This window comes from Pagrus major, chromosome 4 (assembly GCF_040436345.1).
Source record: "Pagrus major chromosome 4, Pma_NU_1.0".
Taxonomy (NCBI): domain Eukaryota; kingdom Metazoa; phylum Chordata; class Actinopteri; order Spariformes; family Sparidae; genus Pagrus; species Pagrus major.
In genome coordinates this window covers 35,464,034-35,603,507 of record NC_133218.1, presented here as the reverse complement: position 1 = coordinate 35,603,507, position 139,474 = coordinate 35,464,034, and the positions used below count along the sequence as shown (strand labels likewise).

General features: G+C 42.9%; 7 protein-coding genes across 9 annotated transcripts; 5 read left to right on the top strand and 2 right to left on the bottom strand.

Moving 5' to 3' along the window:
* The first annotated feature begins 26,225 nt into the window (after positions 1-26,225).
* cplx3b (complexin 3b) lies at positions 26,226-29,539 on the top strand. Its single transcript, XM_073465169.1, has 3 exons — positions 26,226-26,383; positions 29,065-29,152; positions 29,315-29,539. The coding sequence occupies exons 1-3, from the start codon at positions 26,226-26,228 to the stop codon at positions 29,537-29,539; spliced, it is 471 nt and encodes a 156-aa protein (XP_073321270.1).
* Positions 29,540-35,248: 5,709 nt separating this feature from the next.
* Positions 35,249-35,998, top strand: LOC140994301 (growth arrest-specific protein 1). Its single transcript, XM_073463871.1, has one exon. It carries the CDS (start codon positions 35,249-35,251, stop codon positions 35,996-35,998), a length of 750 nt encoding a protein of 249 aa, XP_073319972.1.
* Positions 35,999-43,224: 7,226 nt separating this feature from the next.
* Positions 43,225-57,520, bottom strand: ulk3 (unc-51 like kinase 3). The gene is made up of 17 exons (XM_073465236.1): positions 57,448-57,520; positions 56,741-56,879; positions 56,323-56,463; positions 56,103-56,223; positions 55,722-55,817; positions 55,213-55,356; positions 54,809-54,891; positions 52,756-52,911; positions 52,415-52,520; positions 52,231-52,271; positions 51,955-52,057; positions 51,333-51,397; positions 50,603-50,681; positions 49,048-49,088; positions 45,420-45,467; positions 45,186-45,249; positions 43,225-43,531 (listed from the first exon to the last, which is right to left on the bottom strand). Exons 2-17 carry the CDS (start codon positions 56,837-56,839, stop codon positions 43,515-43,517), a joined length of 1,404 nt encoding a protein of 467 aa, XP_073321337.1. The 5' UTR covers positions 56,840-56,879; positions 57,448-57,520; the 3' UTR covers positions 43,225-43,514.
* A 315-nt stretch (positions 57,521-57,835) lies between these two features.
* tars3 (threonyl-tRNA synthetase 3) lies at positions 57,836-70,047 on the top strand. Its single transcript, XM_073464362.1, has 19 exons — positions 57,836-58,154; positions 58,426-58,515; positions 58,695-58,882; positions 59,010-59,133; positions 59,223-59,347; positions 59,575-59,692; positions 59,929-59,993; positions 60,401-60,479; positions 60,636-60,782; positions 62,201-62,299; positions 63,997-64,163; positions 64,274-64,436; positions 64,566-64,703; positions 65,533-65,610; positions 65,707-65,807; positions 67,320-67,424; positions 67,734-67,806; positions 67,890-68,004; positions 69,236-70,047. The coding sequence occupies exons 1-19, from the start codon at positions 57,846-57,848 to the stop codon at positions 69,382-69,384; spliced, it is 2,433 nt and encodes an 810-aa protein (XP_073320463.1). The 5' UTR covers positions 57,836-57,845; the 3' UTR covers positions 69,385-70,047.
* A 579-nt stretch (positions 70,048-70,626) lies between these two features.
* On the top strand, positions 70,627-77,081 carry tm2d3 (TM2 domain containing 3). The gene is made up of 6 exons (XM_073465245.1): positions 70,627-70,933; positions 71,501-71,602; positions 74,098-74,258; positions 74,419-74,593; positions 75,490-75,565; positions 75,711-77,081. The coding sequence occupies exons 1-6, from the start codon at positions 70,828-70,830 to the stop codon at positions 75,874-75,876; spliced, it is 786 nt and encodes a 261-aa protein (XP_073321346.1). The 5' UTR covers positions 70,627-70,827; the 3' UTR covers positions 75,877-77,081.
* Positions 77,082-82,535: 5,454 nt separating this feature from the next.
* Positions 82,536-88,487, bottom strand: larp6a (La ribonucleoprotein 6, translational regulator a). The gene is made up of 3 exons (XM_073465264.1): positions 87,605-88,487; positions 85,752-85,950; positions 82,536-84,468 (listed from the first exon to the last, which is right to left on the bottom strand). The coding sequence occupies exons 1-3, from the start codon at positions 88,387-88,389 to the stop codon at positions 83,377-83,379; spliced, it is 2,076 nt and encodes a 691-aa protein (XP_073321365.1). The 5' UTR covers positions 88,390-88,487; the 3' UTR covers positions 82,536-83,376.
* Positions 88,488-98,925: 10,438 nt separating this feature from the next.
* On the top strand, positions 98,926-137,902 carry LOC140994900 (leucine-rich repeat-containing protein 49). 3 transcript variants are annotated; one of them, XM_073464735.1, is made up of 19 exons: positions 98,926-98,970; positions 100,473-100,600; positions 100,886-100,951; positions 101,038-101,107; positions 101,255-101,491; positions 101,633-101,735; positions 102,236-102,439; positions 103,282-103,348; positions 108,572-108,715; positions 115,998-116,059; positions 118,924-119,071; positions 121,287-121,370; positions 123,156-123,331; positions 125,211-125,306; positions 131,626-131,860; positions 132,145-132,330; positions 132,822-132,931; positions 135,773-135,926; positions 137,146-137,902. In XM_073464735.1, exons 2-19 carry the CDS (start codon positions 100,520-100,522, stop codon positions 137,359-137,361), a joined length of 2,439 nt encoding a protein of 812 aa, XP_073320836.1. In that variant the 5' UTR covers positions 98,926-98,970; positions 100,473-100,519; the 3' UTR covers positions 137,362-137,902. The 3 variants fall into 3 exon arrangements, with proteins under 3 accessions (XP_073320836.1, XP_073320837.1, XP_073320835.1); XM_073464736.1 differs by lacking the exon at positions 98,926-98,970 and having other exon boundaries at positions 100,388-100,600; positions 101,351-101,491; XM_073464734.1 differs by lacking the exon at positions 98,926-98,970 and having other exon boundaries at positions 100,388-100,600.
* Positions 137,903-139,474: the final 1,572 nt, after the last annotated feature.

Genomic DNA, 139,474 nt, shown 5'->3' with positions numbered 1-139,474 from the left:
CTGTGATCCTCTTTTGATAGCAGAAGTGCTATGAACAGGTGGTAAAGTGTCAACAGAGCCTTATAGGTGTGAAGGAGTGTTGGTGTTCTGTCAGCTGAGCGGTTCCCAGTGGTTAGCGAGAAGCTGGGTTAATTGGAGAGCGCCCACTCTCCCTCCAGAGCAGCGACGTGAAGGCCGGGATGAGACCAGCAATCTTGTAGTCTGCGTCTTGTGTTTCCACTCTAACTCATCTTTGTGACTTTGTGACCAAACCCTGCATCTTCCTCTGCAACACAAACACTTGTCTGGGGCGTATTTTCATGTGATTCCCATGAATTTTAATGACAGTGACCGAGGCGGTAACAACAATGGGCCGGTTACATAAGAAAGGCAGTTAGTGCTCATGGCCAAGAATGTGCCGCTGTCAGGACCGATCACGCCAGCTCCCATTTACCATCCTGCAATGGCCGCACGAGATGGGCCTGCTGCAGACGTCCCGTCCCTCCCCGCCCCCGCTCGGTTTGTCTCACTGGCTCACACTACAGCTCGTTAGCAGATTGGAGGGGAACGTCTTTTTTGGATGTCGCCTGACTGCCAGAAGTCACCACCGGGAGGCATCGCATAATCTGAGATCCCGAGGGAGCTGAAAAGGAGCAACACAGAGCTTCAATCTCAGATTTAAACAGCATGTTGGGAAGAAGTTACTCAAGATATCAGACAGGGGTCAAAGGTCAAGGGCAGCCACATCCTTTATTGACGTTTGTTCAAGGGAGTTTTATCAGCGCTGGACACGGCAGCCACCTTCGAGACACAGTCTTGTGATTCTCACTCACCTCCAGGCCATCTGCCTCCACGTCACCATCCTACCCTCAACTTTTACCTTCTTTTTTTTTACAGTAAACCGTTTTAATTTAATGAAATAAGATGAATTATAAAAAAAAAATATATTTTAAAATGTAAAGCCCGACTGGAGGTATCACCATGATGAGAGCTTGTGATGACAGGAGGGAGAGTTAAAGCACAGCTCTGGTGTCTGGATGCCTCGGTCTTCCCTTCACACTTAAGTAATCCTGACAACCGCACAGCTCGGCGTTCTTAGCAGGCACCAGCAGGAGGATTGATGTGTTAATCTGCTTTCGATAAGTTATGGATCTGTGCTACTGACTGCAGCCAGGCAGGCGCACTCTACTACGGCTACAAATTAGCTCCTGAATTAATCTGATTACGCCAGCACAGTTTTTTTTTTTTTTTTCTTTTTTGTTGGAGTCAGAGGAGGATGCTGAGGGCTGCACATGTTTTTGTGGACTTGGCATGTGCATTGTCCTCCTGTGTGTCAAGCTGGACCTGACAGATTTACATGTGTGACAGAATGAGGGTGAGGTGGGCTTCATGTGCTGTTGCTGGGAAACATGAATCACCAGGAAGACACACGATCTGTGTCACCCCGATCACCGCTCATCGTAGTTTTTGCTTTGTATTTGCACAGATGGACCACCTCCATCTGTAAACTAGCCAGTAGAACCAGTCAGTTACTGGGCGCAGCTGGAGGTTTGCAAGAATTGATCAGAAACACCTCGACTGAAGGATTCATCATGACACTTTCACGGGTTTAACAAGCTTTTAACACCAATATGTGAATCCATTAAACCGCTGCATGTTTTCACACCCTCTGGAGGGACATCACTGAATAAAAACATTTCAATTTTGGTTTCTAAAGGCACCACAACAGTAATTATAAGTTTGCTTTTCCTGGAACCTGAATCAATCACATCTCACCTCTGGACTCTGATGGAGGTTTCATGCCTGGTACGCCGTACTTTTCCCTCGAAGAAAAGAAGGAACGAAAGGAAAAGTTTGACATTATAGGAGATACACTGAAGAGAATAGGATGAGAAGATCAACGCCACTGCCATCTTTGTAGGCTAAATATGACGCTAGGGTCTGCGAGAGGTTAGCGTAGCTTAGCATAAAGACTGGAAGCAGCCCTGAAGTTCAGTGATCCACACGTTATGTCTCGTTTATTCAGTCCACAGATAACGAGATGTTAATTTAGGTGCTGGTGTCCTAAGTCCAGACATAACAAGAGAGACCACCAAGATAATTATGGATTTAAGTAAAAACAAATGTGTTTAATCAATAGAAAATTATATCCAAAAGTCGAGTGAAACATGTACAACAGTGTTAGCAGTGGTGGAGCATGCCACTGCCCTCTGTTTGTGAGCCTCCTGATGGTGATTGACAGAAACATTTTAAAGTTTTTACATGCATTGAAAGCCTTTAAAACTTTACATAAGAAACAGGAATTATTCTGTCCAGGACGTCTAAAGAAAAGTACTTCTTTCTCCTCTCCCATTTCTCTGTCCAACGAGGACTACAGGCTGTACGGTGCCAGAAACAGGTTGTGATAACTAAAAGGGGGGAAAGGTGTGAACATTTGGTCATATATTGGGAGAAATATGGGAGAATTTGTTACCTTGGGCTCACGCTTCAGCCTTTACGCTAAGCTAAGCAAGCCTGCTGCTGGCTTTAGCTACGTATGTACCCTACACACATGTGGGACCAGTGCCCAAAATGGTGAAACTATTCCTTTAAAAACAGGTCAAAGATTGAAGGGATTGCAGGGGAGGAAGTCTAAATACCCCTGTATCACTGACGCTGAGGGATTTGTTTATACAGCTCCAGCTGCGACTGGCTGACTGACTAAGTGTGGGAGTTCTCCTCCATTTCCAGCCCGTCTGGGTGACACGGAGCGGGCGTCAAGCTGACAGCAGATGAGGGAAATGATATTGACATTATCAGGCCAACTCGCGGCTGGCCGTGTCAAACGTGCACACGGGGCTCAGCGACAGAGATCTTCCTCACATGGACACATCGCTTGATCGCATCACAAGCCTTCTTTCTGTCCGGGCTCGCTCACTTTGCTGAACATCCCCAAAATACACTGTTTCCTGATACAATTAGCTTCTATTTTAGGGGACAGTCACACAGACAGGGATGTTAGCCTTTCAGACATGGGTGCCACTTTTTCTGTCCTTGTGTCAGGCGCTGCATTCAGGGCCCTTGTGCTGTGTCACAGCAGTTTTTCAGCAGCCTGAATCACTCCCCCATCAGCCAAGTGCAAAAATGTAGAGTTTATTCGACTGCATGCTCGTATCACATCTGGGAGTTCAGATTCTCAGCGTGTTTTTCATGCAGGAGGCACGACCTCGTGAACAAAAGCGGCTCATCAGCGCCAAGTCGATCCAAAGACTTCAAGACAAAAAGGGAGCGCGACCTCAGACGTCACAGAGCGGCGTGCGTCACCGAGACATCTGGTACTGAGGAACTGAGGTACTGAAGAAACTGAGGAAACTGAGGAAACACATCTTTGAATTAAATGCAGGCTTATTCAGACATTTGTATTTTACATTTAGTAAACACTGATGCATACATTTTGAAATAAGCCTGAGAGGAATGGTTCACAAGTCATTCCTCCTCTCCATATGAGCCGTACAAGAGATCACTTCCACAACACAATTTTAGTGATGCATATTAGCCAAAATCAACAAAACCAACATGTGTAATATGTGGAGTTCATCCAAATCAATATGAGGCTTCAGAAGTCTTTGCTGTCTGACCGTATTTTCAGAATAAAATTCCCCCTTCATGGACTCTTCAGTGGAGCCGTCGTAGCAAAAAATGACTATCTTTCAAAGACACCTGCTTGATTTGTCTACTCAGACAAGTGAAGCCTTGTATTAAAGGAGCACTCTGTAGTTTTGGGGGAATATCTTCATTGACTGATTCTTTATGTCTTAACAAACTGACCTTACAGGACAACACAATTCACACTGTTTTACTTTGTAGCAGTCCCGTTGTTTAAGACTTGCTATCTTTCTTTGCTCTGAGTTGATTTTCCAAAATCCCTCTGGACTGATTGCAGTGGGTTCAGATCACCTGTGAGGAGGTGGGGAGACTGACTCCTGATTTGGGAGTGGAAGCAGCTTGGGGCGTTCCCCTCCCAGCCAATCAGGGTGTGACGATGCCCCTTATTGTGAAGGCTTAAGAGAGGTGGGGAAAGACACCCAGGTGGCTCTCACCCTCAGTCTGAATCTGTCCCTGACTCACTGCAGACCTCATCCCGATAGATTAACAGCCAGAAACTATGGTCTGTTTAGGCCCTGTTGTGTTTTCTTGGCTGCTCCACGTCATTATAGTGAGGGAAGTGTGTTCATTCTTGAACCCCTTGAAACCCCAAACCCCTATACCCCTTCAGTTTGACATTTTATTTCACTGGGGCTTGTAGGAGCACATTTCAGTTTGATTATCCATGAAGAGGCATTTGTTTATTGGTTTATTGTCCAAGTAGCTGACACTGAGCATCCCCTCTGGATTCACGTGTGTTTTGTTTATATTTTTATGTAGGTTGGGGCTGACTTGTAAGCATTTTACTGCCGGATCGCTGATGGAGGAAATAATCTGTTCATTACAGGTTTATTATTATCATTATATAATTTTGACATCAACCCAGTCATGAGAAGTTTGAGAGGATGGTTCAGTCTACTTTTAGATGTGGAGGCTAGTGGGCAAACTCTGGGTGTTGTTGTCCCACAGACGACCTCTGGTTCGGTCGAAGGGCTCTGCCAAGTCTCTTCTCTACGGTGGTTCAGCGTTGGGACGGGCTTGTCTGTTCAGACCACTCTTTCTCCTTGGGTTGATCTCAAAATATCAATCCGGTGTTATTGGCTTTGCCAGATAACTTAAAAGATTTGGTGTCGGCCGAACGACACAAAACTTTCTAAGTCTTCGGAAGCAAAGGTTGTATAAAACTGGTACTGGTACTACTTTTGACACCTAAAACTACAACAAGGAATGTTTTTTTGTTAATTCTGGCGACCTCTTTGGACAAAAGACAACACGTGAAACGAGGTTAACTGTTTTAGTGCCGTAACGTAGCACCAGACTCAGGCTTTCCTCAGGCTGTGGATGGAAGAGACGTACGAGGTGCAGCGTACTGTGCTCAGAGTGACATCACCACATTATCAGGTGTTATAATATTTAAGTAACATCCAGTCGTTATTCAGCAAGGGGAGGTGAGTTGTACATTATGAGCATCCTCACACTCTTGACAACCATTTTAACAGCAGCAGCAGCCTGAATTAATAACGTCTGAGGTTGAATCTGCTTCTCAAGTCTTGAAAGTGTCCTGCTGCTAATCAAAGCTTGAGCTGTGAGCCACATAGTGTTTCTGGGAGCTCAGCGCTGGAGATAGACAACACATGGGGGGGGGGACTGGGTCCGACAGTGGATCTGGCGGATGAGAGCGCAGCAGTGACGTGATGACGGAGCTAATGTGAACCAGTGTGAGTCCCGTCTATCAGCCCACCCTCATTGTGTCTCGCTCTGAGGGTCTGTGATGGCTAACAGACAGAGGGTGACTGGAGAAGGAGGATAACAAACCACAACAAAGCCCAGCCTCGTCTGCTGAGCTGCACGTAAACAGTTCCCGCTGCCTGTGATGTAACACCGGCCCTCTTTCTGAACCTCCTCTTTAAATAACCCAATAGTTGCCCTGCAGTGTTGGCTGACATGTTCATTTGACTTTGTGAAATATCAAGGTTCCCCGAGTCGCAGAGAACATGTTTTCTGCACCGCTTGTCAGCATGAATTTGCATTTTGTGCCTGACATTTCACCTCCCCCTGCCCCGGGCCCCAAGCCTGCTGGTTGCCAGCGGGGAGGAACCGTGCCAACACGGATCCCAGTAAGGAGATGGTGACGGGCCCTGCGGCCCCATGGGAGCCACCATCATGATACCACGCCGCTCCACGTAGCAACTTTCCTACCTAAATTATCCTCCTGACTGTCTTAAAAATGCAGACAGTGGAAACATCCACGATGAATATTTCAGCAGCATAAAACCACAAAATAAAGACAAACAAATAAAGCTGTATCAGAGAATATTTTGAATAATAAAGACACAAAATGTAACCTTCCTGCATTCAAATGTCTAAAAAAACTACACTTTTGTTGAGTTAAGTACTTAAATTATCCCAAATGTTTCCAACAATGTTTAAATCAAGAGAAATCTGTAATAGGGAGGGAAGTCAGTGCAAAAAACAAAACATAAAGGGAATAAAGCTTTAATACGTTACAGCACGGGACAGTTCAGCCCCAAATGTACATACACTGTTTTTTATCCATCTAGATACTTTTGGTGTGAATTGCCCAGTTTTGGTGACATCAGCCGTTCAGATCTTTGGATTGTGGGAGGAGCCCGGCGTAACCGGAGAAAACCCACGCAGACACCTGCCCCAGCCAGGTCTTCAACCCACAACCTTCTTGCTGTGGGGCAACGGCGCTAACCTCTGTACCTGTTGGGCAATATGTTAAACCGTCGACCCATCAATTGCTGATATATTCGCGCAGTTGTCCACCAGCACTGCATGCATTTTCAGCGAATGCAACTATGGAGGAGCTAATTGCGAGGTGGACGCAACCGGCAAGCCAAAGGACCTAACTGAAGCAATTTGCTGTCTCTGCAGACGTATGGTACCGACAAAGGACTCGAACACTACCAATTAGCAGGAGCATTTGTAAATACACCATCCTGCTACGTTTACACCGAGAGACGCTCGGCGCTGTGTCTATCGTATCGTGTCAAACAGTAATGTTAGCTAGGAAGTGGTTGAATGCTAATGTTAGCTGTTGTCTTGTGGAAGCTAACGGTTATCAAATATGTTGTTTTATTTTGGAAAATGTTGCGATGTCCCTCAGAATTTTCACTGTCCATTGTCTTTTAGGTTACTTATTAATCAGGAAGCAATGAAACGATTACTGTTTATAAGATTCTTAACATTTATTAAACTTGAAACGGCAGTAAAACATTTGAGCTTCCCACGCATATGATTTGCAGCGTTGAACACAGCAGCATGCAACATCATGTCCTTCTGAAAACAGCATTTCAGCTTCTCCTGAGCATGACGTCATGAAGAAAATGGCCTCCTTGTGGTCTACTGGTAAACATGAACAGGCTTTAGGCTATAAATACTGATGTCACCTCACAGGATTTCTGGGTTTTGAAGTTCTGATAGTTTTTCAGGGACGTCTCGCTGCCATGTGGAGACGCTGGTGTGCAAAGTTTGTTGGTTTCAGCCTGAAAGACTCTTCCCCTCCTGACAGGTCTGGCAGATGATGCGAGGTTTGATGAATCCTCGCTTGCATGAGTCAGAGCAACAGTCTGACACTGAAGGCTCGTCATGCTCGCTGTTATTCAGAAGTAGGAGTTTGTTATTGCTTTTTATAGACCAGCGGCGGGCTCAGTGGCAGGCTGCCTGAGCAGACGACATCCTTGTGTACCATTTATATGTAACAGAGTGCTAAACTTTACACTCTAGAGAGAACACACACAGGAACTACTAGAAACTTACCTGCAGGTTTGTTCGCATGCACGACATAATCGCATGCGAGAATCCGCTGCAGCCACAAAACGCTCTCCATACTGACACGCAGGGTGTGACAGTTGCAGATACTTAACGATAAACAGAAGAGGAGAACACGTCTGAACATTTCCTGTCTCAGAAACGAAAACTAATGTTCTGTCTTTCCACCCTCACAAATGACCCGGGCTTTGTTTTTCGGCGATTTGGCGAGCGTCCACAGACGACAGACTATAAACTGTTGTGACACATGAGGAGCCGCAGCCGACCGTGAGTAATGTCAAGGTTCAAGAAATGCCTCGGAGACCGCAAATAAAAACCGTGCAGTCGAAGGCTTGTCACAACTGTATGTTCACAGCTACGTTCTTGGATTATTTTGGGAGGGGGATGCTTGTAATTTTTAACGACGGCATCTGGGGTCAGAGAGCACATCCCTCCTGCAGCGACATTTATTAAAATAATTATGGGATTATAATCTGGAGGATTTCCGAGGCTGAAACAAACCAAAACCTTGCATGATAACGATATGAGAAGAAACTATTCTGAATTTACAACTTGTTAACTTTGGCACCGAGCTTGATTTTCCCTTGTTCGAGAGGGGCAAAACAACATTTTAAAGATGCAACCACTGGCTGCTGTGAGTAGCCAGAGCCCCCACTCCCTTCTGCCCACCCAGTGCCCTGCACACCCATGGGGGGGAGGGGAGACCACACACACCGTCTGAGCTTTACTCCTGCAGCCTGGCACGGGGAGCATGGGGCGGGGAGGAGAGACACAGATGAGGGCTGAAAGCCTGCACAGGGTTGTTCGCCAGACCCCTCGTAGAAAGAAACACAGGAGCTAATGAATGCAGCCAGAAGTCAGTGGCAGCTGCTCAGACTACCTCACTGAAGCTGCTCTGAAGAAAAAGGGGAATAAAGTACAACAAACGAACAGGGATTTGTCTCTGACATTACAGGGAGAGCGTTATTTCACATACACATGCAGGAAAATGTCTCCGAATAGCTAGCTGTGTGTGTGTGTGTGTGTGTGTGTGTGTGTGTGTGTGTGTGTGTGTGTGTGTGTGTGTGTGTGTGTTCCTGTGTTATCGGCCCTGTGTGTGAGTGATGTAACAGCCTCTCTCTACCGTGGGCAGGAATGACTCCGAGCTGCTCCGAGCACATTCACATTAATTAAGTTGATGCATCGTGGCAACTCACATGTGAACAGACATGTATAATCACATAGCCGCAGCAAAGCAAGCTGTTTAGCGAGCGCACGTCTCCCTCCGCGATCGCCAAACAGAAGGCATACATACAGTAGGCTTGTAGTTGAGGGGATGTTCTGTAGGTCTAACATGACGAGCTACACTCACGGCAGTGCTTGACCCTTTCACTTTGTCCCTTTGTGTTCTCAATTTAATGGATCGCTGCCTCGGTGGCGTGTGATGGTTGATGTAGTCCTGTGTTGCAGGATTTCATGGGCCTTCTGCGTCTTTGCTGCGTTAACAGAGGCCGCTTTGTGTGGAAACGATAATAATGTGATCGTTCAGAAGCAGCTATTTAAAATAATGTTGTTGATATTCACAGAACGCTACCACTGCCTTTGTATGTGTGTGTGTGTGTGGTAGGTGTTGCATCACTGCATGATTAAGGCTAACCTCATTACTTTGTGAAATATAATGATTATGAAAACCAACTTTAATTATTGTACAGCTTTATGAGAATCTTCTCTTCAAATCCATCTCCAAAACAGAGATGAAAGACCTTCCTGCTACCAGTATGTGGGCGCTCTTCTTGCTTGGTCGCGGCTTAGCTGTCATTTTTGGCACTTTTTCTTACTTGCCACAAACTACAGCACATTAAATGATATTATTGATATCTGTAAATAACAAAAAAAAGAGGCTAACCAAATCACTTTCCTCTACATGTGCAGAAGATAGCGAGCAACAGCATGCGCCGATGACGTGTGTCCGTGTGTTTCAATTAAGGTCAACTTCAGACTCTGGTTTTCCCCCCTCTCCTCTTTCATGGAGTTAAGTACATTTCCCCTCCAGCTCCAGTCTGCAGTCAACACAGTAGACAAACACCCGACAATGGAGGTCACCTCTGCGGATCACTGCTGCAGTCAGGTTGATAAACGGGAGTGAAGATGTATCCACCTTTTTTATCCCAAAAGGAAAAAAGTAGTTTGAGTTTTCCTCAGTCACAGAGAATCAGAATCTGATGTGACTCCAGGTGTTTATTCCTTCAGAAGGTCTGGCTTTGCACGCAAAGAGACCCCCTGCAGCAGAAATGACATACTGTGGGTTTAAGTTTTTTTTTTCTACAACTAAAATTAATTTATGACAACTGTGGGTTGCAGTTATCTACTCTGAACTGCCTTTTGTTACCTGACTGACCCCAAACTGAGGACAGAACTGTGCCCTGGACTGATCTCTGCTCATCAGACTCAAGTGCCCAGACTGTCAGATAGTTACAGGTGATTGCTGCACTCGAGACAAAGATAAACACACTGGTGAAGTCCTCCGGACCCCACGACACTCTGCCATGTCTTCAGCCGGTCAGTACGCTCATCAGAATTCGACTTGACGAGATGTAAATGGACATTGAAAGGTTACGGTGTCCTTTTTATAAATCAAAGACTCACTGAAACAAGAGACTACCAACAAGAGAGCAACATTTATGGATCCAGCTCAACCAAACATCTGGTGGACAGCTAACAGTGGGAACAAACACAGCGAGCAGTCAGTCTGATATTACAGCGTGAAAACAAGTTTGAATCATTAATAAATCTCAATGAGACAGAAGTATGGAGCATAATGAAGAGTGACAGCTGACAGAACAAGGCCAAAGAGTCTCATGTGGAGGACAGGTGGGAAAGAAAAACTGTTGAAACACAGTTCAAAAACTCTGGTTGCAGGAGACACCACTATCAGAAACATGAGCAGTAAGACAATTAAATCAAACTGCTTCGGTGCCATGACATAAAAGAGAAAATATTGCGTTACTCTAAATGTTGGGGCAATTATGTTTGCAGAGAGCAATTAAAAGTGCTAAAATTTCATTGCATTGTTAAATCGTCTGGACAAACCCAGATCAACAGGTTCGACAGGACTCAGTCTGACACATCTGTGATCTGAAAGGGATCAACTGCATCTATAACTTCAATCTGTTCCAGGGATCTTTTCAGGGCTTGAAGGCCTCCACACAAGCAGATCTAAAGTTTGAGTACTGATGGACCATTTTTGGTTCAGCCTGAAAAAAACAAAACGATTGCCGGGCCTAAGATGACGTAGCCTGACACACAGCAGCCTCAGAGACACAACATCACAGACTCACCAACCAGATAATGAAGACGACAGAAGGACACGATCAGACGTTCAGTGGTGTATCACTGAAGACACCAGTGAATTTTTTTATTCAGGCTTTCTCTTCCACATCCACCCCCGCTCGGGTCTCAGTCAATGATCTCGTAAATAATTTCAGTTCTAAAATTACAAACGTTATTGATGCCATCTCCCGCCACTAAGGTGAGGTAGTCTAAAGCGCCAAGTAGAAAAAAGCCACGCTGGTAAATATTAATAAAAAGAGAGTGTGGAAAAGCTGAATGAAGGAGGCCAAAAACAAATCTCCAGGTGTCTTATAACATCTGTGAAGAGAGATTAGATTTAACATTTTGAACTGAGAAACGCGAGGCAGTCCTTCTCTGACGTCACCGCCGAAAACAAAGATAATGAAGTCGCCTTATTTGACGCTGATGACCGGCTGACAAACCCTCCTGTGTCGGTCGCTCCTGAAGTTTTAATCCGTGAAGTTTGCCTCCTTCCTTACTGGAGGCAAACTTAAAATCCAGAAATTTGGAACTGAAAACTTGTTTCAGACCTCAGGTCTGAGGAAAAATCATCGACAAGGCTGCTTTTCAACAGCTTTCTCTCTTGAGACTAAGAATTGTGGTGATGTGTCACAGTCAGGATTTCAATCACACCAAGTCTGCGCCAGTGCTGCATTCAACACAGTCAACCACAACAAAGACCGGAAAACTGTGTTGGACTTTCTGGCACAGTGCAAAACTGTTTTTTGTCTCCTAAGGACACTTTTTGATTGGTAATTACACATCTGAGCATCCAAAAAACCCAATGTGGAGTTCCCCAAAGCTCGATCCTCGGGCCTCTTCTGTTCAACATCTACATGCTGCCACTAGCTCAGATTATGAAAACAAAAAACATGGAAATGTCTTACAGTAACAAAATGCAGACGACACACAGATTCAAACTATATCAGCAGGTGATTATGGTCCCACACAGGCACTGATTGGCCCAAATGTCCTCCAGTTTAAACAAAGATAAAACAGAAATGATGGTATTTGGACACAGAGAAGAATCACTGGTGTTAAAGATCATAAACCAGGACAGGACGAGTTTTAGTGAAATCATGGACGAGACCTAAAATATAACATCAGTATTAAGAGGATCAGCCAAAAAGCCAAGAATTAAATGATTTATGTCTCAGCAGGATTAAACTTTGTAACTGCATTGTGATTTTAATTCTACTGTTCAATTTGTCTCATTGCATTTTAGTTTATTTTTACCTCGTACTTTATTTTGTTTTGTGTTTTTTTTATAATCACATTTATATTGTCATTATTTTAGGCCTGCAACTAATGATTATTTTTAACTAATCTGCTGATTATTTGATAATATTTTAGTCTATAAATTATCAGATTATGGTGAAAATGCAGGAGAGCAACAAGCTGATGTTCAACCAACAGTCATAAAACCCCAAATATTCAGTTATTCATCAGGGAAAACAAAAAAAATCAGCAAATCTTCTCGTTGGAAATGGAAATGTTTCTCTTTTTTGCTTGAAAAATAATTGCAGGTTAATTTTATATCAGTCCAGTAATCAATTAATCATCTGATTATTTCAGCTCAAATCTAAAGAATTGTGATTGGCTGATCGGTGACCCGCTCCTCATGCGGGATGTCGGCTCTTGCGATTGGCTGATCGGTGGTTTGAACCGGCTGCCGTCTGACCTCCTGTTCAGCTGATAGTAGTGACCTCAGTCCGCTGATCCACTTTATGTAAGAATTACATTTAACCTTTGTTGTTCGTGCAGCCTGAGGCCAGTTTTTACATCACTGCTTTCTTGTTCTTGCAGCCGCTCTGCTGCAGATTATTCCTGCCACAGCGGTGACGTACTGCTCACGTGAGTCGAGAGCTCGTTCCTGCTCAGATGGCTGTATTAATGAATCACTTATCATGTTGTCATATAATTTCATTGGATACTGAAACCCTGAATGTGATCAAATCATATAATTGAAATCTGACCAAGGTGACTTAATGAAGGATTTGTGCCTTCGCTGTCATCAGCGGTGCGTTCAGCCTGGTGTGTGCTTCAATATTTCCCCACTCCACTGAGACTTGGCTTCAAAGGCTCGCCTGCTGCCTCAGTCCAAGCTGGATTACTCATCAGCTCCCGGCACACAGACGTAGGCGGCGACGTCGTGCATGACTCACGTGGCTCCAAAAGACGTCGGTTTTTAACTCTGCACTCGCTAGAAGAGATGATTAGTCGTGGCCGCGCTGAGAAAAACATGGGTGAAGATGGAAGATGCTTGTGAGAGGCCCCGTGGATTCATTTCCGGGTGACGCTCTTTACCTGCGTTCAGAGTGAACCAGTCTGTGTGAACATCTAAATCCCTGCAAATCTACAGCACTACTGCTTACACTTGGTCAATTTATTGATGAGCGTTCTTGCTGGGAACCACATATTGATCCACGTCCACCAGGAGCTGCCTGGCTCGACCACTTAGTGTCTCAATGTCCAGTTAGCAGCACGACTGGAGAATTCAGGGGTTGAATGATTTGAAATGTTTGTCATTTATGTTCCAGCTCCAGGAAGTTGAGGGATTTAAACCAGCAGCCTACCAGTTAAAAGTTTTCAGAGACTCCCCAAATGTAACAACTGATTGCTTTAATTTACTACCGTCTTCTTCAGGACATCTCTCTAACATGTCTGCCAAAGATCTAAATGCTTACATTCTCCGGCTAGATTCAAGAGGTTGAGTCACTATCGTGGTACGTTACTAGAAAATAGAAATGTAATCATAAGAAACTGTTGCAGGTTATTACTTCAGCCATCAAGCTGTGTCGTCCTTTTGTGTCTTTTGAAATAAGAACAGTTTGTATCCTGATGGAAGATAAAAGGAGAGAAGAGATGTTCAGCTTTTAGACCTGAGAGAAAAAAATGGCATGAGAGGAGAGAGAGAGAGAGAGAACGTCCATCATCTCAGAAAATATGTGACGAGATCGACTGTGAAAGGGCCGCTGTCAGTCACATTACAAACAGCAGCTCAGCGGCAGACATGCTTCTATGTCTGTTTTTTTTCCCCTTTAGCACACAAAGATTTACAGCTTTTGTATATTAAAAATAAAAAAAAAGACATTACACTGGCACAGATACAACAGGACGTTCAATTCATTTTTATTAAGCTTAAAAAATAAATAGATACACCACATCTGGAACCTTGAAACATGAAATTCTCAACAGAATGTGGATAAATAGCAGTTTTGACATCTACATATTGTGTTGCAGAGATATTTACTGAAGTTAGCGTGCTAACCAGCTAACCCACGGTCCATCCTGGTCCAAAACTCCTGTGCTAGCAATGTAGACACCTGGTCCCAGAGCTCCCAGTCCGAACCACTAGATGCACGGCTAACTGAGCTCACGAGCTAAGGCAGCTACAGTTGGCAGCAGTTAGCAGTTACTCTGTTGACATGCTGCCCCCAGATCAGAGCACTGGGGAAGTGCTGATGTCCAGCACAGGAGCTTTGGACCGGGACAGGACGGGGCTAGCTGGTTAGCAATCTAACTTCAGTAGACAAAATACACAGATGTCATAATGTCAAAACTGTTCTTCACATTTCTTTTACTGATTTCAACTACAATCTTACATAATGCGCCTTTTAAGAGGGGAAATGTTTCTGTGGTGGAACTGTGAACAACTCAACCAGACACTGTTTCTGTGAGTCGCACACCAAATAGTTCAATTATGTGATTCATTTTCTTGTTTTTCTGAGTATATCATGTTCACCTTGACTGTCTCTGCAGCTGAACTTAACCAAAGTCAACTGTCTTGTTCTGATGTTTATATAACTGCCTTGTTTCCTCTGATGTGTCAGCCAGGTGTGTAGTGTTGGACTGTGACAGATCGCATTGGTTATCGGGGACAGGCCGTGTCGGACACTCTTTCCTGGCTTCGAGGGAAACGTCTACGCAGCCAATGTGCAGCTGTCTGAGTCACGTGGCGAGGAGGCCATCGCCTCGGCGGAGGTCCATGACGCCGAATGCTAACGTCTTTGGGCAGCCTGTCACATAAATCCCACATCCTGTCCAGCCTCCGGAAGTTTGATGGCTCCAGCATTCAGCCCTGACTCCTCAGACGTCAGCGGCCTACTTCTGGAGCTCACCTTACCTTCACCTTCAGCCGTGACGCGTGCGGAGACGCTCTGATTGAGCCGCAGTTAATTGAATTCGGTGAGCAAAGGTCTGACATTGGGGAGGAGGGAGGAGAGTGAGCGCTCCAGCAGGGATGAAGATGATGAGTTTGCCTTGGGGTGAGGGCTTGATTCAGTAGAGCATATGAGCCATTTTCAGTGGGTTTCATCAGCGCCGGCTTCGTGTTGTTTGGGTTGGGTAGAGGCTGCGTGAGGTTGGGCAGAGACATTTACCAATACACAGGATCTTATGTAACGACTCCTTGTGCTGTAGTGGGCGAGTGGCTGTGGAGAAACCTGGCTCGAACTTTACAGGAGAGGTTGTCACATTTTGTTTTTCTGTGGCCAACGTTTTAAAGGGTCATTTCAACCAAATCACAGAAAAAACTGACTTTCTTAACTACCTCTACAAGTACCTATATCTGTGCATGTACTTTTGATTTTATTGGTCCAGGTTTAAAGATATAGTTGACGAGTTTTGTGCCAGGTTTGGTTCTTGGCAACCCAGGGCCTAACATTAGTCAGCTAACAGGATGGCTAACATTAGCTGCATGATTAAACAAGCAAGCTGGTTACAGATATGTTAAAACTTTACATGCTTCAGGTCCAAATTTCTATTTCATGCAGTGACTTTCATGTGCTTATACTATGGTTAGTGTTAGGCACACAAACCACTTGGTTAGGGTTCGGAAAACATCATGTTTCGACTTAAAAATACCTGTTTTGGTCGCCACAAACGAGGCTGGAGACGTCCTGACTTCCCACAAAAATATCAGGTTTTTCTCGTCACAAACACGGCTGGAAATTGTCCCAAGGTCTCATTACAAATATCCAGTGGAGTCACGCTAAAAGGTGTTTAAACACCATCTCAAACTTCTCGCTTGTAACTCCACCTGCAGGTATGAAAGTCAGGTCATGAGCATGTAACGTAAACGTGAAATGACGTCAACCGTCTATACACGTGCGACGTAAATGTATTTGTGGTTTGCAGAATTGCTAACTGCCAACATTTTATCCTGGTGACACATCATGTCTGAAGATGATGCAAAACTGCAGAAACAGCCTTAAATCCCTTTTCAATTAAGTTTTTTTGTGAAACAGTAAATCCAATTTACAACAAAGTCGTTGTTACACTGACAACCTGGAGCCTTCAGGGCTTCCCGGGACAGTCGCTGGCTCTGCCCAGCTGGTAACTGAGCCCTGCGCAAAACTACTTTCTACTGAATAATTGCCTTTTTGTTTGACACCTTAAGCACAACAAATTCATGTTCATTGGCTGCAGAAATCTCAAACAAAACTACAGCACCTGCATGGCTGAGTATCACTGGAGACAAATGGGAGAAATTCACTCAAATTCCCGTTATGCTCATCGGGGTCGTACAGGTGTATCCACTGCACTCTGGTTGTTTTATCATGGTGCTAATCAGAGATATGTCCTGCTGTTGTTGTTACGTTATAAAGACTTCTTGTGACCATCAGCGCGAGGCGACGAAGAAGCCGATACATGTGTGTAGTGTGTTGTTTACGTACCGAGCCGTCCCAGAACCTGAGCAGACAGAGGAACAGAGGAAGTGACAGGATGAGGGCGATTGGCCCCACCTCAGCCCGCCCTGCTGCACGTGCACATGGACACACACTGACTCATACTCCCCTCCTCACATGGGGAACAGCACAGCCTCTCACTAAATCACTGTGTGTGTGTGTGTGTGTGTGTATTTGGTGTTTACAGATACGAGGCCTCTAAGGATAACTGGGATTCAGAGGCAGTGATGTGTGAGGGCTGAGATCAGACGAGGTCATCAGGCATGGCGAGCTTAGAGGAGTTTGTCCTGAGCCACAGCTCGGTGAGGAAGTCAGCTGCGTGTGTTTTCGGCGAGAGGGAGGGAGAGGATGCTCTTGGTTACAGCATATGTCAGGATGTTGACATTTCACTGTCTGTTGACAGAAGAGGCAAAAAGATATGTCAAACATTTAGCAGGCGGAAAACACAGAATAGATGAATCTGATAAGTCTGCTAGTCTGTGGAGTGGAAATGAGCATTAATCTGCTTTCCGTTGACAGACTTTTACAGTTTACATGCGTCAGACCATAACGAATTAGCGTTAAAACACACAATTTGCATGCTGCTGTTAATAAGCTCATGAAGCATCGTTCGCATGAGTGCAAACAAATGTCGGACGCCTATTTTTAGCACATATGAACGCCCCCCGTTCTGATACGTCCCGACTCCACGAGGCCTCGCGTTTTGCGGCGGTTCAGCTGTTCTCAGATTGGCTGTGTCCGCTGGGACCGTGTAAACATCAGCGCTCGTGAAACTTCCAGTGAATGGACAGACAGAGAGGCTTGCACGCGAAGGCAAACAAAGACACACACACACACACATGGTCGGCGAGGATATTTTGGCGGGAGTTGGGTCAGTGTGGCAGACAGTGCGGGTCTGCAGGCGGCGCGTCTTCGCCGTAAGGGTCTTAAAAACCCAGAAAAAAATTGCTCTCATTCTTCTTTTCCTGCACTTCTGCTCTCTTGTTTTGCTTTGAATCCTAGATTTCGCCCTTTTCGGGGCAGCAGACGAGGGTAAGGAGTGCAGGTTTTCTGAGGTCAGACTGTGGGAGTTGGTGCTCGTAGTGTAAACACACGAACACTGTGTTTATTTGAATGTAAAACAAGCTGAGCTCTGCCGTGACTCAACCGCATGTGACTCTGTGCTGGGAAACGTCATCGTTTCAGTGACAGCATAGGCTGCGTGTGTGTGCGTGTGTGTGCGTGTGTGTGCGTGTGTGTGCGTGTGTGTTTGCAGGAGAGAGTGAGGAGCGTGTTACAGACTTGGGGTTATAACTTCTGTCATAACTTCTCATTGTGCTGATGGGGGAGGGGAGTTATGTAACAAGGAGAAAAGGATGCATGATGCTGGCATGGCTGCGCATGTGGGGAGATGGAGAAATGTGTGTGTGTGTGTGTGTGTGTGTGTGTGTGTGTGTGTGTGTGTGTGTGTGTGTGTGTTCTGACAGCAGATGAAGATGAGTAGTTTTCCTCTGAACACCAACACACCCATCGTAGCTGCCGTTTCAAACGTAGCTCGATGCCAGGAGATGTTTTGAGACTTGTGTGTGTGTTTCTCAGTGTGTCGTTGTGTGTTTATATGTGTGTGTGTGTGTGTGTGTGTGAGAGAGAGAGGCTGTAAATCTCTTAACACACAAGAAACAGATGGAGTATGAGGCTTCAGGCAGACCTCAGGGTCACGACAAGATGACAGGCTGTATAGAGAAGATATGGCATGCTGCATCATGGGAGATAGGGAGATATGAATAAAGTGTGTACTGTGTTAAGAGTGCACTGAGAGTTGCATTATATTAAAGGTGCAGATGAAATAACTGACAACCTTAAAACTAATCACCACTTTTATCAAACTTGGCCAAAGCAGAACATCTCTCATATGTTGAACACCTTTTCTTAACACTGCTAATAAGCGACCAACCTGATATTCGCTGGCTTTACCTTAAAGTGGATGCATTATTTTGAGAAATGTCACCATTCATGCCGGCCTACATACTAATAAACTGAAGATGGGGAAGGAAATTAAGAAGAGTTTGTTTCCTCTGACCTTATAAAACCCTTGTAAAGCTCAATATTAGCTTCAAAGCGGCGGGGTAATGAAAGTATTTGCAAATTGAGGACCTTTCTTCTGAAAACTCCACATACACAAGCGCTGGATTATCTAGAGTATACTATTAAGCCACAAATGTCAGGAAAACAATTCGTCTAACTGGCTTTTCGGAATTAAAAAAACCCCTTCATCATTCCTGCCACGCCCTCTCCACTGACCTTCACCCCATCTCCTGCCATCTCGGCATCCATTTCTCTCCTCCCTTGTCTCACTTCCCAGCCGGCTTTATCTCACCCTCCTCTCCTCTCCTTCACCCGGTTCACCCTCACACTGCCGATTGTTTGCATCTATTCATGAAAGAGAATTTTCCGGTTTTCTCATTCCATTTAAGCTCAGCCTGCACTAACCCATTGTGCTCTTGATGTTCCTCTCAGGCAAGAGGTCTAAATCAGGCAGGGAAGGACGGGGGAGGGATGGAAGGAAGGAAGGATGGAGGGAGAGAGAGAGAGAGAGAGAGAGAGCTAGGGAGGATGGTAGGGATTTGAGAGGGGAGAGGGATGGAGGATAAGAAGGAAAAAGGTTAGAAGAGGGGAAATGAAGTAAATGTGTGAGAGCAGTGAGGGAGAGGTGTAAAGGAGGTATGAGGGGGAAGGAAAGCTAAATAAGCAGAGACATTACAGCGCCTGAGCAGGCTCAGCAGTCAGCCATATGCTCACGATGTGGACTCAAATATGACCCGTGACCTTCCCTGCTCCTGAAAACCAAAATGTCCTCATATCGCACAAACATCTCTCTCATTTATGTCATTACACTTTTTTTATCCACTCCCTGCTACTAGTTGCTTGTAATTCTTCTGCTGGATAAGAGCTGCAGCTAAGGGGTCATTTTAACCACTTAATTAAATGTGGATAAAAAAAATCCCCTCCTTTTTTTTTTTTTTATCACTTGACGTCCAGCACACAGATGATATCGCAGGCTGTCTCGCTGTGCAGCGACTTAGCCCACTTTGTAGCCCAGCGGGTACAGCGTGGCAATAAAGCTGCAATGCTTAGAAAGGTTTAAACCCACCAGAGCTACTTACACTAATACAAGTTCATGCATTTGAATGCACAGAAGTGGAGCGTGCTAATATTAATACTAGTCCATGCATACATGGAGATAGGAGCTGCATTTGATGTTGGCTGGTTTCTTTTAAAGTGGTTTTTAGTAGGTTGGCAGCAGTTTTACAGGAAATAAGGAACATTTAATGCACAGGATGTGATTTAAACAACACTTGTTAGACCATGGGCTGGAAACAGAAATATTACAGAGATATTATATTTAGAGACTCTGTAAATGAGATGTGAGAGTGTTATAACTGCAGGTTGCAGCAGGACGTGTAACTAGAGGATTGTGGGTAAATAAAAAATCTATAAATAAATGAATGGCTGACCAGGAGGCACAAAAGGTGCAAATAATCAAGATTTTGTGGTAAAATACAGAAAACATCAATGTTTTAGTGTAAAATACCTGTTTTGATCGTCACAAACGAGGCTGGAGACGTCCCGACTTCCCATCAAAAATATTTGTTTTTTGTCACCCCAAACCCGGCTTATTATTGTCCCGAAGTCTCCTTAAAAATACCCAGTGGTGTCGTGCCTTCAGATGTTGAATTACATACTAAAGGTGCACTCACACTTGGCCCAGTTGCTCGGTTCTGTGCCGAAGTACGATTTGTCCCTCTTCCCCAGTCGTTTTGGTAGACGGCCTCTCACCTTCCTGGATTTCTTAATTGTGCAAGGCGGCGTCATACGCATCATTATACTTCCTCCTACCTCATATCTCACTTTGTTGTAACAGGAAGGGGCCCTCATCAAAATGTAGCTACAGGTTTGGAAGCACACTATTATCTAAATTATTAACATAAAGGATTACAGGACATTGACTAAGCCCAAATCATGATGCAGCCCCACACCTAAAGTACAGACAGTATGTGGAAATGATAGTCCACAATCAGATTGATCCCCGTCTGCTGCCTCCCTGACATCCGTGTGGGTTCATGGTCTCACTCATCAACAGTTTAGATGTTTCCATTTATTTCGGTGATGACTTGTCTTTGTGATTTCTGCTGTGACGTCCCAGACCGGCGAACGTGTTATTGCAATTCTGGAGGCAGCTGCTCTCCAATGTTTCGGACCATTTTGGGCCTTTTCTCTGTTAACACTCAATTTCACAACCTATTTCAGCCAATTCCTCTGAACATTTGTGTTTCATGTTTCTCACTTTTGATTTGCACATTTGTCTGCTGTGAATTCTGTCACCGACTGTGTCTCTTAGCAGCTTCCTCTCACACGTTCAAACACGCCAATGTGAAGTTTGAATCCCATTATGGCTTCCTGTTTTCAGTTATCAGCTTTTTTTTTCAGAAATGTATTTTTTTTTCTGTGTTGAAAGAGGCCACTGCCCCTCCGTGAAAGTGTGCACGTTGAATCGGAAGGAAATCACAAAGTATTAGGCAAAGTCATTAACACGAGAGGACAAGGAAAAACTTTCTGTAATGATTTCTGTCAGGATGTCGAAGCACTGAGAGGGATGTGTCGACCGTTTCTCATCAGAGTTGACTGAAACGAGCCGGGAAAGAGAGTTGACTTGTATCTGCCGAGCACATGTTTCAAGAAAATACCGTATTAATGTCAGCAGCTGCGTGTAAGAAAAAACAAAAGGTGTACAGGTACAAAGAGATAAAACAAAGATGTATGTAGATTGTTGCCAGCTTTTGGTCATATCTGTAAGAAATAGCCAAACTATAGGGCAGCATGACCGCTTACTGCCTAGACCTGCTACTCTTTGCTGTAGCTGTCATTTGGCGACCAGCTGCCGTTAGCATGTGGCTCAGTTAGCCGTCTGCCTACACTTCGACCTCAGACGTCTGGGGAGTCATCGTGGGTGACCAGTGAACTCGGCTGGACACCAAACTGGGACTGAACACAGCTTCCGAGACTGACAGATGCCAATGTTTAGACAGGGGATACGGTACAGAGGTGATTTACACCTGCTGTGACCCCGGGGAAGAGAAGACACGGCAGACAATTAAGCTTTTCTTAGTTTGGTAAGAGAGAGAAACTTGAAGTCAGAAGTTGTATGGTTGTATTTTTCATTTTGATAAGGAAAATAGATGTAAAAATATTTCAATTTCTACAATTTCTTGACATTTTTTTTGTTTTTCTTGACTTATTATTAAGTAGCGAACTCACCGCTTTTGCATCTCTAGGTTTAAACTATGGGGGCTATCAGACCAGTGCCTGTAGCGGTACGGGACAGTACCTGTAGCTGGTTAGCATGCTGACCTCAACAGCTCTTCAACAAAATACATTGACATCTTTGACACAACATCAACTCTGTTGTTTCTTCATGTTAACTCATTTTTTGAAAGCTTCAAACCAAAACTCTGGCCATATTTTAGAAATCGTCCCTTTTAAAAAGGGCAACGTTTTACACAGACCAGGTTTAATGCAGCTTTAAATGTCAAGTTCAAAAGTTTAAATGCTCTTCTTTTGCTCTGTTGCAGGGCCATAATATTCAGTTCTTGTGGAAGTAGTTGATGTTAGCCGGGGGGACAGTTGCCATGCTGACACGCGGTGTAGTTCAACACCTCCTGGACAGCCTGCGGGGCATCAAACCACCACCGCTGGGGTGACTCGCTTCCCACCATATGGTGCCACGCTGCTGCGACCCCACCTGTCTGTTCGATCAGTGGTCAGGAGCTGACGCAGGTACAGATACATCTCAGTAAATCACTTTCCTGCTCAAACAGCCTCAGATTCTTTCTTGATACGAGTACTATTTTTGTCATCGAGTACACAGAGCACTTCCCACTTCTAATGGGATTAGCGTGATATTTTGTCAGCTCATGAGGGGGGTGCCACTCAAAGACAGGCCTCCTAGTGACTTGCTAATGGCATCATCTCCGCCTGTGTGAATGTAAAAAAACTCCCTGAACGTGCACATTGTTTGCTGCAGGGCACATTTGTTTGATGAGTCTAATCCCTTGTCATCTCATGTCAAAAGAAACAAAGGTGTAACACTCGGCTGCCGAGGATCAGCCGGTGTCTGCGATGGTGTACATAAACCCATCTCTCCCCAATCCCACACAGGCTCCTAATCCTAGAAGATCAAGTGTAACCAGGCTGGAAGTGTGACTGGGCGGGAGCCAGCGTGATGCTTTGGGTTGTGTTGACTCACACCCTGATCGCTCCTGCCGAACAACAACCGCAGAATGTCAAGCTTCTGTAACCTTTTGTTGCTTTTGGCTCAAACGCTCTTCTTATTTTTATTCAAAGGCCAAAAGATGACTATCGTGCACGCAATATCTTTCCGCCAATGAGATTTTGACTAATGGCAGGAAAAAACAAGTCTTTGAACACCAAACACAGATGTTCATGCTGTAAGGGGAAACAAACGTGTCAGGTTCGTGCGCAGCCACGCGCGGCTTTGACAGTAAACATCTGTGTGAAGGCTTTGCATGCACTTATGCATCATATGTGCTGAACATAGAGCGTAACTGCTACTGTTCACAGTACAGTGAGACATTAACCAAAGCTGTGTAGGCAGTAAAATTAACGGAGCACAAGCAGGAGCCAGGCAGCATTAACACGAGCCTATTTTTAAATCAGGTGCTGTAAGTGATGTTTTTTTTTTCCTCTGTATTTGACTGTGAAGGCTTCATTTCAACACCGTATGCTCTTATTTAACTAACAGCTGATGGCATCCTCTTCTACAAGTGAAGGACTCAAATCCATCCAATTTCACTGATCGTGGCATATTCTTTAGAGACAGCTGGTTGGCAAACAGTTGGCTTTTAATTAAATGGTTGACAACAAATCAATGACTCAAGTAATGTTGCAGCTCTACTGTCCACATTATATCTGCTTTAGTTAAGCGACATGTACGGCCACGATCTCGACTGACAAGTGGCCGCTAATTAGCAACTCCTCTGGTGTCGGACACGTTTCCACACAAACAGGTAAAGAAGTTTCAAAATAAAGTTGATTGTGACTGTACGACTGTGGGTAATCAGAAGTGTGCAACCAGGACTCAAGACGCTTCTGTGGTTATTCACACTGGAATTAATGTTGGCAGTGTACGTTGAAACTTAAAGAGGTTATATTATGCTAATTTTCAGGTTCATACTTTTATTTGGGGGTCCTAGTAGAACAGGTTTACATACTTTAATTTTCAAAAAACACATTATTTTTCTCATATGGTGTATTTCTACAGCATCCCCTTTTCACTCTGTGTCTTGAACGCTCCGTTTTAGCTACAGAGTGAGACATCTCGCCTCTGTTCAATCTTTGATGAGAGTTGCACATGCGCATTACTTAACATGTGTAGCCAATCGGAGGCAGAGTAGGCTGGGTCCAAGGTAGTGTGATCTAAAATAACGCTGCTACAGCTGGTACAGGCACAAAAATGCAACATAGCACAATAAAAGAAAGGTAAAAACCCAAAAAGCATAATATGACCTCTTTAATGTTTATTTATCTTGCAACTTTGTGTTTGTTTAGGTCCAATTTTCAATATTAAAAACATGTTTTGGCTTAAATAGTCTGTTTTGTTGCCACAAACACGGCTGGAAATTGTCCCGAAGTCTCCTTAAAAAGTATAAACGCAGTCTCGAACTGCGGTCGCTGGCTTGGCAGCCTTCTGACCTCTAACCCCACCTCCATGTCCGGATAAGTCGGGTCATAAACATGCAGTGTGAACATGATGTGACACCTTTTGTAGAAATGTCAACATGGTACTGACCAACACGACATGTAGAGACGTGAAGATATCAGAGGTTTGCAGGAGCGTTACTCTAACATGTTGTCCTGGTGGCTGGGCCGGACAAGAAGAGGGTGAGAAACAGCTCATATATTAGTCATACGTTTAAAAAACACCTCTGTTAAAAGCTCTTAAGGTGTCTGCTGTCGCCTCTCTCGCCCGTCATGATTGTTTCCGTGAGGCTCAGCTGTCAGAACATGTCACCATGTGAAGGCTGCGCTCCTCTTCGCTGAAATTTCACCATTTAAGCCTGAGTGTGAGTGTGTGTGTGTGTGATTTACATCATCTTGGATTATAACCTCCCTCGGTGCACCTGCTGGAGCACCTGTAGTCAGAGAGCTCAGCCATAATCCAGAAGAAAAGCACAGTGAGTGAGACCCGGGCTGGGAACAAGAGCGCATGGGCGTGAGTACCAGGAGCCAAAAAGATATAATGTCATGTCGAAACACGCTGGTTAGGCAAATTCTTTCTTTTTTATTAAATTTCACAGAGATTACAGGTTTGATCTCATTCACAGAGATACGTTTCGATCCATTCACCGGCGGAAGCTTTGAAGTTGGGCAGAGATTTAAAAAGCGAGCCAGGTGTGGGGCGAACGGGGCCTCGCGCGCTAAGCCTGTGACAAAAAAGAGACAGTGAGACGTGCTCCGTCTCTGCTGATCCACAGGGACCGGGAAACTAGGCCAGGCTCGGTGTCAGACTGCTGGAGTTGTTGACTCGTAATCAAAGTTTCCGTTTCACATTTTTTGGATGTCAAGAATCTCACACAGAGACAGAGAGATTTAAATTATTCCCCCTCCACACACACACACACACACACACACACACACACACACACACACACACACAGGTTATATTTTTAGAAGTGAGGCTTTCCAGCTGAACACTGCGTCACACGGTGTCAACAAGAAGCAGCCAGCATTTTAATAAATCATCTTTTCTGGTGATGAGCGTCGAACTATTCACCCCATCAAAGACACACCAGAGCACTGAAATCCTATAGGAGGCATAATAAGCATTACACACTGATATTATGAACTCACTACAGACACATGAGTCACTACCAGCGATGCGACTGGAGACAAAATTTCTAATTTTAGGATGTGAGGAGCAAGGGATATTTACAAGGGCATTAAATGCACGTGGAGGATGAGTGTCTGACTGGAGGATGCTTCGTCTCGGTCTCCTCTCCTCCTCTGGAGCTCAGCATCAGACTACAGCATCATCATTTCTTAGTGATTAGGCCAACAAAGCGAACCCACGCCGCGGGTTAACAGACAACCATTTGACTAATTTGCAATTAGGAAAACTCTTTGTGTGTTGACAAACTGCGTGTGAGGAATCCAGCGGCGCGGATGACCCCGGAGAGACTCAGAGAGGCACCGAAAACAGCCAGGGGACAACTGGAGGCTCGTCACGTGTTGTTGTTGTTTGTCCCTCCCCGGAGTCCTGCACGCCCAGCGCGGCTCCATCGTGAGTTTGAATCAGACGGGAGCGGCCCCACGACTGCCTGACGCGCGCCACGGCGAGCGCATGCACACCCCAAGTCCGGCGGTGCCTGGGATTGGGTGGAGGGATTGGGTGGAGGGAGTGGTGGCTGCGGACGGAGTCACAGGATTGGTAGAGTTCAGCGCCAAACTTGTTGACTCATAACTGAGCAACTCCTCTCCATCCTTCACGGCGCGGAGCTGTCCAGGGCCAGTGGTGCTGAAACTGCCAGCTTCCGACGCGCCGTTGGAATAATTCTCTCTCTTTCTTTTCTCCCCCCCCCCCCTGGTTTGATTGCTCCCACCGAGACTTTGTAAGCTCCCAAGACGTCTGTTTTAAGCGGCGTTTGACGGATTTTTATCCAGCGTCACCGCTCCATCCAAGAGCGCATCAAGCCCTTCAACTTTCTTTCTTCCTCTCAGCCGATCGCACAGAGGACTCTCCGAGGCGCAGCCATGGCTTTCATGGTGAAACACATGGTGGGAGGACAGCTGAAGAACCTGACAGGCGGACTGACGGAGGAGAAACCCGAAGCGGAGAAATCAGACGCCGCCGCGCAGGGGATGACTCAAGAGGAATTTGAACAGTATCAGCAACAGTTAGAGGAGGAAAAGTAAGGAGAATGATTGAAGCTTGTGAGTGTTGAAGTTGTGATGAAAAACCTACAGTGTGTTTCAGAGAAGCAGTGGAGACGTGGCGTGTTTAAACAGCGCGTTTCTCTGGTGTGTAAATAGCGGAGCGCTCCCAGTGCGCCGTGCGCTTTTTTACGCATCAGTGCCATAACATGAGCGCTCTGCACACAGCTGCTCCTCTCGCCCAGGGAGCTCTCTGTCTCTTAGCTTCGGCAAATTGTGTAGACTGTTTTTTTTTTTTAATTTGGGATTCCTGGAACCATTCTTCCACGGAAATGTCTACAGGGATTCGTGCCTGGGGCGACACATGTTCCTATTACCGGGCGTGCGGCTGAATAATGAATCAGACTGTGTGGCAAACAACCATCAGTATGAACTAATATGAATTAATTTAGGGCTTTACTTTCTTAGCCGAATTTCATCATGCATACAGAAGTTACTACTCACGATGGTTGCGACTAATTTGCACTATAAGAAATGTGCTGCAGCCTTAAAATGTGGAAAAATTGAATGTAGTTTGGCGTGGTCGCTATTACAATCTCTGCCTTTTTACTTTTTTGTGGGCGTTTTTACAGCTGATGTGCGTCTTTATTCTTTTGTTATGTTTGCTTCAATCATTTAAATGTTCGCTCTGTGTCTCACATGCAAAACTGAATTCTTGAATTGTTTATTTTTCCATAATTTACATGTTTATTTGTGGTGTTCATCTCCTAAGCCACTGGAGGACAGTTTAAGGTAAACAACAAGGTCATTTGGCACCCAGAGTTCACCCAGCAGACAGTGATTAGTGTGATGCTTCCCTCAGAGCCGGACTCCACCTCTCCTATCAGATGTTCACCTCCCAGGTCATAGAATAAGTTACCATGATTTATAATGTGGAGGAGAGATGGAGGATTCTGATCATATATTTCTGTTTGCATACGTTATAATCAGCACAGCACATTTGATCAACACTTTGATCCAAAGTCCCTCACAGAACCATGTGCAGACATTTTAAGCATGGGTGGGAGGTGAAGTCCTAACTCAGCCCACTGAGCTCCACAGGAGGCACGGCGAGATGCTTAACGCTCTGCCGTCATAATGTGACCTTCAGTGGAAGTGAATTATTAGTCAGGAGGTGCTAAACATGAGCATAGATCACCGAGAAGCTCGTACCGCTCAGATTAAAGCAGAATATGGTTGAAGGGGGGGGGTTGGGTTGGGTCGCTCTCAATGACATGTCACATGTAGACATTTTATCACCCTGAGCGCCCGGGTCCACAGTGACAACCCTGGTCATCTGATGCCCTTGAGAGGAGAAGACACAAAGCTCTACTCATTGGCTGCGAGTGAACGCAGCACGGGCCTATGTGCCATTTGGTGTTTGGCCTGTTCATGTTAATACAAAGTGAGCTCGGGCTCACACGGACAGCACCACGAACGCTGCATCTCCAGATAAAACGACCTTCCTCTGACACATTGGGTACAAACACTTTGCGAACCATGCCTGTAGTCCTGCAGTGTCCCCCACCCCACCCCCACCACCCCCGCCTTCAGATCACGCTGCTGATTTGATCCTTCTCGGCGTACAGTGCAACCTCTGCCAGCGTAGCTCTGAAGAATATCATCCATGACTTTGTTACAAGCACCTACTGTATTTCACTGACTCTGATAAAATCTCACTGTATTCATGTTATGCTTGGCTTCGGGCCACACGGGCAAGTTTGTTCAGCATTATGTCATGTTGTTAAGTCATCGTCCTGGAGGCGTTTGAGCAAATTTTGCAAATTTAAGAGCGACGATTGAGAAACTACACTGAAGCCATAAATATTCCAGTGATGTTGAGTGGAGAGAGCAGCGCCAGCAGCCAAGTGTCTGCCCTCTGCTGGAGGCATCACACACTGTAGGCTGGAGTGAGTGTTCAGAGACAAATGTCACCAGGCCGACAGAGCAGACAGATCGCTATTGAACGCCTTTCCCTCTCTTTGTATGCTGGTCAGACTCAAGGCAATCATCATCTTTCATCTCTTAGATGGTTTCTCTCAAGCTGCCCATGTTTCACAGACAGTTATGAAGCTCTTTTGAGGGTTTTCTGCATTAAAAAAAGATGAAAACACCCTAAAAGTCAGACCTGCAGGAAGGCAGAGTGCAATAATGTGAGGTAAATCCAGTATATGTAGGGTGGGTTGACAGCTGTAAAAGTGGGGGTGTCGTCGTGAGCCTGCAGTTAGTAGGTTACCTCCAGTATTCCACATCCCAAGAGGACTGAAATCCCTCACAGGCGTGCTTGGACTGACAGGATGCTGCATCTGGGGCTCCTAAAACAGAAGCACAACGTCCTGCTTCCTGCTTTTTATCCCCCACATGGCATCAGTGCTGCTGCTGCTCCACCTCCTGCTGGCTCTACACCGTGTAGTTAGTGTTCAGAGGAGACATGGCCTCCTATAGATCCAAATCCTTATGAGCCTTATGATTCTCTTAAAGCAGAGATTTAACATAATGACGAATGGATCCTCATTTTTAGATTGCATGTGTGTGAGGAGCAGGTGAAAGTGTGTGCGCACAGTGGATTAAAAAAGGCCTTTTCCTCGCCAGCTTTGGTTAGAAATTTAGTTGAATTTGTATGTTCATTGGCACTGAGAAAGATCTGTATCTAAAAACAATTTTTCCTTCTTTCTTGCAGACAAGAACGAGAAGCCAATTTCGCCCAAAAGAAAGCTGAGAGAGCCACAGTTAGAAGTCACTTCCGGGATAAATACCGACTACCAAAGGTAAAGTAAGCTTCTGTAAAGACGCCGCATGTCTGAACTGAAGAGCTGGCCGTGTCTCCAACAGCATCACTGCTTCTGTTTTCTCAAATGTTCTGTCCTTCTTTCTCCGGTCCCGTCGGCTGCGTCAACACGGACACGCACCAATGCGTCTATCTACCGCAGAACGAGCTGGACGAGACCCAGATCCAGCAGGCGGGGGATGACGTGGTGTTGCCCACGGAGCTGGCCAAGATGATCGCCGAGGACAACCAGGAGGAGACGCACAAGCAGTCGGTGCTGGGTCAGCTGTCCAACATCCAGAACGTGGACATCGACCAGCTGAAAGACAAAGCCCAGGCCACACTGGAAGACCTCAAAAAGCAGACGGAGAACTGCAGCCTCATGTGATTCGGCCGGCTCTAAGTCCCAGAAGATTAGAGTTTTACTTGTACAAATATTTTTCAAAGGCAGAGCTGCTCTGGAGGTAGAAATATTCTTATTGCTTGCTGGGAATGTCAGCTGGCAGAGCCACATAATAACAGTTTTTCTAGCTGTGCTGAGTTAGACAGAGGCCCCACAGAAAAGCAAGTAGGAGGAAGACGAGGAAGCTGATTTTACGAGAACTTGGAGGGGGGGAGAAGAACTGTAGCCATAGTGTCATCTAGGTGAGCTTTCCTGTTAACCTTCACATATCCTAAAAATCATGAATGTCATTCATATTTTACTAAGACTGCGGTTCTCTGGCTCCTCATGAGATTATTTCTGCCTGTAGAGCAACTCCTCCTCTGAGAATCACGCCTATTAAATCCTTTACTCCCCTTCATCCCCTGACCTCCCTCTCTCTCTCTCTCTCTCTCTCTCTCTGTACGTCACATGACCAGTGATGACACAATACGATCTGCAGCGTAGGTCTCAGGTGTGTGTGTGTGTTGCGTGTGCATGTTTTCATTGCCTCCAGTACACACTGCAGATGATTTCACTGATGAGGATCGCTGACATCAGCTGCTTGGTTGGAATGAAAACACGCGTACGCAGGAGGCTTGTGTGAGGAGGAGGCCATGTTGGATTTGGGATATGTGGTTATTTATTTTAGGAGAAAATTAAATGAAAGGAGCCGTTTGTGGGGTTTGTTTATATTCCGCGTACAAAAGCACAAATTATATCTTCGTTTAGCGCAACACACGAGGCAGATTTTTGTCGTAAGTAGCTCGCTGATGTTGGCCCCCTGGTGCCCTGATTAAAGCTCCCCGAGAGCTCAATTTTAATCTTTTCCTGAGACATATCATTATTTATTTTTTTGCTCTTTCTGTACTTCAGTGTGCCTTGGACGTCCGTACAAGGTTGTCTTCTCCAACATCTGCAAGCCACTTCTCACAAAGACAGGCCTTCCTGTGTTGTTTGTTCCTGCAGGAGATCTCTGACTTTAACTTTTTATTAAAAAAAAAGCAACAAATCATTTTGCGAGCAGGCGGCAGGAGTTGTGTCTTACTAAAGGTGTCAGGAGAGATTTTTTTGCTGCATTGTGTACATTACAGCTAAGTGTGTACAATAACTGTGCTCCCAAACTGAAACCTAGCGTCAACATCAACTGCCGAGGGAGCGGATCTGTGTTTGTGCTGCATCTAGACGTCAAAAACAAAAAAGCTGCTTAGATGAGACAAATGTAAATGCGTTAGACGTCGTACGCCAAAGCCCTTGTTGAAAAAAAACGACCAATATAGAGGAAAATGGCACAAATATGTCAAACTGTGTAGCTGCGGTGTGAGTATAAACCCACATACAAATATTTATGTTGTATAAGATGTAAATGTATCTGCTGTTTGCCTATACCGTCAGCAGCAGGTCGTTCTTCGCTCCACTTCTCATCAAATCGCAGCGTCTCGTAGTGTCGTCGACCGTCACGTTGACCTTTGACCTGTCCTCCATCTCGTTGACCCTCCCCACCCACGTCTCAGTGGTGCCGTTTTGTGCTGGTGGATTCGTGTTGTTTAGCCGACGTGATATGTCAAGTGGTGTCCTTGTAAATTTAAAAAAAGCAAAACTCATCCTGTGGCTGAAGAGTGCCGGTCGTAACACGGCACACAGTCACGGTTATAACTCCGTATCCTGTCCATGTTGTTTTCTAGCCGCGCGTTAAGCGAAGGCGATGACGATGAAGATGAAGAGGGGATGTCGTCGATGTTGTGTTGAATCCATATACGCTACATTTTTGACAGTGTTTGATTTTATGTAGCAGTGAGGGTGATGTCAGCTTTGATTCTCATACATGTCCCCCAACTTTGTTTCCTGTTATAGCTCTACTGCCAAAACATTACGTTACATTAGGAAGTCTTGATTTTAACACGTGAGACTGTTTCCTCTCTGAGACGAGTCGTTTGCTGCTGAATGAGACACATTTTCAGTCGAGTTGGTTATTGTCATGATGTGATAGCTGATATTGGTAACATGTCAAATACATGAAGCGGAGGAGAAGTTGCAATAAGTCATTTTATAATAGAGCTACTAGAAACTGTGATGTTTCATCATCGGACAGTATTAAAGGGTGGAACAGAAGCCATAAAGAAAACTGTTTGCTTTGTATGACTGTGTGTGTGTGACTTCAATAATAATTCAATAACTAAATAATAATAATAATAATAATAACAATATACAAATGTAATTACTTTATGTCGTCATCCTGTGGAACTGGTTTTTCAGGAAATGGCTGCCACGACACGCAGATTCTTCTCGTTCTTTGGCTGTTTCTTTGTTTTTCGCAGTATCTCTATCATTCTGTCTCTGAAAGTATTTCAGTGAGTTTTGAGTTTTAACTGCAATAAACTGATTTTTAGGATAAACGAACTTCCCTCTCTGTTTTGGGTGATTATTACTATTGTTTTGCACAGGAGCTGCTGCTGCTGTCCAGAGTTGACAGCGTGGTTGTTACATTTACAGCAACCAGAACACCAGGTGGAGACAAAAATACACTCACAGCATCCAAGAGGTGGCTGCAGAGGGACGCTGATAGGTTATGATTGACATGACAGTAATGGGGGGGTTGTGGTCAGTCAGTATAAAAGGATAAATGATACAATATGTATTTCATATGAGCTAAAACATGATGAGGATGTATTACACTGAGAGGTGTTTCTAATATTATTGCCCCGCTTATGTTTGTAAATAGATAGGACAGAAGTTTAAAGGCACCTCTCAGTATAATATATTCAAATAAAACATAACCTCCATCTGTGACCTCAGTAATTCAAGATTCAAAGTTAACTTAATTGTCATTACACAACACAAGATTGTATAATGAAACTATAAACAATACAAAAAGATGAGGTCTCAGAGGAGGGAAGCCACTCCATAGTCTGGTGGTACGGCAGCGGATACTTCTGTATCATTTGGCAGACAGCATTAGGGTGAACCTATAATAAATTATAACATAACATAATATAATATAATATAATATAATATAATATAATATAATATAATATAATATAATGTAATATACACATTTGATGAAAATGCCAACAAAACAGGACATTATAGACTACATTTATGGCAGGGATCGATACATGTTTATATTTGTTTTATGTTTTGTTGTCCACTTGTACACACAGTATATATATTGTGGCTACAACTAACGACTATTTTCACGGCTGATAAAACTGTTTATTATAACTTGATTAACTGATTAGTTGTTCAGTCTCAATCACTACGTTTCCATGCACAAGTCGAGCTAACAGAAGTCGTCCATGGCATGAATCTGTAGCAGGAGGCCGGGATAAAAACAAAATAAGACGACGATGAGGAAGGTATCAACATGGTGAGTGCTAGAGCAAGAAATACACTTTTTTTTCTGGTGCATCCGCAGAACACAGAGGCCAGTTCAAGTCTGACTAAGGCGTATACATGAAAGAGTCAATCGACTTCCAACTGCATCAGCTGGGACTAACACTATAGTCCGACTCTTTCTAACGTCATGTACACATAGTTGCAAAATGCAGTGAAAGTGCCCTCTTGGATGCCCCTGTGGTAGATAAAAAAAATAGTGCCCTCTGTGCTTCCAGTTGCCAAAACAAGATGAAATGCCATCATCACTATAAATGTATCACAACTTTCAACAGTGGTGCCCTTTTCTTTTTTTCGCCCCTGCTCCCTCAAATATCCTGAGTCCGCCACTGTTCGGTCAATAAAATGTCAAAAAATACTGAATAATGTCGATCAGTGTTTCCTAAAGTCCAAGAAGTCGTCCTCAAATGTCTTATTTTGTCCACAACAGAAGGATATTCACTTCATTCTCATAGAGGAGGAAAGAAACCAGAAAATATTCACATTCAAGAAGCTGGAATCAGAGAAATTTGACTTTACTCTCTGATTAATCGATTATCAAAATAGCTGGCCACTAATTTAATAGTTGACAACTGATCAGTGAATCGCTGCAGTTCTACAGTAAAGCCTGAGTTTAGGCTCACGTGTTGGTTTAACTTTTCTGCCAACTAAAACTGCAGTTTTTTCCAGCAGCTCTCTGTCATATCAAAGTCTACAACAGATCTCAGGTCTTGTATCCATCTGGTTTCATGGAGCTTGTGCAAAACTGGCACAGCCTCTCAGTGGGTGCAGACCAAAAAAAAACCCACCCCTCCAAAAAAAAAAAAAAAAAAAATCAAGTTAGTTACCATGTGAATGGCAGGAAAGCCTGGGCTATTGGTAGTTTTCAAGTGTGGTGTGAAAGGGGATAGCTGTAAAATATATTGATGCTGAAACCCCTCTCCATTGATAGGCCGCAGTGCGTGGACAATCTGCAGCCTGGAGAGACACTGGGCCACTGCATGGCCAATCTGACACAATTGGGGTGAAACGGGCCAGAAAATACTATTCTCTCCCATTCTCCTCTATCAATCGAGGCTTACAAACCCTGCAGAATGAGAGGCAGGACGGGGAGAGGAGGGGAAAGAGCGACAATTAGCGAGAACCTTTAAGCGAAAAAACCCTCAACGACGGGGCCAGTCATCACAGAGGTTTCCCTCTGCTGTGTTTACGCGTAAAAAGAAACAGATTTGTTTGTCCGCGCTCAAAATTGGAGCAGTGGAGTTGCAGATGTGAGCTTCTTGCAAAGGAATGCGTTTTTTTTTTTTGTTGCAAAGCACCCCCTGGCTGCCTCCCCTCCGTCTCCACTTCTTGTGTGTTTGCTATGAGAGAAGAGAGGAGGAGGAGGGGGAGACCACACAGATCCTTGAGGTTTTTCATGCAAAGAAAATCATAAACATTTTCCATCCAGCCTATCTCGTCATGTACCGAGAGGATTTTCGTGCCGCTCCGGGCCTGGAAATGGGTCCCACGGCTGACTCCTCAATGACGACCAATCGGTGGCCAGGATTGTAAATGAGAGAGAGGGAGAGGGACAGAGAGAGAGGGAGAGAGAGAGAGAGAGGGAGAGAGAGGGGAGGGGGGGAGGAAAACTTTTCTTTCTTTTTTTTCGACAGAAGGAGGGGTGTTGTGGGGAAATGCTCGGCGGACCGTGAAGCGTAACAGCGAGAAAGAGGGACAAAGACGCACATAGCGGGACAAAACGCGACAGATAGAAAACCTCTTCCAGCTCCGAAAAAACAACAGCGGAATGAAGCGGGTGGATGTTTTAAAAAGTGCTTTTGGAGAGAGAAGTAACTAACAGATGGCAAGAAAGATGAGTTCAAGTGTAGAAAGTGAGTTAACTGACGGTAACTGCGGTCGGAGTGCGCGTTAAGTTTTGGATAGACCCGCGGCGCGTTTTCAAAGATCTGCACCGGTGGCATGGAGCAGACGCAGGCTGCACTCTGGACCGTGATTTACTACTTTTCTGAGCGGACATGCTTCCCGGAATGACCGTTCCTGCGCTGTTTCTCTCTTTTGCAGCCACGCGTGGTGATTTCCCTGAGTCAGATCCTGTGTGCGCAGAGGTCGCCAGGAGGAGGCGAACCTAACTTACGTGCAACTCTGTGGATACGTTTTTCAAAAAGGGGACTAGTGCGTTTTTTTTTTCTTCGACTGGATTACTGATGAACTCAGGTCTGTGAGATTCAATGCGTAAATCGTCCGCATCCTAATGTGCTGGTGGAGAAAGTGCACGTCACCGAGCTAGAACTCCATCCAAGCATGAAATGTTGGTGCAGCGCCCTGGCACTTCTCCCATGGGTGCTGGTGGCCTTAGATGCCCAGCTAATCTGCTGGCAGGCGCTCCTCCGGTGCCACGACGAGCCCGAGTGCGACCTCGCCTACGGCCAGTACCTGGCAGCATGTGAAGGTAACATCAGAGGTACGAGGAGGCAGTGCCCGAGCCACTGCATCAACGCGCTCATACGGCTCAATCACACCCGCAGCGGGCCAGACCTGGAGACCTGCGACTGCGCCCAGGACGCGGAGTGCCTGAGCGCCAAGCGATCCATAGAGCCGTGCCTCCCCCGCAGACACCCGAGCGACGCCGGGGGGATAGGGTGCATGGAGGCCCGGCAGCGCTGCGAGGAGGACAGCAACTGCCACACCTCCCTCACGGCCTACTTGTCATACTGCGGGCAGCTGTTCAACGGCAGGAAGTGCTCCTCCAAGTGTAAAGCCACCATTGAGCAGATGCTCTTCATCCCAAATGGCATGCTGCTCAACCGCTGTGTTTGCGATGGGGTGGAGAGGCCTTTCTGTGAAGTGGTCAAGGAGAACATGAGCAAACTTTGCTCCATAGGAGACCACAGTGTTATTTCAGACCAGCCTGAGGTGGACATGTATGGGGATGAGGACTATGACCTGAAAGCTGACAGAGAGGAGGTGGACACCGATCACTCCTCTGCTGCCCAGAGGTTGCCCAGCTGCATGACGCTCCTGTTTGTTGCCCTGGCTCGGCTGTTGTACTGAGACGACTTGAAAACATTTGTTGGACTCACAAATGACATGTCTGTGAGATGCTCAAAGACACTTCAGCACGGGGTTCAAACCCAGGTCTGCTGGAGAAGGGAAGCCACTTTCTCACCCCCGAGGCTTCTCTGCCAGACAGCTTTAGTTGCAGGGTGACGGGGAGCACAGTAGTGATTTGTGTAGGCGATCCACAAGCGTACAATTTGCATAGTAATCCTTCTCGGTTTCACATCTCACTCAGGAAAAACTGCTCCTTTTCTGGATTTGTGATTCAAATCTTCCACAAAGATGGCCTCAATGCACTCTGAGGCGAAGGAAGCCGGTTGCAACAAATGGCAAAAAACCCTTCCAGGTGATGATGATGAGGATGAGTGATGCACGCCAGACTTTGTTGCCATTTTTGTGTGTGCCTTTAACCAGCTCCTGTTTGTTTGGTTTGCCTTCAATGGTTCCTTGGAGTGTGGCTTTATTAAGACTTTAGACAAACATTGGACCCATCCAGCCTCTGTTTGCTCTGCTCTCCATTTCAGGGGCCTCTGTATTGTTGCAGCAAACCACACTTCAAATATTTGTGGGGAACAGTCAAAGGACAAGGCGAGGGTGTGGGATCAAGTACGAAAATTAACTGAAGCGCCTCTCCAGCACTCTGTCTGGGGCCCCTCCCCCCATCTGAGATTGTTTTATTGAACTTTTCCTGAGACACCAACCCAACCCCCCTCCCACCCCTTCTTCTTCCTCCTCTCTACAGCCTGACCCCCTTTCACGCCTTTAAAAGACCCCCTGTCTTTATTACTGCTTTCACACTGAAGCAACAGGGCAGGAAGAGCTGCCTGTTGCTGGTGAAGAAAGGTCAAACCTGGAGTTTGTCCACAACAGTGCTCATGACGAGATGTTCACCTGCTTGCCTTTGTTATGTATGGGTGATTTCAGATGTTATACAAACCGTGTGATCTGACTGGAAGTTGTTGCAATAAGTTCTCATGAGCTCATCCAGCAAAAAAAAAGGCATTTTATGGATATTAAAGGTGCAATATGTAAGAATTGGCCAGTAAGTAACCGCAAACTGCTGCTAACTGTAGCTGACATTAAATATTTAGCTCACCTAGCCATGCAGCTAGCACTCCTTTAAGCTCACTCTGCCCAGACTGGGAGCTCAAAGCAATAGGGGAGTGTTAGCTCAGTTAGCATTGCAGGTAGCGGTTCGGACGAGGAGACCAGGAGAGTGTTAGTGCTCACATCGCTAGCACAGGAGCTTTGGACCAGGACCGGTCGGGGCTAGCTGGTTAGCGTGCTAACTTCATTACTCCGCAACACAAAGCTGCCCTTTATTTACAGTCTGTTCAGTATTTTAACTAAACTTCTTACGTAATGCCCCTTTAAAGATCGCAGCAACAGACACCAGGTCGTGATCTGATTAGTGAAAACAACAGTGTCACAACAATGTGAACAGGAAACAGTTTACTGCTCAGTTGTCTGGTATAAACGGTTAAACGTGGGTGAATGTGTGTTAATAACTTTGTGTCACACAGTGTTGAGATTGTAGGCTACATGTAGAGCGCTTTAACACGCAGGATCATCACTAAGTGCTTTCTTAAGAAACTCAAACTAACTCAAACAAGAGATGAAGTTCAGTTCACATATTCCTGATGTTCTTTCTCTTCAGAAATTTAACTTAAAAGTCTTTTTATGGTATTTTTTGAGAGTATTTCAGAAGAATGCATCACTGTACAGCTACTTAGTGAACAGGATTACCTGTCTGAAGGTCCACACCTGTCGCCCATGCAGTCTTTAAGTCACACGTCTTCCTCCACTGCTCCACATTAAGCTGTTTTTAGCACAAAGGGAAAGCAAAAAACAATGTTTCTGTTTCATCACCTGTAATGAATCTGCCATTTTGTGTCTTCGCCACTTGAAATTGTGTCAAAACTAATCTTTTTTGTTTTGAAGTCTCGATGAATGTTAAATTATGAAGCTAGAATATGAAGAATGTGTATATATTTTACGATTATATGCAGTAAAATAAGCCAGCGTCTGCCCACCGTCACTTGCATTCAATGCAATATATGAACACACGAACGTAGCTCAGATTTTTGCCCACAAAAAGCCTGACGGGATTTAGTTTTTTCAATTGTTCATCTCATCTCGTGGGAACGCAGCAGTAAACAGTTCAGTGCAGTGTCTTAAAATGTGGGAGGGTGAGTTTTATAATAAAAAATGTTTATGAGTTAAAGTTGTGTACTGAAGTGATTTGTTCTCAGAAAGAAAATGATGGGATCAAGAAAGTGTCTCGATTTGAAATCCCGTCACTGTGAGAGAAAATCACATCTCTCTGGTCTCAGCCCTTTTTTTCTGCATCAACTGAAAGTCTTTTGGTTCTGGGCAACTTTTCATGACCCCATGAATATGTTTAATGACATATTTAAAGAGGTATATGTTTGCTTCAGTGGTGCTTGGGAAGTACTGTCTATAATCTACTATACTCGCCACACGGTCCTCAACCCAAAATACCCCAAAATAGGCTGTATAGGTCATTTGAGGACGTTGTTAACCTGAGTTTATTTTTAAAAATTATTAAAAAGTTGACATTTTGAAGCTGGGTTTTAGTGCAGCAACACTTCCCCATATTAGATTTATATGTTGCCTTCTTTATACTTTATTTTCAGTCGTATAACTGATTGATTAGCAGCTGTAAAGACAATGAATCGTTCAGTCCCGAGGGAAATCAGACCGTATTTCAAGGAAAAACCACAGGTTTGATCTCCGATTAGCTTCCATTTCACAACGGCTAACGTTAGCATTACTGTTTGATGTAATACAATTAGGAAAGGTGTAAATTAACTGGGAAATCAACACACATCTTGCAAGACATTTGTCTAAACCTGCAAGTGAATCACAGGATATCCTTATGTCAGATACCCAGGTCCTTGGGTAAGTTTCCTAAGAAGAGCGAGAGACAAGTGAACTCATTATTGCTGCGAGATGGGACAAGACCAAAAGATGTGGTACGTTATATGTTAGATTTTTAAAAGAGGTGCTATATTCAGTATCCCAAAGCCAAAAGTAGAGTTTATAGTCTGAAAATGTCATTCACAAGTCTAGCGAGCGGCTCCAAGGTAAGCACCGTATGTGTTTCACCGTCTAATATTTGAGGGATTAGGTCAGTGTAACTGAAACCTGGAGAGGAATGTTAAGTGTCTGGTCGTTGCGCAATAAATCCTCACTGGAGCAAAGAGACAAATGAGGATTCTGCTTACAATTTAGGCTGAAGTTGTAATTAGACCACCATGAGTTTTAGAAGAAAAAGGCAGAGAGACAGTCAATGAAAACATGTCACTTGATCAGACCGAGCCGGTATAAGACAGATTTATGCACTCTGCAGTATATTCACAATCCTTTGCTAATGACCAAAACCGTAATAAACCGACTGTTTTCAGAGCAGGGAACCATTTGGGGCTTGTTCCACACTTACTTTGGTATTTACAAGTCATTAACAAACTGTAAAAGAGTCATTTAGCGTTAGGTGTGAGTGCACCTGTTCTGCAAATGTAGCTTTAGTCACGTCCAAAAGGTACGAAAGCGCAGTGGCAAGACTAGGAAATGAACAAACTGAAGAAACACAAGAAGGAAAAGACTAAACTAACTGAGTGAAAAGAATTATGAAGCAACATATTTCCATGACCCATATTTGTCCCCAGCCTTGCGTGACAAAGTAGACCTACATGTGATGAGTTATGAGAAGTTTGTTGAGTTACAGGTGGAAAATTTCACCATCTCCCAGCCCGGGGAGAGATCCTGCAACAGCTTCTCCTGATTTTTCGTTAACCACAGGAATCCCAGAGCTCGTCCAACTGTCTATTGTGTCATAAAAAACAGGGCGATAGAGACACAAAGTGGCCTGCAGTCACACTGTAGCATGCCTCCCTCTCATTTAGCGAGACTGTCTTTGGTCTGATCTGTCTTATCCATTGCCATGCATCTTTAAGTCCCTCCAACAGAACCACCCCGTCCCCTCTAAACCCCCTGCCCCGATTCTGGGAGCAAAATCAAAACAAACATGAGCAGAGCAGCCTCGGGGAGTTGAGTGTGTGTGTGCAGGGAAACGAGGGGGGGGGGGGACAGAGGCAGCACTGTGCCGGAGCCCATTTTCTAAATTATCTTTATTCAACATTTCTCTGAAACAAACCCCCGACCCCCACCTCTGTCTTCATCGCTCCAAAGTGGGAGTGACCCGGGGATTTAGGAGGCTCTTGTCTCTCGTAGGTACAATGTTCCATTCATGATAACCATCGCTCCACGGTGAATGGCCCGACCTGCTCTGTGTTTTCAGTGCAGGGGGGGGGGGGGCGCTGGAGTCAAGGGCACCCAGGTCCCATAAGGTCTACAACATAGAGACCCCTCTTTACGGGTGACGTTGATGCCAATACGACTCGACTCCTGTCCCATTAACAGTATCAACAGAGCCAAAAAAGAGAGAGTGGGAGCTCGGGAGTGTTGTTGGAGCTGCAGCGAAATGGAGGCCAATTAAAGCCACAATGCCGTAGGTTGTGGTTAGGGAAAGGAGACTGGTGTGTGTGTGGGGGGGGTTAACGTTTCCATTTCACAATCTTCCTCTCTGGGTTGCATTACTGTAAAGATGTTCTCTGCATTTTTTTAAAGGGGTAATATAAATTGGCAGAACTCCCACAAACAAGCAACAAAGCTAGCACAAGGGTCAAAATTGCATCCACAGTTTTCCTGGCAGCGACGTGCTCGTGTCATGATTAAAGCGATGAAGCCGAGCCAACACCACGGGCTACGTAAGCCAATTAGAACCCCCCCCCCCCCTCCCTCCGCAGCCACAAACGCAGCACCCGGTGGTTCTCCATCCTGTTGCTCCGGGACTCGGGGGGCCACGCTGCTCTCTGTTCTAACCATACAGTCTGGGAGTGATTTACACCTGGCGTGCCAGGTGAATGTGATTAACCAGCTGGTAGGGCAGAAAGCAAACATTACTGTGAGTCCTGGGCAGATCTGAAAACCACTTGTTAAACCTGAAGCAACTACAGCCGCGCTCTGTATTTCACGGCTTTTAAGAGAACTAGCTAGTTTCCCCGAGTTCATTGATGACTTTCCAAAGATTTTAACATCTTTTGAGTCATTATTTTAAAGAGCTGCTCCAGACGGATTTAGTCCTGCACCTCCATAAAGTTGAGGGAGTCATGAGAAACAGATTTAAAAAAGAAGTGGCAGAGGCTGAGATATCCTGACTTTTAACTCCTAGGTCAAACTCCAAAAACACCATTTCCTACATTTCCCCTAATGCATCTTTCAGTAGACAACTGCCAGGCTAACATCCACATCTGTCAAACTCCAAAACACAGGCTTTCTGTTCTGAATTTGTGCGATTCAGAGGACTTTGATATGATTGATAAGATTTTTAAATTTCTATACATGATTTACTTTTTGTCACTGTGTACTTGCTTCTTTTAAAACAATGTATTTGTAATGATCCATAATTACAAGGTGCAATATGTAAGAAACGACCGCCTGTTGAATTCATACTCAAAACAAATAGGGGGGCAGCGTATCACAAGATTAACTGCTAACTGTAGCTGCTGTTAGCTCAGTTAGCCGTGCATCTAGTGGTCCAGACTGGGTGCTCAGAGCACCAGAGGAGTGTTGGTGTTTACACCACTAGCACAGGAATGTTAGACCGGTACTGGCCGGGGCTAGCTGGTTTAGCATATCTCAATATCCCACCCCGACTATGACATCATCAAGGTTATTTACTCAGACTTGGAAAAGCTCCAGTACCACAACTGTTTTCACAGGTGGCACTAATCCAGTGTTCCTCCATCTTTCTAAAACGGTCCAGCTTTCTGAAAAGCTTAATTTACACTTCAGGTTACTTTTCTCTCGTGTGGAAAAAACCTGCAATGAGTGCAGACGCCGTAGTGCAACGATCCTATTCTTGTAAAAAGAGCTGGAATCCATCATGCATGGCAGAGGAGACGTGGGCAATCAACGGAAGAAGGATAATTTACTTGTAATCATTTCTTTGTGTATTTTTGAGCTCTGGGAATTTTCAAATTCAGCATCCACATTTTTCAGACTTCTATATGAATCATGTAATTATCCAATGTCCTTACTTTCCCATGCACGCTTCCTCTCTCCTCCCCTTGTGGACGTGAGCCAGCTGTTCCTGCAGAGCGGCCTTCCAGATGATGACGATGGCCGAGGACCAGCAGCGGTGCTCCCACAGCGACACATAAATCTTTCACAAAAGGTTCTGAAAAGAGGAGCGTTTGCCTTGTGCCGCTGACAAAACGTCCAGACTACACAGATTTCAGAGATTACCATTTTATTTTCCACTAAATTTCTCATTTAATAAATACACAAAATATAAAAATCACAGCTGTATAAACATTCAAATAAAAAATAAAACACAGCAGTGTGGAAATCTTGCCAGCATACATATGTATATGATAATTATCCTCTTTTAACTCCTGTTTCAGGTCCTTTCTCCAGCAGATCTACTGTATATTCACAAAGTAAAGCTCCCTTTTGGAGTATTCAAGCGCTTTTACCTGTTTGAAATCAAAACAGTCTGTGCAGACCTACAACAGCGAGGATTATCGGCCTGCCACTGACTATTAAGCTTTTTACCGTTTCACAGAGGCCCAGTTATGAAGGCTTTGCTTGAGCGCCACAGCTCACTGTATCCCTCAGATACCCAGCCAGTGCCAAACCTAAGAAAATGCGAGTCTAGTGTAAATAAGGCAGAGGCCGCACCTCTCCAGTTTTCCCCTCATAGTGGTGGAGAGGGCTCCATCAGCGGAGAGAGCATGGTGAGGCTGCGGTTGACCCACAGTAAAGGCAGTGGGAAGGGGGGCAGAGGGAGAATGTGCATGTTTGCAGAGGCCTCGATATAATTCATTTAATACTACAGTTCAAAACTGATGCGATGCTTCTTCGTGTCACCGTTCACATTTGATTGTATTTTCAGGTTTTCACAGTTCTTGAGCTGTTGAGACACTGTTGAATGTTTTGCTGCAATACATGCGAACAGTCTCAGTTTAACTCGTTTACCATGACAGTGTGGTATTGTCATACAAGCTGTCCGGCATTTACATATGAATGGTGTGTCAGGAGGAGGGATTTGAGGCAGTGTAAGGAGCAGGGAACTAACTTTCACATTCACCCGTGTGCAAATCCAAAATTCAAGAGCTACTTTCAGTATTTCGATGTTTCTTTTCCTTTTTTTTTTTGCTGAGAAAGAATAAACACAAAGTTCTCAGGCTGCCAAATCATCAACCTTCCAGTAACAACCAGAACATTGACCACACTTGGCTGGCAGCTGTAATATCCCACCCGGACAGCGCTCTGAGTTGGTTAGAGTGAGGTGCGATGCAGGTTTGATTTGGCCCCCGAGCAGAAACCCCGGTGAGGTGAAGGCTCTGTGTCCGAGCTGAACACTGACAGGCAGTCTGATGCCATGTCGGGGCGTGACAGCCGGTTCCCACGGTGGCCGTCGAGCTTACTGCAAACAGCACGCTGAGAAAACAGAAATGATTGATGTGTGTTAGGTTTCACTTTTTCCAAGACTGCAACACTAATCTCCGGCTGTATTTCAAATAATAAAAGGCAAGCAACGCCATCAGTCATCCACAAAGACCGCCTGTCTGCTGCTGCCTTCAGGATTACACAGAATCATAGTTTACACATTTGTTTTGGACACTTTAACGTCTAAAAGGAGAGTAAAATCTTGATCTAAACATTCTCAAAATTGTATATAATCAGAATAATAAATATACAAGTTGTTGTGTTGGCTCCTTTTAAACCTTCTAATATGTATATACTAGCATCCAGCCTGTCAATCATTGGGGTTTACTCACTACATTTAACTATAAAGAAAGGAGTCTCTGTCTGTCTGGCCGTGTTTAATGGCCATATGAAACGTGCTTGATATTATCGGGGTGGCCCTGATGAGCCTGTGAGCAGTTCAGGAGGCTTAAAACTGGATCTAAACCCCTCACACACTAAATAATCTGCGCCCAACACCGGTACCTGTACCTCTGCTGACTAAACCCATGCTCTACTTCATAACCGCTGTGGTTACGTCAACGCAATCGACTGGTAACGCCTATTTTGAAATGAAAAACTTCGCTAACTATACGCAGATTACGGAGAATGCACCAACAGCATTTATAACATAATGTAAAGTATGAGCGTTGCACTTTACCACCATGGAACAACCTGTCAGGCCCGCTCACTGATGTTAATCTAGGTCTGTAAGGGTTTAGTGTTTAGGTGGACAACAAGTCTGTGGGTTACAGCGAGATGGTTCTCAGCAGAACTCTGCTGCTTGTTTTGGTGTAGTCTAAGGTCAGCAGACAGACTTGGGCGTTGCTGCGACCCTCTCTCGTACAGTTGCTGTTGGACCGGTGCCAGCTAGTGTGGCTGACTGCAGAGTGGTTTTATTAAAATAACAGCAGCAGAGTACGAAGCCACGTTCTTCATGTAACTTGAGCAGCCCTCCAGAGTCACTGGTGCCCTTCCCCCATCCCCAGGTTTTTTTTTTTTTTATTCATAATTCCCCAGGAATTTCTTGCTGAGGACAGGATATTGTCTCGGCTTTAGGTATCCACTATCCATCCAGGAGCTCAGCCCAGAAAATACTAGGAGTTAGGCTGTAGGTATATAGGTTAGAGCTCGCGATGTTCATATATATTAAAATGTAACCTACATTAATAATATATTGCTACAGTATTCAAACAGATAAGTTCCAGTATATTAAATGTTATATGTTACATGTGAGTCTGGGAGAGGAATGAAGTTTATGTGTGTGTGTGCTCTCGTTATTTCTGGTGTTTGTGTGTTAGGAGGGCAACTCTTTGCTAGCACCAAGTCTCATTTTCACAAGGTAGGCTTTACAAGAGGGCAGAGGACAGAGCGGCCCAGGGCTCCACTGAAATGAAATCAAAGAGCCAGACAGTCCTGCGGGGTGGCCAGCGCAGCAAGAGAATGGCTCATATTTTACTGGTTGGAAAAAAAAAACCTTTAATGAAAAGACATTTCATTACATCTTTAGGCGGCTATTCTCGCTTAAGCCCATAACAAAACCTCCATAAAGTCACTTATCAGCCTGGCTGCAAGGTTCTCAAAAAAACCAAAGCTTTCAAAAAAGTACACCAGCAAGGATACTCACAGCTTCTGACAGAGTCTGCAAGAGGTTCTCGATCCAGAGACACGTCCCTCTGAGTCTCCTGCATCTGAGAAATAAAGTAACGTAGTAAAGTAACAACAAATACAGATACAGGGACAAAAAAACAGGTGTTTAGATGGTGCATCTTCACTGAGCAACATCATCAAAGTTTTAGGTTCCAGTCATTTAGAAGTGAATATATAATTGAAGATGTGAAAGGAAGGACTTCATGCTTACCTTGATGTTCTTCTTGATGTATTCAGCTCTGCTCATGAGACTTTTAATCTAGTGAGAGAGATAAAATTGCAACACATGTAATTACAATTTTCAGTTTGAACACAAACGCGCTTTCATACAGTATTTTGGTGATATACTGATTGTTCTGATGATGTTTCTTAGCCTGGTCGGCCCACCATTTTGGTCCGGGCTGACATATCTCAGCTATAACGATTGAAGGGCAGACGATGGACCATATAGACATTGTTTTCTGTGAAATGATCCTTTTGGATGGATTGCAATGACATTTTTTTGATCCCTTAACTTTTCATTTAGTGCCATTATTAGCTAAAATTTGACCAAATACATGCAAAACTAATAAGATTCCCATCAGCCTCAGCTTCACTTTGTTTTCAGTCTTTATAAGCTGCACACTAAACTAATGGATGAGCATGGTCATCATTATACCTGCATGTTGGCATCGTCACTGAGAGCATGAAAGAAAGTTAAGTGCCGATAAAGGTTTTTGAATTGATGGGAGATTATTATGACCACCATGCATTTTAAGCTAACTATAAAGAGGGATTAGTGTTTTTTTAGTGTGAATTTAAAAAGGTCAAACTGTTTTAAAGAAGTAAATAAATATTACGTACAAACCAAGACCGGCTGTGTTTGCAATTATTTTCTCAATGCCTCGTTATCTTGTTTCTCATGATATCAGGTTCATTTATCTCATTATCTCTGATTTAGGCCGATTTCTGAATAATGATCTTATGTATCACAAGATAAACGACTTCTCCTTGAATGACTGATCTGAATTTGATCTCCAACAGAAAGACGATACAATCTCCAGCTGTGTTTGACTTTGATTGAAATAAAGTCTGACGTGTTCATCAATAATATCTACGACTTGATTCGACATTTTCAGTTTAAATCAGTTGCTACAAATGTCAAGACGCCATGTATGCATGCTGGCAAACACACTCCTGCCCTCTGATACATTGTTAGTAATAAGAGGAAACAACGTTTTGCTTCTCATCGTAACGGGTTTATTATCTCAAGATATAAAAGCTTGTTTTCTCCAGATAATGAAATACTTAACTTCTGATCTAAAGATAATGGCATTAAAAACAAATAGTTGCAAGCAAGGCATTATCATTAAAAATCACTTCCAGGGCTTCTGCCGTTTAATCAGAGGATGATGCAAATTTTCCCTTTTGTTTAGAGCTTTGAATAACCAGATGTGTTTTCTGAGCTGTGCGCTTGTTTACTGTAAACTGCGGCGTGTTTTTGCAGCAGGAAACGAAATGACTTTAAGATGCGTGGAGACGTAAACTCCCTGTTAAAATCAGATTAAACCGATCGGCTCTGCTGATGTGCTTCTTGCTCTTTCTGTTACTTTATGAAAACATTTCATATGGTGCACATGTGCTCGCAGTAACTGCTGTCATCAGATGCTTGAGGCTGCTCTTTACTGTGGTAATCAGTCCTCTGGTGATCGTCAAGGTTTTTGGCTGCACCTCATACCTAGTTGTATCACCACTAGGTCACAGCACACAGCAAGGCCTCGTGGGTATCGCTGCAGTAACATCTGAGGGTCGTAATCATGGGAGACCTAAACTGATGGCTTCATAATTTCCCTTTAAAACATCAGTCTGTTGCAGTAAATACTCATTCTGACCACAGGTTTTCAGGATTCAGCCCTGACCCCAACCTCAGTTAGCCACAGCACTTTCATCACCAATCCCTTTAATCAGTAAGTCAAGTACAATAAAGGAAATGAGGAAATCTGCCCGGGTGAGGATGATTCATGGGACTTATTGATAACTTGCAGAGTTTTACAGGTACAGGTAGTGAAACACAGGTCACAGGTCAGCGTGACCTCACGTATTTCAGCCATGATGACAGAACATGAACAACACCCGATAGATCAAAGCCAACGAGAAGTCGGGGTATTGAATTACCGTTTTTGAAAGAGGGCTCGACAGTAGATATGAACGCACATGGAGGCCAGTCATGGCAGCATGTGTTGGCTCTTTGGGTTCTCACATACACACATGCTTTCGATCGTATCCCCCACCCCCGCCTCTCTAATGCTGTGTTAGATTATTACAGCCGCATCTGAATTTACTTAAGACAAGCACCCATAAAACTTCAAATGGGGAGGTCTATGAGGCCCCCTCAAACCCCCTTCCCCCCTTCTGGGGTTTGTTGGTGAAATACTGTTGTCTGTTTGTTGGCTCGGTTGCTGGCTAAACAATACACAAAAACACAAGAGCTTGGAGAATTAATAATAGACTTGCACACGTCCTTTGCATGTGTTTGTCAACGCTTAATATCAATGCAACGTATTCAGGATGTTGATTCCAGAAAGTCAGAGCCAGCGAATGTAGCAGACCATCAAAATGTCGGGTTTACGTAAGTATGTTCAGGCTGGTGTCCAAAAGCATGTATGTCGTCTACAAAGGTCTCATTAGTGCAATAAGACAAGAGAAGGTCAACAGACGGTCTTTGTTGGTTTTTATTAAAGTTGATTATTATTGTTATCATTTATTTAATTCATTGATTGGAACTCAAAAGCCACAAACTCCCTTCTTGGCAGTACATGAGTTTGCCTTTGCTTTTTGTCCTAGTGTCTTTTACATCTTTAACTTCAGTCTGTCCTTCTGTGGGGGATAATATCTATTTTAGTTCATTTTTAGTTCACGCTTATACTCATGTTACTTCTATTGTTATCTTATCAGGCACTGTTTTTTGCATTTACCTCCTCAAACACTTTTTGTTTTGATTTTTGTATGTTTCACTCATATTTAATACTCTCTATTGTCTTAAACTGGACCCAGCGTGTGACCCTGACGCAGGAACCCGCTGGTTGTTTTTGTTTTGTTTTCTATTATACTGTATATTTTTGTAGCAATCTCTGGCACAACAATTTCCTTCAGGATTAACAAACTTCCATCTCATCTTATCCTTCAAACTAAACACCAACTGAATGATGTTTGAGTGCTGCTTGAACAAAGACGGAAGGAGAAATATTTAAACGCCAGCGTCAGCCAGCGTACCGATCGATTTAGCACCTTTTTTTTTGGTTTCTACCAACTCCTGAGGTAAATATCTGGGTATTTAGCTGCTAAATGCTGCGCTATGTTCACCAACAAGTCGCTAACTTTGTCTGTCTGTCATTTGCTGCTATGCGGGGAGTGTACAGTTGGTTTGTATAGCTATTTTGCTAAAAAAAAAAGCGCTGCCTGCTTCAGCTGAAAACAATGCTAATGAGAGCAGTGAAAGTAAAAAGTTGTTGACTGTAAAACCAAACAAATGAGCTGAAAGATGCTATAAAAACAATCTTTTCCCATACAAGTGGTCATGTGAGCCCTTGTTGATAGAAAGAAAAAATATTATAGCCGCTTTAAGTATCCAATTATAAAGTGGACAGTGATTTATTTGTATGTAACAGTGCTATAGGTGATGGATTGTGTTATTTGGCCTTCACCACTAAAAACATACACATGTGAGTGCTGGAAAGAGGCTCGTGGGTCATGTGATGGAGTGCCACTGTGCTAGGTGATCAGCTGAGGGCTAGTTGGAGGTGACAGATAGTCGTTCCTACCGTGAGCACTCAACCAGAAGCCCTCCCTCGCCTACTCACCTCACCGTGGAGCAGCTCTTTCCTGCGGCCCTGGGGCTCGGCTGGCTCACGAGAAAGAGAAAAAAAAAGATAGAGAATAATGAGGACAGGGAAAAAAAAGAAAAGTCCACTACCTCATCACCTTGTTTGTTCAAGAGGAGGTCAACTACTAGATTGGATTTCGCAAGCATGTAGACTGGAGGCGCAAGGGTGGAAATGGCTCTAATGTAGGCCAGTGTTTTCACAGTGAGTCGTCCTGGAGGCGAGAGTGACAGAGAGGAGGAGGAGGAGGAGGAGGAGGTGGAGAGCTCTCTGGTGGCAAGGCATGTTGGGAGGCTGTGCAACAAAGAGCTCTTAGCCAAACAAAGAACCAATGTTTTCTCCCCACAATCCCTCTGGTGGTGTCTGCTGTGCCACACAACGTGGCTCCCTGACACTGCAGAGAGAGGCCGGTTAGGATGGCATGGGATTAGTTGGACCGGCACATTGTACACTATTGATCCGATGACGAGACGAAGTTCTGCTTAACGCATGTAAAAAAGCACTGACATATACAGTAAATGTAACTGTTAGCTGTGTTTTTGTCCTCGGCGAATTTTCAATATCTGGATGATTAGAGCACTTGTTAATAGTTTTCATTTGATTCTAGTGCGTAATAACACAAAGAAGCGAAGTGTGCTGTCTGAATGGGAAGCAGATGGCCCGGGCCCTCATACCACACACAGGGTGCTGGCACCGGGTCTGATCGCGGCTCAAAGCCACATCTGGATCACTCTATCCCACCTCTTCCATTAGGCCGATCTTCCAGATGAGCTCATGAGCCGGGCCTAATGGACGCCAGGCCGCAGAGGGAGTCGCTGGAGTCTCTTCTGTAGTTCCTCTGTCTGTTTGTCTGTCTGTCGCTTATTAAGTGTCCCCGTCTCTCTCCAAGTCTATTGCTTCACTCCGTCTCTGTCAGTTCGTCTTTGACTCTTTCTAAATCACTTTCTCCAAGTTGTTTTCCATCCCTTTCAGACTCTCAGAGAGTCTTTTTATATCGATCTCCCTCAAAGTTTCTCTTTTCTGTTTCCAGTTACGTCTCGCTTTAAGTATCTCTACATCTTTACTCTCTGTCCAAGTCATTTTTGTCACTTTTCCAGTCTTTCCCTTGAGAATCATTGTCTTTGTTCAGCCACTTCTTGACCTGTCTCAGGTTCTGGCTGTTCCCTCAACTTTGAATTCACTTCTCTCACAGCCTGCTCATTGTATCCACTCTCTCATTCACTTTATGTGCCTTTTTATGCCCATCTGCTTTTATGAATGACTTTTTGTTATTCTGCAGAAAACAGAACAAACTTTCTTTCTCTGTTTAGCAACGAATGTGTGTAAACACTCACAGCTGCTGAGGTGAATACATTAGAAGTATCTGATGTGGGACTACAATAAGGTTTGAATTTCTTCCTCAGTCACCCACTATTGCCAGATGTCCTTGAGCAAGGCACTTAAACCTTGGAGTTCAGTGGTTCAGTCGCCAACAGCGGTAACACAGGATAATTGAGCAAAGCCATCTTGGCTGGAAAGAAAGGAGTTTATCTACCTGCTAGCGCCAACAGAAGCTCTCCGAGGCACTGTTGGTACACATCCAGAGCCTCATGATCATCCAATCCACTCTCCTCCTATAATGAAACATTGAAAATGAGGCAAAACAACTAGTTCTTTATATCTGGCTGCCGAGCCACTTGGGCCACCCTGGTACTTTGCACAGTTCAGTTATTTCAGTTATTAGCTTTCACAACAGAAAAATTCTTAGCACATCTATTTCATGAGCCAGGAGCGTAGGAGAGGGACGAGTACACCAAGAGCTGCAAGCAAACCCGCACACTGTTTAACTTGCAGAAATACATTAATTTGTGATGTTTGGATATTAATCCTTCATCAGGCAAACAGATGAACCCTGCCTGATGAAGGTCTAGTACTGAAGTACTGCAAATACATGTAATTTTGTTAGACAGTGTGTGGGAGTTAGCTTGCAACTCTTGGTCTACTCTGTAAGCAAAATTTGTTTATTTATTATTCCTTATTTTACTTATTTTAGGCTGTATACAGCAGAGACACACAAAAATAAAAAAGTCTGTACAGCTGACACATTATCAGACCAGCAACACAGAAAAACAGATGTTTTTGGTTCACCAGTGAGCTTAAAAGATGCGGTTTTGATTTGTGTCTTGCTTTGTGTTTGTGTATCTCTGTTGTATTACGTCTGTTTCACCCTGCTTTTATTTCCATCTCTTTAGCCGTGTCATCATCCAGCAGTGACCCCTTCATACCTTAGTGCTGGCAGTCGAGGCCAGCTCCAGCGCAGCCAGGAGTCGCGGTTGGTCTCGAGACATTTCTTGAGTGGGAAGAAAACAAAAATCACTATTTTACTGCTGTCTCTCAGTCTAAACATACAAAAAAAAGATGCACTCGATGAGAAAATTTGCAACATTTTGTAATCATCATGTCCCATCCTGCAACTGTAGACTCCAGTATTGTAGACTTAAAATACTTAAGATTTCATAATATTTATTTCCGGGGTAATTGAGCACAAGTGTCCTTGAGCAAAATACAAAATCCTTCAGAGGCCCAGAGCTGCCATTCTGTAGCTGACCTCTGAGGCAGGGGGAAGGAAATTAAGTTTTCCCCTCACGGGGATCATTAAAGAAGAAGTAGAAAGAATAAAACATCTTTACTTTCTTATGTACAGCGGTTTCATGCAATTTTCCATTACAAGAATAATAACCAGATGGGGAAAATACTGGATCTGTATTAATGTTTAATGTATTTGATTAAAACCAAGTTCAAAAACACACACCGCTTTACTTTTAGTTGCCCTATCATACACCTCACCAGGCGAGGTTATTGCTGACATACAGCGGCCCTGCCTCTGCACTGAGCTGGGTTCATTACCTCGGAGGACATCCCTGGAGGTCCGGGCCTCCTCAAAGCTCAGTCTGTTGTCTGAGGCCACCAAGGCTTTCAGCTCCTCGGCTCTGGACACATACTGGCTGACCTGTGGGAAGTCCTCTTACATTGACTCAACTTAATCATGTCAACTACGCCATATGCTCTCCATCCCCACCATATGGTATTCATAGAGGAGAATTCATTCCAAGTGAAAGTCACTGGAGTATTAAAAAAAAAGACAGCAACTGAAAATAGAAAGTAAAGTGTTTTCAGGCCTACCTTCAGCCTGAGGGCATCTTTACGTTGTCGGTCCGTCTCGACTGCAGAGGAGGGAGAGAAGAGGTGTTTTGGTTTTACATTAAGTGCGTTTACTTTGCCTAGTTTATTGCACTGGAACAAAGGCGGTGCATTGTTAAGGCGGCTTAAGCCACAGACAGGATATGAGTGTGGTTGTTGCTCTTACAGTGAATAGCGGGGACAAAGTGCTCAAGGGCACTGCAGTAAAGGGAGAGAGCAGCGGACCTCTCCCCTTCCTGGTCCTTCTGAACGGCCTGCAGGACCAGTCCTTTCTGAAAAGAGGAGATGGGAACTGGCATCACTGAATGCAAACTGCTGCGGCTCTCCATTGCTTATGCATGCGTGCAGAGTCATGCGTGAAGGAACATGTGGGGCAGGCATGAGCACAAACCTACCAAGCACATGTGTACATGTGCTCAGTCAATCACACACGCATTATTCATGGTCATCTAGGGTAGACACACACACACACACATGCCAGCACATATTTCCCCTTTCTTCTCTTACCGCTCTCACTAGGCTCTCTGCGCTCGGCATGTGCTCCAAATCCACAAAAGGGTGGGTGAAGAACTCTGCAAAGGTGATCCGGACATCTGGATTTCTCTCCAGCAGCCGCAACAGAAGGTCTCTGCAGTCCTTGGATACCCTGGCCCCGGGAGGGAGCTGATGCACAAAACACGACCTTATTATGTTACACTCGATCCGCAGGACAATCCAAGGGAAAGGGACAGCAGATTGTTGCCAGAGACCTTCCAGTTTCACATCACTACTTTTCATCAAAAGATGACCTTAAAACTCTCGATGTGAATCCCCGGGTAATGGACCACAAACTAATGCAATCCATTGAGCTCAGGACCAGTGTCTGACACAAGAATTCAAGTGTTCTGAAAGCCCTCCATCATTAAAAGTACTGTTACCCTTTATTGTCACTGTGTGGTAATTAACATTTGGTGTGTGTTTGTGTGTGTGTGTGTGCAGTGAGCGAATCAGGACAGAGACACAGCAATGACTTTTAAGTGCCGAACATCAGTAATTGTTTAATTACAACAGATTTACCTCAAGACCAAACTCTAATCTAATTAGCATTTTAAACCATATTCATTATGGTCTCTTTACACATACAGGAGATCATTAAAAAGACTGAATTACAGATGAGACATTACCAGTTTGTTTTTATTAAAGGGTCATAACTGAATTTATCATATTGGCATGTTTAGAAACATCTGAAAACTCTATTTATCCGTTTGTGTCCAAGATTGTTCCTTTACATTTTAGAAAGTAAACTGGAGATGAGCATTATGTCATTATTTGTCCACTGTTTGAGCTCCCTGAGTGGGATGAGGGTGCAGGGCTGAAGCATGCCATCTAGTGGTTTAATGGTAAAAATCACAAATACAGCGAAGAACCCCCCCAATAATCAGCAGTACTGTGTTTTCTTTATATGCTGTTACAGGGACATAATCAATGACACACTAAGTGATTCACACTTTGCTTTCTAGAGGGGACGACTGCAGGGTAGAACATACATTTAACAAGAAGTTTAATGTTTTTAATTCTTGCATTTTGGCTTCAGCCATTAAAGACTACTCAATATTTCTCTTAAGTTCTCTTATTCCCAGGTAACGTGATGTGTGTTTGTACATTTGGATGATTTAATCTACTTTTATTTTGAAAAACGATGACACCCTGACATGTTGTAGTACTGTAGTGTTACTGTTACTCAAACAATCACTGAATGAAATATAGCACTTCATGCAATGACTTTTGTTGCGGTGGCATCTAGCCTTTTTCCTAAAAAGCAACTAATGTAAAAAAAAAAGAAAAAAATCCCTGCTGCTTCACAGGGTGTCGTTACTCTAGACCGGGGTTCAGCCACCTGCGGCTCTGGAGCTGCATGCGGCTCTTTTGTCCCTCTGCAGCGGCTCCCTGTGGCTTTGGCATTTTACATGGAAATGAATAATGTATGTTTTTTTTTATCATCATCACTATTTTTAGGCCTACAGTGATTCTTACATTCTCTGACAGTAAAAATGTGTAGCCTACACACACAAAATTGTATCTGATCTATCAAGTTGTGGTTTTGTCATTGAATTGAATGACTGTGAGCTGACATTGTTGTGTTTTATGATTTCAGTCTGAGAAGTCTGAGAAAAAGAAGACGGATTTCCTCACACTTAAAGTGGACTTTAGTCCAAATGTAATTGAAACTATCCCGTGTTTCTTTTTACTTTTACTGTTCTCAACTCTATGCTTCCGTTCTATGTTTTATTTATTATCAAAGTAGGCTCATTTTTATTTTGTACATTTTCACAAAAACAGGAAGGACTTGCAATGTATAGTTAAAGTTACTGACCCCTGCTCTAGTCATAATACAGTATTTGAAATTGGGAGCAGCCTGAAATGTGCTTTCATCAAATGACAAATATGTAGCACAATGAAACACTATTTTAGAGCGCCAGTGCGAGCAGTCAGTGAGTCATTTGTATTTTTCAGCAGGATTGCCAACTGTCTCAGTCTGGCAATTCACTAATGAGGAACTCATTTGTTGCTCAGAGATTACCTCAATAGGTTGGTTACTCCGGATCTTCTCCTCTAATTCAGCGTATGACCTCGATGCAAATGGTGCTCGTCCAAACAGTGCCTCTACAGACACACAAACAATGTTAAAAAGACTATTCCAAAAGGATCATTAACAGCGATTACAGAGTATTTACAATCAAAAGTAATGCACCTACTGTGCATCGAGGGTATGCATGCCTCAAATGCTTGAAAAATTATTTGCCAACAATCTGCAAATGACATGCCTGACAATGACAAGAGCTCTTTCCATTATGAATTACTTTACACTTTACACACTACACTTTACTTTACAATGCAATTTACAGATTGTCTGATGCAGTGTGTAATTCATGTGGAGGGCATCAGCACTCAATAAAGATGACACGGTGAACACAAATTACTCACCGTAAAGAATGACTCCTACCGACCAGAGATCTACCCTGGAGTCATACTGGCGTCGGCACACCATCTCAGGAGCCATGTAAAGAGGAGAACCTCTCAGGACACTCTGCTCATCCCATGGTGACATGTACTGGGCGAAACCAAAATCTGAGAGCAAATCAGAATGTAAACAACACTGTGAGAGATTCAAGTGGATACAATCCTCCTAACCGTCATAAACTCCAGTGCAGCACTACCAACTGTTTAAAATACAAATGTTTGTTTAAAGCCATGGGTTGCAGCAGAACTTAAGAATATAATGGTAACACAACATAAACAATAACATTTAGCCTGTGGTACAAAGAAGTAACATTTTTTTGGTCTGCAGAACAAAAACAGAAACAGAACACAGCACAAAAACATGACACTTTTAAAATGTGTGGTGTCTGGCCTGTTGCTGAAATGATCTCACCCACATTCAAAATTCATATGTGTTTGCTTGATTGTTTGACTGGTTGTGGGCACGTGATCACCTGCTAGTTTGAGGACAGAGCCGCTGAGCAGAATATTCTGGGGTTTCAAGTCCAGGTGTGAGATGTTTCTCTCGTTAAGAAATTGGAGGGCGCAGGCTGTTTGTACAGACACACATACAACAAGATAAAGATGAAAGAAACACAGTATTACTAAATTCAGCACACACCATGCAGTCCTTAAGTTTGAACTGAGCAGAAACTTTCACTAAATAATAATATGTATGTATTTCTAACATAAAACTGAGTTCTACCGATTTTTCCAGACAATGTTCATGTTTGCTTGGCTATAAAAAAAGTGTTGAAACTCCCTAGAAACAAAAAAAAAAAAAATCAATAAAACTAACTTGTCCTCAGATGCTTTGATATAAGGTAATGACTGACCTATCTGTTGCAGGAAGCGTCGAGCCACCCTCTCAGGCAAAATCCTGCGACTGCGAATGAAGCGGGAGAGATCTCCACCAGAACACCACTCCAGGATCAGATAAATATTCTCAGCATCCCACTGATGAAAGAGAAGCATTCAGACGGAGGGAAAGATTCAAAGGAAGACCGAGGAAGCTTTTTTTCAAAATTCAAATTTGAAAGCTATAAATAAGCTTACCTGAAAGTCTTTTAGCTGGACTATATGAGGGTGACGCATCGTCTTGAGCATCTCAATCTCTGTGAGCAGGTTTTCTGTTGATGCCTTGTTAAGAGTCTTTTTCGCAACCACCTTCACTGCCACCACCTCTCTACTGTCCCCCTGCAATGACAATCATAAACTAACCTCCAACTTTCACTTTCAGTTTAAACAAAAACCAGACTGAACTTATAGTAACAGTACGAGCACTAATACACTCAATGTTGAAGTATAAACATTCAATAATGGCTCATATCTTTCACATTCATTAAAGTGTAGTAGTCATTAAGTATTGTGAGCAACGTCAAGTAGTTTTCAGGTAACCTGAGTCGAACCTTGAAATCAAACATACATTTTGAGACTTCTCTGATGTTTCCCCTTGACTCCACCACAAACTCACCTTTCTGTAGGCTTTGTAGACTGTCGCATAGGTACCACTGCCCAGCCTCTCTGTGAGGATGAAGTCAGTCAGTTTTGGTGGAGCAAAGCTGGAGGCCATGCTGACGACAGCAACATCAAATTTCCCTTGTAGGTCTGGGCTGGAATGACAGATCAATATGCTGTTAATACCACAGGAGTAGCCTGATTTACACCCTGCTACATGGAGCTCAGAGGTCAAGGACAGCTGCAGAATAGTGTTGCTATCCTTTGAGTACCTTTCTTGTCTTGCCTTATAACAAACGCATCTTCTAGTTAAAGCTCAGCCTATCTACACCAAGACACGTGAATCATTTCACTACTGTACTGTCAATCATCTATCCAGTTTATTGCAGCATGTTTCTCGCCTCTTTTTCTGTTGAATTCAAAGTTTTAAGTTGTTTGTATCGCGCCGAATTGCAGTCATGCTCGTTAAAAGTTTTATTCTGACATTAACTCGTCTTCTTGACAAGAGAGGAAGCTGTAAACATCCAGTTTACTTCACTGAATCTGCTGTACATCAGTTTGGCAGCTAGCTACAAGTCGTAGCTAGCTAGCGTTAGCATGTACACTGCAGAGCTGCATCGTTTTTATCAACCGCTCGGTGAAGATAAACCGGAAGTAGTAGTTAGGCCCGTCCGCGTTCATTCAGACGTTTTTAAAATACATATAAAAGTAGCTGACACTTACCTGCGGGCTAATAAATCCACACCAGCTGAAGTCAATGTTTACATGACAGATTTGCTCGCACGCTGCACTGCGGTGCTCAGCTGCTCACAAGGTATCAGAAAATGTGTTACTGCCACCTAGCGTCGGTCCTCCGGTACTGCAGCGTCCGACAGGAAATGGGAAGCGACGCCTCCAAAATATAAACCACTACATTTCAATCCATTTTCAAACGAGTCATTTGCTTTGCTCTGACTTTGAAAATCACAATACAAGCAATAAATATATTTAGGGGTATCCACTGTACGTTTATAAAACCCCGGAATTTCGTATTCGTGTTGTTTTAATTGGGCAGCGGTTTTATTCCCAAAATCCCTCCGCCGGAAGTAAGCTGTCACTGTGGCTGTGGTGGTCTTTTAAAGATGGCGGAGTGCCTGGCTGCACGTTTGACCGCCCAGGAGCAGCAAATTCGCCTCCTCACCAAGGAAATAACCGCTCTCCGCGACGGATTGAGTCGAGGTTCGGACGCCGCCGTCGTCGGGGAGCTGTCCCCGGAGGTGGAGAGCCTGCGGACCGAGAATGAGAAGCTCAGGTACCGGCTGCTGCACCTCCGGCGGGGTCTGCAGGCGGAGCTGGAGCTGGAGGCGGCGCAGGGGAAGAAACAACAAGGAGTGAAGTGTGGCAGAGCTGCGGAGAAGAGCAGCGGGAAAGTGCAGCAGGCGAACAACGAGGTAGTAATAAAGGCTGAGGAGGGAGTGTTAAGCAGTTTAAATGGCGCCATTTGTAACATAAGTGAGTGACAGTACCGGGCCTCTGTCCAAGTGAAACCAAAGGACAAGCTGCACCACCCCTTCTCCAGAAATAGCTCCCACGGTCATACTCCTCATACTGAACATGTTCATTGACATTAATATTAGGCTCATAATGTGACTAAATTATGATAAGGGATTATTGTAATATTAAAGATACACACACACATCCTCCTCTCTTGTTTGTGGACAGGTGGTCACTCCTGATGCCAAACCAGGTGACAAGAACAACAAGAAGGAGAAGAAGCAGGATAAGGGACAAGGAGGTGGAGGTTCGAAAGAGGTGAGTGCTACTAAAGAAGCACAGGTGCTTAAAGTTATCCTGCCTCCACCTGTTCACCCATCGTACCAACACAGGGACACTTATAATTCATAACATTTCAGTATCACAAACAGCATTCCCACTTCCTTTCACATCACTTCCGGACTTTGATTGTTTTTCTTTCCTGTTTTCCGCTCCAGTTGAACCCGTTGCCTGGATACATCTCAGAGCGCCTCAGCCTCTACGATGAGCTGAAGAAGGAGAGCGACGCCCTGTTGGCAAAGAAAGCCCGAGACGGCAAGCCCATCGCTGTGGAGCTGCCAGACGGACGTAAGGTGGACGGCAAGGCTTGGCTCACCACACCGTACCAGCTGGCCTGTGATATCAGGTCAGAACACGATTGTATCCTCAATTAATGGCTGCCAATGTGATCATTATAATTTCCACCTCTTAAACAGAGAGAAATGACTGAATGCAGCATTTCTGAGGAAACTTTCTTGCACTCTATCTTCCAGCCAGGGCCTGGCTGACAACGCTGTGATTTCTCGGGTCAATGGAGAGCTCTGGGACCTGGACAGACCGCTCGAACAGGACTGCTCTCTTGAGATCTTGCGGTTTGACAATGAAGACGCTCAGGCTGTGAGTAAATAGAAAAACACACTCTAGTTTTGCAACGGTGATTCATTTATTTGTGGAGTTAATATATACATCTGCATCTTGTGTCCTAGGTGTATTGGCACTCCAGTGCTCACATCCTGGGGGAGGCAATGGAGCGCTTTTATGGAGGTTGTTTGTGTTATGGACCCCCCATCGAGAATGGTTTCTACTACGACATGTTCCTGGATGGACAGAAGTGAGCGTGTATTATCACTATCAGTTTTTAGACATGATTCTAGTCTAAAAAAAGTGTATATACTCCAGTCTTAATCATGTAATTCACTGCTTTTTAAATCAGTAATTGATGGGTTTGCTTTGTCTGTCCATAAGAGCGCTCACAGCAGTTTTTTCCTCCACAATACTAGTCAGCGGAGCACTGACCATGAGCACTTGTAATGAACTGAGTGTGTTTTCTGTTTCCAGAGGAGTGTCCAGCACCGAGTTTGGGGACCTGGAGACTTTGTGTAAGTCTGTGGTGAAGGAAAAGCAGCCGTTTGAGAGGCTTGAGATCAGCAAGGAGACACTGTTGAAGATGTTTAAGGTGAGCGAGAAAGAGACCGAGAGGACACTCCTATCTGTTGTCAGCAAATCCTCTGCTTGTGTGGAAGAATGAACTACGGTCTACCTGTTTTTTAAATGAACCGTTTTCACTGATGAGTAAAAATCTTACCTCATCTTATTTTTATTATGTGCATGCTTTGAATTTGGCAATAAATACAGTGAAATCTTTCAACTAAGACAAAAACCATAATAATCAGAGGTGTTTGTGTGTTTCAGTACAACAAATTCAAGTGTCGTATTCTGAATGAGAAAGTCACCACCCCCACGACTACAGTCTACAGGTGAGAAAGAAGAAATATTAAAGAATAAGTTCACCCTGAAATGAAAATGTAGTCATTACCTGTTCACCCCATTAGATGTTATTTACACCCTTTTTGAAGCTAAAGTCTTCACTGTAGCTGCTAAACTAAAGGCATTAGTCCACACCCAGTCTAAAGGGGGTGCACGAGCTCCTCTGCGCATCGAGGGCATAAATAACGAGTCCTCCAACTCGAGAAATGTTCTGCGGACTACAAAACTTTACCCAACTTTTCCATCGGCATGTGCCTGAGTAGACGATGACTGAATTTTCATTTTTGGGTGAACTTCTCCTTTAACAGTATCTTTTTTTTATGTTTATTTCCGGATGCGTGAGTTATTTTTGTACTCTGTTAAGCTAACTGTTTTGTAATTTTTGAATCCTGGTTAGATGTGGACCTTTGATTGACTTGTGCAGAGGTCCCCATGTCAGACATACAGGCAAGATCAAAGCCATGAAGATCTACAAGGTATGTGGAAAAATACACTCAGGGTTTAATGTTTGTTGTCTCAATGTCCTAAATCAACAAGCCCCGTTCATGAATTATTTCTGGAAAGGTAATCCTATGCTAACATGTATAAACATGTTAATATTTCACTCTTTTCTTTTCTGCCTCTGTCATCAGAACTCTTCAACTTACTGGGAGGGCCGCTCCGACATGGAGACTCTGCAGAGGATCTATGGGATTTCCTTCCCAGACTCAAAGATGCTGAAGGAGTGGGAACGCTTTCAGGAGGAGGCCAAGAACAGAGACCATCGCAAGATTGGCAAAGTGAGTCACACTGTAGACAGTCATGTCCAAGGCCACCCAGCAGGCTGAGCCCTAGAACCGGAGACTAAAACCCAGTACAAAGAGAATTTAGATTAGTAATTGTATAACGTGATGGCTGACACATCTCCTTTGAGGTTTTTTTCGTAGGAGCTTTTCCTCATGAGAGTCTAGGTTTGTGGTTTTATAGATGTGGTGAAAGCCTGGAAAGAACCTGGACCGAGAACACAGTCAACAGGCCTTAATGACACATGCAACAATATACGAACAAATTATCTTGCTAGTGTAACCCAGTCAGCGTGATTAAAAAACGCTTCAGGTCAAAGCAACATCGACATGAGAGCCGTGTTCTGCCACAAATCGGCTGTTGCTGCTTTGCACCAGCTGAGGGCACTGTGCTCCTTCATACTGGCACATTCAGGACAACTGTGAGTCATCTGAGCACCCCAGCTGGTTTCCCAGCATGGGATACGCAGACGGCAGCACCTCAATCAGCACTGATGACAACACGGATCCATATTAAACACGAGAGTCAAATTATGGCAGTTGATGCCAGTTGGAGGGAGGTGACAAAAGTGGCATGTTGTTTGAAAGATGGTGCTCTGTGTCATGATCCAAAGCCGACCCTTTTTTATTTATTTACACAGTGCATAATGAAAGCACAACAGACCCATTCAGTTTTATCAAGCGATAACCCTGAAGGAAAACACACAAAAAAAAAAACCCCATCAGGGGCAGCAGCAGGGATCCGGCTGTGTGTTTGACATAACGATTTGATAAATGTTAAACCTCACCAGTTTGGACATGTGCAGAGAGAAAATAACAGCACTGGGGTTTCGTAACATGGGCTCATTTTCTGGAATTTCTGTTTCATAAAAGAGGTTTAAATAACCTACACCCAAGTTACCATGGAAACCTATCCCTCAAGACTGGCCTGGTCAGGTTAGTATCAAGGCCTAACTACTGTCTGTCTGTCTGAAGCACAATGTTCCTCCATGAAGGTCACTCTTTTTTCCTGCACCACGAACAGTAGTCTGTTTTTTTCTAGTTCGTGCCAAGTTGATCTCATTTCAATGAAAGCGGCAGAACTTATTGTGCTCTTAAAATCTGAGCTCATTTCTGTTTGAGTCTTAAATAAAATAAATACACCGACATCCAGAAATGCATCTATTAAAAAGGACTAAAAAAGTATTTTCTTTTTATAGAGGCTGTCATGTAATGCAAAGTAATCCAACTAATACAGCTGATAGATGCCTCTAAAGGTAGGTAAAATCATGGATATGACTTCAGTCTTGCAAGGAGTCCATTGAGCTTTTTTCGGCGGTCAGTAACCGACAGATGCTGTGTATGGAGGAGTTTCTTGCTGGTTGTAAGAATATGTGAACTCGTTAAAAAACGATTATTTTTTGTCTGCTTCACAGGATCAGGAGCTGTTCTTCTTCCATGATCTGAGCCCGGGCAGTTGCTTCTTCATGCCACGTGGAGCTTACATCTACAACACACTCACTGAGTTCATCCGGGTAGGTGTGGCGGCCAAATGCTTATCAGTTTCCCCCCTTATTTACAGCATGTGTGCCAAGTTTAATTTTAATTTTAATAGGAAATTCAGATGTAAGCTAGAGAAGCCTTCAGATAGAGAACCCCATCTTCTTCTAGAGGCATTTTAAAGTCAAAACTTTGATCACCATTGTCCAATTTTTGTGATGTCAACATAGCAAGCTTTACTGAAAAACCTCTCTTTACGATAGTAAGTCTTGGTTGGTAATTATTTTGTCATTATATGAATTCATTTGACTCTAAAATATTCTATTCTCAAAATTCCCAAACAGAATCAGCTTCTGCCAAGTGTCAATTATTTAAAGTACTCCAGAAACAAAAAAACACTCTCTCCACCTGAGTCCACGAGGTGCAGAGCATGCCTATCATTTCCAGTGTACTCGTGGTGATTGCCAGCTCATTGACATGCACACCACAAGACGTCCACTTTTCATGCAATCACCAAGGAACCTAAAGATAAGGCGTGAGTTGAACAGTGAGCTGAATAGTTTAGTTCAGTCGGGTTTAAATTGTGTTCAGAGCTCCAGAAAAAGCTTTGGCCACTCCTGACTTCTGTATGAGGTCTGACTTATGGCCTGAACACCAGATATGTGATTAATTAAACGTAATAAAGTCAGAAGTGTCAGAGCCAAACATGTCAACATTTTCAGATTGTGGTTGTTGTCAGCAGCACTGCAGTCTTGTGTGTCATTTGTCTGATTGGCTCCACAGAACGATCATTTTGAAAGTGCTCTTTTGGGAAGCCAGCAAATTTCCACATTTGGTAATTAGGCTGAACGATGATTAGATCGAGCAGTCTTTCCAAAGAATTTAGTTTACAGTCTTGACCTCTTTTGCCAAGCTCAGTGACTGTACAGGAACTCTTCTCTGTGACGTGTCTGCAGACATGTGTTGACGTCTTGGAAGACTTTCACATCGCACGCCAACACACCAAACCAAGCCAAAAGGACCTCACATACATTGCACAGAAACGGTGCAAGATCATTATCACATCACTTCAATCTGTTATCACTGCAAGGGGGGAAAAACAGCAGCGCTGAGTAATAAGCGATGCATTTCCCCCCCACAATGTACCACTAAAACGTTTAACTGTCTTGTGTGCAGGAAACTCTGCTTACAGTTATAGATGATGGAGGCTGGCCTCTTATGAATGAATGAATGAATGAATGATTGAATGAATGGTCTGTATTGTCAATATACTTAAGTACAATTAAATTTAGCATGGCCCCCTGTTAAAAGAGAGGATTATGTTTATTTTATGGATTAATACTTGTGTCTGTGGCTGCACATGTGTGTGGCACTGCTTTAGAAAAGATGCAGGCAGTTAACTCTGAACACATGACGTTCAGGTTTTGTATCTTTCTTCTTCTGCCAAATCTTATTTATTCAGGAGAACCTGTCTGAGCACGCACTATGATTTTAAGCTCCCTCCTGTTTTTCCCTCCAGTCTTCCACTGTTGGTTACTAAACAGCTCAACTGGACCTTCAGTGTTTTGCTTCAGAAAAACAAATGGATAAATAAAGCCCACTGAATGTCATTTGCATTGCAGTAGCTCTAGATTCGTGCCAGAAGTCATGATTCAGCTCAGCTTCATGAAGTACCTGTTTCAGGCCAACTGGCAGATTCAGCTTGTTTATGCGGTTTTTGTTGTTTTGCTAGGATGAGTACTGGAGAAGAGGCTTTCAGGAAGTGGCCTCTCCCAACATCTACAACAGCAAACTGTGGGAGACTTCTGGCCACTGGCAGCACTACAGTGAAAACATGTTCTCCTTCCCCGTGGAAGAAGACATCTTTGCGCTCAAGCCCATGAACTGCCCCGGCCATTGGTAAACTTGGCGAGTGCAAACATCTGAACTGTTTCCAAGTGCTATAAATCAAACGGCACTTACAGTATTTGTGTGTCACAGTCATATCCTGCTCTCTGCTCGTCCTGCAGTCTCATGTTCAGCCACAGGCCTCGCTCGTGGAGGGAGCTTCCTCTGAGGCTGGCAGACTTCGGGGTCCTCCACAGAAACGAGTTGTCAGGAACACTGACGGGGCTGACCAGAGTACGGCGCTTCCAGCAGGATGACGCTCACATTTTCTGCACCATGGATCAGGTGACCACATCAGTAGTTTTCAGCTGTGATACACCCAATTTTGAGGTCTTTTGAACATGTTTTGAAAAACAAGCAACTACTTATTATGAGTACTTTCCTCACTTCTGAATCATCTTTTTTTTTCCACAGATCGAGACGGAGATGAAGGGCTGCCTCGACTTCCTCCGCTGTGTTTACGATGTGTTCGGATTCTCCTTCCAGCTTCACCTCTCCACCCGTCCAGAGAAGTATCTGGGCGACATCGCAGTGTGGAACCAGGCTGAGAAGGTAAACTGCATCAGGCAGCGTGGGTATGATTTTTAAAGTGGAGGATTCGTTGCAGGTACAAGGCAATATTAAAGGTGCATTATGAAAGAATTGGCCACATGTCAAATTTATACTCCAAACAAAGAGGGGGCAGCATATTACCAGAGTAACCGCTAACTGCTGCTGACTGTAGCTGCCCTCAGCCAAATTAGCTCAGTTAGCCATGCAGCTAGCTGTTCAGACAGGGAGCTCAGGGGTCAAAGCTGGGGCTATCTGGTGAGCATGCTAACTTCAGTAGATATCTCTGCAACACAATACATAGACATCACATTTTCTCACATTCTGCTGATACTTTGTTATTTTTCTTAACGTTTTCAACTAGAAAATTTCACATATCGACCCTTTAAGCAGATGATCTAACTTCGTCTGCTGAGTATGAGTCAATGCTTTGGTTGCAATGCAGTGATTTTGCCTCACCTTAGTTTTTACTAAATACATGCTCATGTTGACACTGACTTGGCACTGTCGATTAAAGAGCTGGCTCCCTGCTGTGTGATCATACAGAAGCATCAGCTCAGTGAGTCACTTGTGAAGTTCAGTGGTTTTCCGTAGGAGGTGTGTAGTCAATAAAACACATTGCTCATCTGTTTGACTTGATTTCTGCTTTTAACCTCCTGCAGTTGTAAGTTACATAAGGGCATCACTTAAAATGTAAACGTAGAAGTGCAAAAAACGCGCTGAACTATATGTTCTGCACTGAATTGTCTACACAGCATGACTTGGCCTGCTTCACAGTAATCACTTTGTTAAGATTTAAATTATATGTTAACCTGTGGCTCACTCTTGGCAGCAACTGGAGAACAGCCTGAATGAATTCGGGGAGCCATGGAAACTCAACCCTGGAGACGGCGCTTTTTACGGACCCAAGGTCAGATCACTTCTTGATATTTTCTTGCCAAACACAAAATAATTTTTAATTCTCTGAGGTCTGAGAAGTTATGTAATCCTGTGTGCGCTGTTGCAGATTGACATTAAAATAAAAGATGCAATTGGACGCTACCACCAGTGTGCAACCATTCAGCTGGACTTCCAGCTGCCTATCCGCTTCAACCTGACCTTTGTGGGGTGAGTCACCTAATCAAAAACGTTGACACGCTGCTGAGTCCGTGCGCTTTTCTGCACCATGGATTTTATGTTAATCCCCTTCCTGACTAAGACGTCTCAGCTTGCGCGCTGTGTTCCACAGCGACGTGTGTCTTAAGAGGTGAAGAGTTGTTGTATGCAAATGTGAACCCATTGAACAGGTGACGGGCTGATTTACCATCTCACCAGGAAGTTCAATTTGTAAGCCCAGCATGGTGAAACAAAGCACTGCCTGTATAGATTTAGACAGCAGGCACTTAATAGTACAAGCTTCTGCATTAGTCCAATCAGCCCAGTATTACACATGGAGAGGGTGGGTTTATAGCTCAACAGAACTGATAGAGGTACATACTGATATTTAAGATGCAGACCGTCAGATTTAGAGCCAGGCAGTAAGTACAGGTGATACAGGAAGAGATGATTGTGGTGAAACATTGTACTTTTGTTTTAAAAGCACTTTGAACTTCTTTTGTATCAATGGTGCCTTTACAAATAAAAGTGGAATTGAATTAAGTTATAAACTAAATTAAGAGAACATCATCATATTTATAGGATTATATTTGAAGGATTAACACATATTAGAAGAAGAAGAAGAAACTGTATTTATATAGCACCTTTCAAAACATAAAGCAAATAAAGTGATTTAAAAGATGATAGTGAGTTTGCAGCCCTGATCTCTTCAGGCAGGTAATTACAAAGACTGCAGAGGCTCGATCACCGTTGTGAATTAATCTAGACCTTTGATCAACAAGAGATGATGCATCTGAGGATCTCAGGGCAATTAAAAATCAGTTAAAAAACATGGAGCAAGGCCTCTCGGGGCTTTGTAAGTAAACAATAAAATCTTCAATTGAATTTTAAAAGCAACTGATCACTAATCTTGCACAAGAGTTTTGGATGAGCTGAGGGCAGGAGAAGGATTTTTTATTAATGCCAGAGAGCAATGAGTTGGTTAAGAATGCACGAATTAGCTTCCAGATGTTTGTGAACGAACGATCTGATCCATGTATTTACATACAAGTTTTTATTCATACATACCAGTATGAATTTTACTCCTACAACTTAATGTTATTCTCTAAATTATGTTTTATATTTGACATTTGTGTTGACTGTCATGTCTGATGCGTGGGTGGCTGGCATTCTCTATATTTAAAGAGTATTTAGTATTGTGACATTTATACCTCACAAACATAAACCAGCATAAACATTATTATATGTATTTTTTTTTTATCTGTAAATGTATTTATTTTTCACCAGAAGCATCTGGTGGGCCAAACTGAACCTTATGTCGGGCCAACTTTGGTCTGATTTGTGTGGACTGTGATGATTCAGATGAAAAATGGCCAGCATGAGACTACGGTCTGTTAGCTGTGGTTTCGTGCACAGCTAATGGCGATCCAAACAAATAAACAAGGACAAATATTACAATAATGAATATGAAAAGGCCAAGAATAAGTTTACATCTGTACTAACCCTTCATTTTCTTTCTTACAGGAAGGACGGGGACGACAAAGCCCGGCCAGTCATCATCCACCGTGCAATCCTGGGCTCAGTGGAGAGGATGATCGCCATTCTCACGGAGAACTACGCAGGGAAATGGTGAAGTGCTTTCCATTTTACTCTTGCACTTGAGAGCTTCAATTTAAAAAATGGAGAGAAAAAAATAACCATGACCCAAAATGCTTGTATTTCGTGTTACACTACATTTCTTAGGCTGGTTATGAGTTTGTTGGAGCGCCAAACTATCCAGTGTATTGTTAATAATATATTTACTGTTACAGTTTGTCCTATTTGTATGTCTGACATAATTTCAACATACCAGATTTCACCCAGTAGTTCCTTTTTCTCAGGGGAAGTGGTTATGTTATCATCTTTACACCATCATGTCTGTGTCTGTCCTTCCACCAGGCCTCTGTGGATCTCTCCACGCCAGGTGATGTTAGTGCCTGTCAACCCCTCCCTTGAGGATTACGCCAAGAGGGTAAGTCTCCCACTTTTCCCCATCTTAAGCACAATCAAGTACAATCACATGAATACTTATCTGTGTTTGTTTCTTTTTTCCAGGTGTGTAAGCAGTTTACAGAAGCTGGTTTCATGGCAGATGCAGACTTAGACTCAGGCTGTCTTCTCAACAAGAAAATCCGCAACGCTCAGTTGGCCCAATATAACTTCATTCTTGGTGAGAACATTTTATTGCCCTAAGTACATTCGTGAGTGCTGACCGAACACTGATTCAAGAGCGTCTTCACCCAGTTTGTGCTTCTTTCAGGGCTGCCTGCAATCACTTCAAAAGTACATTTTAACTAGTTACTCCCACAAAGACTATTTTAAAGACAATATCATTGCATTTTTGAGATTGTTCAAATAGTTTTTTCCCCTGCATAACTGATTAGGTAATCCACTTGTTTTAAGTGGTCTTTTTTTATAACTCGGAGGCAGCACAGTGTCGACAGGACGATGTTTTCAGTGGCTATACGTTTAATTTAATGATCCTCACCACATGTATCAAAGGAGACGTTTTTTTCCTTTCCTCCAGTGTGTAACACACTACAGTTTCTTGTGCATGTGAAAAGGTCTTGTTACTAAAGCCCAAAGGCCAACAGGAGTTCCTCTCTCCCACAGAATACACTGCTCCTGAATGTCTCATCAGTAGTCTCACCTCTTAATTCTGTGACTTCTTGACATCACTACGTCACCATTTCACACATTTGCATATATTATGCCTACATTCATGGTAGAAGTGAAGCTAACTGGAGGCTGAAAACATGACAGAGCAGAGACTGTGAGCGGGGCTGGCTCAGGCGTGTGTGAGCTGGCCAATCGGAGCAGACTGGGACTCGGTAGGCGGGTCTTAAAGAGACAGAACAGAGCGTCTCAAACGGAGGGAGAATACAGTGGTGCTGCATCACATTTGAGAAAAGTGATGCATTTTTTTTAAGCATTAAAGCATGTAAACATGTTCTAGTAGTAACCCAAAAAAAATGAGAACCTGGAAATAAGCCTTTTTGTTTTTCTTGCAGAAAGAAGTGTAATTACCACTTTAAAATCCTTAAAATGGGAAAATGGAGGGTGGCTTTAAAGGATCACAACATACCATTATTTCAGTTTTAGTTTTAGGTAAAAATCAAAAGCTTCAAAAGATTGTAAAGAAAATGTGATTTGGACCACAACCTGCTATGGTCCTTTTTTGACGATGGGGCTGTCAGTCGACTGATATTATTTGAATAATAATACATCTTAATTGGCTGAATATAAAGCAAATGGACCTCTAAGCTGGCTGACCACCCACAGTCGTTGAATTCAGTGGCACAAAGCAGGGAATGTGTCAGGGTAGCTGTGTGTGTCTGTGTGTGTGTGGTGTGTGACTTGGCCTGTGTCAAGCCTGTTTTTGTGTTCTCGTTTCTTGGCAGTGGTCGGGGAGAAGGAGAAAATGACTAACAGCGTCAACGTGCGCACGAGGGACAACAAAGTCCACGGAGAACTGTCGTTGGCCGAGGTGCTGGCCCGCCTGACCCTGCTCAAACAGTCCCGCTGTCGAAATGCAGAGGAGGAGTTCTGATCAAGACGAAGAACAATCCAGACTCCCGCATATAAATACCTCAACTACAGTCAGATGAGCAGTAAACGGGGCAAATGATGGCACATGTAATGATGGTAGAGTGGAAGTGTAGTATGTAGAGCAGAAATCAGACCGAGGAAGCGATGAGCTGATATTCTGTCAGTACATTTAATGAATACGGCTGCAAGATAACTCCCACACGAACATATGGAAGCCCATTTCTGCCAGTGTGTTGGGAGCAAAAAAAAGATCATGCAAGTCATTATAATGAAACTTAGTATCTCCAAATAATGTCTTGGTGTCTCAAAATATGAGAAACTAGGTGAAGGCTGGTGATACCAACCCATTATTTTGAGAAAGTTTCTCACTATAATTATTTATTATAATTTTTCCTCATATTGGCAGTCGTGGTCTTCCATAGGATCATGTGTGAAGGCCAGAAAAGGACAAGTTTTTGTACGTGATGATTGTATTCAAACATGTCGAAGTAATTTAAGGTCTATCTGAAGGGAAGTTAGTTGATAATTTCAGGAAACCGTGTGATAATTGTCACAATGAAGATGATGTCAATTTGGCACCGATTTCTTTTCTTTTTTCTTTTTTTTTAATAATGGTCTGTCTTCATGGGAAACTCCAGAAATAAAACAAATCTACTGAATGTGAGATTCTTCTCTTTCCTGTTACACAAGAGGAGATGATGACTGTTTTTTCACTAGAACTCAATGTGATGACAAACACAGCGGTGTGATTATTTTTGCAAGAACATGCTTCACAGGAATTTTACTCGCTCGGTTGGTTTTACTCATTCCAAAGCAGTGACATTAAACGGAGCAGATGTTGTTAGCCACAATTTCCAATGAAGTGCATAGCAGCCTTCATCGATAGCAGTGACTGTCTATACCCGTTGAGCAACATGGATCCACATCCTCATACCCATGACGGTGTCAGACATGGTTCCTCTTTCCACATTGATGCTCTGGTGCTTATGAGAGGTCGGTGTTGCAGCCGTTTACACAACTCACAGCCTACAAACACCAAATTAAATGTGACATCCTGCCCAGAAGTGAGGCATCATCAAAACAAAATGAAAACACACAGTTCATGACATGTGGATCACAGGGTGTTGTGGGCGTGGCAAGACGAGGACCAGGAAGTCCTGCAGCTGGTCATGCTGCGTTCACGCCCATGGGAAAGATGACGTACATATATTCTTTTACAGGTGAAGTCACACTACTTTGCAACAAACTGAAATAAATAGTCACAACATTGCAAATAATAATAATTCTCAAGATTACTGTGACGAGTTTGAGGTTTGTGTATATTGCAATATGTCGTTTTGACGACATTCTCTATATTCTTTACCATTCTCGCAGCATTGTTGTCTGACGAACGCTTTTCCCTACACGACGTGAACGCATCGCCAGCCCTAGCTCTGCCGCAACAATGGCCACTAGCTGTCAGATGTGGCGACCGGACCGAGGACGGTGCTTCAAAACCTACGGCATTGTTACCGTTTTGTTTATGGACCTGGTCTTACAGTGTGTTAACGGTATGTTTATGGAGCTAGTAATAGATTCACGCCAGCTCGGCTCGCTTATATGGCTAACTCATACATGGTTGCTGTTTTGTCGTTAGCTTCCTCCCACTGTGTTAGCATCGGCTGGCTAGCTAACGAGCTAGCTAGTTAGCAACGTAAACAGTGAATAGCGCTGATTGATTGAGGTGTTTGGTAAAATCAATAAGCAGTTCAGTACCTGGTATCTACTCTATGGTCACATAAGAGCTAACAGTCAGTTAAATGTCCTTGTTAATTCGCAAAACGTGTGAAAGCCTAGGTGAATTGAAGTCAGCGTCACTATTAGGCAGTAACGTTAGCTAGCTTACCGTTAGCTAGATGTTTTATTTAAAAAAAATCTTCATTTAAAAAAAAATTATTCACACGTTTAAAACTTCTGTATTATATTTACATTATTAACGTGTCTGTGTGGTGGTCATGACCTAACATTGTTTCCACGATCAGCACATCACGTACATAGCTAATAGGTTCAATAGTCATGATCATAGCAGATGAATGAATTGGACTTAAGTCGTATGTCTTCTTGTTTTTTTTTTTCAGGGTACCTGAGCTCTCCTCATGTTGGCCAGGAGCCCCCCTACACCAGAGATGCTCAGCATGGACCCGTCATCACCAGCCCAGTGGTCCCTGCTGCAGCCTCGGGTAAACACACCAGTCATTAATCAACATTAATGGCAATCAGTGATTGTAACCTGAGACAATGGCCAGATATGAATCAAAGCAGTCCACTCTTGGATTGTTTTGTAGCATATAGCTACAAAAACTACACGCAGCAGTATTGAGAATAGTAGGTAACCTAAGTCTCAGGTTAAGAAGTTGTTGACCTTTCAGATTTTATTGAAATCATACATACAAGCTCATGACCCTCAGAGCATTGTAGCAAGTCTACAATCTGCAAATCATTGTTCATTTACACAATGGTGATGCACCGATATATTGGCTGAACGTTGGTATTGCCGATGAGTGGTGTGCAGATTGATACAGACGGATCAGATTCGATTTTCATATTAAAAGATCATTATCCAAGCTCAGTAGAAGTAAGAGTACAGTAGAAAGTAACCACACTATGATAAGAATCTAGAATAAATCTATCATCTATCTCTATCAATGCATAAGGCGCCGCTGACAGAGTGAACATTAATGACGACTGACCACAACTGCTGTTATGTGGGGAGGTTTTTTTTTTTTCAGTCCTAAAAACAGCAACAAACCTGAATGTGTTGTGTGTGGGAGGACTGCGAGGTACTGTGGCAACACCACAAACCTTGTTAAGCATCTGAGATTTCATCAGAATACAGAATATGATCAGGTTAAGCAGCGACGGTCTAAAGAAGAGGAGGCGAAATGTGTTGTTGGGGTGAGACAGACTTCGTTCACCAGCCAGGTACAGAAAGAGAGGAAGTGCAGCTATCGATGGCTTTTATCGCCGTCTTTCACATCTGTCGAGGCTTCAGTTCATGTGTATCGTATGTGTATCGGTATCGTATTGGTGTCGGAGATGCCAGCCTGGGTTTTACTTGGTATTGGATCAGAAAGGAAATGAGTGGTGTTGCACATCGTTGCTGATATTTACCTTGTTGATTGCTCTCAGCATGTCAGCAAGTAGGATGACATTTAACGATGGCAGTGGCCGATGTTTATCTGTTGTGTCATCAACTCTGCTCTGGCACATTAATGAGATACTGGCTTGTGACATCCCTGCAATCTGTTTGTAAGACTACTGAAAAAGTTTGTATCATCCTCTTAGTAGTTGTTCCTTTCCAAAAAAAGACTCTCAATATATTAAAAGTTGTTTCATAAATTTCTGATGTGGATATTCTGTCTGCTTTCTTTGTCAGCAGTAGGCTGTGTTTTATAAAGTCGCCTAAAAAATATGTCGCATTTTGGATTTAGTTTTTCACCCGTGATTCTGTTTTTACAACAGCAGGTGAGTCTAATGTGAGGGAGGCTTGTTGCTGTTGAAACAATCTAAACCGGTGGAGTACAGAATGACATTGCACTCACCAGGCGCACTTACTGCGAGGTGTCCTCTCCTGTTTAGTGTAGACCTACTTGTGCCGTTGTTTCGTAAAAGCATAAGTGCATCAATACGCAGAACGTCTCTCTCTCTCGCTCGTTGTGTCAGTAGATGGAAGGGGTAGAGTGAACGAGGAGAGATTGTCCGTTGATTGTGGATGGATTTTCTCTCTGATGGATAAAATAATAGAAACACTAGAAAACGGGTCGCCAGACATAATTATACTGGCACGGTTGCCTCAAAGCAAGAAGGTCCTGAGTTAGTATCCAAACTGGGGCAGGGTTTTTCTGTGTGGAGTGAGCATGTTCACCCTGTGAGTTTCCTATGGGTGCTCTTCTTCGTCTTCTTCTTCTTCTTCTTCTTCTTCTTCTTCTTCTTCTTCTTCTTCTTGGGCTGAGTGACTTTAAAACAGTCAGTTATTTTGTATAATGAAGATTTCTTTCTTTCTCTGGCACAAAAAGGGGGAATAAATAACAACAAAATCATAATAAACAACAAGAAAAAAAGCATTGGCTATTGGCCAGAATGTTGTTTTAAACACCAGTATTGGACCAAAATTTCACAATCTGTGCATCTACTCTGGTTCTGTCAGCTCTGTAGTTCAGTTTAGCAATTCAGTAGCGATCTCTCTTCAACTTAATTTGTCTGTGTTGAAACGTACTGACGAGACTGGAAAAACAAAACTAGTTCAGGTCGGACTGATCATCTTGAAGATGTTTTATGTTTTGTATTTTATGTTTTTACCCTCTGTCACAACAAAGAGGACACTGCTCTCGAGGCTTTGAAGAGTTAAAACTTTTCAACAGAGGGAAAACAATCCACTGTTGCTGGCCAGCAGACAGCCTCAGTGCAGCAATCGGCAGTGAATGGCTTTGCTCAAGGACTCTCTGATGGCCTTTTTGTTGAGGGCAGAGCGTTAGTCATTTACCACCCACGGCTTTATTTTACCGATTTGGCGAGAGATTCAAAGGGATGTAGTCACAACCCCATTACCACACTCATTACTGATCCCAGACAAAAAGTCGTAAAATAAACTTGCGACGGAGCATTGTTACATCACATTGATTACTCTAGCCAGATATGGAATAACTGTAACTCCTTTATGTTTGCTGTTTTTCAGCGTCTCCTGCTGTTGAAGAGAGCTACACTTCCAGGTGTCCTAGCGGGGGGTTGTGTAGTCGACTGCCAGCTGATTGCATGCTCTGCAATTACCATCACAACTGCACCTACAGGAAGCCAGCCAACTTCACCTGTAAACCCAAAGATGGGGTTCACTGTACAGTGAGTAGAGGTTCATATTGTGATGCATCTCAGCTGCACGAAGGGTAGAAGATTTATGCACAGAACTTTATTCCTTGTTCTTTTGAAGCAACTGCTGTCAGGCTTTATTTTGGTAATAACAGCTGTGTATTGATGTCCTGCTGTTTTTTTGTGTTTGTAGGGCGAGTCAGGACAGCAGCAGACCAACTTCTCTCTCACCATCAGCTGTCAGTTCTGCTGGCAGCTGGACCCGTCCCAGTACCGCTGCTCTAATTCCACCAACTGTATGACGGTGTCCTGCCCACGCAAGCGCTACAACGCCACCTGTGACGTCTTAGACCATGTACATTGTTTAGGTACGACGAGGGCTCTGCTGTAAAACCTGCTCGGTTTCATTACTTAAACTGTGTCTCAGCTGTAGGCGTAGTTGTTTCGGGAAGAGAGGTTTTCTCATCGAGTTTACTAATTACCTTTTTGTTTTAAAGTTGAACCATTTGTGGTTTGCCCTTGTGTTTTCTGTGCAGGTTTAGGTTACCTGTGTGGGTGATAATGACTTTGATTATTATATTTTAGGTTATTATGCACAACCTGTGTGGACAAAAATGTTGAGTAAATCAGTGGTTCTGTGCTGATACATATTTAAATACATATGTAGTTGTAGAATCACTAATCTAAAAGTAATACTGTAGAGTAATTATTGCCATGTGGTTTTCAGTCCTTGTCTGCAGGAGGTGGAGGACTATTAGCTTTCAGTCTTAACAGCTTGCTAATTGCACTCTTAAGATCAACCAGATGTAAATTAGGCTGACCACGTTTCACATTTAACTGTTGATTTTGCAGCAGTATTTGTACGTCCCAAAGAAATATTTTTATTTTAACGAGTTTGCCCCCAGCTGACCTGTCCATTGTCAACCAGGCACAGTGACATAGACATTGTGTAATTTTAGGTAGTTGGTTAGAAGCATTTAGAAAGTCTTGTGTTAAAGTTTACAAGTATTAGGTGCACTGCGGCCCCTGATCTCATCGGGTACATTATTACACAATCTATAAACCCAAATGAAAACCAAAAACACTGTATTTTACAAAACAATGATGTCAGATGTTGTGTTTTTCTGCATGTGTTGTACATTTGTTAAGGGAAATGTGTCTTCAGTCATGCTAACTTGTTGTCCTGTGATGTTATTGTGGTTTTAGTTTTTGTGAACTTGTTTTTGAACACTATCTGTCCACTAAAAGTCTTTTTCTTCTGTAGGTAAAAGACGCTTTCAGAAACGTTTATTCTGTAACTGGACTGGTGGATACAAGTGGTCGACAGCGTTAGCGCTCAGGTAAACCTGCCAGTAGTATCTCAAGAGTTAGGAGCAGCTTAGATGCTAGAAACAATCTTAAAAAAACCTTTTTGAATCAGGATGTGTGCTCTAAATGCATCTTCGACTTTGTTCCATCTGTGTTTTCTCTCACATCTCTCTGTAGCATTACGCTTGGTGGTTTCGGGGCAGATCGGTTTTATCTGGGCCAGTGGAGAGAGGGTCTGGGCAAACTCTTCAGCTTTGGAGGCCTGGGCATTTGGACTTTGATAGATGTTCTTCTGATAGGAGTCGGTTACGTGGGACCTGCTGACGGTTCGCTCTACATCTGAAGCAAAGCTCTGGAGACGTGGCTGGATGGTGTCGTGCCCTCTTCCGCTTCACTCTCCAAGATTGAATATCTGAGATACTGTGTTCTTAGCACGTTTGCCTGCCCAAGCTCACTGTGCAACACGTCCTCATCCCATCTGCTACCAGGCAGGAAGTGTTTTCTTCACTACACCAACGGTGACTCTACCCACACAACCATCAGATCAATCCCAATCACTCCGCCGCCGTCTCCTGTTGAGATTCTGCAGATGGAGCTGTGCAGGGTGACGAGGAGCCAGTAATTATGTCTATCTAGTCGGTTTGACTTAACTGGTGGTTACGCTCTGTCATGCTGATATATAGATAGGTTTGGTTTCCTGTGGAGCGGTGCTTTCACAGACATCCTGTCATCTTGGAGCCGTGTAGCTTTTTCCTTATTGCAAGGTAACTGCATTATTTGGGGTCAGATGGTAACCATGGCTATAAAGCTTTTTATGGTGGCGCTAGACAGTAGACAATAGATGCGCTGAGAGATTTTATATATATATATATCTATATATGAAATAAGCATGAAAATGTTCAGGGGTTCTTGTTGACAGCAGATAGCCGTTCTTGTGGATGATTCCAACGGTTTTTACTTCATTTTGTCTGTACGTTGAGTCAGCAGTGCAGGTTAACTGTAAGAACATTGAGTTCAAGATAAATGATACCATCGCTCATCAAAAGCTCAATCAAATGTTGGAAAATGAAGGTCAGCTGAGAATGCTCATATGATATACAGAAAGATGCATAACAGCTGCTGTGTGTTGAAACTGAAACTGGTAGAGAAATAGGAAGAAGTGCAGGTGAAAGAACTATGAATTCACTGTAACATGTAGTCAGATATTTTGCCAAATGCACAGTTAATAATCTCTCACTGTCTAATGTTTGTGTATGATAAACATCGCGACACTTAAAAATGCGTTGCACTAGCAAACTGCAGTTACTCGTGGTTTCCTGTGTTGGAGATATCCTGTGAGTGCAGCTGGTATTTTTCCCTCATTCTTCACATCGTTAAAAAAAATAAATCTCTCTATTCGAACGCTGTAAGATTTTTGTTTTTGGCACGAGCGCACTCACCTCTCACTTCATGTAAATATTTTCTGTTTTCAGTGTCCGGTCATTTTATTCTGTTGGAACACTGTAAATGACATTTTTTAAGTTATGTAAATAAAATTGTGAAATATCACACGTGGTGTTCATCTGTTTGTACTCACAGAGCGCACAGAACAGCTCGTCAGAAGGTCAGGATTGGGCCCAGTATGGAGCCCTGCAGGACACATGTTGATGACATGTGTCCCGTCGAAGGTTTATTTTTATTTTTTTTGACAAGTTGGGAGTGACATGAGAGGGAGGATTTGGTAAGGCTGAGGATCGGATGGCTAACGGTGTCAGATGCTTTCCTTAGTTCACAGCAGACAATCCCCACTACCCCACCTTTATACCATTGATGCCTTAAAGGTGCAATGTGTCAGAACTGGCCACCTGTCAAACTACTCTAAACAAATAGGGGGCAGCATATCACCAGAGTAACCACCTTACCTGGTTAGCTTAGTTAGCCGTGCAGCTAGCGGTTCAAAACTGGGAGCTCAAGGACAAGGGGAGTGTTTGTGAAGCTTTAGGCCAGGGCTATCTAGTCAGCATGATAGCTTCAGTAGATATCTCTGCAACACAACACATAGATGTCATAATGTCAAAACTGCTATTTACTCATGCTCTTTTGATCATTTTAATTAACGTTAACTCACATATTGCCCCTTTAACTGTTTCCATGAAATAGCGTGTAGTTGTTTCTGTCGTGTGATGGGTTCTGAATCCAAACTGCTTTGGGTGCAACGAGAAGGAGTATTTTCAAATACCTTTGATACAGTGTGTACTGATGGGCCTGTAGTTGGAGGTAAGGAGAGGGTCCCCGCCTTTAAATATACAGCAGGAGCCACAACAGCTGTTATTCATGATTCAGGAAATCTCCCCGGATCCAGGGGAGAATTTGATAATGGAGGTAAACTGAACAAGACATCCGCTGAAGAGACTAAACGCAATTTTCACAACCGTCTCAACCACGTACTGAAAGCTAACATATTTCAATGTTAGAAGAGCAGAAATGAAAGGGACTAATGTGGCCTTTTCTTGTGTTGATTTGTAATAAGTAATGCTTCGCTCTATCATTACCTTTTAAAAGAAAAGGTCAAAGGTCAACACTCGGGCAGGACAGGTGCTTTGTTTCGAGGAGCCATTAGCTCAGGCACGCTGCTCCAATCTCCTCACAGCTTCTGAAAGAATTCAGAGCTCTATTATTAGCTGAGGTCCTTTTCACAGATGTCTGTGCTTTTCCTCGTATTGAACACAGTGACTCTGAGTGAAGCCAGCAGCCCTGCGTTGCCAAAGGATGTGTGGTTAAAAACAAGTGCTGCTTAAGGGCCTTTGAGCAAGGCACCTGACATGTTCAACAGAGAGTGACAGAGTTATGCTGTTATCTAATAAAATCAGTTAAATCGTTTTTTGTTTTTTTTACAGCTGCACTTTTGAACCCGACAATTCGTGCAGATATTACAGCGCTCATGTTACATAATGTGAGGGGAGAGCAAACAGAAATCACAGGGGGTGGGGGGGATAATTTCCTTTCCAGTAACTTCTTGTTTTTTGTGTCGACCTTTCCAATTGGCTGCTGTGCTGCGAGTCCTGTTCAAAATTTACTCCACCCTAATTCTTGTTCCTCAAATTCGACGCCGCCCCCTCACAGCCACGACAGCTCCCTCCCACAGACTGATGCAAGTGTTTGTCAGGCTTTTCTGAGTTGAGGAGGAGACTTTAAATGCTCACCTACATTCTGCAACAGTGATTTTTTTTTTTTTTTTCACCTTTTGGAAACCTGTAATTTGGATATTGACAAAAGGCTTTGTGATCCTGCATCCACAACACACTCCCTCCCTGTGATTGTTGCTGCTGGTTGCCTCAGCATGACTTCAGTCTGTCTGAATCATACTGTGTTTTTTATGTGTCGTAAAACTGTATAATAAATGATGTAATGATGGTAGAATACTTACAGCATCACACAAAAAGCTGAACGCACAGTTGACGTGAAGTAACACTCAGCCCCGAAACACAAAGCCAGAGGCTTCTACTCTTTAAAGGTGCATTCTGTAGTGTCGGGGGAAGACGTTAATCTGACTTGTTCTGCCTGAACAAACTAAATAAACAAATCCTCTTTGTTTTCATGACTGAATAAACTGAATAAACAAACTGACCTGAACGTTTTACTTTGTTTATATGTGGCGGACCCTGCCACCTCTCTAGCTTCAAACAGTGTTCTGTGTTCCTCTGAGAACAGCTCGTTTATCCACTTATTAAAATTCTGAGTTTGAATTTCTTCTCCAAAACTACACAGAGCCCCTCTAATATGTGATGTGATCACCACATCTTACTTATTATGTTAAATGTGGAGGAAATAGCCAAAATTACTGCACTAAATATTTTTTCACAGATCAAAGCCCACCGCCCAATTATCAATAATAGCATGGTAATAGAGTGGTATTTGGTTTGGCCATTATCTCTCTTTATGATATTCCCATTTGCTGCGAATATGAAACCATCCTTAAAGGTAATTATATGGAACTTCTTCTTTTGAAAGTAATAGTTTAATTTTGTGGTACTTATCCCAAACAGTCATTATTCACATTCATTGGGAGTTTGGCCGACACACTGTCCATCAAACAGGGAAGATATCACGACGTCCCGATTTTGACTTGCTAATGATGCAAAGAGGAGAACAAAAGTTTATTCATCCGTCTATTACGCAATCCCACTTAGTCCCGACGCGGCTCTGAATTTTGGAGCATCGGTTCTGACCCTCCGTATCCAACACCGCCTGACATACTGCGTCCTCTCATTATGCTCACTCCTACAGAAGATAACCGACAACAAAAAGCGTATAAACAGAAAAAAGATGTATCCAACATGAATTTTAAAAAGTCTAGCCACTCTATGAGCATCCAGCCGTGCGCTCCTTTCTCTCACACTTGGTCGGTTGCTAAGGAGGCTTTTTAAAAACCACCTGAGGACGTGAAAGAAATGTCAGAGCCTATAAAAAGTAATTCACCAGCCATGCACCTTGTCCTTTTTGTTTTGTAACACGACGGTGAAGTAATTATTCTGTTTACACTAATCAACAAAGAGGACGATTGACGACTGTGTGAAAACAAATCTCTACATTGTGAATCTAAATTGGGAACAAATAGAGAACATGAAATTATTGATTGCGTAAGTGCACTTTGCCGACATAAAATCAGCACTAGTGATGCCAAGAGTGTTTTTTAAAGCACCACGATTAGTTGAATGGAGATCACCTGTGTGTAGACTGAGGAAGGACACCAGCACATTTCCAGGACTGAAAATACCTCAAGGGCTGTCCTAAAAAAACACATGTCTATGTGAGGAGAGCATGAGTGAGCATGAGAGAGAGGTCCATGGTGGTCCAAGAGCCACTTGGGCTGCGATCGAATGATCTTTTTTACTTCGGAAGATTCCTAACTCTGAAATAACCCAGAAGTGTCTGAGTGGCAGCCGTGATATGAGCTGTAAGACTCGAGTGTTACAGAAATTAGTCCTACAACCAGCAATCAGTTCACATTTTTTCAATGGGTTTTCAGTTAGATGCCTAAAATAAGGTCTGTTGTTACCACAGGCTTAAGATATTTACATGTTTTGCTCTATGATATAAAATACGTCATTAAATGTCCCACAGTTTAATTATGAAGCACTTCTGTGTGTTAAAAAACGGTTAGCGGTTGCTAACACGTGTCTAAATGAGACTACAGAGGTTGTCGGGGACATTAAACGTCCTCACAGCGAACACGGAGACTCATCTGCTCACTAGTCCGTCTTTACAGGCCCACTTTAGTTACAAACTATTCTAACTCTGACTTTACAACTTGTGCATTGATCAGTTTATTGAAAACGTGTAGTAAGACTCTTAGTGGCGGTGATGTTTAAGTCGTGACCGTGATGTCGTCTCTTTATAGCCCAACATTAGCTTTTAAAATCTAGCAAATCAATTTATGCTTTGAAAACCACAAAAGTGAAGTTCATCCGTGAAGATTGTCTGTCTGAACAAAATGTGTAAGTATCAGAAGCTTGTGTTTGCCACAGAGCTTATTTTCGGCATTAATCCAAAAATCCCAAATGTTTTTTGTGGAGGGAACCAGGGCGATGCTAACTTCCAAAAATAAGTCATCTCTGCACCGCTCTACAGAGGACGACAGCAACGAGTCCTAAAAGCAGAAATATTTTAGTAGCATTTTTGAGCTTCCAGTTTGCAGGTTAGAAATCCTGAAATCAGGACTGTGGTCAACACACGCTTTAGAGATTTTCATGTTTTGTTTTACAACATAAAATACGTCTGTTTATACCCCACGTTTTGAATTATAAAGCACTTTAAGTCTTTAAGTAGCTAAAGTGTCATCACGCCAAATATGGAGACTAATCTACTCTCTAGTCCGTCTTTACGGACTCTTTAAGTGGACTTTGGTTATTTCAGCTATTCTAACTTAAAAACTTGTAGATTGATAAATTTATATTAAAGTGTGACGATGAAGTCATGAGACCGCAAAGTACTTTGATTATAGTATCAGAAACTTGTGTTTGTCGCAGTTTATTTTCTGCAATAATCCAAAATCCAATTGAAACAATCTAACAGGCTGTTAGTTGAGGGACCAATGCATCTGGACGAGTGTTTTTTAAGAATTAGAAAATTAGGATGGTCTTCCCAAAAGTGAGCTTTTTGTCTGTTATACATATTTTATCCTTGGGAGAAAAATGCAATGGATTTTCCTCTGATTCGTGTTTACACCAACTGTAGGAGAGGATTTATTTTCCAGCAGGACAAAACAACCCCAAACATAGAGTCAAAAGCTTGACAGGAATGTTCTGTATTCAAAATGACAACTGTTCAGTTCAGCAGCCCAGACCTCAATCCAATGAAGAGTCCGTGCCGAGACTCTTGTGGTCTCCGTGCAACCTGACAGAGCTGGAACAATAGATGAGCGTCCAGATGTGTAAATCCACAAAAGACTCGAAGCTGTAATTACATATCGACTGGAGGAGGTGGATACTTACGCAACCAGTTTTGTTGTTTGTTCTATATTTGAATTAAATCTGGATCATTTGTAGACATTTGGACATCACAGTTACTGCACTGTGATGTTTATACCGCATTCAAAAAGACTAAAACATGAAAATTTAAAGGGGAGAAAATACTAATTTCTTGGCAAGTACATACCAGGATACAGGGAATTTAAATGAATTACTTGTGCAACTGGTCTGCACCACCGTTTTGTCAACTGCATGTTCATCGTGGGGGGTTGATAAAGCTTATAATCCGTCCACCCCTTTATCATCCTTCCATCTGTGCAATCCATTTAAAAAAAAAAAAAAAAAAAAAAAAAAAACACTCCTGTGTGCCAATTCTGCTCTCCGAGTCTGAAGAGCTTCTCACAGTCTTGGCACGACAACGATATCTCACTTAAGTCTCGCTTACATATTGAGATTTTAAAAAATAAAAGATTGGATCACGGTTGTTTCAGACAGACAGTCACGACCACCTCAAAAAAAATGTGTCACAAATAAAAGAGAAAGTCAGGCCAAATGCAATTTTAGTGATTTATTTGTACAATAGGCGTCGCACTGTACAAATACCCCAGCTCATACTCTGCCTGACCTGATCCCTCAAACCTCACTTAGACTGATGGAAACAGATAAGCCAAGAAAAAAATAAAAAATAAAGCTAAAAAATAAATAATGCAGCTACCTGCCGAACAAATCAACATTTACAGGGCTAGAAGGGACCCCCTCCCAAAGCATACAGAAAATACTGAAATTAAAAAATGCAAAATAAAAACTCAAAATTATAAATCATGTCCAAGTGTAACTGTCCAACCTTTATGGCAGTGGAGCGATTTATGGCCTCAGTTTAAAGAGCATGTAAAAATGGTACTCACAGTAGACAAATACAGAAAAAAGGCATATGGTGATATCTCTATCAGGTCCATGTGCCTATACCACTTACACATTTACACACCATCCACAGACAACGTTGTGAGCTTCTACACACGGGACAGAGGACACTTGACTTAAAAAAAACAAAAACAAAAAAAACAAACAAAGGAACGTGGAACGCCCTCTCCGCCCCGCCCCCATGTAGAACAAACGTCGACAAATGATGGTGACGTGGTCCATTTCAAAAGCAATATAAATTTACATTCACTCAAATCTCCATTAGTAAAATCACTAATGTTACCATGATAACTCAAACATCGTATAAAAATATAACAAAGACTGAAAACTGATGCACTCAACAAAAATATATCTACACAGTCTCAAATGTGGGGTGGGGCGGGGGGGTGAACGACACGGCCAACAACAGCTCAGATCCAATCTATCATTTCACGTCTGGGGGGGATAAGGGATGCATAAGGACGCTGCTCGTATCAAGTCTGAGTGGCAGCAGTCTTTCCCCGCTCACCGACAGTGACACAGTGAAAGCCCCGGGTTCCGTCGGGCCCCCGCGGCAGCCGCATGACGCCCGGCGGCAGGCCGTCCGCGTTCTGGATCTTTCTACCCAGCATCGGGCTGCCGACCGGACTGCTCTCCTGAGACGCCACCTGCTTGCGCCGCTGAACCCACGGGCTCCCTGAAGGGGTGAGGCTACTGTCCGAGGAGTAGTCTGCCCAGCGGCGCCCGGGCTCCGGGCTCAGTCTGCCCTCGCTGGCTAAAGGAGACTTGTGGGAGTGAGGAGATTTGCGCTGAGGACAGGGGCTGGCACGGGGGCTCGACCACGGACTGTTCCGCGGGGACATACCAGGACTCAGGTGATTGTTCTGGAAGCCTGCAGTGGTTGGGCTGAGCTTATTGCAGGACTGGGACTTTCTTGCCAGTCTAGGCGATGTAGGGTTGCTTTCGGTGTCTGAGGAGCTGCAGGCCGAGTCGTCCCCGTGGTACTGAAGCTCTCGTACTCTGCTGTTGAGCGAGCGACTCTTGCGCATCCCTCCCTCCTCACGCGGTCGTTCTTTGGGTACCTTCTTCTTGGGCGGCTTGGTGCCGATCAGGACTACCTTCAACCCCAATGAACTGGACCCTCCATCTTCGCTCCCCACAGCTTCATTGGCTTTAACAGCAGCCTCCACCTCCTCGAACTCCACAATGGCACATTCCTCAGTGCCCAGCTGAGTGTAGCGGCCGCTCAGCCTCTTCAGGTCAGCCGGAAGGTCCTTCCCGGGCTTCAGGACTCTGACGGAGGCGATGGCGCCGTACGTCCCGAACGCTTTCAGCAACAGCTTCATCAGCTGCTCCTGCTGCGTGGCTCCTCCCTCACTGCCTCCATTATCCTTTGTGAGAGCAGCCAGCTCCGGCCACCTCTGCAAATCACTCAGCAGCAGCATGCGGCTGGGCAGCGACTCGCTGGCAAAGACCGGCACTGCAGATTTACGCCGCACCTTACGGCCCTCATCGTTCAGCTCGAGCATCTTTGAGTGTCTCAGAGCATAGGCGGTTGTTCTCCAGTCACGAGTCAAGTGTTTCACCTGCAAAGAGACGATGCTTGTGTTAAATGGGTGAGATGCTGAGTGGTTATCGAGGGCCATCTTATAACCAATAGGTCACGAAATCTATCCTTTCAACAGCTTCTCTTAGAGAGTCATGAACCTTCAGTTTAAGGAAAAAGGCTGAACAACAACTTCAGGTGCACTCTGTAGAAGAAGAGAAAGATCTTCACCGACTCTTTATTTTGCTGGTTTAGGCATTAAAACTGGACCTGCCACCTTTCTAGCTTCAAACAGTGTTCTGGGACCTTATTTTCCTCTGAGAACAGCTTGTTTATTCACTAATGGAAAAAAAGAAATATCTCTGAATTTGTATTATTACCTCATCCATATCATAAATGTAAAAATTCTGAGTTTGAATTTCTTCTCCAAAACTACAAAGAGCCCCTTTAAGCATCAGTAACTGCCTTTCCTGTCAGTCATACATCCTGAATCGATATCTGTGCGTCACCTCAGTGTTCACATCCGAACGCTTGTTTATAATCCAAAAAATGAGCGTGTGCGTGGGGGCTCAGTGGACTCCTTGTGGCATAAACAGATAAAAAAATTAAATAAAATCTGCGAGCGTCGAGGCTAAAGTGGCACCAGCTGTTGTGAATCAACGTGAGAATATCGTTGCATCTCCGACAGCTAGTCATGTTGACACTAGAAACAGCCAGTCATTGTAATTCAGGGCCTCAATTCCTCAGACTCGACGTCATGGGAGTTACGGGAATGGCTTCGAGGCGTTGTACAGGTTCTCATCTTAAACCTGCTTTAACTTGATCTGTACATTTTGGCAAGCATATATTAAAAAAAGGTGCACGATGTAGTTTTGGGGAAGACATTTTAATCACAAGAGAAAGATCTTCATTGACTCTGCTTTCATGACAAACTGACCTTAAAAAGGACAGCACAATTTCATACTGCTTGTTTGTGGCGGACCCTGTCACCTTTCTAGCTTCAAACAGTGTTCTGTGGACCTTATTTTCCTCTGAGAACTGCTTGTTAATTCACATATGGAAAAAATGTGGATCATAACCTCATTCATATTGTTAATATCAAAATTCTGAGTTTGGATTCCTTCTTCAAAACTACACAGTGCCCCTTTAAATATCATGTATGGAGATTGTGTCTAGATATTATCTTTAGTTTACTGCCATGTCAGGAAGATCAATATATAGCATTAAAAGCTTTAGTGAGACTGTGATCCACCTCTACCAACATTCAAATGACTTCCTGTCGTGTTTCCGGTCAGTATCTAAGTGCTTTGCAGCCGTGGTTACCTTTTTGAACGACGTGAGCAACTTGACGCTGACAAACCCGAGTTTGTTGCGTCTGACATGTTTGAGCAGGAAGGCGTCGTGCTCCAGGTTTTCATCGGACAGGTAGTACTCGATCTGGGCGACCAGCTTCTGGATGAGGTCTTGATCCGGGGGCTGCCAGCTCTCCTCCTCCAGCTCCCCTCCGCTGGTCCCGGCCCCGCTGTGTGTTGGAAAGACAACATGCATGAGGTCAGCAGAGACTCTCCTCTAGTACGTCACTGAATATTTCATATCCTAAACTGCCAAAACTACAACTGTTACACATTTCACTCTCATTAATACAATAAGACAGAGGCTTACAAGTTGTTGGCAGGAGTACATCGTCATCCTGCCATTTCCCTCTGCAGTTCTCCCTGCAGCAGCTGACAAGCAGCTATAGTCACCATGCCTCTGTGCCAGACCTCGACACCAGTGTCCCGCCAGCCCTCAAACTGCCAAGACCTCTCCATCTGAAGGGCGCGGAGTCACTGGCTCTCCCTCCCACACAGAATATGGTGGCTCATCAAATCAGATTCACACCAAAACTGGTACCAACACCGCTCGGCTGAAGGCTTTGAGACTCAATTTCGATCTCAGTCGGGCACCTGGGCTGAAGCTGTGGGGCCGCGCAGTCAGGTAGCCTCCCTTGCAGATCATGTGTGAGGGTCTGAATGAAATTTTGTGGATGACTCATCACCTCCTCCAGCCTCCTCCTCCTCCTCCTCCCCCTCCCCTCCCTCGCACGCCCTCAGACAACAGCTTTCCAGCCGGCTGACCGCACAGCTGGCAGGAGCCCACAGCTTCCCCAGGACTACAGATAGAATACTTTCATTGTGCATTTCAAGAAATGTTAGGGGGATACTGAAACATGGTTTTAAAACTAGGCCGTGAACTCAGTTAAGTAGTGCAAGGTGCAGGATTGTAGGTGAAAAGCAGCCACACGTGCAGACACCAGACGATCTGCACTTTTCCTGCTTCCTAATCAGATGTTTCGCAATCTTACAAATACAGTGTGTGTGAAAGAACGTGCCGGTCTGCACAGGTGTCACAGATGCTCTGTGTGCCAGAGGGCCGTCAGAGGTGTGACAAAGCAAAACGCTCGATTATGGCGAGTTATTTTCCCCTTTGGCCTTCCAGTCACTGACTCACTCTTTGTGCATGCAGTCCGACCAGGGAACTTATAGGCCAGAGGATAAAAATAGCAGGCCATGACGCAGGGGAATTAGATTAAAGTGAAGGTGCCATCCTTTATCCTTCTCTCAGGTGTCTCTACAGCACTGATGCTGCTGCCTACAGGTGGTTTAAACACTTGCCCAACATCCCACCCAGGAGATGATATAAATTTCTCTGAGAAATCTGTTGTCCTCCTCTCCCATCGTGCTGTTTGTTGCTGCCTTTTGTTCCTCGCTGTGATAACACCTGTCGGGATTAGAGCTCTATTTGTAGGCTACACTGTCTTTTTTCTACACGACTGGCAATCTTTCAGAGAAGCAAAACAATCTCATCTGTACCCACGCTGCTCCTGCTCATGTGCTGGCACTTCACCAACTGGAGCCAATATAGTAGGCTATAAAAATCCGGTGCAGAAATAAGTCTCACATAACCTTGAGACCAGGAGGAAGAGGGGTTTCATTCACCCTCCAACCTCAATGGACTCGATCTAGGCACGATACTGTGAGTAACACTCACATTTATGAAAGCAGAAGTGAGCCAAGAACAGGAAAACACTTTGTTACCAAACTGATGATACCTGACTCGTTATATTTACACTTCACACGAACCCCTGCATGTCCCTGCAGGCATCACCGGTTACAAAAGTGGCAAACGACTCAAACCTTGATTTGTCGTGTCTTCCGATCTCGTCCTCGCTGCAGCTGCCTCCAAGAAAGTCAATATTATTAGAGGACACCTCCTCGGGCTCCTCGTCCTCCGCCGCTTGAATGGCCACCGTTATCGTCACCGTCCCCATCTCCTGCGTGTGCTGATCCACGGTGATTACCTCATCGACGCCCCGCTCCGTTGACGCATCCGGGGCGCACAGCGCCGGGTTCGGATCGGGGATCCCCACGGACCCGCTCATGTTGCTCGGATGAGTCAAGGTGCGTCCGCCCGCTCCCTTCCCCGCGTCGGCGCTCGTAGTAGCAGCAGCAGCAGCAGCGCCTCCCTGGGAGCTTTTAATCTCGCTCGGCTCGAAGGCGCAGACAGGATACGGGGTGCGTAAAGCTGCTCGACGTTTCTTCGGGCACCAGTGATGGCGGAGAAGGACCCAGGGGGCTCCGAAGACGCGCTCCACGGCTCGCCAGAGACCCCCGATCCAGATCCGACCCGACGGAGGGCCCTGAGGAGCAGCGGGGCTTGTAGCAGCCGGCGAGACGCAGCCTGGACCTGACGAGACCGACGGGCTGGAGCCTCCTTGGGCTTCTAATGCTGCTGCTGCTGCTGCTGCTACTTCCTCATATGTAAGAGGCTTTCTGCTTTTGAAACGAGCTCTGGGATTGGGCCGCGGCGGCAGCGTCTCCTCGCACTCGTTCCCAACCCACAAGCAAAAGCTGACACAAAGCCAAGAGGGAGGCAAGAGGAAGGAGAGGCAGCGCATGAAGGCGTTCACTAAGGCGTGCATATTTTCTCTCTCTCTCTCGCTCTCTCTTTTTTTTTTCTTTTTTTAATATTTTACTCCACACACAGATTTTTTACACACAACTGAGCTGTCTTTTTTCTGCCAACACACGGAGGTCACCCGGTTAAACACGGCGCTAAGTAGGAGAGAAAATTCACGTGTTCCTCTGTAATTGGGAAATTGCCGTGCCAAGGACGACCCTCTTCTCTAACGCCGCTAATTGGATAACAAGCTTTCGGCGGCGCGTTGCACGCACGAGGCGAGCCGTGCATGTGCCGGAAGCAAAAAAAAAAAAAAGGGGCGAGCATGTTGAACCATCATCAAACTCCACATTAATTAGAAATTATTCCTATTCGTCCTGTTTAAATGCGGTCAGACTGATGCTCGTTCAACAAGATTTAAATTTGTGATTTTTATTAAACAGTGCTGAGGTCAGGGAGTCCAGGCAAGGGATCGACCGATAATGTTTTTTTCAGGGCCGATACTGATAGGCTACCGATTTTTAGCAGTGTTGTAAAAAAAATACTCAACAGTGATATTTGAGTAAAAGTGTTGAAATATTACTTTTGGTAAAAGTCAAATATATACTTTATCGTCCCCGGAAGGAAATTTGTCTTGGGACTCAAATGCTGCGAACACGAATCAAAATCAAATCATTTTATTTATAAAGCCCAAAAAAATCACAATCACATTAATGGTGCTTGAGTATCAAGTCTGTGATATTTCATGTCGCCTACTTAATTATCAAAATTACAAGTAAAAGTAAATGTCCAACATTTTTCTCCAGAATGTAGAGTGGGAGTATAGAGTAGCAGAAAATGGAAATACTCAAGTAAAGTACAGATACCTCGAAATTGAACTTAAGTACAGTATTTGAGAAAATGTACTTAGTTACATCCATGATTGTTAAATATACACATATACATTTGCAGTAAAAATAAAAATCTTAATGTCAAATTTTTAATAAACAGTGATGGAATATAATTTATAATAAGTACAAGTTACTCAAGTACTTTACTGAAGTACAATGTTGAGGTTTCCACTTTATACTTCCACTCTACTACATTTATTTGATCTTTTCAGTTACTAGTTACTTTGCAGATTCAGATTACTGAGTGTTGATAGGCTCATACCACAGAGTCCTGACTACAGACAGAGAACAGGTGTTGCATTCATTCTAACATTTTTTATACATTTTATTTGTACAGTTTTTAATAATAAAACAATATAGAGACAGGTACATACACTGGGCAAATAAAACACATGGACAGCAAGATAACAAAAAAGAAAAAGAGACAGTAAATAAACAGACTGCCAGCAGTCATTCAAATATATATATATATATATATATATATATATATATATATATATATATATATATATATATATATATATATGTATATATATATATATATATATATATATAGAGAGAGAGAGAGAGAGAGAGGATATATATATAAAAAGAAATGTACATATACACATGACCCAGAATGTCCAATCATAAAGTCCAAGAGCCCAGAACGAAAGAGGGTCAACGAAGGCCCACTGCAAGCTAGCATAGCAGAGTCCCAGGGTGTGCCTGCAGGACAGGATCAGTACAGAATGGACCGAGACGACAGTTCCCGGATTGTGGACTCTCCCTCCTAATAAAAAGGCCCCAAAGCCAAAAAAAGGAAACCACGTCATCTGGCCACTTTTTGAAGCAGGGAGGAGAAAATTAACTTCCACTCTCTTAAAATGACCCGTTTTGCGATGACCATAACAAACATGAGGGCTTCTTGTAAAGCAAAGGGAAGAGTCAGTGAGTGGATGGAGCAGCCCAATATCACCAAGAGACTGTCAGGAACCAGTTGTCTGTTATATATGACACTGTACAAATGAAAGATGTCAGCCCCAAAAGGTTGTGAGCTCAGGGCAGGACCAGAAAAAAGATGCCCAAGAGTCCCGTCAGCTGACTTACATTTATCACAGGTGCAGAAACAGAAGGGAAAACTCTTTTCAGTTGAGTCTTGGATAAGTGCAACGGGTGAATGACCTTAAACTGAATGAGCTGAAGTCGGAGAGCTAATAGCTAATGCTTTTATCCTATTTAGTCCTTTCACCCACAGCTCATCTGAGATCACCTCACCAGTGTCCTTGATCCACCCCTCTGTAATATGGAGAGAGGGGGAAAGTGTTGCATTTTTAAATTAATGTATTTTATCTGCAACTGGACACAAAAAACACAGATACTGATAATCAGAAAAATGCCTCTATAATCAGCCCTCAGCTCACCCCTGCCCTCACAAAAATGACAAACGGCTGCTACCTGTAGCTGCCATTAGCTAGTAAGCTCAGTTAGATGTTCAGCTAGCAGCGGGGACTGGGAGTTTGTTGGTGCTTACAGCAGTATCACGGGAGCTTCAGACCATGACTGGTTCTGGTTAGCTGGTTAGCATGAAACCAGTTAGTTGTTTGTTTTAAGAGTCTTGTCTTATTTTTTCTTTTGTATATTTACTGTTGCTCTTGATGAAAACAAGACTTCCAGCCGCCCTTGGTTACTGATGTTCATGCTATTCAGTTATTGATGTTCAGCCAGCCGTGGATAACACACTGTAGTTCACAAGAGGAAAAAAGGGGTTATAAATTGATTAGTTAAGGAACATATCAGTGTACGGACGTGCTCCCTGTCTGTCGTACGTATCGTCACTGAAAATGTCCTGGAAAAGAGTGGGAACTCTGATAACGTCAGAATGTTTTCAGCTGAAATTCTTACACATTGAACCTTTAATGTTTATCGGCCAATACTGGAAAACTGCACTCCACCAGATATCAAAGTAATTCAATAAAAAAATAATTTGTGTCTAACTGTAATATGTAAACTCACCTAGAAACAATATTTAGGATGCGACCTCAGTGACCTCAGTGGTGGCTGTGGCTCTGCTCTTGGCCTGTGAGACAAACTATGGTTATTTAGTTGTCTAAGGTTTTCACTGGGACGTCCAGAAGTAGGCGTTCATTTCCATAATCGCTGCTTTCATTGATGTTGATTTGTAGCACAGGAGCATATGTAGGTGTTCAGCAGAGAGCACTATCACTGCAGTCAGCTGAATATTTCTCTGAAAGCTACGATCGCAAGTCCATTTCTGTAGCCTGTTGTTGGCCTCCATCCTAATGGGCCTGTAAATCACCCACACCGATGTTGTTGGCTGTTGCCTGCCCTGCATGAAATATCTTTACTCTTCCCCACCGGCAGTCCACGCTCACAGCTGGTGGGCAGTCTGACTCATTCTCTGCACCACATGCCGTACAGCACTCCAGTTTGGGTACAATGCAACACGCGGGGGGGAGGGAGACTCTGAGTGAGAGGAAGAGGAGGATGAGGAAGAGAAATAAACAGAGACATTTATTTAATACTTATTGAGGCTTCATTCTCACAGATCAAGATAAAAGGATCATTTCAACTGTCTCCAAATTTGAAACACTTGTATTTTCTAGCATCACGCTTTATTCTGCCTTGTTTAAAGGTGCAATACGTAAGAATTTTAGTTGAAAACATTCAAAAATTAACTAAAATTATCAGCAGAATTTTAAGAAATGACAGTTTTGACATTGTGACACCTACATTTTGTACTGCACAGATATCTCAGCATGCTAACCAGCTAGCACTGCGCAAAAACCCAAAGAATCCAGTGATATTAATTCCTGAATATTCCAAGAAATGATCAGAATATGATGATATCCATAGAAATAACCACTTCAGGTCATCCCAGACACTGAAGACAAAGACAGACAAACCCACTTTCATTATGCTAAATGAAGGTAAGAAACAGAAAATGTGCCGTCTTGCTGTTTTTGTGGCAAGCGGACATGTTCCCAGTTAGCTGCGTTGCCCTCCACTCTTGGATGTGAACTCATACACCATCCTGTCGTCGTCACTTTCTTCATCACTGACAAAGCAGTGCCAGTTTAGTGAGCCAGGTCATCTGGTGTCAGCAGCTTCTCCCAAACATTGGCCCACTCTTTGAAGAGCTGTAACACAGGGCAGGAGGGGGCACAGTTTTCAACTGTGTGACTGAACAATAGCATAATATTATTGGCACAAGCAGCATGTGTGGACGCTCTGTTCTCTGGAGGGTAGTCTTTAGTTTGGCATGTCTGGTCCACAGTATAGTCAGCAGTGAGTCCGCTGTTTGGATAAAAGGAAGGAGAAAGACGGTGCAGACAGACAGCCATGTCCTGTGTACGTCTGAAATGATTGAAATCTGCAAATCTGATGTCCCAAAGTTGTATTTTATGAAATCTGATGCTTCAATGTAGGCTTAAAATATTACTCCAGAGTAATGACATGAACTGAATGTGGACTGTATTTGTTTGTGCAATGACACTTACAGATATGCCACAGATAGATAATATTTTTTTAGATATTTCCAGACAGGACATGAGGTCATATTTGAAACACATACATGACTAAACTAAGATGTGTCTGGTATCCTAGTATATTACATGTCCTCACGATGTATATTGACCCCATAGGCTCATATCAACAAAACTCTGAATATGCGGTTACTCTGGTGCTTTGCTGCTCCCTGTTTGAGTATGATCTCGACACTTGGCCAGCTCTTAAATTAATTATTATTATTAAATTAATGTGAAAGTGTGAGACAACCTGTCCAGGAAGCAGTGGCCGCTCGTCAACAGGGGGCGCTGGAGCGTCGCCACACCTGTCCCACATGAAGAAGAATCATATACACCTTAATTGAATAAGACTTCATATTTTTAAATGAGCAACTTAATATTATACATTGAGTGTGTAACATGTATAATCTGCAATAAACACGTGGAATAAAAAATGTTTTACGTCGTGGAAAGTTACTGAGCGGTGACGTATTTCCGGTCCTGGGCGCATCAATTCTCTGGCCATAGCTCCGCCTTATACGTTGCGCATGCGCACTTCACTCGCTGTAATACAAAAGATGGGAGGTCGCTGCGCGCGCGGACTTGTCACCGATAAAAAGGCGCGTAACGGAAGTGACGCAGGAGCAGATGACGTAGGAGTTGGTAGACAGGTGGAGGAGCGTTGTGTGATGGAGTGATGGAGAAAAGCTCGACATGGAGACAGAAAGTCCAGTTAAGTCGCTGAAAACAACGAGAGTGAAGGAGCAGCCCGGACCTGAGCAGGCGGACATCTTGATTAAACAACAACAACAACAAGACAGAGAAAGAGAAGTACCCTCCATCTTTTTCATGGCGATGGTTTGCTAGCAAGTCGTGGCTAACTGCATGCAGTGAGGTCGCCGGCGCTTTAGTTTGCTTTCCCCTGCCTCCTTTTTTCAAACAGCAGGAACCGAACCAGCATGGATCCAGTCAGGTATGACCCGATTTAAAGCACTTATGAACGAGCTAAGAGCCACATGGAAAATGCTATGCGTCTTAGCATGTTTGGTGGAGTAAATAGAGCGACTCTATAGCAAACATGACCAGGAGACAGTTTTCCAAAAGCTTTCAGTCTGTACAGGAAGTCACAGAAACACTCACATCCCGTTACATCCGAGTCCGATTGATTTAAATGTTGTCAGACACATTTATCAGTCTGCGCACAGTCTTCAGTTGTTGTTAATTATGACACCACAAGACTATTAAAACCTTACACAGGCGAGCTGTGATTTCTGTTCATCATCATCATCATCAGCTCTCATCATTGAAGAAATCAGGAGTGCTGACATGTCAAACATTTTGCTGTTTCCAGCTTCTTGAATGTAATTTTACTGTTGTTCTTCTTGTCATTTATGATAGTAAATGAAGAGTCTTTAGGTTTCGGACAGGTGGTTTGACAAGCAGGGCTCTAGGTATTTGCAAATAAAAAAAGAAAACATTACCAGACAAATATTACTTTTCCAAGCAGAGTGTTTTTATTTGAATTTATTTAAAGACTGGTGTGATGCACCAGTAGGGTGCTTTGGCGCATCCTACTGGTTATAGCGTATCTGACAAATGACTTTTACATACACCCCCAGGATGGCGCTATAAGCGCCTGCTGTTGCTGCCCACTTCCTCTTTTCAGGCATTGTCATCCTAGTGTAACATTGATGGTCCTCTTCTGTCTTTGTCAACCATCTGTCGACAAAGAAATCCACAAAAAAATGTGTGAATTAAATTGTCTATTTATGTCCACCATTATTTATATGCCACCATGGGTGCACACAAAGTAGATGCTCCTTTCAGTGTAATACAATGCATTTCAATAGCACCACCGACAACAGCCTGCAAAATGACTACAGCGTCGAATCAAATGCTTTCTGTCGCATTCTTGACAAAAAAAAAAAAAAAAAGATGAACTTCATAAATGCAGGATGTATTACAGGGTGGTTTTATTGAAATGAATTACATGTATCAAGGTGTACAACTGAACTGGATACTCGTCATATGTGATCTTGTGCAGTCTATTAAATCCTCCACTGGGCATTTCCTTCTAATTCACACCATAGCACAGCATGTTCATTTCTCATTATTACAATTTTTCCCACTTCTCCATCTCCAGCAGGAAGGAGATTATTGTACGCGCTGAGAGGTGGCTTACCACGTGTATGTGAAATGTAATCTTTTCTTAAAACAGATTTCATAAAATTGGTACAGAAATACGTATCATAAAGGAACTGTTAACAAAGTCAAGGTATCGGTACTGTTATCAAATTTCTTTTTCAATAAACTGTGAGTGAAATATCTCAACTGTTGGATGGCTGCTTTGTGAGAACGTGTGTGGATCTATAGGTGTGGCAGCTATCGCGTCAGGGTGTCACATCAGGACACCTTTGGCGTTCAAGTGAGAATGAAATAAGAGATGCAGAGTTGAATTAGACTGTTTATCTGTCTTCAATGTCCCAGATTATAGAAAGTGAAATTCTCATGTCTTTTTGATTATAAAGCAGATCAAGGTGCTATATACATACTGTAAAAGTACCAAAACATTCTAGTCGTGGAGAAATGCTCACAGCGTATGTTCAGAGGCTGTCTTCAAATAAGCCGCTAGGGCTTCTGTAAGTTTGTGATGTCGGAAATAAACAGTCACAGCCCTCAGAAATGCCCCCAGCATGCCCATGGCTGTAAAAACACCAGCAAAACTGATGCGGAGGCACGGTGAGCGGTGCCTGCTCAGGCCTGTGAGAGCTGACCAATCAGAGCAGACTGGGCTTCTCAGGAGTGGGACTGTAAGGAGACAGGTGCTAAAACGGAGTATTCAGACTGAGGGTTAATAGAAGTGCTGCCGCACTGGCAGATGTAAGAAAAAATACTGTATTTTTTTTTTTTAAACATTGCTTTTAGTAGACACCAAAAATTCAAATATCAACCTGGAAATGTAAATAATATGGAGCCTTTTACATGTAGACCGAAAAAAATGTGTGTGAAATGAGCCTGATGGGAAAATAAAGGTGCAAACACCTGCAAAAGGAGCTATCTGTCAGACATGACCGTGGTCCGAGCGGGTGAAGTCCAGCTGCCATATGCTTATCTGCGTCACACTCGCTGCTGGCTTTGCAGGCACACACACGTTGTGGCCACACTGAGATCACACACACAGAGCATGATCAGGCGCAGGAGATACGGGGAAAACATGCACAGGGGATGCTAACACTTCAAACTAATGTGGTGAACATGATAAACATCATGTATACCTACTGTCTCAGCATATTAGCATTCTCATTTTGAGCATGTTAGCATGTTGATGTTAGCATTTAGCTCCAAGCATTGCTTCTGGTGTTCACTTGCTTGACGGTAATTATGTGACATGTAATTATCAACAGTGGTTTTAAATGCTATGTACCCTCCTGCCATCACTCATTACACATGAAGCCTTTTGAATGTACCGTACGTTCACTTTGAGGTAGGAAGTATGTCAAATGGAGTTCGATTGTTAAACCTGCCATGCCACTTCGGTGGCAGTAATTGCTGTTGTCACCAGGAGGTAAAATATGTAACAGTGGGGGAAAGTGCTGACACGTGGCCCACAGTGTGAAACTAATCTAAGAATTCTTGAATACTTTGGGTTACTGAAAACAATAGTTGTATTTTTTCCCCTCGCAGAAGCCACCCCGTCTTTGTCTTTGCAAAGCTTCGATTATTGACACGATGTGACAGATGGAAGGGACCTCGGCAACCAATCTGTTTCTTCCATGTTTGAGTAATACTGCAAAATATGGGGGATGGTTGAAACCTTGTGAGGAAGTGTTTGCAACCCCCATCTCTTGCAGCCTTCACAGCAAACAGAGCGCTGTGTAGGGCATGTGTATTTGTAATGAGCATTGATGTAATCAGTTTCAGGGGAAAAAGATCTTGCATCAAATTAATTAAAATAAAAGAAATGGATGTAAAGCAATAAAGTCTCTTATCACAAATCCCTTTGGAAATAAAACAAATCATGTCAACTCATAAATTACTAGGGAAGTGGGATACTGTGGCCAAAATCTAACACTACTACCTGAACCATTTTTGTTTTGTGTGTGTGAAAATGTAACACTTAACCCAGTTTTACAACCATCCCAGTCTCCCCTAGTGTTGTATACATGTAAATAATGAACTGAAGCCTGAAATCATTCACTCAGGCCTGTCATGTTATCCATTTCCCCTGTGTGAACGGCATAAACCTTTTCAGCTTCTCTGTATAAACAGAAAGGAAATGCTTGATAAATGGACTGGCGTGAGTGCTCTCTCGCACGCATGCACGCACACACACACACACACACACACACACACTGCCAGATGGTAGAAGGCAGCAGATCTAGAATACATCACCTAGTACTGTAATATTTGTCACATTTTTTAACATGAAGTATGTTTACAAATAATACCCGTTTCTACATCTACGCATGTGTCCTGTCAGTCAAGGCGGGGGCCATGCTGTGCTGCTGCTGCCAACAAATCAGCACTGCTGGTACATTTACACCTGGTTTATTTTTAGATTTCTTATGATTACAAAAAAAGCAACCAACAGTATATATTGTTTGATGTGCCGTGTATCAGACTCAGACTGAATGTGTTTAGTTTTCTTGAGTCTCGTCTAGTAAGATCCCATTTTCCTTCCTACATGTGTCTGTCTTGATACCTCTGGGTCTAACTTTTAGAAAAACTTACATTGTAACGTGTTTAATGTCACTCTCTTGGCGACATGTAGGATTCGTACTCCAAACAATAGGGGGCAGCCATATTACTGGAGTAACCACTATCTAGCTACTGTTAGCAAGTCAGCGGGGGTTAAAGTGGGGTCAGCCCCAGAGTGCCAGGAGCTAAACCTGGCGGAAAACCGGACAGACTAAAGTTACTCACAATCGCCTTCAGAGGGACAAAGTGGTTATTACAAGACAGAACGGACCAGGGCTAGCTGGTGATGTGAAAAAGTAGTACAAAGCCTTTTGTTTCTCTCTCCCCAAGACCTGTAAACACACTTTAATGTGTAAAATTGGTGGATTTACCCTTTAGCCTTACCCTTTAGAGGAAGAGAAATGGATGGTGACATTATAACTAAGATAACATAATGAAGAAATGTGCACCTTTAGGGCAAGAAGGTATGAGATACAGATAAAAGGTGACTAATACAGGAATAACACATTTTATTGGCTGTGTTTCTTCTGGGAATGATGTACGAGAGAGCTACGCATGAAGCATATTACATATGTAGATCTATCTATACAGAACTGTACATCTGCATTGTATGTTTTCAATGTGGCCTGTCATACAAATTGCTGATAATCGCCTCCCATAATGTGTGTCAGCCTGCGCTTCATGAATAGATTGTGACAGGCAGTGAGTGGGATGTCCCTTTTGATGAATCTGGACTTGTGTTCTGTGAGCAACCGCTTATTACTGCCAGAGTAAAAATGGCTGAAAATACACAACATGATCTGTTTTATTCCATTTGGTCTTCTGTGGTGCTTCCGACTGAGATTAAATGGGTAGTCACCAGGGTTTTTTTTGTAAATGCACCATAAAAAGACCGCCAAAACTGTGGATAAAGACAGTGCCACTTTGAAATAGTCCTTTATCACAGTGGACATTTTCTTCCTGCGTGATCACAATGTTGTTAATCTAATTAGTTATACCCCCTGCCTTTGCTGCTACGACAGGTAAAACATATTCAGCAGCAAATGCATCGTGTAGTGTTTCACATATAATTCAATACACACACAGTGGCCAGTTTATAATAGTACACAAATTGGATGCTAGCGATAACAGTGTTATGAAAGTGGAGATGTTTGGATTAACCTAAAGTCAAATGCACCATGATGCCCAGCCGAGTGGGATTTTAAGATACAGTGAACAGGAGGATAATGCCGGGGGTGAATTAGCACAACATAATTACAAGATATCCAAGAAATGCAAGTGACTCACTGCCATGGCTCATTGGCACACCTAACTGGAGCAGAGTCATCATTAGTGTGATTGCTTCCACCTGTGCTTTTTCGTGTAATGACAAAATATGTATTGTTGGAAAGGCCTGTTTTCAATGTCCTTTATCATTATCATAGCAACCTCTCTCCTCAAGATTACATCAATTTCATCTGGAGCAAAAAATTACGAGCATATAACAAGTCAGAATGATCAAAGGTGCAGGTAAAAGTAATTGCTTTTTAAAAAAAAGTGTTTTGGTTGAATAGTGTTTTATAATTATGATGGAAAGAATCTGCACGGCTATTATGTGTAATTTGCATCTCTACAAATGCAGCACTTTGTGTCTGCAGTTTATGTCAGTGTGTTACCTACTCGTACTGGGTCATAGAGGCCTTTCATATACAACATTTTGTCTTAATGTTGACTAATGACTTATTAGTTGCATAAAACACCAACATTTTGCTCATATACTGTAGATCTATCTAATTTCCTTGCTGCTGGAAAAAGCTGACTGCAGCCACATCTCAAAGGTCTCTGTCAGAGGCTACAACTGTTTACTTAGGCTAGTGTGTACGTCAGATCATTTGTTTTTCTGCTGTATTTACTCTGCAGCACGTGTACTCTGGGAGGTCATGTACGATGTGGCTGATATTTAACCTTGACTTGTTTAACTGTGGGCCCCAACTGACTCCTGTCCTGCTTACTCTCTATACATTACACTGTATGGCATCACACGCCTTACAGAGCCAGAAACCATTGGTGGAATGTAAACTGAGTGCATTAGCTCAAGTACTGTAGCTCTACAAGTACAAATTCATGATACTTTGATTTATGAAACTTTATACTTTTGCTCTACTACATCTCAAAAGCAAATACTGTACATTTTACTCCACACCATTTGCCTGACAGCTTTAGTTACGAGGTACTTTTCAGATTACAATTTCTGGTACGCTTACTCCCCAGTGAAAAGCACGAATGGCCTGTTCCTTTATGGTTCTCAAAGCAACACTACAAATGATGATCTTACAGAATATGATGCATTGCTGTAGATTAAACAACCCAGTAGTAGTAGTAGTGGTTAAAATTTAAGTAAAAACCAACATACACATTTAGTGCCGTGGTAATATTAATCCACAAACATCAGATATAACAATAAAACAATGACAGGGACCATTTTATTTCATAATGAGTACTTTTAGTTTTCATACTTTTACATTTTTCTGATAATACATACTTTTATTTTAGCAATATTTTAAATGCAGGACTTTTACTTGTAGTTGAGTATATCCACTGTGTGGTAATAGGGTCTTAGAAACCAAGAAGAATTTATTTGAATTATGTAAACACAATACAAACTGAAATGATCTACAGCTCAAAGACACAATAATATGAATAAGAGACTAATAACTTCAAGTTAAAAACCAAACCAATCCAAACTTTTAGCAAAACAAACAGTTTCCGCACTAGTTTCTCCACGGACTGCTTTTAACAGTAACACGGGAAGTCACTGTAACCAAGCAACGCCGTCGTTGCCATGGCAGCGGTGCCTGTCTCCCGCAGAGCCGCCGGCTCCGAGGAAGTTTTGCAGCGCCTGAAGTAAAGATGAATATCGGATTTGGAGCTACAAATTTCAGTTTTAGAGATTGCGTACGGTCGCAAATGAGTTTTTGCGTATTTCCTCTGAGTATTCATGACGTTTGTAATTGAGCTGTCTTTTCTTCCAGCGTTCACGTCCCGTCGCCTCTTGTTTACTTTAGCAAACGTTAGCTAAATGGAGCCGGAGCGGAGTGAGGGCAAAACGATGCGAGCTCAGAAACACAGCAGCGACAGATGGGACTTTCTCGCTCCCAGGGTATAAAACACTTTTTAAAATTTTTTTTTTTACTAGTGTTTCACATAATAATGCTATATAGGCTAACTATAAAAAGTTTAAGCCTCGGGCCAAGTGTCGAAAATGATTGGTTGAAGTCAGTAGCCTAGCTAACCTTTGAGTTTATCACTGCTCTTTTTTGCGTTATAAATAAAGTTATTTTAAAAAGTTAGTAGTCTAGCTATATGTTAATGTTTGAATAACGTTAAGGGCTTTGTATCTTGTTTCATGCAACACAGTTCATCTATTAGTCAAATATTTTTGCAGGTCAACAGCTGCAAGTTGCACCTGACAACTGTGAAATCACTGGTGCCTGAAGGAGCCCAGAGGATGGTGAGTAATGACGAAGAACACACAAAAAAAGGCCAGTGTGGCTGACTTCCTAAACTTCACAGTTTATCATGTTTACCACTTAACAGACTGATTCTCAAGATCTTCTGAAGGAAAAATACATGAACACCCCCCAAACAATTAATCATCCTAATCCAGGTAAGTGTGACCCAATCCACTCATTCCCCCACTGATCGCCCCAGAGGTTTTTATGCGATTCAGCATTGTATTGTGTATTCATGAGGTATGTAGACAATCTTATGGACAGTTTGCACTCTTTGTTCCACTATACCATACCCTCTGTAGAAAACAGGTCGCTTGCCCACAGCCATAGAGGACGTGTCTACACACCTCCAACGCAGTCATTTGCCAGTGACTCTACATATTCTGCACATAATCTAGGACCACTAGCGGGTGGTTCTCATTGTGGTTTGGATGTAGCTTCACATGCTGCACAAGAAGCTAGAGACAAATCTAGAAGACCAACCCACAGTGCAGGGACTTCTTACCACCGTAATGTCTTAAACCTCCCCAAGCCAGCAGGTAAATATGGCAGTATCACTCAGAAAATAATCAGGAATTTTTAAACTAGTTGTGTTGTTAATTTTTAGATATAGAGTTTGTACAACATGTACTGCTTTTCATCCAAAGCCCTATAATTGTGTATCTTGAACTGTGTGTCAGGTGGTTCTGGGGGATATAAGTACAACACAATCCGTGGCTTTCCCTTCACTCGATTGCCTTGGGACAGTTTTTCATCCAGTTTTCAACGCATTGACTTGGACAGGTACCTCTGCTTTTTCTTTTTGATTTTCTAACTATTAGAATTTTATCTGTGGAGGTAAAATCTTTGAACTGTTCATCGGATAAACATGTCACGAATGAGGGCAGTTGCGTGTATCTCAGCTTGCATTGCTTTCATATAAAAATATGAATCATCTTTATGCCATTTAGTTTTGTTGGTTTTATGAACTGAGTCTGGCTGCCACTGTATCTGTAGTACAAATAATGACTTTTGCCTAAAATGGCTTCAGGTGGCCACCAGGGAGCAGCAAAGTCCCTTAGAATACCCAACACTTGTCACCAAGGATAAATGTTTGCTAAAAAAGAATAAAATCACTGCTGGAAAAATCAGAAATAAGTCAATCAGTATTCATTAAATAATAGTTAACCAATAAAACAGTGTTTTGATCACAAGATTGCATGCCCTGGAGGTGAAATACAGTTGTTATGTCATGAAAAAATAAGCAAAATAAAGCTTAGACCATGCTAAATATAATGTTCCAGGCACTGTTTGGAGGAATGTCCCCAGCTGGGTATTATGGATGGACTACAGCTCCTCAACCTCCAACACAATCTAATCACAAGGATCCAGCATCTGTCACAACTGCAGCAGCTCATCTTCCTGAACTTATATGACAACCACATCTCTGAAATGACTGGCATCGAGGCTCTGAGCTCACTGAGGATCCTCATGCTGGGGAAGAACAGGTTGGTTGACATCAGACGATTCACAAGAAAACAAACACAAGAATAATTGTCTGAATTGCCTCTGTTACACAGGTGGTACTGTGGAGTTCATATTTATGGTAGTAAAGCAACATTTTCAGGGTAGGTGTTAGAGTAAAGATGCCAGATGAATACTGCTCTTTAATCTAACATTTGTAGATCTTTATTTTAATGTAAAATGCAGCATGTCATCACATTTACAAGGTGATCAGCTAAATCCTGACATGTGTTGCTATTGGGTTACTCAAGACAACATTTTACACATTTTATATACTAATTGTAGCTACATGGTAAGATTCAGATATTAATGTTTTCCAGCAGGTGCCTGTTTTTGTTAGAAAATCAGTCATTTTGGTGTTAGTTATTCTTGTTTCAAAATGTCAGCAGGAGGACGATTCGGGTAACTAATCACTGTGGATGCTCTGGCATTTGTTTCATGTTCTGTTATACATGGCCTTTGTCTTTTTAGGCGTACATACTTCAGGGCCATGTGTGTCTTTTGAAGAGTAAAGAATACTACTGATTGCCTTTCCATTGCCATTTTCAAAAGACTACAGCCTTTTATCCTTACATGTAATTTGATCTGAAACCATATGGACAGTCCTGAACAATAAGTCACTGTACACTACTCTATGTTCTGCTTCCTGGGGGAATGTAACCTTTAAATACGCTTGTTGGCCAGTGGGCTGTCCACTTTCCGGTGATTTTCCTGAGATCTTATAGTTGGCTGCACCTGTGCATTAAAGAATGGGTAAAAATCTGTTATTGATCGTTGACAAATAGTTTTTCATGTCCTTTTTATGTGACTTCTTGTTACTTTTCAGAATCCACAAAATATCCTGCCTGGAGAGCCTATCCCATCTAAATATCCTGGATTTGCATGACAATCAGGTACTGTTCCTTCACTCTCCTCCCACCTAAACCATGTCTGTGTATGTTAAGTCTACTTCATTTGGCTGCTTTTTGATGCTGTAACTGGAGATCATGACTTTTAGCTGCAGAGTTGAGCAGAAGTCTATTGTATCTTCCACCTCCTCCACACTGTGTCTAACTAGTGGTTTGTTATGTGAGATGCAGCTCAGAGTCAAACAGACATGACAGCAGGAGGCCAGGCGTGAGAAACCAAGGCCTCATGCTCATTTTAGACACTTCATTTCAGTCCACTGGCTTATAAAGTGATGTCTATTCAGGACAGACATCATAGCCAAATTGTCCACTTGTTACTGTCTAACATCTCAGCAGTGTGCCTCTATTTCGTGGCTTAAGTGTCCTAAACAATACTGGCATCAAATTGGTCATGTCTAACTCACTTACTTCTTCTGTTTGAAGGAATAGTTCACCCAAAAATGAAAATTCAATCACTGTCTACTCGCCCTCATGCTGATAGAAAGTCAGGTGAAGAACAAAATATTTCTGGAGCTTCACAGCGTTGCAGCATTCTCCTAAACAACTGAAGTAGATGGGAAATAGTTTTGAAATGTAAAAAACAACTAGCAACAACAAAAATAATAATAATAAAATGGCTCCATACAGATCGTCCGGTGTAATCCAAGTCTCCAGGAGCCCCGAGGTCCGAAATTGATTTGAAAAACTGTCACTTACACCCTCAATGCGCGGTTGAGCTTCAAAAAGGATGTAAATAACATCTTTAAATCAATTTGGGATCTCTGCACTTCAGGGAATTTGGATTATGCCGAAGAGCTGTATGGAGCCATTTTATGTTTTTTTTTGTTGTTTTTTATGTGTTGTTTTTGTTGTTGTTTTTCCCCATCTACTTCAGTTGTTTGGGAGAATGCTGTTTTGCTGTGGAGCTCCAGAATTATTTTGTGGACTACGAAACTTCACTTTGAAGTAAAAAATCTGATGGCCGTTACGATCACCCTCTTACCTACCACAGTTGTTAGGGACTCAACTTCGGCATTTGTTTTTGTTCCCAGCACTGTGTGAGAACAAATGATTGAAAACGATCAGAGCCCACATGGTCTCCCACATCCATTTCCTCAGTGACCCCATTATAATATATTCAACAGGCACAACCGTTTCTATGTTTTCAGCATTGGAGCTGTAGCAGATAATGCAGTTCCTCAATTAATTTGAGTCTAAATCTATTATGGGGGCTGTTTGTTCAGCATGGCTCACAGATATTAAAAGCCTGAGAAATCAACTGATGAGGATTTTAGCAGCTCCTGGAAAGAGAAGATAAAATAGAAAGGCTTCCCTTGGTCATATTAGTGTTTTGCCAGCTTTGCCGCCTACGCCCCCTCCTCAGAGAGCTTCTCCAGAGTCCTGGTAAGACTCCATCCCTCTCTGATGTTGGCTGCTCTTTGCATGAGCAGGCGTCCCAATTACTATTCAATGACTGGCTCAGTGTTGTTATTCTTCCTGACAGAGGATACTTTGTTGCCTGAAATTCTGTTGTTGTTTCCTATCTCTATATTTTATTTAAACAATTCTGATAATGTAAGAATTGAATGAAAGACGTTTTTTAAATTGAGAAATAGATTATTTTATGCTGTTCTTGTTGGTTATCAGAGTTTATTATATTCATAGGTAGTCATTTGTTGGCAGGCGCCTTTTGAGGAGCAGATGATACATCTATTATTCCGACCAGGACAGGTTGCTTTTCACTCACTGACTTCATAACCCCACATTTTGTGCACTGAGATAACTGTTAAATTACCTTTCCTCAACGCTGTCCAACCTCACCAGAGACTTGACCACCCAAATGTAATGTGAATTGCTGCACAATGATGATACAAGATGATGAAGTGAGTGAAGTCAGCAGTGGAATTTTTGGATGAACGAATTCAGATAATGTTAAAGTCACGGTTATTCCACCCAGTTGACTGGTTGTTTAGTCTTTATGGGCCGTAGAAAACCAGCTGCTTGTGGTCTGTCCTCGTGTGTGTGTGCTTTAACCACAAGCAGTACATCACTGTCATCCTCTCTTCCTCCCATCCTCTAGCAGGGAGGCTCACATCACTCCTAACCTATCCTTTTACCAGCATCCGTAACAGGATGTCGCTTCAATTCCAGTTTAAAGGAACTATTCAAAAGTAGATATTCTCTCTGGGAATGTGGATCCAACCCACAGTTGGTCTCAGTGACCAAGTGTTGGGGTTACAATGTGACCTGACATTGTTGGATAACCAATCTTTAGTTTGGCTGTGATGTTTTCCACTCGAGCAGTTTGACTTAAATGCTCTCAGAAGACAGAGGAGAATGCCCTAATAAAGAAACAGTATCACAGTTAGAGAGGTCAGTTTAAGCTTGCGTCCATGGTATAAAATAATACGCATCCTACAAATCGAGATGATGATTTTGATTAGGTTTGACTAAATCAGTCATGTGTGGTAAGCATAGTATACTGGGTTAGGCTGAAGCTGGAAGATAGGAGGCACTAGGCTTTGCTGTCATTAATAACACCCGTAACTAAAGGCCATTATATGAAATGTTTCAGGTGTGATTAGTTATTTTTTACAAAGATCATGTCTCTCATTGATTTTAACTCTCCAGGCAAGAACAGGCCTCTGTCCCTGTCCTTTTGTAAAGTCACATTTAAAATAATTTTCTGCTAATGTTTAAAGATGTAAATGTAACATTTCTGCATTAAAATGTTTAAAAATGACTTCACCTTCGTTAAATACAGGATTTTGTTGTCCAACAATGGTCAAACTCAGAGTGATCCATAAATTTACTCAAGGTAACGGTGCATTAAATTGGGACGCCTGTCGCTTCTGGGAGAGGGTCAGAGAATGAGGAAGGAAGTTTGAGAACTTAACTAAACATAACCAAAATATGTCATAGTTTTGGGACTTAGTTTAGTTGTTTCCCTCTTTAATTTTGTAGATTATATTGAGTTTTACGTTCCGCATCCTGTCTTTCTCTTTTTTCCAGCTCTTTTTTTCTGCTCACCTGCGTTTCTATAGTTAATCAGCCCTTGGTATTTAAGTCTATGTTTTTCCTTCACTATTTGTTGGTGTGTATGTGTTTCCTGTTCTGTTTTCCAAGGTCCTGCACTTGAGCCTCTCGTGTCGTCCATGGTCCTGCTTTTGTTCCCCGTGGCTTTCTGATTTTTTTGGTTTACTTTTTTGTATTTTTTCTCTAGTTTTTCTTGGATTCTCCTTGACCCCAGCTGTTTTGTTGGCTGTCTTTGTTTTTAAAGCTTGCTTTTTGTTTTTTAACAATGCCTTCCTCTGTGTCTTCCGTTTGGATCCCTTTTGCCACAACATAACAAAATATAACCTCATCCGTTCTCCTACTATTTCTTAGTAAACTGAAAATCTTAGTAGTACAGGTTGACTGATTGGTTTTACAGATTAATTGGCAATGATTTTACAAACTATCAGTATCATTGGAACTGCCACCATTACTGGCTATGGCTCCTTAGCCTCCACCAGTAACCAGGGGACATTGATTAACGTTTGTCAAAGGAAGTTCAGGCTACATAGACGAGTCAAGTTAATGTCATTACCTGACATAATTCATATTTAAATAAATACATTTATGATTTATGATGATACTTGAGTTTGATGTTCAGCTCATCCGTGTTCATTTCCGTCTAATTATTTTGCGTGTGTGGTTCCAGCCAGTTATTTAACAATCTGTTTTTTCTGACACCATACCGTAGATAATATATGGTCCTTTAAAAATCCACTATTGGCTGACCTTTACTTAGTAATGTAGCACAGCACAGGTCAAACACCATCATGTAAGAACCATCTGAACATCTTGGATACCTGACCTACACCACTGGAAAACACCTAATTCATGGTGTGTAACACAAGATCCTCAAATATTTTCAAATGGGACTATCCAAATCTGCTTCAGTGCATGTAGTGATACTGTGTGTGTGTTGACAGAGGTCTGATATGAAGACGCCTGCCTTGCTTAGGTCAGGGACGCCCAAATCTGTGCCTGAGATAATGTTAACCTAGTGAGGTTGTGTTTTTTTTTCCCTGTTTGGGCAATTAGTGTTTTTTCCTCACCTTAATTAATTCAAAGATGATTCACTGAGCATGTGGCTGTTTTCCATCCACCCACTCACACATATTTTTTCGTCTTGATATTTTGAACCACACGCACGCCTGCCTCTCTGAGCTTTTACGCACTATTGTCCCGTTCTTCTGTGATGACTGTGTGTTGACTGAAAGTGTCAGCGGCGACACTACAAAACAACTATTGTAAAGGCCATTGAATGCAGCGTAATGATCTCACTGTGTTCATCCATCACCAGATGAGGCTGCTTAATGGCGGTGTTTGGGGTGGACTTGATGCACTCAGTTTATTGTCATTTTCTCTAAACAATGCTGCCACCTGTATATGCACAGCCACTGTCAGTGCACATGGGAAAATCAGAGCCAGCACAATTCAGTGAACTTTACCAGAAGGTTTACATTTCTCTTTCAGCTAAATTTCTGTTCCAGTTGACCTATTTAATATTTGAACTGTGGTGATCCTTGTGTATTGTATTTTGAAAGAGTACTTGAGCCCCCGGCTGCCCTTATAACCTTATTCTGACATGTACAATATGCCTTACAGGGGTTAACATATCATTCTCAGGTTAACAGCCACCAGGAATTCATCTGAAGTGTTTTAAGTGTAATTATGACAGGGGCCCTGAGTTCTCTCTCCCAGAGAGATGAGGGGAGAGAACTGGGTATCATTTCAGTGCTGACTGACCCTCATCTACTTGTTTGTTAGGATTTGGCAGGTCAAACAGGAGTCAAGGCTTGAAGTGACCGACTGCATATCAGCTATTCATGATGTTCACAAGTGATACAGATTGTTTCTGTGAAGTGGTTCATTCTGAGGAACACAGGGAGTGGAAATCATTTTAATTTTAGTGTAATTAGGCAGAAGGTGTAGTAGCCTCAGGCATCACAAAGAAAAAGGAGCACACAGCTTTTTGGCTTTCTGACACCCTAAACTAATTATCTTTAAATGCATGATTTGAATGTGAGACTGAGCACTGACTGTGTACAATTACACATGTGTTTACTGCAAACCCTGCCTCCCTCTGTGTCTCTCTGTACGTACAGTATGATTATCAAGATTGCTGTTTTCTGTCATTTTATGTAATTCATCATCTGTCTCGCTGTGCTTTTCAAACAGATCAGCCGGATAGAAAACATGTCTCACCTGAGCGAGCTGCGAGTGTTGAACCTGGCAGGAAACCGCATCTCCAGAGTGGAAAAACTGCAGGGCCTGGACTGTTTGACTGAACTCAACCTACGACACAACAGCATCTCTATTGTGGTGAGGGGCCTCTTTCCCAATTAGTGGCAGCCTAAAGCTTTTTATTCACTGCATGCTCACTATTATACTTCACGTAAAGAAATAGGCGCCAACTGTTTACAGTGAACGCAATCTCATTTTAATCATGTGTTAGGTTTATGCTCTTTCCCTTTCTGGGATCTCTATTTCATTCTATGCAAGTAGAAAGATTATAAACATGTGTTACAAGATATCCCACCCTACAGGTGAATAGGGTAGAAAGTCTTAAATATAGATGTCATCATGAACTTTCCCAGTTTATTACTCACATTGAGATTATTTTACTTATTTGAGTACTGGAAATCTGTACTCAAGTACAAGTACAGTTACATTACCGAACTCAATGTGTATTTTAGACATTGTCTTTCCACTTGTCTGAAAGAACACGTTATGAAGGGAAATATCACAGTCTCAAAATTGTCTCAGGGTACAGTAGATGCAGCCTTGAGAACTTTTGCTTTTTCTGCTGCTGTAGCAGGATTGAACAATTTTTTTGCACACTGAGGTCTAAACATCTGCATTGAGTCTGATCTGTACCTCTAATATTAATGCATCATCCACTTGTACTGACAACTGTTGAAGTTCCTGCAGCTGCAAATGATACATTTCCACTATTTTTGTCTGCATTTTGACGAACAAATAAACAGGCTTCCCCCCCGAGAACTGCTCTGCAGGAAAATATTCCTCATAGGATGAATGTGCTGGTAGCGTGCTTCATCTTTCATCTTCATGTCATCCCTTTGGAACAGGTCCTTTGGATGGTTAGTGTTTCCCCTGTTATGGGATCACATGTAGAAGTTTTTACTGTCACAAAACAACAAACACAGAAATTACATCAATAGAATCTTTGTGAGAAAGTCTGTGGTGAAATGTATCTCGATGGTGTTACCCAGGGAGACGTAGCTCATTACCCACAACCTCCCACAGACTTTCTGGCGCAGTGAAAGAGAAACTGGATATTCTTAACACGGAAATTCACTCCCCTTGGTTTCTATAGTTTTAATCTGATAAACAGAACCGTTCATGCCAAAACAGGCCCCCTAATTTATATGCAAATCCCCTAAACCCTTTCCTGCTTTTGGGGGTAGAAAATACAAACGGAATCGAGAATTGTGTTGTATGCAACTTCTTCCCATCACTCACCCTGTCGTCTGCCTGCAAGTTCTGATCAACAACCACTTCCACTCCTAATTATTGGATGCAGTGTTTTATTTGATACACGGCAGAGGAAAATGCTAGCCCTCAGCAGATTCTCCAGTCTCTGTCATTAGTGGTGTTTGCTGCCAAGTGCAAAGTAAATAACCATCCTCCAGGTGTCCAGGTTTTGCCTTTCATTCAACACAGATGAAAAGTGGAATTCTGGACTGGAAAAACATGCTGCGAGATGCTTTTAAGTAAGTTTAAGATGTGCTTATATGTTGGGCTCAGTCATCCAATACATATTATATAGAACCAATCACATCTACCAGGTAGAAAACTCGGAATGAATACATATAATTCATCTTAAATGCATGTTTCAGATCAGATTTTCACTACACGATTATCATGGCCAAACAAATTCACAGTAACGATATTATCGCAATATCTGTAGAAATTGAAAAAAAAAAAAATGCTAGCAATCAAATCTATCTTTTAGTTTGTTTATTGTGTGTTTGTTGGCAAATAAATTACCCTTAATATACGCGTATAGTGAGGTGGAGAGAGTCTGTAACCATAACTTTTAAAAAATGTATAGAAAGAACAATCACAATCGATGACTAGTGAAAAGGCAGCCAGATGAACTCTAAATAATACATTTAAAAAAAAGAAAATGCACAAGGCTTAACACCTTCGCTGGATTATTCACACACTATTATCATATATGTATTTTTAACACGATATCAATATTTAATTTGTTTATATCACGGTTATCGTGGATATCACAACACCCCTAGTTTGATGCTTTCATACCTCATTAACAACAACACTTTCACTAATGTTAGTTTGGAGACCTGATTCACCTGAGTACAGATTACAGAAAATGACAGCTTGAGTTTACCCAAAACTAGCAGTTTGTCTGAGATATTGTTGTTGGGTAGATATCAAAGACGCTAGCAAAGCAACACAGTACATGAAATAAGCACAGCAGAAAGGTCAGATCGGTCAGACCTTAGTCTTTCACTATGTTTTTCCTATGTATGACAACATATATTTACAAGTTTGCCCATTTTAACTATCTCTGCAATGCAAATAAACCTCCAGCTGTCTCCTCAGAAGTGACTGTTGTTGTGAGTGCGTCGTCACGGTGATTCGATCTATAAGCGTATATGCTGTATATGCATACTTAATATTTAAGTGGATATTTTGGGGAAGGTGTCGGCCTAATTATCGACACCTGAGTCAGTCATTGGGTCGTTATCAGGCTTCAGCAGAGCTTGGTGACAAGGTGATCATTTGAATTAGGTGTGTTGGGGCAGGGAAACATCTAAAACATGCAGGGCATGTCCCCGAGGACCAGGATTGAAGAATACTTCTTTAATGCAACTTAACACATGTATTTTAATAGCCTGCTTAATCTGTTTTGTTAGTTGTAACCACACATTTCCACCTAAATCCATTACTTTTTTCATACAGTTTGTTACAACACAATTACACAGCACAGTGATTCAGCATATAATGATTTCATAAATCCTTTGCTGTTTACACTTGCTCTCAGGTGGGTTTTCCCATTGATAAATCCTGTGGCAGTCATTAAGTGATGCATTTTACATTTTTGGCAGCAGGAACAGTGGTTTGTTTGGAAGAGCTGTGTAGTCAGCATGAGCATCGCTGAAAGAGACAAAGCAAAACGGCATCACCCAGAGGCACACTGGCTTTATGGATTAACAGGAGTTTTTCCAACGGGCTTGTCTTCTTGTGGGGCCAATAATGAGTCAAGCATCACTACAATTGAAAATGTAAAAAAAAAAGTTCTATGCTGTCAGGTCTGCTGTAGATTAGTCAGCTCTAGCCTGTGTGTGTGTGTATGTATACTATGAGTGTTCAGCTCTCCCTTAATCCATAATTTCCCCTCGGCTAACATATGACGCAGGTCTGGTTTAACTTGGATAAATGTTTGACATTTGGGCGTATAACTCCTGAATGGATTCACATAACATGACCAAACCAGTCAAAGGTTAGTGAGGTTGAGTGTGTGTCAAAGAATGAACACGTTGATGCATGGACATGCATGGTTGCAGCTTTTGCAAACAAAAGATTTCACTTAGCTAATTTTGGCAACTGAAAATCCAAATTGATTGATAGGTGAAGTGTGAAGTGCAGTCCAGAAACAACACAGAAAGGCAGACTTAACACCAGATTGTAGCCTCAACGTGTGTATGCACATTATGCACAGCATCTGTTATTCTAACAGAAACAAGTCCAGTTGCCTACGATACAGCATCTAGATTTACCATGACCTGGATGACTGAGAACCTACATCAACCTGTTATTCTAGTGCACAATACCTGAGGCTAGATGTGTGTCTGCTAAGCTCACACCTCAAGTCTGTGCTTTTCAAAGAAAACGTCTTACTGTGGTTGTAACCCTCAACGTCCACATGTACCTGTGTGTTTGTTTGAGCAGTTTCATGCTCCTTTGTGCTGTGCTTTTGCATGCAACAGAGTCAGCGGTGATGAGTGGTCGCTCTGTGTTTGTGGAGTAATGCCTCTCCTAGAGCTCAGTATGAGTGTGAAAATTGCGGACACGCAAACTGTCAGTGAGAAGAGGGTGGAGCTGCGATAAGGAGGTGAAGGCACAGACGCATAAATACACATCCGCAGGCATACCAGCACACGCACAGCAACTCAGCTGTACGCAACCTCACATCAGATCCTGTCAGCTGATTGGTTCCGATCAATCGGGTTTTCTGAAAAAGAGACCACATTGGTGGGCGATTGTTATGCAGCACATCAGCTCAGTGATGACATCATTCCGTCTGAGACATGGCTGCTATATTTAGCCTCAGACATCGTGCAGAGGCTGGTGCTCCACCAGCATCCATACAGAGGCTGGCACAGACACAGAGTGTGGTGGAGGGTCAGACTAAGCTAGCACTCGGTAGCATGACTTGCAGTTTTTCAAAGTGATTTTGTTTCAATCCGCAGAGAGCATGAAGTCTGGATTATCAAGTGCTCGTGGCTAGCATGTTGGCATACTGTTGACAAATTATATATTCGGCAAACGGAACAACATGATCATCCCATTCAAGGCTTCTGTCAAGCTGCCTGAAAAATGTTAAGTCCAATATTCACTTGAAAAATTTAAAAGGGAAAAATGTCTGTTCAACTTTCAGATCAGTCCCTCACATAAACCCCTTTCACACCTGCCTAAAACCCACTTACACCTGCTAACACCTGGATTTGTGTGCAGTGTCAGTGTGTATTATCAGGATTTACCCCCAGATCAATTGAACCTGCAGTAGTCACAGATATTTGTTGCCTCCGGCTCGGTGTGAACTGTGACATAAACGTAACACCGGGGAGAAAACGCTACTACGTCTGTGCTGAGTTTGAAAGAGAGACAGCAGTGAAAGAGTAAAAGTAACCGTTGTTAGTGGCTTCCATGCCTGTCAGCTGCCTGATCGGTACTACGTAACTACAACTTTCAACAGAGATGAGAAAGAAGCAAGATGTCTCACTCCTTAGCAACTTCCATCGTTGGATCTGGAACAACTATGTTTCTAATTCAGGATATTATTGATTAAGACTTTTTTAAAACAAGTTTAACTTCTTCTGGAAGTAGTCTGATGAGGTATATGATCCACTACTTTCTACTGTTCCCTTTTTTTCCAGCGCATTCGTGATGACGAATGTGGCAGAACATGGTAATCCCTTGTCTCACCACCACTTGTGCTGGACCATATTGCTCAATGGAGTTTTAATGCCAGGAAAACAACCAATTCCTGTCATATTGCAAAATAACCCTTTCAGTTTTATCACTCATTATGCATATAAAGTACTTTTCTTTGCCTCTTTTTGGTATCTGATAACTTCAGAAGGAGAGCTGTATGATGAATGTTGCTACACTTGTTGAGTTTTCAACAAAACGGACTCTTAGACTACAGGAGTATTGGGCTGATTTAACCCTGATATGAGGGCAGAGAGCTTGGCCGGTCCTGAAGGTCGGCCAAGATTATCTGTTAATGTGAGGGGTGTAAAGATCCAGTCTTAAATCTCCTGAACTGCACCGGACTCATCTGGGCCGACCCGATAAATATCAAACGTGTTTGAAATTTTAGGATTTAAAATCTGAACGACTGCGATTGTCAATACATCAGTACTTTCACAACAGCCACTGCTAGAGATATCCCGGAGCAGCTGACGGTGTTGCCAAGCAACGGTAAACAACCCTAGCCCTTTAGGCTAACATTAGCTTGCATGCTACTGTTGACAGATAATAAACTAACAGTTAAAATCCCACCTCTGTTCTCGTTTAAGAGTAGACAGCCCATGTTGACCGTGTCTCCCCGACCATTTTATCATCCAGACTTGATTCTTCTCACTTTTTTCTCACTTAAAGTATTGACTATATTACAATATACAAAGTGTACGATGCACCGTTATTTTCAAGTGCGTGCATGTTTGAGATTAAAGATAAGGACATCCGTGAAGATTCTCTTTATGTGCGTGATACAACCACATTTCACAGTCAGTTAGGTTTTTAAAAGTCCTGTAGTGTGAGCCGAGCTTTAGACAGATCAATCCTTATAGTGGATCGAACTTGTTCTTCTTGCTCAGAAAGACATTACTTCCCTGCGTACCTCTCTACCAGTTAACTAAGTGAGTTTTGATTTGCCGTTTTGTATTGGTCTCACTCTTTATTTTATTGGCTTACAAAATATGTTAAATGTACATAGCCACTGATCTACTCCACACCTATAAAATAGTTTGCATACATCTCATTCACAGAGATATTCTTTCTAAGTTTTGGGAAATTAACGGCCAATCAAGAAAAACTCTTGAGAAAGTTAACTGATAGATCATAATTTCTCTATTTGATATCTGCAAATGAGAAATGGGAGATTGTGGAGTATTCATTGTAAACTAGCTTTTTGTAAGAAGCCTCTCATATATAAAGACAAAGCTAATCTATACTATGCACTAGTTTTTGCTGCAAATTCACAGGTAAAATGATTTTATTATTAATTCAATACATTGAGCATAAAACAATGTAACACAACAAAACACTTAGCGTCTTTCTAGAATTGCTCCTGATGTTGCATTCTGAACTACAGTTGGCATTTAAGCTATTGAAGATCCATATGGATGGAACAAGGATGAGTAACTGCACCACTATATTTATGTGGTTGTGTGGACGGGGCTTTGTAGAAATCTTCCACGATGACTGCAGTGTTGCACTGTTCTCTGCAGAGGAGGTAGCATAGCCTTAATGCTAGGCTGATCTCACATTTGAATGGACACTGCCAACAGTTCTGGAGGAGGCTGCGAGGCGGTGGCTGCAACATGGGCGGACGCTGACGCAGCTCATTCAGACTGCTGCTGGGAGTGTCCTCTTTGCTCCCAGCATGTGCAACACTGGCCATCCACACACATACGCACACACACGCACACACAGAAAACTACTAGACATGATTTCCTCCCACTCTGCCATCTGATTAGCGTCAGTCGTTGTGGTTGTGACATTGCTTCCGTCCCTGTGTATCCTCTTCAGCTTGCCAGGTGGCCAGCTGCTGCTCCTCACCCCACCCCCTTGCTAAATTCTGCATTGATTTTGATGCTGAGCCTGCCCGATGGAGGAACTACCCCCATCCCATTCCTTTCCCACTCAATTTCACCCCAGCTATTGTTCTTGTGTGATGAGATACAGTAGCTAGCTGCTCAGAGTGTGTGCGTCTGCATGTGTTACTGTGAGCATTTTGAGTTAGCCTCCTGCAGCAGGGGATCTCTGCATTAGCGCACACTCTGCTCTCTCTCCCCTCCCCCCTTCCTCTCTCTCTCTCTCTCCCACTCCCTCTCTCTCCCTCTCCCTCTCCCTCTCCCGCCCCTCCTCTCCATGTGCAGACAAGGCAGCGTGCTGGATGTGTGTGTGTGTGCATGCGCAGGATGGATGGGGATGCTGTATGCTGGAGCTGAGAGCTGCAAGGTGACTGAGGGAATGGAGAGGGATACAGAGCTCTGACGGCAGTGACGATGCAGTGCCCTCTTCCAGAGCACCTTCTCCTTTTCACATCCCTCCATCTCTCTCGCCTCCCTCTCCCTCTCCTTCTTTATCTTTCTCTTTCTAGACCGAGGTGGACCGCCTGCCCTGCTTGCAGCGCCTCTTTCTCAGCTGCAACAACATCACCAGGTAAGAGCTCGTACCGCTTAACTCCCTCCTCCCCACAGGGCAGGGACAGGGATAGTGGCTGGACACTTCCACGTCCACTCCCTCGGCGCCTGGCAGGGGCCTGGCCAACAAGCTGCAGGCACACGCACACACACACAGCCACACACACACACGCAGCCACACAGGTTTGCTGTGGTAGGCAGTTTCTGTAACCTAGAAAAAAAATCCTGGAGGTGTTCTTTATTGTTAGTAATTAGCATGCTGTTACCTAAGAAATGGGTGTGCCAATACTTAAAAGTTATTCAGACAACAGAGAAGCAGACTAAGAGGAGGTAGCTCGTTATTATGGAAAATTAATGACAGATTTGAGGGTGAATTCAAGAGCAGTATCACAAGGTGAGGGTGAGGGTGTGTAGGATGAATGACAGGTGTGTTTTGTTGCTTAGCACAAACCTGCTTCACTCACTTTTTCCAATATCTGTTTTTTCTGTGTTACTCCCGCTCTGAGGCCAGCAATCACAGTGTCAAAGAGTTAACTTGATAAAGCAGCACACAGCCTTCTCACTGAATAAAGCTGCTATAAAATGTGCTTTGTTTGTCTGGAGGAGAGGCCTGTACTGTATGTGGGATTCATGGTGGGAGTGTTGTTCATTAGCCTCCTTTACCATGGTCACCTTGTCCTGTGATAGATGTGACCTGACGTCTCACGCCAGCCCCACAGTTCCAGTGTCTGTATGAGTCTGTATGTGACACACTGTTACACAGTTAGTCATGACAGAATAGGCAACAAATGTCATCATAACTAAGTCGTATTCCTAAACATCTTATGACATTGTAGCGTGTCACTGAATTGGAAGTACAGTGTGGTTATTCAACTATTTTCTAATATATTCACACAATTTTTCTTGTTTCTTTATATTCTTATTATTTCTATTATGACCTTACGGCAAAGACATTTTCACTAAAATCATTCTTGAATGGATGCTCACCATAGCAGTATATCATCCTGGCGTGTGTACCTTTTTGAACCTGTTCAAAGCTGATAGGAGAACAGTTGTGCTCTGTTGCTAGGTAGAGGGACACTCGTCTACGTGGTGCAGTGAATTGCCCAGTGGAGGTTGTTAAAGCAAAAATCCCTCAGTAAACTTTGAGTCATTATGTCATTTATCATAACATTGCATTTATGACTCAGCCTGCCAGAATTAAGTTACACTTTATGAAACCGGAGCAAGGCAGAACTAATGATGAGAACTCAGTAAAGACAGAGATGCAGGGGCTGTAGTGCTGGACCAATTTGGAAATTATGATTTTCAGCCACACCCGACTCGGTACACAGATATTTTTGATACTCACTTCTGATTAGAGCTTTGGACAGCAGCAAGGGACGATGCATGTTGACTTTATATCACAACGACCATTTTTGTAACAATATCCAAGAAGACATTGGTCAGTGGTCACTGTGATTCAATGCAATAATTACAATGGCACTTTGTAGAGCACATACCTCCGCCAAGGCCCAACAGTCCCCTTTTGTTGTTACTCAGAGATACCAGACACTGAAATACACCTGACGAAAATGTAAAAAAAAAAAAAAAAGCCCTATATCACAATGTTAAAGTGTGACTCCACTTACCTTACACGATAAGGTGTGTATAAAGGTCTTGGGGAGTACTCCAGTGATGTGGTAATGTAGGCGCCAGGTTTTGAAAAGGAAGAAGAATGCATGGAATGAAAAAAGATGATATTTCTTGTTCTGCGATCTCGATTTTGATCACTTGTTTTTAAACTACATGCAGCATTCAGTAGCCAGAGTTACCCTTTATAGATGTTCCCGTCCCTTTATCCGGATCCATGCCAAAAAGTTAACGGGGTCTATTCTGGGACCCATCCGCCATCTCAAGTGTTCATGAAAATCCGTTCAGTTATTTTTGTGTAATTCGGTTGACAAACCAACCAACAGACGGACACGGTTGAAAACAAGCCTCCTTGGTGGAGGTATTTATGCAAAACGTGTGAGATGCAGTCAAGCACCATTCGGAGCTAATTAGTCTCCCATAATCAGTGTGAAAAACGCCCGCTTCATTATTGTGAGTGTAATTGTCTCTATTAGCAGTAAATGTATGAAATCACAAGTATTCTACAAGTATTGAGATTGATATTAAATAAAAATGCCTGAGGTGACTACGTACATTAAGTATTAGACTGGTCATGGGCTCAGACCAACACCATGTGCCCACTGTTATTCAGAGATGGGAGAAAACAATACTGTGATTTGTTCAAATTCCTCAAAATAGTGCTTAGATTAAATTATAGTTGTGAAATGTTGCTTTTCCAGTCGTCACCCTCAGCTGTACTTGCTTTAATAGTTCATCAGAGGTTCATATCTCAGGCTCTTTTGCATTCAAATAAACCTTTTGACTAGCATCAGGCACAGAGCAGTGTAGTAGGTCCATAAGTAGCTCCAGGCAAATGATTCATCAAGGTAATTATGCCAAATTAGCAAAGATAGAATCTCCAATGCCTCACATAGCATGACTGTGCTCTTTCATGCCTCTTTTTGCCACAGGGTTATAAGGGCAACAGTGAAGCGGATCTCTCTCTCTTCTCTGCCCCCTGAGTAATGTCAGGCTGTCTGCTAAATTACCAGTTTTTCATGTCTCTTTTTAGCTTGGCTCCAGTCTGTAATACAGGCCTGAATTAAAGGTTCAAGAATCAAAACATAGATGAGGGATGTTACCCAGCAGTTGACTTAGGCTTCCCAATGCTGAGTTAGGTCATCATGTACCATTAGAAAGCGTTCAGTGTACGTTGCGTTTGTATTTGAAACATTTGTGTATCTGTATAGCTTTAACTCTTGATCTCATTCAAAATCTCTCTGTGTCTAGTTTTGATCAGCTAGCCTGTCTTGGAGAGTCACGCTCCCTTTCTGAGCTCACCCTGGATGGGAATCCTGTAGCCCTGGAGACATGGTACAAGCAGGCCGTCCTGCGCTGTGTGCTTCATCTGAGACAGCTGGACATGAAGCGCATCACGGTAAGGCTCAACTGTTTAACTACGTCTGTGTGTGTTTACAAGAGAAGAAACTGGCCCCTGGCCAAATTCTGCTCATTATAGCTGGGGCTGTAAATGTAGTTTATTGTCCCTTCAGATCATTTTTTTTTTACTACTTCACATTTAGGACAATGTATCACATGACCTGAATGAGAAAATGTCATGTCACATGCTATATTGCCATTATTAAACATGTTAAACAGCGATGTAGACTTTTTGTAATTTGTATTTGCAAAAGCCTGTGTTGCATCTCATATTTTGACCAGACATTCACGCTCAGCTAATGGTCCAAACCTTTGTGTCACTGTCTGAGCATATGTTCCTGACGGCACTGGTGCTACATGTTGATTCTTGAGCGCCACTCTGTCCTGACGTAAACTTGATTGATGATAAACTCGATGATTTCACAGTTTAAAACAAACCCACGTAGGCAGTCTCCCATTTACTGTCAATGGAGCATCTCCAGGCTCCTGTACATTTTGACAGTGCTGTCTTCTTTGTTGTTTGACATCTGAGTCGCATTCATCATCTCAGCTGCGTATTACCAGCAAAAATGCACCAGTGACTAAACCATACGCTAAGCATTTACAAGACACGTAATGTATATCCAGTCTAACAAAACAAAGATTATTCTCAAGTGCAGTATGAAGTCAGTGTATTTGTATAGCATGCTGGCAAAGTGCTACAGTGAAATATCAGCGTGCTCTTAGAGGCTGTCAAGCAGGGAGCACCCAGGTCTGAGCTTGTACTTCCAAGGAATCTGTAAGTACCACACACCTTGCCCTCAGAACAAACTGCAGATACTTTGGGGAAAAAAAAAAACTCAATTTTCATGTTTTTACTTGAATTCTAAGGTCCATATGGTCTTTAACAGGTTTAACAAGTTTCATGATCTCCAGGGTCCATTAAAACCCTCCAACAAACTCTGCAGCTGTCAACCCTGAAAACAGGAACAGCTTTTTTTTTTAGAGAGAGAGAGTTTACTTTTGGGAGATGCAAAGTTCTGATTTGACAACATCTGCCTTGGACTGGAGTTTCCATCGTCTCCAGCGGTGGCACGATATTGCTGGAGGCGAACTTCGTAGTAGCCACTGAAGATCTAAATTTCTCATCTCAACTGATTTGGAAAAACTTGCCCCCAGTGAACCATGTTGTCAGTGGAAGAGAGATCAAATTATCTGAGATAAAATCTACGCCTTACTTGCTGGCAGATTGGCCATTATTTATGAATGGAATGGGAGTTAATACTGCAAGGATACAGTACTACTGTCCTCCTTTGGGCTAAATGGATAAATGCGGCTTCTGTTTCTGTGGGGATACACTCCACATAACTGTTTGGATTAGTACTGAAGCTAAAGGAAGGAAGATCAAACAAGACACATACAGTAGACTGGAGCTTTCCCTGATAAAAGAATCATATTTCAATTGACTAATAAAACATATAATCCCACTGATTGAAATATTTACCTAAAATACATTTAATATGTAATAATAATTACATAGTAGCACCTACTGGCTCTGTTATCCATATTATTATGTTTGTGGAAATAAATTCAGTATTCAGGAAACAACTAAAATATGTTTAAAATGTAAACAGACATGAAACTGGAACTATTGTAGTGAAACCATAACAGTCAGATAACTGCCATCGACTTAACAGACTGTGGAGGCTGCCCAAACAAAGTAATTATTATTGCTGAAAAATAGCACCCTTTGCAGTCAATAAGCTATTGATCACTTTCACAGAGCAGCTGGTCATTTTTCCCATAAAAGCTGTTTTTTTCCAACAAAAAAGTTGAAGTAGTGACACACACGGCTGGCATCGTAATCCGTCTCCACTAGCGTTCTGCCTCTATTGATCAGACCAAGGCGTCGTTTCTGCTAGTACGTCACAGACAGCTAAATATCCCCCAAGCTCTCAACTGGCACACTCAGATTGTGTTGGCAGCGTTGCATTCTGGGAGTTTTGGCTTTCCCCAACAGCTGGGCACAGTTGATCCGACACTGAAAATCAGACAGATAATCCTGTGATGCAGCCGGCTGGTGTGAGGATCTCTCTCCCATCCTCCACACTGGTCCAGTTCTGGTGGAGAGAACAGTCTTCCTGGCGGCGTCTTTTGTGGTTCCCACTCTCTCTTGAATAATTCAGAACTCATGAATGGAGCGACACTCTGATTGCACAAGCTCTCTTTTTCAGGACGAGGATCGGCGCATGGCTGGTGTACAGGCTCGAAAAGAGGAGGAGAAGAAGAGGGAGAGTCACAAGCAGACCATTCATAAGGTACCAGTCTGATGTGATTTGCACCTTTTGTCTTTGTCTGCCTGGATTTACACTTTGATTATGTAACAAACGCACATAACGGCTTACATCTCAGAGCGTAGTTTAACAAGTGTCCTCTGAAGCTACTGGTGCCTCATTGATTGGGTGTTGCATGGTCAGTTATTCTTGATATGAACAAGATAATAAGTTGCAGAGGGTTAAAGTACTGGATGGAGCTGCATTCTGTAGCATTCTGAAGGTACCACATACTGTATTTCTGTTGAGATGTACTTTACAGTGCATATGCACTAGCTGAATGTTATACTTTATTTTGAAGCATCAGGTTATTGTTATTATGGTATGCAGGTTAAAGCAATATTATCCGCTTGCCCAAAAAACATATTTTTCAGAAAACAAAAAATATTTAGGAGGGGTCGACCGATATGGCTTTTTCAGGGATGATACCGATTATTAGAAATCAAGGAGACTGAAAACTGATATTTGGGACCGCAATAGAAAATGTAAATCTTAGTGTCAGAATTCAGAACAAGTAAAATTTACTCAAGCACTGTTCTTAAGAACAATTTATGAATTTATTAATAAGAACGTTATACTTCCTCTCCACTATATTTATTGGATAAATTTAGTTACTAATTACTTTGCAGATTCAGATTATTCACTGGTAACACGTCACAATAACCTATAAACAATCAGATATTGTTGTGGGTGGGACATTGTGTGAGAGGAGGTTGCATCAGTAGCACATTTTCAAATTAGTTTATTTTATTGTCAATCTGACAGAAAAATCACTGATAATGATAATCGGAAAAATGCTGAATATCGGCCCTGATAATCGGACAGGAACGATAATTGGTCTACCCCTCATATTTAGTTATGGTTATAATTTCTTGCTAGATTTCCTCAACTCTTTTCTCTCTTCTTATACACCCTGTAACATATGTGCCTTGTGATTGCTGAGACTGTTTTTGTGGGTCATTAAATACATTTTTTGGATGCTGACATGGACTGTCAACTTTTATAACATATTCACATCATTGCCTCAGGACTACACAACCGTGCCCATGAGGAACAATGTTAATGTATGGAGAGGGATACGCTGTAAATTAGAGTGAATGTGTGTGTGTGTGTGTGTGTGTGTGTGTGTGTTTAAAGGTACAGTATGTATTGATGTGCTCCTGCAGCGTCTTCGCTGAGGTGGTTACTCTTGCTGAAAGAGAGTCTCTGTGTGGAACACATTGTCTCGCAGTAACCTAACTCCTCTAATCCCCAGTGTTGAGAAAATGTTGTATTGAATGCCACAGCCAAGAGTTCGTAAGGGCGAAGGAATCACTATGAATTGATACTGACTCACCCCTGCATCGGGGAGTGGCACATTCCATAAGTGAGCATATTGAAACTACAGCTTGGCCAGGAAAGAACAATTAAAGTGGAAGAAATCTTCTCTCTGTCAGGGTACGAGTGTCAGTTTTACTGCTGTAAGAGCCAACTGCAGTTAAATCAAAATGCTGCAGTAACAGAAGCAAATAAACTGGACCAACACATGCATACACAATTTCACATCTAACTTTGATGAAGTGTGATACTCTCACTGCCAATAAGCAGCTTTCAACAGCATACTGTGTCTCAGAGACGAGGAAGGCAGCAGGTGTAAGTTTGCATGTGATAATATGGACAGAAAGGGTCCATTAGCTGAGCGTATGACCGCCGTGTTCTCCTCAAGAGAATTGTCACTCGAAACCTTCTTTGTCCTCTGTGTGTGTTTGTGTGTGTGTTCTGTTCATCAAGGAGAAGCGGCGTCTGGCCATCCGTAATGCAGCGCAGCAGTGGGAGGGTGTCAGGGCCTGCCTGGAGCTGCCACCAACGAATGGTGCTAAGGAAGAAGTTAGTCCAGAGAACAGCCCTGCCCACAGCCCCGCCCAGACCAATGGCCTGGCACAGGAGCCTTCTCCAGATGAACCCAGGTACACAACATTTCAGCAGATTAAGTCACATCACCTTTCTAGAACTAGCAGAGCCACTGGCTGATGAGATACCAGTGTTGTGTGTGTGACTCTTGATGTTGGTCCAAAGTGAATTGTGGTTTCAGTGTAACTTTGGTTGATGTGGTTTAGATCATCAGGGCGATTATAGAAACTCACTGTCTATTTCAGGCACTTAAAGGGCTCAGCTAACTTAGCCTTAGGTCTTTTTTTAGGCAATGGACAACTGTTAGTTTTCTTGAAACTTGTAGCACTCAGGATGAATTGTATGTTTCCCTGACATTGGTCCCAAATGTCTTTAAAAATGTATGAAATTAAAAATTAATCTCAGGCAAAGATAAGAAGTCATTGTATTCATTGTTATTCCTGCTAACATCAGCATTTAGCTGTTAGCATTTTTCTAGTCTGACCAGATGTAGACTGTTGGTATCAAGTATGTCATTGGGGGCCGTTCCCACCTTCCTTCTGCTATCTGCGTGTACTGTTTTCACAACCACCATCGCTATATGAAACAACAACAACCACCACCAAGCTAGCAACATACGTGCAGAAACTGACGAGTAACTGTAACATGAAGCTTCTTTACTAACTGCACAAAATTAAACAAGCTAGCAGCTCTTCCTTTTTCTTTTCATTACCTTTTCTTTTTAATACCAGGGCTCCACCTCTCCACATGCAAACCACGTGTCCCCCAGCAATATTAAGGGGCACCGTTGCTACATTCTGGGTTAAGTTGTGATTGGTTTTAAGACACGCAAACAAACCAGAGCTGTTATTAGATATCTGATATTGGTCGCCAACCTCAAGATTGAGTATCATTGAATTTGCACATTTAATTTTTTACTGTTCATTTAGTTAGGTACTTGCTCACTTCTTCTCTCAACTATATAAGTGTTTTGTGAAGTGTTACAGTGGAGTCACTCACATGAGATTTCATCCTGAGGGAATAAAATTGTGGAGGATTCATTAATATTTTTAATATTATCTGATATTTTACAAATCTTTTGACATTAACATACTGCTGTATGTACTGTTTATATACAGTAAGTCAACATGCTAACACCATGATAGTCTCATTATTATCTAATTATTTAGATTTAATTAGTAGTACATAATGTAGCTCAGATGGGAAGCTGAAAACATTATCTTTCATTGGGTTTGGATTTCAGGATGTTTGATTCGATATAAAGAAATAATGAACTCATAAGTGTCCTCTCCTCTCCTCCACTCCATTGTATCAGTACCATCGTACCAACTAATGCTCCAGGAATAGGCACTGAGTATCTGTTGAAGAGGAGCAGTGATCAGATTAAATTGTAACCCTGCAGAGCTGAGAACTGTTGGAAGTCTTATCTGGGGCGCCCTGATAATTTTAAACCATTTTCCTGTTTGCTGAAGTCAGGACATCAGTGCCAGTACTGTCTGACTGGAAACTCAGTTGGCAAATGGAGACAAATAATTAGGTAGAGGAAGGGAGATAACGTTTAAATTGTGAAAGTCTTTCAACGTGTGCAAGTGTAGGGAAGATTTGGGATGAGAGAGAGGCATGTGTGAAAGTGAGACAAGCACGTGCATTGTTTCTAGCATGGTAATTGTAATAATTTTGCTTCTTTTATGGTGCAGTTGTTTCTAATCCTGTAATGCATGTTTGTAATTACAGGGCAGAGAGTCTGTGAAATCTCTTCTTATGCTTATGATTCAGCTGATTCCAAAATTGGTTTTGATTCTAAAAACCTTTTAATGTGAGCCTGACTTTACAGGCTTGCTTCTCCTTCATCTAAGGGGGTTTTGAAATGAACAGTTTGCTTTGATGCTGAGTGTTTAAGGTTTTGTTTTGTTGTTTTTTTCCTTATTTCATCAGACGGGTAAGCCCAGGTTCAGGACCAGAGCGACCGTCAGGGGGGACGGAGATCAGACTTCGCACCAACAGCCGTCCAAACAGCCCACGAGATCCCAAGTAAGACAAAATGCAAAATTAAATGCTAAAGTAAAGCTTTCTGTCTTGACAAGTAACACTATGAGACAGAAACTGAGTGCATATTTTATGATTTCTTCTCCGAGTTCTGTTGGATTATTTCCTCTAGTGGGATCTAGCCGTGTGGATAGTTCTGGTTTTATTTGCCAAGGATTTTAGTTATCTCTCATTGTGACACCTCTGTTGCTTTGGTAGATGGGAATTTTGCTTCAGACAATGTTACAAGAGTAACATTGAAAAAGGGTAGACAGGCTGACACTCATGGATACATAGAGCATGTATTGTAGAGAGATCATCCTGGTTACATACGTGATCCCTGCAACAGCTGCAGCATCAAACCCATCTTGAAATATTCCTCAGCAGTGAAGTGACCCCTTTACTTACTCCAGGATCGTGGGACTTGGCTGCTCCTTCTCTGTCAGTCCATGCACATCTTAGACATGCATTGACTTTCTTCTTCCACTGTTTATAACATGATGTTGGAAGCGCTCTAAATCAACAGTCTGTGCTCAGTCTAATGTGAGCGTAGGGCTCTGATACGCTCTCCTACACAGATTGGGATCCAGGTCTGGATGAGTTATGAGGGGGAGGCTGAGATGAAAGAGGGGCTGTGTCGAGGACTATTATTACATGTTTTAAAAGACGGCTTTTCCTTCCTGCGCCAGGATATGAATATGGGCCCCGGAGCGCAATCCCTCAATGGCAATAGCTTTCCTTTACAAGATCTATTATGACTCGAGACATGCGGCTTAACAGGTTATGGTGACGAAACAGGACTCACACGATTCAACACTCTTATGAGTTGGGAGTTGTGTTACGAATGAGGAAATAACAAAGGCCTTTACGAACCCCCGGCACTGCCACTAACTTGGAAGAGAAGCAAGATGTGTCAAAGGATAAAATCCTTGTAATGCCTGGATATATGTACAATAGGTGGAAAATTTAAAGGTTGTTTGTTTTCAACAGTGTGAGTGGTATATTGAAGGGTTATAATAATGCCTACATACAGTAGTGTAGCCCAGATGACCTCAGATAGCTCCTGAAGTGCTAGATACTGTAGAAAAAAGACCATCCTTCCCACTGTAGAGCATGAAGTGGGCAGATGAGGGATGATCTTGTCTCTGTTTTTTTTTAGGCCTGTGAATCAACACTCTTTCCTCACTAGTGTATGACATCACGTATCAGTTCTCTGGAGTGTGAATTCCCAGGAAAGGGAAGAGAAGGTTCATTCTTTTGCACCTCGAAGAGACAGCATATGGTTTGTTACAAGTCATCCTTAATCCTGTTACTCCAGAATCTCAACAGATTCTTGGTTTCCGATTTAGGTCAGGGGTTGGACCTGGCACATCCACACATCTGGATCTGCTCAGTGGCAGCCTGGGGTAACCTACGTGTGTCTTCCTGAGTAACAAACTGATGACTGCCCTTTATTCCTTTAACTTTAGAAAAGTCAGAGCCATGTACAGTATATGATTATCTCAAAGTTTTAAAAATCTGTGAATGGAGAACAGGCGTTTAGTTCAGTTCAGTTTGAAAAGGTTACTATAATCTGCATAAATTCTGCATATATACGGGCCATTGTTACCTTTTTCTTTTGGTCAGGTCTGTTGTTATGCGATCATAATGCTCATCCAGGATTTCTAAATAAACAAGTTTTGTCTCCGCAGTTGCTGAATGTTAAATGATTGCATTGTTGGAATTATAAATAAAAACTACGCCTTTAAAAATGGCCAGAGTTCAGAGACTGGGATGAAAACAGATTCTAATAATTTATTTCCGCACACTTTTCAAATCGACATTTATGATCAGTATGGTGAACAAAGTGTTTTGTTTGTCACTGAGCATTAAAATACAGTTAAATCCAAAGATACAACTCAACTGCCTCACAGCGTGATGAGAAACTGAGGAAAAGACGAACATGATGTCATCTCTGGATGGCATTAGCAGCCCCAGTTTGATGACAAACTGAAGTGGATGTTGACAGCACACTTAGCGTGATTGTGTCAGTGTGTTCCTAAAGTAAGTTATGGGACAATAGCCTGTGTCAGTGCCAACGTGTGACTGTGATGCACGCTCAAATGCAATCCTGTGCAAATTAAAGATTTATTTGACCTCCCCTGAGAGATGGGGAGTAGGGGTGCATGGCAGTTGAAGAGTTATTACTCAGAAACTCAATAGTGGGGAGATGGCAAAGCCTTTGTACTGCTCATACATCCATTTATTAAAGAGCTGTGCTGAGATCCTGAACATGTGGCTTTTCAGGCACATAAAGCAATGACTTGTCTTCGCAATTCGAGTGGCTCCTCCAGTGAAACCTGAAATCGAAAAACCACCGCATACTGTAGAAATGCACTTTACAGCAGTGTGCAGCACTCGGCACCCAATAAGCCCATCATCTGCACTGCACCAGCAACTGCCACTTGAACCATTTGTTTTTACTTTTTAACGGAGTGAAATGACGAAATGCTCAGAGAGTAGTGTTTCAGACACATCACTGCCACACAGTATTCAGGCAGTTGGAGACATGTGTATGCTACAAGCCATGTCTTTGGGGGGATTAAGTTGTGAAGAGATGACAGATGTCCTTTTTTAAACTCCTCTAGGATTAAGTGAGATAGCTCTAATTGAATTAGATTCAGAGTCTAATAGGCCAGAGCAGGATCCATGTAATTGTGACAGATTCTTCCTTCGGTCTTCCCAGTCTAGCTCACTTCTTCTCTCAGTGTTAGTGGCCGGGTTCATGTCAGAAGGGGATTCAAGGCCACCTGGCAGCCTTTCAGCTGAGATTATGGGGGAACAATCTGTGACACAGTGCAGAGTGGGTTGATGGCGCACTTCCAGACGCACCAATGTTACACTCATTCCTTACACGACTCGTCTACATGTTACGCTCCACATCCTGCAACGCTCTCCAACCCCTCCTGTTTTTTACTGCCTTTGGCAACGCTGCATCTCGGAGGTGCGGCATATCCATAAGATTAAAATGCCTTTCAGTGTCTGGCACCTCCCCATCTGTTGCTGTCCACGTCCCATGTTTTGGTCCACGTGTGTGATTGCAACAGGACACAACTACCAAATCTTTTAATGCTTGAAGTTTTTCACTACCTCTCAGTCACTGCTCTTTCCGCTTGAATGCACATTTCATTATCCAGAAGAGTACACTCATCATTCAACATTTACATGCTCACCTGCCTTTGTAGCTGCGCTGCTGCAGGAATCCAGTGCCTGTTCACATCTGTCAATGCCTTTGTCAATTCTTGAAGTTAGTAGTGTGACAGAAACCAGGGTCCTCATTAAAGACACTTCCTACATCTGAAATCCTATCCTATCTCAGTTTAGGATGACATTTTGGATTATTCAAGGATACAATGTAGCTATTACAGAAACAGTTGGAGACGATAACACGATGTTAGCCTGCTGGAAAGGCTAGCACTGAAGTTACCAGAGACCTTTTATATGTTACCCTGTTGGAGAGCTAGCATTAATGTTAGCCTGTTGGAGAAGGTAAAACTGAAGCTAGCCTGTCTGAGAAGCTAACACGGAAGTCAGCCTGTTGGAGAACTGATGTTAGTCAGTTGGAGAGGCTAACATTGAGGTTGAAACTAACACGGACTTTAGCCTGTTAGCTTTAAATTTTCTGGACCATGTATTAACATGCATGTCCTCTCCTCCACTTACACGATTATTACCTCTGACTAGCTAAAATTAAACACCTGGGGTATTTATAGACCCTGTGTGTAGTTCAAGGTGTCCTGCTTTCTTTGCTTTAAGGGGATTTTTTTAGTTGGACTGGACATGTGGCCACTGGCAGCAAAGATGATTCTACCACCATATCTACTTCTCCTGATATATCCCTGGCTTCCCCCCACATCCTCCTATGACCATCCCTTGACATTTGATTAAGAATGGCTTTAATACACTAAAGCCATTCTTAGGTGGCCTGGAGGATCACCTTAGGTATCACACACGTTTAATGTGTCTGCAAACAAATATAATGATTAGATGGGACATTCCCTGTCTTTATTAAGAGGGGTTTAGGCTGCATTACACAATTAATCTGGTTGATGTGTTTACTGGCAAGTGTAATTTGTGGCTTTATTTGTAAGGCTGTAGCTCCCAAAGGGTATTTGACTTAACTAATTAAAACTGACTAAACTCCAGGGCAAACTACAGCCTAAAATAAGACTTTTAGTTATGTCACACTGTATACTATACTCAAGCAAGCAGACCACACCCACACACACACACACGCCTCACAGCCATGCTCTAAACTGCTCTTGCACTTTGCCGTCTCCTGAGGCACCTGACCGTTCACCTTTCCTTTACACTGGAATGAATCAGTTAAAGTGACTTGAGGCCAGAGTATCACCCACCCAGAACCTGATGACAGTGTCGGGTCACGTTCCTCCTCCTGCAGCTTACACAAATGTTGTGCACTATGATTAATGTTTATTGACCATATCAACCGTCCTTACTGTGTTCACCTTTTTAAGACAATCACTTGATTCCAAAGTACGCAAACTCTCTTGTATCTCAATTGTAGTAAATTGAATAGTAGTAAGTTGAATATCTTTGGGTTTTTAGACTGTTGGTGGGACAAAAACTACAGTTTACAGATTAATTGAGAAAATCTCCTGCAGATTTATCTATAATGAAAATAATTATTTGTTGCAGCCCTAATCGACAGCATATTACTATGATGCACCAACCAATTTCAATATTATTTGGATTAACTTTTCTAAACTGTATGTAATAATCCAGTAGCTTAATTTTAAGGTACTGTATTTTATCTTCCAAGGCATTATGTACAGGACTTCATTGGATTTTTAAACTCATACTTTCTAAAACAAACAACTTTACTCGGATTTAGTAAAACAAAGAAAACTAGAGATGGCAATTTCTGAAGAAATTGCAGTGGTGAATGCTAGCTGTTGAAAAGCTGATGCTAAATGCGCATTGCTGGTTGTAAAAAGCAGAATAATACCAATCATGTGTGAAAGATGTGGAATATTTTAAGGTTTCGTTGAAAAGCTGACGCTAAACTGAATTGCTGGCTTTAATTTATTTGAAGTCGCATCTGAAGGAATATGAAGAGTCACAATAGTGGGATAAGAATAAAGCGTTCAAAATATATACTATAACCTGGGAGCTACATTGTGTGGCTTGAGTACTAGCTGGGCGCTAAACTGCATTGCGGGCTTGAATTTGTATGGAGAAGTAACTCAAAGAGTGAGGAAGAGTCACTTACTGTGAATGGGACTGATACGTTGCGTGGGAAAGTGGAAAAGACGATGCAAAATAAACTGTGTGTAACTGTAACTTTCCTAATCACTCCTATCTTCTCCCGCTCCCTTTTGTTTTTCCTTTACTTGGACCACCTTATTTATTTGGAAATTGCTCTAATGTTGAAGTTGGCCTTTAATAATCCAGTTTAATTGTTTGCCTAATCCTCCGAATCTTTGATTCCCTTTTTGGTTACTCTCAGTCAGGAAAAGAAACAGTTCCTTCTCTTCTGTACAGAGAGGAGTCACCTCTGGGGAATCAGTCTTACTCATCGTGCAACAAAGGTGGTCTTTTCAAGGGAGCTTTAGTTACACTGCAGCTCATTTTGTCTCCCTATGTATGTACCTCTCTGTCTACAGTATATCTACTGTCCTTTCACATCTCCTTTTTCTGCCCCTGACTCTTACCCTTTCTGTCTCTCACTTCACTTCTCAAACACACGCGTTCTAACGATCGGTCCCAACAAGAATCTTGGATTTGAGTTCTGTAATCAAAGGATTAGTCTTCTAACCACTATGACTTTCTGTAGCGGCGAGATTGGGAGGGTGTGAAATATGAATAGGGGTGATTAGTTTGTCGGCGGGCCGAAGCCAAAATGATCAGTGTTAAGTAGCGTGCAGCCAGTAGCCATCTGATGCTCTGCTATGCTGAGAAGTCCCCCGAGTGTCAGCAGACCCAGAGGGCTGAGCACATGGGCTCGGGCAGGGAGATTATGTCTCCTTGAGACTCGCCCAGATTCTCAACTCTCACGACTCTCTTATCAGAGAAAGGGCACTTCAACTGTGGTATAGCAGCATAGAAAGCAATTAGGCAAGACAAACAGGACATTGACTAGACCACTGCGTGTTCTGCAGCAATGTTTTCTTCTTTTGGCATAATGCCTGTGTTAAAGCAGAGAAAAGCACTTTTGGCCCTAAGATATTCACAAGGCAACAAATTCTGTCCATTCAGCATATCAAGACTGATTTACAAAGACTGTTTTTGTGTGTGTGTGTGTGTGTGTGTGAATACTTTGCAGGCTTGTGGAGGCAGGGAGCGGCAGTGTTCAGAGCTTGTCCCTCTCTGACAGTCACCTGGCGGAGCTGGATGGAGACACCCTGCGTTTGTTCGGACTCGGAGCCCTGGAGGCCCTGGAGAGGGGCTGGGGAGTTCAGACTGCTGGTGCTGTCACTGTAATAACCTTCCGCTACATCAACTTTGACGCCATTGTACCAACACTGCCGCGAATAAGGGTCAAGTTCCCCAATCTATCGGTGAGGGAAGCAGCCATGTACCATAATGAGATATGGGATCATGTTAACATAAATTAAAGAGGAAAAAAGTAGAGTGTACATTTTTATTTTTTCCTTCAGGTGCGGCTGTAGTAAATGCTGAAAACACCAAACTGCCATATTATGACATAAAAAGTGTGGATTTTGAAGGTGTTGGCTGGTGGATACCTGCCCTCAATGACAGATGTTCCCTGTTTGTCATCGACTTTTGCCTTTATCCATCCATTTCCTCACTTCCCTGAACCAACCTGTTCCTTTTTCTGCAGCACATGATCTTCTTGGAAACCAACATCAGCCGTCTGCCCCAGCTGGCGGCCCTGGCTCAGGTGAGGCGTCTGGACCAGCTGACCATCCACCCAGAGGGCAATCCAGTGGTCAGTCTGGCTCTGTGGCGCTCCTTCGTCATCTACCGCCTCCACCACTTCAACCTGCAGAGGATCAACGGCCAGGAGGTGAGGACCAGCTTGTAAGCTTTGTAAGACTCATGTAGACTTACCAAATGTTACCTGTATAAAAAAAATACATTGAATTCCTTAAAAACAATGTACAAGAAAGAATTTGTCATTTAAATACAGAATAATATAAATTTGCAGATTTTAAGGTTAAAGGAATAGTTTGACTTTTTGAGGGGTTAGCCTGGCTCTGTCCAGCACCTCTAAGGATCACTGATGAACAGGTTATATCTTGTTTGTGGATTCAGTTCAAAATGTCAGACTCTTCTCATTAAACTCCCCATAAGTGCCAAAAAAGGAGAAACCCGTCCTTTACTGTTAACGGCCGTGAATTATCGGCTCATTTTAATAAATGATCTTTAAATTTGTTTATTCTCAACATCTCCTCTTCAAATAATTTTATGTCACATGTCATAGACACACATGAAGTAGCCAACCACTCGAGCACCTTTTGCTGTATGTGTCAGTCCTCATTTGCGTGTCAACCTCAGGTGACCATGAATGATGTGATCGCTGCAGAGCGGGTGTTCGGGACACTGGGTCATATAGCAGCCACCGAAACTCCACGCTGCCGCCTCCTCCTTTTGCTCGAGGAGTCCAGGTGAGAACTTGATCTCAGGCACCTCACCACAACATAACATTAAGTACACTTTAATGACAGGTGTGTGCTGAGTCCTGGACTGTTTATGTTGTTCATTTAGATATGTCAAGAATGTGTTGGGTCTTAAATGCATATATGTGTGAGTTACAGCTTACAGCTTGTAGCGGTGTAGCCTACTGTGCATGTATGTGCATGCCTGCGTGTAGCATTTAGTGTGTATACATTTGTGTGTGTGTGTGGGTTCGCGTTTGTGTGAGACAGCGAGACAGAGCCTGGCACCGAGGAGCCAGAGGAATTAGACTATGTGTCTCAGGGTAAGGGTGGGTACTTGGCACTTGGACACAAACATTCCTCTCTCTCCCCAGCCAAAAGTTCTTGAGGTCTGTCACTCTTGGTTAATGAAAAACATCCTCGCAAGCAAAAATCTGCTGAATTTGTCACGCACAAGAATATTTTTTAATGTGTCTTCATATAACTATTCCTCTGAGGGTTGGAAAATCGCCAGGTCAAATCATCTGAATGACTTAGAAAACTCTATTACATGTAGAGCTCACAATAACTTCCATTGTGATTGACAAAAATAGGGGAAAATAAAAGAGTCATTCAGTCAGAATTGGATGAAAGTGACAGTAGTGCAGTTTTGGTGGTGTAGAGATATGAACAAAATTCATACACACTGTTGAGCAGTATGGCAGTTTGTGAGCATAAAGAATTAGCGCTGCCTCAGTGTCCTCAATTGCACTTTCAGAATGATGTTGGAGGTGAACTAGTTAACTTTAGGACAACTGACTCTTGGCTGCAACTCATCCTGAATCACACACTGTTACGGATAGATATGACACAACAGCCCAAGGGCGAAGATTATTTTTGGATCGGTATTGAAATCTTAATCACTGTTATCTGCATGCGCAATCATTACCCCTGAAGTAGATCCACTGAATGTTGTTGGATTTGACTTCTTATCTGTCAAAACCTTCCTGCTGAAGATTATATTTTCATTTAAAATCTGTTTTATGGAAAAAAATTCTGTGGATAAAAGGAAATAGGAAACCTTTGTGATGCCTGCAGACACAGAAATGAACAGAGTTTATTTCTTCCATGTAACGGTCATCAGGGTTGTTCAGGGATTCAGGTTCTACTCAACACATTTCATCACCGGTGGGAAGACATCAAACGGAAAACATTTTAATGTGTAACCGAATACCCCTGCTTTAAATACTTAAGGCTCTTGTTGCACCTTGTATCTTACAAAATGAAACAATATTGCACAAGACCTTCAAACAGATCTCCTCGGCTCTGTGTCTCTAAAACTCAGTCTGCACAACCTGATATCATCCTGTTGGAGTTGTGCCTGGAACATCATATTTAATGTTGCTCCAGGGCCATAAATGATACTGACCAATCATAGTTTTGTAATGTTGTAGCTTTGCAGCTCTGGAAAAAATACACACATAGGAGAAGTTATCCTTTGTAAATCGTGTTAAACGTACTAAAAGGGGCTATTTTAGCCCAAACCATGTTTTACTAAACCTAGCCAAGTTTTGTTTGTGTTTTTTGCCTAAACCTGACCTAAAGCAACATAAATGAATAAGTGAACGTAAATTATTTTGTTCTTATCGTGGAGCTAACAATTAAATACTGGATACAGCGTTGGAGAAGGTGCCCTGTTCATCCTTATGAAAGCTGCTCAGTGAAGCCAAAAAAGCTTGTGTGCACTAGAGACTTCTGATTTAGCGCCCAGATAACTTGAATAATAGAGATGAAATGATTTAATCTGGCAGCACTCCTGGACTTACCAAATTTTATTGGATCAAATCATGATAGTTAATTGAGTCATTTCGGCATGATTGTGACTAAAAAAAAAACGTATCCACCATTTTGCAGACAATGTAAGCTTAAGGGAAAAAGTCGTTTTGGGCTCCAGTGCATCAGGTGATGTTGTCATTACACGGTTTGGCGACCACAAAAGTTGGCTTCGAAGCCTGGCGTTCTTCCTGCAGGCTTGGTTCTGTTCAGGACACAAACCCTGGTCTCCTGGGTGAGAGACCCATGAATCCACAACGGCTTGCTCAAAATGCCGACTTTTCATGACCAAACACAGCAATATCACATAGATCCTTAATTATCGTGTTGACTTTAGACTCGAACACAACATTGAGACTTTGCTTAAAACTCGACCCCTAGTGTTGCAACGTTCCCATCACACGTTGGGTGTTCTTTGCACAAGAACCATTTGGGTGGGTTTTTTCCTCACCTGATCGTAACTGCTGTTCTCTCGAGGGACGTTTACACTCAATTACACTTCGTTTGATGGATACACAACTTGATATTTCTGATACTGACAGGAGCTGACAGTGAGGTCTACCTTCCTTCAGCTCGTTTTACCTCGTTAGTCAGCATATGTGACTTACACACTAAAGCATTTGGCGCACACACACACACACGTATGTACATATGCACACAGACTTTACGAATTATCTTATCCCATGTGGAATGTTTGCCTCCAGCCTCCTGTGAGCATCCTGGCAGTGGTGTGTGGAACATGTCGGTGCAGCAGTGTATCACATGAGTGTTCATACTGACAGACAGCAACATTTGATGTAGTTTCACTTTTTAAAGTCCTCTACGGCTTTTTTTAAGTACACACATCCTGCTGCTGAGTGATGAGAGTGACATTAAAACACTCAGACAGTGCTAAGGTGAGAGCGTGTTATTTGATGGACAAAAATATAAACTTGTGTTGCCTTGGTGTCACTCACTTTCTGCCACTGTTCCTCGCCAGGTGTCTGTGTGTCTCTGCACTCAGAGTCTAATTACCTCTTGTCTCTGTTCACCCTGAAGAAAGCGCCAGCTGCAGTTCCTGTTGGACGGGCGTGGCCGGCGAGCAGGGCTGAGTCCGGAGGAGCTACGAGACAACGGGAAGCTACTGGGAGAAGGCCTGAGCAGAGCGCTGTTCAACTACCCGAGTAGAGACTGTAGTGCAGACAGCCCTGAGGTCAGTTTGGGGTTTCTTTTACAATTTTTTTTTTTAACAGTGGCCAAGTGGCTTCAGACACTGCTTCATCTCTTGAAGTTGGCTTTAAAGTTGGTAAAAACTACTTTGAGTCCAACCTCAGCCCACATTTGTCAACCAAAAGCCACCCTGGACTTGCTGATTTGTGAAGTGACACACCTGTTCCCCACTTTACATCAGTCTTTACAGTCTTTACATTTTGACATTAAAATCTTTTTGTGTTGTGAGTTGTGTGCTTATCTTATCCCAAATGTTTTGAACAATCTACATGCAGAGAAATCAGACATTTGTTGAAGGTAACAGTGGGTTTCATTTGGTCGCCTGTCACTATAACGCACAGGAGAGAGTCAGAGTGAGGAAATAAGTCAGCGAATGTGAATAAATGTTGATACATAATGTCAGATGGACTGGCAATTAGCAGTGGTTGTTTAACAAAATGAAAACAGTGACTCACATGATCCCACGCTACTGATCTGTTTGTGCAGATCAGGCACTTCAGTGCCATATTCAAGCTTGTTATGGCATTACTTCCTCCTGTTCAGATCACCTCTCTCACTTTGATAATCTTCTTCCACCAGATGTACATTTTTTATCTGGTACTGAACTACATCAAAGTACAAATTCAATTAATGGATTATTCCAGCTTCCAGCTGAATTCACTGTACTAGCAAGTATTGTCTGTGTAGCCACAGCCGGATACAGCTTATGATTCTGTGGCATATAGATAAGGGTCATAACATTACATCACATTTCACATGCACTTTAGGGCTGAAGGCGCTGACAAGATGAACATGTAACCAGAATATTAAATCACTATACTTATTTACTTTTTATGACTTAAGTTATTTCACATCTCTCTAAGACCTATTGGACAGGAATTTCCCAAAAACTGACATCATCTTGAAAGCTTATTTTGGCTGTATATCACGTATTTGTTCCTGTGTCAATCATTTTCAACAGTACTGACACAACAATCAATACCCTGCTTCAACAGCTAGATTAAATGTGCACTGTGATAGCTTCATGGTTATTTATGATACATCTAATGATTGTGCTCCTGATCCAGATCCTCATTGGTTCAAGTTGTTGTCAATCATAGTACCAAGCTTGGAAGCTTTACTTTTTCCCACTTCCTACTTTTCCTGCTACTACACCTCATCTTAATGTACTTATGACAAATGTTCTCTTGTTTGTCTCACAGGAGGGCACTGTGGAGTCATCGGAGCGCGCTGCCATGATAGAGCAGTACCTCCAGGAGTTGGTCCAAAGGGCGTCGGACACCAATCTGAAGGGCGAGGCTCTGCACAAGCTCTGGCCCTCCATGTTTGCAGAGATGGTGAGGGACTGTGTGTTGGAGATGAGGGACCGAGCAGCCTTCCGCCAAGCCAGCCTTGCAAAGCTCACTGAGACTAAGTGAAGAGGACCAAAGGTTCACTCTTAGACACACACACAAACACAAACACATGTGGACACAGCTTGCCCGGGCGCCTCCAGGGTTTCATCTCGAACTCCTTTAACCCCAATCCTAACACATCATCACGTAGTGACCTATCACTGACGATCATAAAGTCTTTGGAAACTGAAGGGTGTATTTCCCCAGTGTGTGGGAAGCTCTTTCTTAAGATGGATGTAGACTGTTTTAAAGATGATCATGACAAAAGCATCTTGATTGAATGTAGATTTTCACTGACAAACACACAGATTGATTCTTCAGTGCTCGGAGCTGTAACATACTTGAAGGAAGTTTAAAGGGACTTATTGACTCAGTGCATTGTGGTCCCTACGGAGCATCCTGTGCACTTTAAAAAGCCTTCTGAATGACCCGTCCTCACCATTACTGTCATCAGCTGAAAGTGTCCGCTGTCTCTTTTGTCGAGACTCGAATGATTTTTCTGTGTCTTAAGTCTTGTTTCATGCATCCCTCACTTTCTCCTGCCTGACATAAAAAGAAGGGCACAAAGGACTTTTTCTTTGTTTACCACTGATTTTCTGTATTGTACTTAGTATTAAAATATTCTGTACTAACACTCAGTTCGTCTACATGGTTTACATGATTGGTACTGATCTGTCTACAGCAGTGAAGAAGTCGTATCATATCAATTGATTTGTTGGGTGCAAGTGTTTTCCTGTTCCTTTAAGGTTCGTTAGTGCTCAAGTTCATCTCCGAGTCAGTTTACACCTCATAAACCACTGGTCCTTCATCAGACAGAGGCTGTGTATGTGTGCTAAGAAGTCTAGAAACCATGAAGCGTCCTCAGGCTGGTGTGAACTCGGGCTGGAATGTCCCTGAAGGCGTAGAGGCTTCACCAGTTTCTCACCACCTGTCTCTGCTCCCCTCACTTAAACCATCCCACAAAGAAGTTTTAACCCTGGCGTGTAGGTGGAGATGTGTCAAACACCTGCACACACACACACACACACACACACACACACACACACACACACACACACACACACACACACACATACACCAAGCAGTTAACAGGTGCTGCTGTCCAATGTCATCCACTCAACTGAATATCATTGCCTTGTTCACAGGTATTTTGCTTTAAGAAGACAAGAACAACAGGTTGTATGTTAAATGAGTTTGTCTTTTCTCAGTGCTGCGTTGTTGTCTTCTGGTTTTCTCCACAATCCAGTGGTGTGAGTGGTTAACCCTCAAAGACCTAAACAGCTGCCGGCGGCTAAAAATAGCTTTTGTTCTAAAATGTTTAAGAGATTTTTAACAACAAATCCTGTCTATATGCTTCAAGATCTCATGTAAAGCTTTTCAGTTTCACACTCTTGAACGTGATTATGTCGTCACTTTCTGCAGCAAGGAAACCCAGTACCCAAGTTTCTTCCTCTGGGCCAGCAGGCCATGATTGTAGCCAAGGTACTTTTTTTTTTAATGGATAATCTATTTCTTTAAAAAAGGTCAGTTTTGATTTACTCTCCTCTGGACATGTCTACGTGGTCAGTAAATTAAATATAGGATTACACCTGTTTTCACTGAAAAACACTATGATAATATTCTAATAAATTGCTGTAACTTGCTTAGGAAAGGTCAGATGTAGACACATTTCATGTAGAAGTCTAATACATCTTTTTAAATTAAAAAAACCTCATGACCTAACCTCATGAGGTTCTGTCTGAGTTTATAGTGAAAAAAACACAAAAGGTTCTGGTAAATTCATCCATTCTCAGACAAAGCTAATGTAAAAATTGGGACTTTAAGTGAGCCAGACTGAAACTTCTGGTTCTCGCTAACTGCTGCTAACTGTAACTGCCCGTAGCTGGATTGCTAACTCAGCCGTGTAGCTAGCGGGACCAGGGGAGTGTCTGTGTGTAAACTGCTAGCAGAGGAGCTTTGGACTGGGATGGGCTGGGGCTAGCTGGTTAGCATGCTAACTTCAGTAGATATCTCTGCAACTCAGTACAGAGACATCATAATGACAAAACTGTTTTTTTTTTTATGTTTTCAGCTTAAATTCTTACATATTGCCCGTTTAATCTTCCAGATACTTATTGTTCTACCATCAGTTTATCTA

What these genes read in the sequence shown, in the direction of transcription:
- cplx3b (XM_073465169.1), top strand. Translation starts at nt 26,226, where the DNA reads ATGGCTTTCATGGTGAAACACATGGTGGGAGGACAGCTGAAGAACCTG. An exon ending in CAACAGTTAGAGGAGGAAAA is followed by an intron (nt 26,384 to 29,064) that starts GTAAGGAGAATG and finishes TCTTTCTTGCAG; the next exon opens with ACAAGAACGAGAAGCCAATT. An exon ending in ATAAATACCGACTACCAAAG is followed by an intron (nt 29,153 to 29,314) that starts GTAAAGTAAGCT and finishes TATCTACCGCAG; the next exon opens with AACGAGCTGGACGAGACCCA.
- LOC140994301 (XM_073463871.1), top strand. Translation starts at nt 35,249, where the DNA reads ATGAAATGTTGGTGCAGCGCCCTGGCACTTCTCCCATGGGTGCTGGTG.
- ulk3 (XM_073465236.1), bottom strand. Translation starts at nt 56,839, where the DNA reads ATGGCCTCCAGCTTTGCTCCACCAAAACTGACTGACTTCATCCTCACA. An exon ending in AAGAGCTGCTCCACGGTGAG is followed by an intron (nt 45,468 to 49,047) that starts GTGAGTAGGCGA and finishes CTCTCTCACTAG; the next exon opens with ATTAAAAGTCTCATGAGCAG. An exon ending in ACATCAAGAAGAACATCAAG is followed by an intron (nt 45,250 to 45,419) that starts GTAAGCATGAAG and finishes TTTATTTCTCAG; the next exon opens with ATGCAGGAGACTCAGAGGGA.
- tars3 (XM_073464362.1), top strand. Translation starts at nt 57,846, where the DNA reads ATGGCGGAGTGCCTGGCTGCACGTTTGACCGCCCAGGAGCAGCAAATT. An exon ending in AAGCCATGAAGATCTACAAG is followed by an intron (nt 60,480 to 60,635) that starts GTATGTGGAAAA and finishes CTCTGTCATCAG; the next exon opens with AACTCTTCAACTTACTGGGA. An exon ending in CCAATATAACTTCATTCTTG is followed by an intron (nt 68,005 to 69,235) that starts GTGAGAACATTT and finishes GTTTCTTGGCAG; the next exon opens with TGGTCGGGGAGAAGGAGAAA.
- tm2d3 (XM_073465245.1), top strand. Translation starts at nt 70,828, where the DNA reads ATGGCCACTAGCTGTCAGATGTGGCGACCGGACCGAGGACGGTGCTTC. An exon ending in GGTCTTACAGTGTGTTAACG is followed by an intron (nt 70,934 to 71,500) that starts GTATGTTTATGG and finishes TTTTTTTTTCAG; the next exon opens with GGTACCTGAGCTCTCCTCAT. An exon ending in AGACCATGTACATTGTTTAG is followed by an intron (nt 74,594 to 75,489) that starts GTACGACGAGGG and finishes TTTCTTCTGTAG; the next exon opens with GTAAAAGACGCTTTCAGAAA.
- larp6a (XM_073465264.1), bottom strand. Translation starts at nt 88,389, where the DNA reads ATGCACGCCTTAGTGAACGCCTTCATGCGCTGCCTCTCCTTCCTCTTG. An exon ending in GGAAGACACGACAAATCAAG is followed by an intron (nt 85,951 to 87,604) that starts GTTTGAGTCGTT and finishes TCCAACACACAG; the next exon opens with CGGGGCCGGGACCAGCGGAG. An exon ending in TGCTCACGTCGTTCAAAAAG is followed by an intron (nt 84,469 to 85,751) that starts GTAACCACGGCT and finishes GTCTCTTTGCAG; the next exon opens with GTGAAACACTTGACTCGTGA.
- LOC140994900 (XM_073464735.1), top strand. Translation starts at nt 100,520, where the DNA reads ATGGAGCCGGAGCGGAGTGAGGGCAAAACGATGCGAGCTCAGAAACAC. An exon ending in CTCATGCTGGGGAAGAACAG is followed by an intron (nt 102,440 to 103,281) that starts GTTGGTTGACAT and finishes GTTACTTTTCAG; the next exon opens with AATCCACAAAATATCCTGCC. An exon ending in AGAGGATCAACGGCCAGGAG is followed by an intron (nt 132,331 to 132,821) that starts GTGAGGACCAGC and finishes TGTCAACCTCAG; the next exon opens with GTGACCATGAATGATGTGAT.